The 139,033-nt window shown below is 39.3% G+C and overlaps 1 protein-coding gene and 1 pseudogene across 1 annotated transcript; one reads left to right on the top strand and one right to left on the bottom strand.

Moving 5' to 3' along the window:
- The first annotated feature begins 23,655 nt into the window (after window positions 1-23,655).
- On the top strand, window positions 23,656-64,233 carry PSAT1 (phosphoserine aminotransferase 1). The gene is made up of 9 exons (XM_036738380.1): window positions 23,656-23,840; window positions 28,928-28,988; window positions 29,130-29,199; window positions 30,094-30,299; window positions 31,210-31,382; window positions 34,041-34,210; window positions 46,747-46,875; window positions 61,990-62,127; window positions 62,953-64,233. Exons 1-9 carry the CDS (start codon window positions 23,781-23,783, stop codon window positions 63,056-63,058), a joined length of 1,113 nt encoding a protein of 370 aa, XP_036594275.1. The 5' UTR covers window positions 23,656-23,780; the 3' UTR covers window positions 63,059-64,233.
- Window positions 64,234-88,020: 23,787 nt separating this feature from the next.
- On the bottom strand, window positions 88,021-91,089 carry LOC118832147 (annotated as a pseudogene).
- Between the last annotated feature and the right edge of the window lie 47,944 nt (window positions 91,090-139,033).

The raw sequence follows: 139,033 nt of genomic DNA, 5'->3' as shown, positions 1-139,033 counted from the left end.
TCGATTCTCCATTCAGCTCCTAAGGTGATTTTCCTAAAGTGCAGGTCTGATCACCCTCCTATTCAATAAACTCTGATGGTTCCCTATTGCCTCCAGGATCAAATACAAAATCCTCTGTTTGCCATTCAAAGCTTTTAGTAACCTAGCTCCTCCACTCTTTCCAGTCTTCTTGTACCTTACTCCCTGCCACATAGTCTTTGATCCAGTGACACTGACCTGCTGGCATTCCACAGACCTCCAGGCATTTTCTTTTGCTATAATCCATGACTAGAGTTCCCTCCTTCCTTAGCTCTGCTTACCAATTTCCCTGGCTTCCTCTAAGTCCCAACTAAAATCCCATCTTTTATTAGAAGTCTTCTGAAATTCCTCTTAATTCTAGTGCTTTCTTTCTTTTAATTATACACACATACACACAAAAATACACACACATACACATGTATTTGCATTTTGTCTCCCCCATTAGATTGTAAGCTCCTTGAGGGCAGAGACTGTCTTTTGCCTCTTGTTTTGTCATCAGAAATTAGCTCAGTGCCTGGCACATACTAGGCATTTAATAACTGTTAATTGATTAAATACAGTTCTTTAAAGAAAGAATTTTAAAAATTATTGGATGCCAAATAATATAACTGCGGGTCCAAGAAAAAAATGTTGAAACAATACAAAATTTCATCAAAGAAAATAAAAATGTACCAAAACTTATGGGACATAGCTAATGTAATTCTAGAGGGAAATTTTGCATCTCTAAATACTTTCACTTACAAATGACAGAAAGAACAAATCAATGAACTGCATACACAATTAAAAATTTAAAAAGAGCAAAAAATAAAAAATACCCAATTAAGCAACAATGTAATAATTCTGAAAATTAATGAAGAGATTTAACAAAATCCAAAAGAAACCCAAAAGACCAATGAATTGATAAAAACTAGACATTGATTTTTAAGTAAAATCAAACAAAAAGCCATAATGAAATAGATAGCTAATCTGATTTTTTTTTTAAAAAGAGAAGAAAACTAACTTGTTGGTATCGATTATGAAAAAGGGGAACCAACAACAATTGAAGAGGTAAAGGCAATTGCCAGAAACTCTTTTATCTAATATATGTTAACAGAACAAAAAAAAACTTAGAGGAAACAGATAAATACCTATAAAAATATGAAATACCCAGATTAAGAAAAAAGAAGAAATAATCTATTTAAACAATCCAATATGAGCAAAAAGAAATTAATCTATACATGAACTCTGAAAGGGAAAAAAATACCAAACTCTAGTACCAGATGTATTTACAACTGAATTATAGTAAAGATTCAAAGAAAAAATTAATTCCAATGTTATATAAACATTTTGCATTAATAATAAAAGAAGGTACCCTTCTACTCTCTATGATACAAATATATTCTATATATCTCTCTAAAACAGTGAGAGATAAAGCAGAGAAAGAAAAGTACAGATCAATATCCCTAATTAATTTTGAAACAAATATTTTAAATAAAATATTAACAAGCATACTGCAACAACATATTAGAAAGATTATACTATACTGGGGAAAGTATTCCCTATTTGACAAAAAAATTTTGGAAAACTGGACAACAGTCTGGCAAAAATTAAGTTTAGAACTATCCCTCATGTACTAACAGAGCATTCAAATACCTTAAGGAAAAAGTTAATTGGATTTGAAGGTAAAATTGACAGTAAAACTATAACACTAGAAGACTTCATTGTACCCCTTACAGATGTAGAGAAATATAACCAAAAGATAAATGAGAAAGAAGGACCTGAATAAAGATGATAGATCTATGGCAATTACTGAATGTACATAGCAAAAAAAAATTTACATAATTTTGGGCTGTACATGGCACCTTTACAAAAAATGACTATGTATTGGAGCATAAAGACCTTGACAATTAAAAATTAATTTTGGTGACTTAGAGACAGAAATCTCAGTTGAATGAAGAAGTTGTAAGCCATATTGCAGAAGGTTTAAACAGAATAAAAGGAGAATTGGAGGCAGCAAGTAGAAGGAGAGATATAGGTCAATAGCTATCAGGGATGAGAGAATAAAGAGCTTTTTTTTTGGATAATGGAGACATAGGTGTGTTTGTAGGTAGCAGGGAAGGATCCAGTCAATAGAGAGCAATACAAGATAGAAGAATAGCAATAATAGTAGAGGCAGTTGGCTAGAGCAGATGGGATCAAGAGTAAATGTAGAAGGGCAAAGTGGCAAAGGAAAGGGCCACCTCTTTGTCAGAGATGACTAAAGGAGAACATAGTTGGGGGGAGATGTCTGAATAATGGAAGATGAGCAGGCGGGAATCTGGGGGAGTAGTTATCAAATTGTTTCAAAATTTTCAATGAAATTTGGGGCAAGGTCATCAACTGAGAGGGTGGGAGGAGTGAAGAGAGATAAGAATGTTTGGAATGGCTGCTGTGAAGAGTGAGATAGTGTATCCATTAGGAGGAAGGGAAGGTTTGCCTAGCTACAGTAAAGGCTCAATTGAGATTAGATAAGATATATTAGCAGTGGATCACTGTCAGCAGGGTTTCATGATTTCCTACAGTTCTGTTCAGCAGCATGTGCATAGGAATGAAGGAAGCAAGTGATAAAAATAATTTAGGGTTGGAGTTCTGCAAGACATGATTAGCCATAGGAGAAGGGGGTCGAGATAGGGAAGGGAAGAGAGTGTAGCTAATGTAGGGATGGTAACTTGGGAAAGAATCAAGGAGTGGAAGGATTGGGGCCCACTGAGAGGACATAGGCTTTAGAGTCATAAGGCATAGGGAAAAATGGAATGACAGAAGCTCATGATCAGATTAAGGGCCCTGAATTCTCCAAGGAAGATAAACACCCTGAGGATTAATAGATGATGGCCACTAGTATATAGAAGCTAGGATACATTTGGATAAATTGAATCTCAAAAGAGGAGAGGTGCTGGACTCTTCTGGAAGAGTCAATGGGGAATAAGGATTATTCTGACTCCCTCACCATATCCAGGGATTCAAGTAGTATGAGAGAAAGTGTAGGAATTACTAGAAAGAGTGGAGAGGGAAGCACTGTCATCAGGTCATCAGGAGAAAGCCATCTCTCAGTAAGAGCCAGAAGATGGAAAGAGTGAAAAAAAAGGTTGTACTTGTATATATTGTTTTCCTTGTTTGTTTCTTTAACTAGGTGGCAATTCTTTCAGTCAGCCAATAAGCATTTATTAAATACCTACTGTGTTCCAGGCAGTGTGCTAAACACACATATTAAACTTAACACATTTCTCTGAATTCCTATTATTTTCTCCCTCTTTTTAAAACCAGTCATGTGATTAGTGCAGGGGTGCTCCTACACCATAAGAAATTTATTGAAGAATAAGGAACTGCCTCTATAAATATAGACCCACACTTACTCTGTAACTTAGAGTCACTTGAAGTACTGAGGCTCTTGCTCAAGGCCAAATAGCCAGTACGTGTCTAAGACTGGACTTGAACCCCAGTTTTCCTGGTATATGGACTGAAGATAGAACAAAAATAGTTAATAGAAAATTGCAATCCACAATAAATGAAGAGATAGTAAGAGAATAATCTAGCTGCTCTCTGAGTACAGCTCACCAAGGTTAGCTGTCTCGTGTTCAAGGACACAGAATTTCAGCAGTGTTTATTGGGGCTTCATTGCTGGCCTTCTTAATGTTGATATTTTTTTTTTCTCCGCAGTATTCAACACTCCTCAGCCCCTCTCCTCCTGTAAATTTCCTCCTCTCTGAGTTTGTGTGTCATTGATCTCTCTTGGTTTTCCTACCTCTCTGATCTCTCAGTCTTCTTTCCTGGATCACCATCAATTCCATATTGACATTTCAAGTGTAAATAAAACCAAACAACATACATTTGTTGCAGCTAATGGAAGGGCAGCTTACAGGGTTTCCAAGAGGTGAAACCTGGGCAAGTCATTTAACCCTGTTTGATTCAGTTCCCCTCCTCTGTAAAAAATCTGTAAAAATGAGCTAGAGAAGAAAACGGCAAAACCACTCCCTTATCTCTGCCAAGAAAACCACAAATGGGGCCACAAAGGGTAGACCATGACTGAAATGACTGAACAGCAGCAAAAGAGGTGAACAAAGTAGGTGCTGGTGGGTCTGGTTTCATTATGTTCCCAAGGACAAGAAAAAACATCACTCCATGACACATTTAATCATCATCCCTTATCTTGAAATGCTTAGATTAGACATAAAGGAACCAGCATGAGAATAGTTGCAGCTTAAACATCAGCATCTATTTCAGAAGGTGAAAAATTAAAGTCTACAAAGAGCTTGGCAAAATCCTCCAAACCAAATCGACATTAACACATGGACAATGACAATGTTGCACTGGAGTCATTGAAAAATATCAGAACACTCAGAAGAGAACCACAAGTGCATCGGGAAGATATTCTTTAGTTATTTTGTGGGAAAACGTGGATAAAGAGCCATACTTGATAAGAAGACTTAGATGGGACACATGCTGATGGAGAAATTACCCACACTTACAAGATAATAGTCATTGAAATAATGCCCCGAACAAGAGAAGTTACACTCCTGTTACGTCTTAGGAAGGATACCGACATACTGGGGCTTGTTCAGGTAACCAACAGTTTGTATAGTAGAAAGGGCTCTAGCTCTGGAGTCAGAGGACTTGGCTTCAAATCCCATCTCTTAACACCTTTAGGAAATCTGTTAGTCTCTCTTAGCTACTGTCTTCTTATCTGTAAGAGAGGATCAATAAGGCAGTATAATACAGGTGGAAAAAGAAAAAAAAAACTCAGACACATCAGTTCTGGAATCAAAGGGCTTATGTTCAAATTCTGTCTCCCACACTATCGGTTTGACTTTGGACAAGTTATTTAAACTCACTAGCCCCCATTTACCTCCTATATAAAATGAGGGGATTGGACTAGATGGCCTCTGAAGTCCAGTCCTCTCCAGCTCTAGCTCAAAAGAAAGTCTTCCTAAAGAAAGAAAGGCTTAGATGGTATGGGAGGTTGCCTAATAGTTAGCTACCTTCAAATATTTGAAGAGCTGTCATTTAGAAGGTAGGTTTAGTTTGTTTTTCCTTTCTTTAGAAGTGAATCTATGAGCTAGGAGCAATGGAGAAAAGTTCTGTAGAGGCTGAATTTGGACTAATATGGGGGATGGGGAATGCAATGAGCACAAAGTAAAATGGGTTACATTGGGAAGTAGTGAGGTCCCCACTTTTGGAGGTGAAATAATCACTAGTGACATAAGACAGGAATCTTGTTCAGGCAAAGTTGAATTTCTGAGGTATTTTCCAACTCTGAGGTTCTGGTTTTGTGCTCTGTTCCTTGCAGAACTGATGTGTGTATCATTTGTGAGAAGAAAATCCACTACTCCTTACCAGAGAGACTTTAAGTCACCTACAACCAAGATTGTTGAAAAGTTTTAAAACCTAGCCTGGAAGATGTTGTTAATGCATGCATTCAAGTCTAGTTAGATTCGCAGAGTGTGGGAAAATAAGGGATTTTTTTTTATTACGTGGCTGAGAAAAATGCATAGATTCATTGTACTTGATAAAACCAATGTCAGTCCATCAATGTTGTCCAATAATATATTTTTTTTCATTTTTTTTCACTGGGTCATGGTATGCTGAGCATTGTAGTACTATTAGGGAGTGTTTTTGGTGACACCAAAGAATTTTGCCCAAATTTTCCAAATCTATGATCTCCCCGCTGTGGTGCATTTACATTAATCCTTTATGCTTAGAGATTATCTGACCTCATGTTCACAGCTCCTTGTCCGAACATTCAGTTTTGATAGCTCTAAATCACAATCTAATAACCATTATCTTACTCATGATATATGTCGTCCTAATAATTCTATATCAATACTTCTGTTGGTTTAAAACAAATTGATGTCAACCTTCATTAATTTTGCAGATTTGTAATTTACAGTTGAACTTGTTTCATATGACTCTTTCTGATATGGTTGATTCTAACATTCACTTTTCCTTCACCTTTATAACATGTTTACTTTTAAAGTGATAAGAAGCTACCAAAATTGGCATTGTATTTTCTCTTTTTCTCAGGGGGACCTCAACTCCAAGTTAGTAGCAGGATTTAAATCTTACCTTTATACTACAGGGTGTCCCTAAAGTCTGGACACATAGGGAAAAAATGCATATTTTGAAATATTTGGAATATTAACAGACCTTAGCCCCCTTGACTTCTTTTTCTGGGGTATGGTAAAGGAGAAGGTGTACTCAATGAGAATCACAGATGCAACACATTTTGATTGAATGTGTAAGGAGTGAATGTGCTAAAATTGACGGCAATGTGGAGTTATTGCATCGAGTTCACATGAATCTTGCAAAGCACATCAACCTTTGCATCACAAATGATGGAAATCATATTGAAGATGTTAATTGTTAATATACCAATGAAATAAAATGTTGTTGAAAATTTCATTCATTTCATTTCTTGAAAATGTGTATTTTTGCCTATGTGTCCAGACTTTAGGAACCCCTGTAAATACCTGTGTGACCTTAGGTAAGACACTTGTGGAAGTCTACTTGCTCCCTACCAAAACCCTTAATGAGGATGCCCCCAATCCATGTATAGATTACTTTCATAAGGTATTGATGCAGAGGAGAGAGTAGGCATATAAGTCAGCAGTCACTGATGTCCTCTTAGGCATCTTTTAAATACTATAATATAGTTAATAAGATAACATTTTAGTATTACATATAATAATCTATTTTATTTAATATTTAATACTATATTTTTAATTTAACTTTAATTTAATAAAATGATAGTTTAATAATGTCTATATATATCAATGCCAATAACAATATCGTTAATAACATTTAACAATAACAGTAATAGTTATTGATGTCCTTTTGGTCACCCATTTTTGGTATTAATAGAGTCTGAGATTTTTCCCATGTCTTTGGAATTTTCCTCTCCTTCAGGTACCTTCTATTAGTCCTTCAACATCATCACAGTTGTGTCCCATCAGTTATGGATTTCCTTTGTATTGGTGCAATTGGGCTGCTTTCCCCATCTCCATTCTCTATAGTGCCATTTTCCCTTCTCTATAAGGGGAACTCTATCTGGGACTGTGATTTTAAGGGCCAAGTGTGAAAGTTCCACCATTTTTGACAGAGAAAGCAATTTATTATAATAATTTTTTACCAATCTTCCATTTTTCTGATGTTCTCCCCCACCTCCCAATTTTCACTGTTAAACGCCCTTGGGATTACTTTGCTTAGTTGGATGTCTTGGCAAGCTGTCTTGAAACCATTTCTCTCTACTTTATGAGGCAATGCTGCTCATAATCACCTATCCTCCTCCTCACAAATGAGTTTCTATTCTAACTCAGCATTGCCTTTGGCAGACATCTTTCTCTTTTTGGCAAGTAAATCATATATTGCTGATTAAGATGCTTTCTAAACTTTTTTGGAATCCTTATCGTAACAATTGGTTCAACTTCTGCATGGAATTATTATAATTAGCATCAATTTATGTTGATTATTTCCCAGTTTTGATGATCAATTTTCTAAATAGCTTAGGATTGAATTTTCAATTATACCATGTCTCTTTTTCTCATAATTCTTCTTTTTGCTTTTTACTAATTCTGATCTTGTATCTGACAAGTTGATGGTCTGACTACGCAGACAGCTGACTCAGGGATAACTCCCACTTTGATAACAAATTTTTTCCTATCTGTTAATATAATTTTCTTTGTGCTTGCCATGTCCAGCATCTATCATTTCTTTTCCTGAAGAAAATGTTCATGAAACATGAAGTTTCTGCATAATCTTCAAATCTTCCTTTGTTTTCTCTCATTACCTTTCCCCAAACCATGATTTTCCATAAACACACACACACACACACACACACACACACACACACACACACACACACACCTCCCTATCCTCATCTTTCTCCACGTTTGCATGAAAGTCACCAAGCATTAGAGTGTATGTTCCTTTGGTTTGGAAGATCTTATAAGTCCTTCATGGAATTTATCTACCTCTTTTCTTCTAAGCAACAAGCTATTTTCATGGTAGTCTTTTTGCAAATATTTGTATAACTACTGTAACATGTATTGGCCAAATAAGCCATGAAATAATTAGTTTTGCTGTCTTTGGGCATATGATAAAACCCACTCAGTCAATTCTTTATCTGGTTTTTCTTTTCTTTTGTTTTTGATTTCAATAATATGGAAGGATTTTATTAATTTAATTTATTTATTTAACATATTTAGTTTTCAGCATTGGTTTTCACAAGAGTTTGAATTACAAATTTTCTCCCCATTTCTACCCTCCCCCCCACTCCAAGATGGCGTATATTCTGGTTGCCCTGTTCCCCAGTCAGCCCTCCCTTCTGTCACCCCACTCCCCTCCCATCCCCTTTTCCCTTCCTTTTTTGTAGGGCAAGCTAAATTTCTATGCCCCATTGCCTGTGTATCTTATTTTCTAGTTGCATGTAAAAAAAACTTTTTTTTTGTTTTTGAACGTCTGTTTTTAAAAACTTTGAGTTCCAAATTATCCCCCCTCCTCCCTTCCCACCCACCTTCCCCAAGGAGTCAAGCAATTCAACATAGGCCACATGTGTATCATTATGTATAACCCTTCCACAATACTCATGTTGTGAAAGACTAACTGTATTTTGCTCCTTCCCAACCCCTCCCCCTTTATTGAATTTTCTCCCTTGACCCTGTCCCCTTTTGAAAGTGTTTGTTTTTGATTACCTCCACCCCCATCTGCCCTCCCCTCCATCATCCCCTCTTTTTTTATCTTCTTCCCTCTTCTTTCCTGTGGGGTAAGATACCCAGTTGGGTATGTATGGTATTCCCTCCTCAGGCCAAATCTGATGAGAGCAACATTCACTCATTCCCCCCTCACCTGCCCTCTCCCCTCCTCCCACAGAACTGCTTCCTCTTGCCACCTTTGTTCGAGATAATCCACCCCATTCTATCTCTCCCTATCTCCCTCTCTCAATATGTTCCTCTCTCATCCCTTAATTTGATTTTATTTCTTTTAGGTATCTTCCCTTCATCTTCAACTTACCCTGTGTCTGCTCTCTCTCTCTCTCTCTCTCTCTCTCTCTCTCTCTCTCTCTCTCTCTCTCTCTATGTATATATATATATATATATATATATATATATATATATATACATACACACACACACACACACACATAGATATATACAAACATACACATTCACTTACATATATACATAAACATATATACATATATGCATATTCCCTTCAGCTACCCTAATACTGAGGTCTCATGAATCATACATGTTATCTTTCCATGTAGGAATGTAAACAAAACAGTTCAACTTTAGTAAGTCCCTTGCAATTTCTTTTTCTTGTTCTTTTTCTTGATTACCTTTTCATGCTTCTCTTGATTCTTGTGTTTGAAAGTCAAATTTTCTATTCAGTTCTGGTCTTTTCACTGAGAAAGCTTGAAAGTCCTCTATTTTATTAAAAATCCATATTTTGCCTTGGAGCATGATACTCAGTTTTGCTGGGTAGGTGATTCTTGGTTTTAATCCTAGCTCCATTGATCTCCGGAATATCATATTCCAAGCCCTTCGATCTCTTAATGTAGAAGCTGCCAGATCTTGGGTTATTCTGATTGGGTTTCCACAATACTCAAATTGTTTCTTTCTGGCTGCTTGCAGTATTTTCTCCTTGATCTGGGAGCTCTGGAATTTGGTGACAATATTCCTAGGAGATTTCTTTTTGGGATCTATTTGAGGAGGTAATCAATGGAGTCTTTCAATTTCTATTTTGCCCTGTAGCTCTAGAATATCAGGGCAGTTCTCCTTGATAATTTCTTGAAAGATGATATCTAGGCTCTTTTTTTGATCATGGCTTTGAGGTAGTCCAATAATTTTTAAATTATCTCTCCTGGATCTATTTTCCAGGTCACTGGTTTTTCCAATGAGATATTTCACATTGTCTTCCATTTTTTCATTCCTTTGGTTCTGTTTTATATTATCTTGATTTCTCATAAAGTCACTAGCTTCCACTTGCTCCAATCTAATTTTTAAAGCAGTATTTTGTTCAGTGGTCTTTTGGACCTCCTTTTCCATTTGGATAATTCTGCTTTTCAAGGCATTCTTCTCCTCATTGGCTTTTTGGAGCTCTTTTGCCATTTGAGTTAGTCTATTTTTTAAGGTGTTGTTTTCTTCAGTATATTTTTCAGTATTTTTTTGGGTCTCCTTTAGCAAGTCATTGACTTGTTTTTCATGGTTTTCTCACATCCTTCTCATTTCTCTTCCCAATTTTTCCTCTACTTCTCTAACTTGCTTTTCCAAATCTTTTTTGAGCTCTTCCATGGCCTGGGACCAGTTCATGTTTTTCTTGGAGGCTTTGGTGTAGGCTCTATGCACTTTGCTGTACTTCTTTAGGCTGTATGTTTTGGTCTTCTTTGTCACCAAAGAAAGAATCCAAAGTCTGAAACTGAATCTGGGCATGTTTTCGCTGCCTGGCCATATTCCCAACCAACTAACTTGACCCTTGAGTTTTTCAGTGGGGTATGACTGCTTGTAGACTAAAGAGTTCTATGTTCCATGTTTGGGGGGAGGTGCCAGCTCTGTCACACCAGCACTGCTCCTTCCCCAAGAACCCCCAACCTGAACTGGGCTTAGATCTTCAGCAGGCTGTGCACTCCTGCTCTAATCGGCCACTTAATTCCTCCCACCAGGTGGGCCTAGGCCGGGAAGCAACAACAGCTGTAGCTGCCCCACCTCCGCTGCCCCCGGGGCTGGAAGCTGAACCGAGAACTCCTTCCACTCCTGCAGCTTTTCCCACTGACCTTCTCTGCTGTCTTTGGTGTTTGTGGGTTGAGAAGTCTGGTAACTGCTGCAGTTCACTGATTCAGGGCACTAGGGCCCACTCCGCCCGGCTCCTGGTCTGCTTGGGCTCTGCTCCACTCTGTTCCCAGCTCCCAGCTCCATGTGGGATAGACCTCACCCAGAGACCATCCAAGCTGTCCTGGGCTGGAGCCCTGCTTCCCTCTGCTGTTTTGTGGGTTCTGCAGTTCTAGAATTGGTTCAGAGCCATTTTTTACAGGTTTTTGGAGGGACTCAGCAGGGAGGTCACGCTAGTCCCTGCTTTCTAGTTGCCATCTTGGCTCCGCCCCCTCTTTATCTGGTTTTCTACTGAGTACCTATAAACCATCCTTTCATTTAGTCCATTTAGCTACAAATTCTTTCTTCTGGTTTTGTTTTCATTAAGAATGTCAAGATTGATATAATTTAACTTTTCCAGCAAAACACTAATAGTCAAATTGAAATTTATTGACAGTCCAAAAACCATGTGATTCTTACTCTCCCTGACCCTTTTCCTGATATTCTGCTACCATCCCTGTAGAAGCATGAGGGGTGCTGCATAGGACTCCAGGGATATTTGCTGTGTTTTGTTGTGCTGTGTTTCATGATTTGTTGTGGCAAAAATATTCATCACAATTTGGAATAGATAACAGTCCATTTCTGGGATGATATTCAAAGTATTTCCAGCATGGTAGAAAACACAATAGAGCTCATGCTTTGATGAAAAGCAAAAACAGGGAAACCATGATGAAGCTTCAGAATAAGACTTTGTAGAGCATAGCAACTAAAATAGGTTTAATATTGTTTTTTCCCCATGATGCCATGATTGTTGAAAAGTTTCCTTCCATGTGATCGCTTACTATTCATAGATTTAGTCTGCCTTTCTCTTATTTTTTTTCATTTTAAAAAGAGGATTTTTTTTATCCCCATCCTTGACTGTCAAGACATGAAAGTTAATTTAGAGTATTTTGGTAGTCTGAATGGACAAAGCATGAAGTTACGCTTTTGTAGATTTTCTTTGTAGCTTATACAGCTTAATCAAGCAGCTTCTCTCCATGTTACCTCAAAATAACTGGACGATTAGGAAAACTTTGAAGGACTAGGGAATACCAACAAAGTATAAGTGAAAAGTGCCTGTAATCCACAGTTTATTGTACTCAACTTTGCACTGGAAAGGTAAGTAGCTAAATAGACCTTTGTTTTCACGAATCAAAGAGCACCACTGAGATTGTGTAAAACTCAAAATAAAAACAAACAAAAAACCTCACATATAATTCTTTATTTTCTACCAGTCAAATACAAGAGTGGAATGTTTGTACTTAACTAAGCCATCCAAAAGATAGCTCTATCCATTTTTGTTTTGTTACTAGTAGACATGAGTTTTTGAAAAAATAAATTTGATCTTTTTTGTTTTTATATCACAATCATCTCTAGATAGATTCCCTACCCTTACACTGGCTCCCTCCTCCTGCCTCCCTTCCCTCTCCTTGCTCCCTCCCCATTCCCTTTTATATCTTTTATCCGATCCTCACAACAATCCTGTGAGGTAGGTGCTGCTTTTGTTCCCATTTTACAGTTGAGGAAACTGAGGCAAACAGAGATTAAATGACTCGGCCCAGGTCGCGCAGGTAGTTAAGCATCTGAAGCAGGATTGCAGACATTGAAGCAGGAGTCTTCCTGACTCCAAGTTCAGCTCTCCACCTACTGCACCACCTCACTGCCTTCTATAGTTTACTTGGTCTAACTTTTAGTTCCTAACTGGCATCTGGCCCTATTTCTGACACTAATCTCACTTGAACGACTCTACGCCCTCCCTAAACCACTCTGTATTGCTTTTACACTTAAGGAAAGGGTTCAAGATAAATTGAAAGGGTTGCTGGGTGCCGCCTCCTGTACTTTTAACTGTGAAGCTCGTTCAATCCTAGTCTCTTATATGAAGACTTTTGGAATCTTTTTTCCAGTGCTTGGAAAAACTATCACAGTAGCTGCAGACAATCAGGGATAATGTATTATATCTCATTAGGACTAAGAGCCTGTAAACATCTTAAATCATAGGTCTGGGTGAAGAATGGAAAGAAGAGCCGAGCCTACCAACAGACCCACCTGTCTCCCACATATCATGACCATGCATCTAGATTCTGTACTGTAATCTGTTGGTCTCCTCTGTTTTCTGTGGACATAATTCCAAAATAAATATTTTAAGGGGAGAGAAACTGATTTCTTTAGTGTTGGGAATTCTCCATTAGGAAAGTCCCCCTTCCAACACACAGGGGCAGCTCTTGCATAGGGTAGGAGCTTAGAGAGTTGCCTGGGCACACTGTGAGGTTGTGATTTGACAATGTTCATTGAGTCAATTATGTGCCATAGGCAGGGCTTGAAATCAGGGTGTCCTAACTCTGTGGACCACTCTAGTCACTAGACATTCTGCCTTTCTTCCATATACACTTTACTTTCTTCTTACTATTCATTTATAACAAATAGTGACACATTTATAATGATGCTATTATTGGTGAAACAGAGCTAATGTTGCTCATAATTGTTAAGCATGGAAAAGTAATGGGCATGACCTATTTGGAGATGAAACATAGGGAAACACGAGGTTATGTAAAAGAGGCAGGAGACACCCTATAGCCAAAGGTGCTTATGATTATGGAGCCAACATCAAGAATCTTGGTAGCTGACATTTATAGAAAGCTTCCAGGCCTGCAAAACGCCTTTACATGCATTATTTCATGTGATACAGGAGTTATCCCCATTTGAAAGACAAGGAGACTTGATTTGCTCAGGGCACACAGCTAGAAGTGTCTGAAGCAGGATTTCAGTGCATCATTCCCTGACTTTACTACTCTATCCTTTAGCCCAGAAATAGTGAGAATAGGAGGGTCTGGGGCTCTGTCCATTGAAATGTCAAATAGAGATTTATTTTTATCCCGCCCACTAATACTCATTTAAAGGGGAATGCTGTACCCAGTGAGACAAAATGATTGCCTGTTTTATGAAGGGAGCGGCAGTCTTGTAAAAAGTTCAGGGCAAGGTAAGGCATGTATTTTCTTGCATTTTCATCTCCTTGAACACTTAATATGCATTAAATTTCATCCTGTGAAGTTTTGTACTTTGGTCTCTTCTATTTATTTGTAGTATGGATTCCTTTGAAAAGATTGCGTTCATTTTGCTTTAAATCACTACAGCTGGAAGAACGTGCCTCAGACAAAATGTAGTGGTTTTTCTGGGTTATCCAAACAGTTAGGGATTTATTTCAAGATTAATCATTAATGCCTGTGGGTTTAGGTAAATCACAACTGAGCCTTGTCTTTCCCTTCTATAAAATGGGGAGAATAACCCTAATCAGCCTGGCATAGCAGAAAGAACATTGACTGCATAGAATAAGGAGACCTGGATTGTTGTCTGCATTCTAATCCAACCCAATAACTATTTATTAATCGCCACTATTTTAGACACTATTATAGATACTGTTAGAAAGACAAAATGAGAAACAGTCCCAGTGATTTTGGGACTTACATTCTACTGGGGAGATACAACATACAAGCCTGATTATTTGAGGAAGGAGAAAGCACTAGTAACTCGGCCATTGTAACTCTGAGCAAGTTTCCTAACTTCCCTGGGCCTCGGCTTCTCTATCAGTAAATTGGAGAGAGTAGGTAGATTTGACTAGGTTATACCTAAGTCTCCTTCCAGCTCCATATTTCTTAGAGGTAATAGAGTAGTAAGAGAGGTGTTCTGGTATTGTCAATACAGGACGGCTCAGGTTCGAATCCTGCCTTGGATATATACTACTTGTGTGACTGTGGGTTAACCTCTCAGTGTCCCAGATAGCTGTGTAAGAATTGTTGACCTGTGTTGATAGAGGGGACTTCTGCAGGGGGAATTCCCTGCACTGATGAAATCATAGAAAAATAAAAGAAAGAAGAAAAAACAATTTAAAATGAAGTAGCCAACCAATACAACTTTAGGGAACGTTAATGCAGGAAAATTATGTTATCATCTATTGTTTTATTCTTCTTAAGCCCTTATAATATTTTCCTCTGTGATAAAGGAGTGCTGGAGAGAATTGGGCTTATCTTCACCCATGACTCAATATTATCAATTGTCTGGTTGGTGTTATGTATGTAATTTAATGATTAGTTTTACCTGGTGATATACTTGACTCATGACAGTGAAGTAAGCCCAACTATCTTTTTTAAAATGTTTTATTTTTTCCAGAATAAAATACTATTTTAAGAGGTTTTGCATAAGCAAAATTAATTTAGCCAAAATTAGAAGAAAAGTAGGAAACTGGGAAAAGAATTTTTATGGGACATTTCTTTGATAAAGGCCTCTTTCTCAAATATATAGGGAACTGAGTCAAATTTATAACAAGAGCCATTTCTTGCATGATAAATAGTCAAAGGATATGAACTAGAAGGTTTCAGAAGAAGAAATCAAATCTATCTATGGTCATATGAAAAAATGCTCTAAATTACTATTGATTAGAGAAAGGTAAACTCTGAGGTACCACCTCATACCTGTCAGATTTTCTAACATGAAAGAAAAGAAAAATGACAAATGTAGAGATGTGGAAAAATAGATGCATTAATATACTGTTGGAGTTGTGAACTGGTCCAACCATTCTGGAGAACAATTTGGAACTATGCCCAAAGGGTTATGAAACTGTGCATACCTTTTGAACCAGAAATACCACTACTAGGTCTGTATTGCAAAGAGAGCAAAGAAAGTGAAAAGGACCTAATTGTAGAAAAATATTTGTAGCAGGCCTTCTTGTGTTGGTAAGGAACTGGAAATTGAAGGGATTCCCATCAATTGGGTGATGATTCAACAATTTTTGGTATATGATTGTAATGGAACACTATTGTGCTATAAAAAATTATGAGCAGGATGGTTTCAGAAAAAAAAAACCTGGTAAGATTTATATAAATTGATGCAATGTGAAATGAGCAGAAGCAGGAGAACACTGCACACAGTAACAGCAATATTGTAAGGATGATCAACCGTTAAAGGCTTAGCTACTTTAATCAATACAATGATCCAAGACAATTCTTAGAGACTCATGATGAAAAATGCTATTCACTTCCAGAAAGAGAACTAAAGAACTCTCAGTACAAATTTAACTATATATTTTTTCACTTTATTCATTTTTCTTTCTTTTTTTCAACATGGCTAATATAGAAATATTTTCCATAATTTTGTATGTATAATCAATATGGTATTTCTTGTCTTCTCAATGGGTGGGGAGGAGTGGGAGTGAGGCAGATAATTTGGAACTCAATTTTAAAAAAAATGATAAAAATAAATATGTATTACATTGAAAAAGGCAAAATTAAAAAATTTAATTACATGTAAATTTTTTGAACATTTGATTTTTTTAAATTTTGAGTTCTACTTTCCTTACCTTCCTCTCTTCCCTCCTCATTGAGAAGGCAAGCAATTAGATGTAGGTTATACATGGGCAGTCATGCAAAACATATTTCCATATTTGTCATGTGAAAGAAAACAGAGATCCAAAAAATAAAATAAAGTTAAAAAACAGTATTCTTTGATCTGCATTCAGACTCCATCTGTTTTTTCTCTGAAGGGTAAATAGCACTTTTCATCATAAGTCCAGAATTGTCTTGGATCATTGTATTGCTGAAAATAGCTAAGTCATTCACGGTTGATCATTGTACAATGTTATTTTTTAGTGTGTACGGTGTTCTCCTGGTTCTGCTCGTTTCACTTTGAATCAGTTCCCAGGGTTTTCTGAAAACATCCTGATAATCATTTCTTATAGCACAATAGTATTCCATCACAATCATATACCACAACTTATTCAAGTCGATGAGTGTTCCCTCAATTTCCAATTCTTTGCTATCACAAAAAGAGCTACTAGAAATATTTTTGTACATATAGGTCCTTTTCCTTTTTCTTTGATCTCCTTGAGGTACAGACCTAGTAGTGGTATTGTTGGGTCAAAGGGTATGCACAGTTTTATAACACTTTGAGTATAGTTTCAAATTATTCTCCAGAATGGTTGGATCAGTTCACAACTTCACCAACAGTGTATTAGTGTCCCAATTTTCCTATACCCCCTACAACATTTATCATTTTCCTTTTCTGCCATATTAGCCAATGGGATAGGTGTGGTGTGGTACCTCAGAGTTGTTTTAATTTGTATTTATCTAATCTATATTGATTTAGAACAGTTTTTCACATGATTAGAGGTAGCTTTGTTTTCTTCTTCTGAAAACTGCCAGTTCACATCCTTTGATTATTTATCAATTGGAGAATGACTCATATTATAAATTTGACTCAGTTCTCTATATATTTGAGAGATGAGGCCTTTATCAAAGAAACTTGTTGCAAAAATCCGCCACCTTCCCCCCCCCCCCCCAGTTTTCTGCTTTCCTTCTAATCTTGGCTGCATTGGTTTTGCTTGTGCAAAACCTTTTTTAATTTAATCTAATCAAAATATTTATTTTACATCCTGTAATATTCCATATTTCTTGTTTGGCAATAAATTCTTCCCTTATTACTTCCCTTATTACTATTACATTTGCTAACGTGTATTGGATACCAAATCTATTCCACAGATCTACTACTCTATTTCTTAGCCAGTACCAGATTGTTTTTATAATAACTGCTTTGTAATTCTGTTTGAGCTCTGTTATGGCTAAACCTCCTTCATCCACATTTTTTTTCATTAATTCCCTTGATATTCTTGACCTTTTGCTCTTCCAGAGTAATTTTGTTACCTTTTTTTCTGGCCCTATAAAGTAATTTTTTGGTAGTTTGATTGGCATGGCACTGAATAAGTAAATTAAGGTAGAATTGTAGTTTTTCTTCTATTTGCTCAGCCTACCTAAGAGCAATTCATGTTTTTCCCAGTTGTTTAGACTTGACTTTATTTGTATGAAAAGTGTTCTGTAATTGTGTTCATGTAGTTTCTGGGTTTTTCTTGGCAGGTATTTTATATCCCAAGTATTTTATATCATCTACAAAATTGAGTCACAAGATGGAGCCAGTGTGGTTCACCTAGTTCCCACTACCGAACTATTTGCTGTTCTAATTCTCTCAGGTTCGCATAGCTAATAAGTGTTTGAGGATGGATTTGAACTTATCTTCCTGACTCCAGGCTACACCTTTGAATTCTTTACTTTGCAAATAAAACTGTTCCAAAGTTTAGGACTATGTGAATTAGAGTGTTGGAAGGGGAAGCTAGTAGAATTATGTAAAAGCTGTTCCTATGAGAAACAAACCTCTGACAACAGACAGGAATCTAGGAGGACAGAACCACATGGAGGAATTCTTAGTAGCTGAATCAGGAATGAAATGACATCAATGAATTTAATGATAGAAATTGAATATTGGAGCTGTTCCCTTAGCATTGTACGATGAAAGGGAATCATCCCTTCCATTGGAACCCCAAATTGAGATAATGGTCATATAAGGGCCCCAGTTATGATACTTTTGCTGTCTTGGGACCTTTCCTTTTAACCCCTGGGATTAGATCAATTCCACAGAACCTGGACACACACTCGTCATATGGAGTTATACAGCAACTTGTATGCCAATTCTTTCATAGAATCACAGAATTTTAGAGTTGGAATGGATATCACTGGCTATTTACTGAAACCTATACCTAAAAGAGTAATTGCTACTACAACAGACATGAGATACGGTTATCCACACTTTCCTTGAAAACTTCCAATGAAGGAGAATCCACTGTCTCTTCAGGCAGCTCATTCTACTCTTAGATAGCTCTAATTAAAAGGGAGTTTTTCCTTATATCAAGCCAAAGTGACCTGATTGTCTTTTGGTTCTCTTCCTACTTCTCCGACCTTGCTTTCTTAGTCTCCTTTGCTGCCCCCTAATTGTGGGTATGCCCCAAAACTCTGGACTGTGTCCTATTCAATTCTCTCTCTTGGTGACATCATCTTCTTTCATGGGTTTAATTATGATTTCTACAAAGGTGACTTGAAAATCTATATATCTGATTCTACTTTCTCTTCTGAACTCCAATTTTGCATCATTAACTGACTGCTACTGGACATTTCCTACATAAGTATCTCAAACTCAACTTATCCAAAACAGAATTAATTTTTGCCCTCTCTGCCCCTCTCCTCCATAAAATCTACTGCTTTCCCCAACTTCCCTATTTCTGTCAAGCCATCATCCTTCCAGTCATTCAAATTTATATTCTTAACTCTGTCATCTCATATAGATAATCAATGGCCTAATTTTGTTATTTCTTTCTCCACATTTCTTACATCTGAATGTTACAAAACTGCAGTTCAGTTCTACTTACACAGCCACTAGTTCAGGCCTCCATCACCTTTCACCTAGACCAGGGGCTCTTAATCTTTTTTGTGTCATCTACTCCTTTGGAAATCTGGTGAAGCCTATGGACCTCTTCTCAGAATTACGCTTTTAAATGCATAAAACAGAATACATAGGATTCCAAAAAAAATCCCAATTATATTGAGATAGTTATAAACGTTTTTTAAAAAATGTTTACAGACCTAGATTAAGAACTGTCGATCCAGACTTGCAATAACCTTTTTTTTGGGGGAGGAGGGGCAGCAATTGGGGTTAAATGACTTGCTCAGGGTCACACAACTAGTAAGTGTCTGAGGACATATTTGAACTCAAGTCTTCCTGACTTCAGGGATGGTGCTCTATCCACACTATGCCACTTAGCTGCTCTGTTATAACCTCTTAATTGGTTTCCCTGCTTCAAGGCTCTTCCCTTTTAAATAATCCATCCTTTCCATAGCTGCCAAAGCAATATTGCTATAATGCATGTCTGACTATATCACTTCCCTGCTCAAGAAGTTCCAGGGGCAAATAGGTGGCACAGTGAGTACAGCACTGGCCCTGGAGTCAGGAGGACCTGAGTTCAAATCCGACCTCACACACTTGACACATGTACTAGCTGTGTGACCCTGGGCAAGTCACTTAACCCCAATTGCCCTGCCAAAAAACGAAAAAATAGTTCCAGTAGCTGATACTCTTCATATCTAAGATAAAATATAAACTTCTCTCATTGGCATTTAAAATCCTTTGCAAATCTGATGCCAGTCTATCTTTCTAGGTCCATTGCACCTTACTCATTCTGCTTTACCAAGAATCCCCCTTTGAAAGGATCATAAGATCTTAGATTTAGAACTAAAAGGTAGCTTAGATCACAGCTTCTTAAACTTTTTCCACTTGTGACCCCTTTTCACCTGAGAAAATTTTCCACAACTCCAGGTATATAGGTATGTAAAATAGGTATACAAATCAAACATTTACTGATAATAAATCATAGAGAAATTTATTTTAAAACAATTCTTTGGTATACATATAATTTTACCATTTATTAGAGGTGAAAGCAAATTTGCATACAATTGAGATGGATGTGCTTGAAGTCTTGGGGGATATTTGATACAGCAGGATGTAGAGCATCTTCAATGTTTTGGATTTTATAAATGTCAATGCTGAGAATGCTGCTTTGCAGAAATATGTAGTACAAAATGGCAAAAGTATGTTTAGGACCATTTTAGAAATTGTTGGAAATTCTGTTCTAGTCCCAAGCCAAAATTCATTTAATGATTTTTTTACGAAACTCAAGTTTTAAACCTGTGTGACTTGGTAACTCAGCAAATTCTCCTTGAACAGATAAGTGACATTTCTGATTTCAACTGAGTATGGTGTATGAACCCAACTTAGTTTTTTTAAAATCAAAATTTGAAGGGAAGTATTTCTGAAACTTTGTCTCCAGGCACTTCAGATGATCAATTATAACTCTTACAATAAAATCTTTGGGAAGGTTATTTTCAATTCTAAAATCATCTGTAGCTGTAAACATTTCTAAAGAACTATTTTCCACCCTATTCTTCCATATGTTAACTTTTGAAGTAAAACTTTCCATTTTATTTTTTGACATAAATGTTACAATTTTTTCCTTGAAGCGACATGTTTAAATCATTGAGTTTTCCAAAAATATCTGACAAATAATGCAGTTTTGAAAGCCATGTCATTATGAAAAAAATTAACAAAGTCAGATTTCTGCCCAGTCAATTCATAACATATAATAGCTTTCAATCTGAGATGAGGTGTTTCTGGCAGCGTTTGTTGGTATTGTCTGGCATGACGGCTTGCACAGTGCAAAGTGCACATGCTTTGTGTTCAGAACCACGGCTGCAGTGAAGTTGTGTGATGTGACATGGGTGAGTGCTGAGGGAAACACCTCAGATTCATTAATTTTTGGTCATTTCATGTTCAGAAACATTTTACTGTTGCCAACTGACCCACAATTTAAGAAGTGCTCTAGTCCCACCCACCAGATGAGGAAATCGAGGATCAGAGGAGTAGTTATTTGTCTAAGGCCACACAGACATTGTGGCATAGCCAGTATTTGAACCTGCCTTTTGATTTTAGATCCAGTTCTCTCTTGACTTTCTCATGCTACAGTTAATGAAAGCGCTTACAGGACTATAAGAATTAATTTCTTCCGGGCATGGTAGCTCATGCCGGCAATCGCTGCTACTGGGGGAGGCTGAGGCTGAAATGAATGAATGAATGAATAAAGCATTTATTAAGTACTTATGTGCAAAGCATATTGAGCTCTAGAGTTCTCAGTTGCAGTGGGTTAAGCACTGGATTAAGTGTGTCTGTGTTGAGTCTGAAGATCAATTTGTTGAACCCCCAGGCCAGGGACCCCAGGCTTAGGGCAGCTCTTCATTTACCTAGGCTGAAAATGAAGCACGTCAAAGCTCCTGTGTCAATCAATAGCGGGATTAGCCCATGAGTACTTCCAGTGAGGGTGAGAGGGAAATATGGTCTCAAAAGATGTTTTTTTAGAGGAACTAATTTTTTATCTGTTTACATTTCTCAGATTTGTAGAATACAATCTTCTACTCCAAAGTCCTTGCGGCAGTAATTCCTGCTTTGTACAAAGGTCTCATTGCAGAAATTCAAGATTGTAGACATGCCTAAAAATACCAAGATAACACTAGTTGACAACTCCAGCTTCTTAAAACCCTTCGAGTTTGAGAAACTGATATACCCCAGCCCCCAACAACTTTGCACAAATAACCTCTGTTCCCCTCTATCTCTTTCTCGGCAGTTCAGTGCACTTTGGAGAGTTTGATGAAAGAGTTTGAGTTAGTTAAAAATGAGATAATTTAATTAGTTAGCAAGGAAATTGAATCAGGCGAGGTCCGCATTAAGTAATCTTGCAGCTTCAAGGCTTCAGTAACATCGACATAAAATCCATTATTAAATCTAAATATCTTGTCAACATGTTGTTAGGGCAAGGGCTCATTAGAATCTGAATAACAGCCCAACTGGACTTAAAGTGACAGCAGGTGCCCAGTGCCGTAGCTTTTCCTCAAGAGCGCTGTTCTCTCTCCAATGTCTGCCTTTGGGGTTACCAAACGTCAGCAAAGCTTAGGAACTGTCTTTCCCTATTCAAGTCGACTGAATTACTCAATCATTCACTACTGCTCCTTCCTCCATTTTGATTTACAGCTGCACTTCTGGTGGAGCAGACTGGGTCAAAGACAGATGACAGAAAATGAAATAAAAGGTGGAAAAAAGGTGAACTAATAGTAAGTACAACAGTTACAAAACTTTATCTGGAGAGCTTCCTCATGATAGATTTGATGGCATAGCCTTTAAAGGCATATGCATAGGCTGACTAAATTATTCAACAAGTCTATCGTGGCTCTCCAATTTTTGGACAGAGCGCTGGACTTGGAATCAGGAAAATCCACCTTCAAATCCTGCCTCCCCCCCCCCCCCCCCCCCCCCCGCAGCTTACTGGGTGTGTGACCTTAGGCAAGTCATTTTAGTTTTCTGGGGCCTCGATTTCCTCATTTGTAAAATTGAGTTAATAATAGCACCTACCTCACAGGCTTGTTCCTCACAGAAGGATCGAATGAGATAATAACTTGCACTAAATAAATGTTAAATTAAGAATATTTTTTGTTACTTCTTCATTAAGAAAACAGCAAAATTAGCACAAATTTACATTCTGGGCCCCAAAGCAAGGCTTTTAGAATCAGTTTTCTCTTTATTAATTGCAAAAGGAGCACCTTCCAGGAGACTGCTGTCTGTGCCCTCTGCCTGCAGTCTCTTCACCCCCACGACCCCACCCCTGACCTTTTCATAGGTGAGGGATGAAGAAGGGTTGCAATGGAAGTTCTATTGGCCCTTCCCCTAAATTCCAGAAGGTACCAGGCTTCTTAAAAAAACATAAAACAAAACAAACAACAAAAAAAAAAAACAAAGAAAAAGATAGCTCCAAAGTAGGCCAAGGCCTAATTAAATTAGTTGTGTTATCTAACCGTGCCTACAGCTCATGGCCAAAGATCCTTCTTCTATAAGGGCTCTCTCTCATTAGTATCTAAGCTCCTTGGGGGTAGGGACTGTGTTTTTTGCTTTTCTTTGTCTCCTCAGAGTTTAGCAAAGGGAGTGACTTTTAACAAGCGCTTAATAAATGCATGTTTGCTGATTGACTTACTGACATACACACCCCTTTAAAAAAAACAACTAAGCATCGGTTCACAGTCCTCGGTCTCCCTCAGTCCTCTCCTTGCCCAGTCTGGGAGCTATAGGAGGGAGAATGAGAGCAGGACCGCCCTTCGCCATTGTCAAGATGGTGCAATCTCTAGCCGACCTTGCACAGAAAGGGGCTGAAACTTGAAAGAGCAAGAGGGGGAGCCCGAGGAGATGGAAGGAGGGGCGATCACGCCCGCCACCTCGCGTCTCAGCCAATGAGACGCGAGCCTCCTCGGGCCCCACCAATCCGCGGAGGGCTGTGTCCAGAAGGGGCCAATAAAGAAGCAGGGCCGGTGGGGCGGGGGGCGCCGAACGGGCACTGGCAGGAGGCAGTGCGGCTCTCTGCTACTCGCATACTCGCGCGGCGATCTCTCTCGGCCTCTCCTCTTTGATTCCTGGGCTCGAGCTCGCGCGGCGCTCAGCACCATGGACACCCCACGCCAGGTGGCCAACTTCGGCCCGGGACCCGCCAAACTGCCCCGCTCCGTAAGTGCCCGGCGCTCCCCGAGGTGGGCGGGAGGACTGGGGGAGGCGGCGGGGGCGTTAGTTTTGTAGCCCCCTTGGCATCAGCCGCCCTCCCTGCTCCCGCGGGCTTCCCGCTGCGCCCCCGCCCCGCCCCCCTTTGCAGCCGTAGAGCCCTTGCCCGAGGGAACTCGAAATGCACGAGCGAACCAGGATGTCACGGTCACGGTCACGGTCAAGGCCCCTGCCAAGCTGCGGCTGGCGCCGGAGCAGCTCGAGGGCGGTGCAGAACCGCCCCCCGGCCCTTAGCTTGACTCGCCGCCAGGGCTCCGTGCTCTGCCCGGGCGTGCAGTCAGCGCCCCGAGGGTTATCTGCGGCAGCGCCCCCCGCCCCCCGCCCCGGCCGAGCTAGGACGGCCTCCCAGCATCGCGTACTTGTGTCTGTGCACTTGGGCGGGGGGTGATGGTGGATCGGGGCGGAGAGGGGGCTCGGGGAAACATAAATCGCGGATGTGGAAGGTCCCCCGATGCAGCTCTGCCCGGGGTCACCTGTTACTAAGGGACACAGGTGAGGTTCACGCCTGGCTCTGTCCAAGGTTAGCGCTCCATCCCGCTCTGGTCTGCGGATGGCTTGTCGGCCGCTTCTCTCCCTTTTCATCCTGGCTCAGTCCGTCTGTCAGTCCAGCCAATCTTTGAACATTTATTAAGCGCTCACCACGTGCCAGGCTAAGAACTCAATCCCTGCGTTCAGAGAGGGGAGACTCCGTGCGAACGACACTTGTCACGGTTGTCGATGATCTCGGAGGGGAGGCTCTAAGGGGGGGGTGAAGGAAGGGAGTGATTCAACCACTTTGGGTTTGGAATGGAACTCAACGGATCTGGGATCTGTTTGGTCAAAGATTTCCAAGGGGAAATCCCACCCACCCTCTCCACTCTGTTCTCTAGAAGATACTGCACAGTGGGGACAGACTAGAGGGGAAAAAAATAAGGGGAGGTTAATACTCTGCTTTCATTTCCCTCACAACTGATAAAACTGCTTTTCGTTCTTCAAATAAAGGGTCCAAAGACAAACTGCTGCTTTTGCTAGGTTATTTTTATTTTTTCCAAGTCAGATGAGAGGAGATAGAGTAGAGGCCTTGAAGTTTGATGGATTGGATTCAAATCCCATCTCTGACAGACTGGCTGGGCAAGTCACAATCTCTCAGTGCCCTGGGCAACTCTCAGAAACCAGAGCTGCCTCTGCAGGTGCTTCCTAATTAAATTGTTGAAATCACTGGTTTCTCCCCCTTCCCCTCTCCCCACCCCCCTAAAAAAGGAAGGAAGATAGAAGGAAAGGAAGAAAGCAAAAAGCAGCAGTCTCTGACTGTGAATCTCTCCTGCCAAACTAATGAGTTCCAGTAGTATCATCTAAGAAAAATGAAATTTAGCCAGGTGCTTAATCTATTGTTGGGACAAAAACTCTTATTTGAACTCTTGGAGGTGCAGAGTGGCCCTTGTTGCTCCCGCCTAAAAAAGTACCTTCTAATTAAAAATAATCCTGTATTTCTTAGTCACTTTGGATCTGAAACTCAACTGTGCCCACCCGTCTTATCCTATGTGATTCTTGTCCAAGTCCATACTTTTTTTTTAAAGGCATAAAAATAAGACACAAAAAAGTAAGGAATAATGTCAATTCAAAACTAAATTTTAACAAATACTTGAGGTTTTGGCTTTTTTTTTTTGGTGTAAAGTGCATTCTCTGAGGAAAAGGCTAACTCTGCAGCAGTGACATAGTTGATATTAAGCCTGCTGAGACATTGTAACACTCATGTCCAGTAGTTGAACAGTGATAGTTCTTCTCACTGTTAAATTTTTGCTTGAGGCCCAGGCTATGAAGCATTCCTGTCTCCTGTGCCACAAGATCTAATGCTGTGACAGATAAGAACACAGTTTTGTAGTGGTAGAGATACAAAAGAGATCCTCAGTTTTGAAAGACCAGAGAATTTGAGCACGGAGTGTTTCCTCAGAGGATGATGTCCATCTAGTGAATGATTAACTATCTCTGTGGCTGAGATAACAGGCTTTACTTTATTCCTTAGTTTTGACATTACTTTTAGTTCCTCTGCCAGACTCGTGTACTTACTAATTTTTGCAACATTTTTATTGAGTGGGACATGGCTTAGTTCCAGGGTGTTATTTGTGTAACAGACTTAATATTTTACTTGTAGAATTATTACCAGAATTTTAACATTATAAGAAAAGGGCTTAGCTATAGAAATACGCAGGTTCATATGAGCATAGATTTAGAGCTATGAATCACAGATTCAAGGATCTGTGATTTAAATGGTATCTCCCTATAATCTACTAGGTGGTCTGAGAGTTTGCTATATCTGAAAAACTCATTACTATGTGGTTCACATCTGGGCCTCGGATAACATTTGGGTTTGAACTGGAATACTTTCCAGCCTGGTAGGATGTACCAGAATTTCTGTTCCATCAGCATAGCCATTGAGAGTCTAGGGGTCATCCTCATCTCATGATGAAGCAAGAAAAATGCTGAATTTCAGGAATTCTTTTAATCTCTCAGATACTTCAGATCATAAGTGGTAGAGGGGTATGTTCCTTCTTGACCTTCGTGAGTCAGAGGGATTAAGACATCCATCTCAGGGTTTTAGGTCATTAGGGCTAGGATGGACCTTAGACATCACAATGTCCAGCCCACTCCTTTTGCAGATGAGAAAATTGAGGCTCAGAGAGGTAAAAGTCACCAGGGTAGTTAGCAGCAAATTTGGAATTTGAGCCTCATGCTGTCCTGAGCAACTGCTTTTATTTGCATGGCTGAGCTCCCACAGAAAGAAACCTAACCTGTAAGGGGAGGTCTGTGTACTTATGTGTGTTCTTTGTACTCATTATGAAGATAGGTCATAAATCTCATTGCTTCTGGCCCCTTCAGTGCAGGTGGTTTTGTTGTCCTTTTTTTGTTGTTGTTTTGGATTTTGGGGTTTTTTTTGATCCAGACCCATGTTTTTACCTGTGTGAGGAACTCTTGGTTTGGAGACTCCTTTCCCCAGTGTAGAAGAAGTTAAGTGGCTTACCCAAGGTCATGAAACCAGTATGTAACAGGGGTAGGCCCCACACAAAATGTTTGACGCTATCCATTAGGCAATCCTGCCTCCCTTCTTACTGTATTTACATCCTAAATATATACCAGGTTTACTTTGATAATTATTTTTAATTTCTCTCTTGTAAGCATCATCAATGATCCAAAATAGATTACTGAGGCAGTTACTTTTAGATCATTCATGAGCTTGTGGGGTGATAGATTTGGAGTTGGAAGGGACCTGAGAGTTCAAGTCCCTTATTTTACGTATTAGGAACTTGCCCAAGACCACAGGTTGTAACTATCTGAGGTTAGATTTGAACCCAGATCATCCGATCCCAGTGTCAGTGTTCTTTCCAGTGTATCAGCATTCTAGGGATAGAGGCAGAAATGATGGGAGCTTTGTCTAATCCTCTTTCTGCCACATTATACTTGCCTGTATTGAATCCAACCACTTTATTTTTTTTTGCAGATATAGAAACCACATCCCACTCGATTGGATGATGAGTTCTGTAGTTTTGCTCTGAGAGAGTTGTGAATTACTTTTACATTTTAGAATGGAAGTCTTTAACCAATATATCCCAGTGAATAAAGCATGGGTTGTTTTTTTCCCAAGTGCTCCTATCTTCAGTTCAACTCAACAAACATCTATGGGAGTGTTAAGAAAGTATTGACTTGGCAATTTGTTTAAAAAAAAACATAGTTAATATCTGAATTTATGCCTTAGGAGAATTGTAGCCTCAGTCTCATCTCACAATTAAAATGTTAACTTTTGGGTGAGTAGCATAAGCAGAAACCAAGCTGGTCAGTAGAAAAGTATCTCCTCCTGCTGCCTGTGGCTGGGATATTTTAGTTAGATCAGCACTTCCTCCCACCAGCCCATGCCTTTGTTCCCAGTATCATCAACTGTGTTATGTGGCAAATGAACTCTGGAGGTAGATACTGTGTGAAAGCAATTAGTGAAGATTTTTTTTGCTGCATAGTGGAGTTTTTTGCCCCAAGTTTACCTGTCGGTGAGTATTTTTGGAATGTAGTTCTATTATGCAATTTTCCCTAAAATGTAAACTGCCCCCCATACCATGTATAAAATTAAGTCTTATTTTTTTAAGTATTTAAATACCTCTCAGTTTAGCTGAAATGGTTCAGTGACTTTGGGAGAGTTTGAAAAGATTATCTCCAAGGTTCTTTCTGGTTCTAAATCCCGTAAACCAAGAGGATGATCAATTAGCATAAAGTGGCAAGAGTGAGTTTCTGGACATTAAGACAAACTTGGCCGTATCCAAGGGTATTCTGGAGCCAACTTAGACAGGCTAGAACTGATTGTTAAATTTTCAGTATGAGTTCTTACAACATGTTGTTAATGTTCAGTCATTTTTCAGCTGTGTCTGATTCTGTGACCCCATTTGGGCTTTTCTTGGGGAGAGATTCTGAAGTGGTTTGCTATTTCCTTCTCCAGCTCATTTTACAGATGAGGAAACTGAGGCAAACAGTTAAGTGACTTGCCCAAGGTCACAGAAGTAGTAGGTATCTGAGGTCAGATTTGAACTCAGGAAGATGAGTCTTCCTGACTTCAGGCTGGGCAGTCCATCCACTGAACCACCTAGCTGCTCATTTATGAAATCAGCAGAAATCAGTAAATGCTATGGATAGGGGCTTGATGTATTGTTTTGTTGATTGTACAGACTTAAAGTGATGGAGAAAATGTTAATTAATAATGCAGGTTAAATTTTAAAATGAACATATTTTTGAGAGCTGATGGTTAAACATTTGCCAGCATACACCTCTAGCTTTATCTTTCTATACCCATTTATTCTTTCATTAAAAATACCCATCTCAGGCATTCCTTTCCCTCCCTACCACATATATACTGTTTAGACATAACCCCTTGTGAGCTAAATTGTTATTTATTTGAACCAGATTTGTTAATATTTTGTGTATCTGCCTCTACATGTGGCTCTTTGGGTGTATGTTACTTGATTTAGAGATGGGTAGATAGAAATGCTAGTATAAAGTAATTTTCTTTTTTCCTTTAGGTATTGCTAGAAGCACAAAAAGAGTTGTTAGACTACAAAGGACTTGGAATTAGTGTTCTTGGTAAGATTCCTATATTTTGTGAGACATTTCAGTTTTGAAACTTGCATCTAACTAGAAACAATCTAGTTTTTCCATACTTAAAGATGTATTGTAGCTGGAATCTTTTATTTGTGTGTGTTTATCAATTCCTGTTTCCCACAGAAATGAGCCATAGATCGTCTGATTTTGCTAAAATTGTAAAAACAACAGAGAATCTGGTACGGGAATTACTGTAAGTTTTATTTTTAAACACTGAATTTTGTTCATCACAATACTTTGTGATTTCTTTTTCCTGTTCTCAGCCTTGTGGGGTTTTTGGGGGTAGTTTTAATTTCATATTTCTTTTTATGAAGGATGGCAGTTGGAACTGTTTGCTCATGAATTAATAGAATAATTACTTAATAATACTTATTAATACTTAATAATTAAACTTTCCTAAAATCTCAAGTCATATTGGAAAAAGTAATTTGTTTTAAAACTAATTTTATAGTGAAAAAAAATCATTCACAGCTTAGTCACTTATAAAATGCTGGTATGCCACTGTTTTTGGTGTTCTGAAGATTTCCAATGTCATGGAGATTTTTTGTCCTTCAGTAGATTGTTCGAAAAGAGATAATAGCAAGTATACATACAGTCATTGATTTCCTGGTATATTTTTAACCTGCAAAGGTAAAGGGGAATGTTGTAACATTTTATGTAGTACAGTGGAACCCCTGTGTTTCTCTGGTGAATAGAGGTTAAGATTAGAGAGATTGGCTTGATGTGTACGTACAAGGGACACCTGATGAGATCCAGAGTATAACCAAATTGATCATATAAGAAGGTGATTTTACAATGCAGGTTTTATTCTATTTAGTGTGATTAAAATTATAAAGCAGGATGGGACTTTAGAAATCCTCTGTCTTAGCTCTCTTATTTTACAGGGGAGGAAGCAGAGGGGAAGGGACTCAGTGTCTCACAGCTATTTAAAGTCACAGAAAGGTAGTAGAGACCATTCTCTTGAAACTCAGTTCAGTGTTTTTTTTTTTCATTTCATACATCACACATAAACTCCCTAGAAGTGAGTCAGTAAGAATCCCCTACCCCATGTGGCTTTGTATTAAATGTTACCTCTGCTTTGATACAGAAATGTTCCTGACAACTACAAGGTGATTTTTGTGCAAGGAGGTGGAACTGGCCAGTTTAGTGCCGTCCCCTTAAACTTGATTGGACTCAAAGAAGGAAGGTATGCTGATTATGTAGTGACCGGCGCTTGGTCTGCCAAGGCAGCTGAAGAGGCCAAAAAGTTTGCTACTGTCAACATCATTCATCCCAAACTTGAGAGTTATACAAGTAAGTGAATGGGTTTGAGTTCTGTGCAGAAAAGTGCAGAAAAACTCTTTACATCACAAATTGCTTCTGGCCAGTGGCTCTTTCATGTTTTAGGACAACCCAGAGATTTTTAATTCCTTCTCATTATCAGTTACATCATCATTAAATTCTGATTAGTCAGTGAGCCTTTGAAAACTTCCTAAATATAGTTGGAGGACAGCATCTGCTTTTTGAGAATTAATCTGTCCTATAAAAGGTGGGTGCAAAGTATTCTTTAGGGTGGTGATTATTATTATTTAGGATGGAAATTATTCTAAAATATCAGTATAGTATAATTTGTATATGGAATGTTTTGTAATAAAGACTACATAAACATAAGTGATTCCAGTGAAGAAAAATGGAAGAAGCCAATGTGCCTGCATAGAAAGCTCATTATTCAGCTCAGATTTTAAAAATAAATGCATGGAAGATGGAGAGAAGGTAACTAGGATGATGGCAAAGGATTGGAACAGCCTTATAGGAATGACGAGAATGCTGAAGCCTAAAATGAGTTGAGACTTGCTGTGAATACAAGAGTATGCACCTGTACATGTTGCCTTCTCCATTGGAATAGAAGCTCCTTGAGGACAGGGGCTGTTTTTGCCTTTCTTTGTATCTCTTTTGTAAATTTGCCTCTTTACCATATGATGGGTGAAGTGTACTTTGGAAAGAGTGTTAGCTCAGTGCTTCACCCATAGGAAGCATCTAATAAATGCTTATTGACTGACTGAATCTTGACTCCCCTCAAATGTTGTGGGAGGTAGAGTGGCGTAATTACGCTTATTGTGATGAAGGATTTGTGGGTCTGCTCTCCACCAAAAAGGTGAAAAAAATCATGAACCAGTAAAGTAAAAATGGGACCCTATCTTGAATCTTTTTTTTTTAATGCTAGAGATTCCTGATCCAAGCACATGGAACCTCAACCCAGATGCATCCTATGTGTATTACTGTGCAAATGAGACTATCCATGGTGTGGAGTTTGATTTTGTACCTGATGTCAAAGGAGCAGTTTTGGTCTGTGACATGTCCTCAGACTTCCTATCCAAGCCAGTGGATGTTTCTAAGGTACAGAACAAAAAATACCATTTGAGGGAAACCCAGTGTTCTAGTTATTTTCCCTTTTCTTTTCTTCTTTCTTTCCTCTTTTCTTTTTTTCTCTTTTTCTTCCTTCCTTCCTTTCTCTTTTTCTTCTCTTCTTTTTTCTCCTTTTCTTCTTTTCTTTTTTTTTAAAGACCAAGTCTTCCTATCTTACCCAGGCTGGAAAATTCAGGGGCTACTCATCTACTCATGACAACCAATCCAATACTGATTGGCACAGGAGCTTCAACTGTCTCTGTTTCTGACATGGCCCAGTTTGTCCCTTCCTTAAGCATCCTCGTTGCATGGAGCCAGTGCTCTTTCCAGTTTTCTGAGGGGAAACAAAGCATGCCGTTTTTCTGTGAGAGACAATTAAAAAAAACATATATAGGCCTATATATGTCTTAGGCATGTATTTGTTAGGCAAGAGGAGAGAGCACAGGGAGACTATTAGAGCATTATCCAAAAGGGATGCCCTTCGGTACTTTGAGAAGAAGGTGTGAATTTGACCTCCAGGTGATTCTGCGTATCTTGTGCTTTTGTCCACCTGTATATTGTCAAATTAAAAAAAAACATATATATATATACGTGTGTGTGTACATACACACACACACACACACACATATATACATACATACATACATACATACATACATAGAGACTATACTATACCTTGTGTTTTGGCGCAAATCTGCCAGAAACAATTTTATTTAATTTAATGCTATTTTATAATTTCAACATTTCTAGCCTTGAGAAGGAGACGTCCTGAACTACCATCATTCCCTCATGCCCTTAGATATGTCTACCCTGAAATGATTTAAGGTGACATTTATAGGAATCTTGAAGTGAAGATTATAATGTGTTAAAACAGAGTTTGGGGTTAGCATTCCAGAAGTATGATTATTCAATTCTTACTTCATGGACTTCTCCTTTCAAGGATTGAAAAAGGTTTCTCTCTTTTACCCCTTTCTTAATGCAAAAGAGAATGTTATCCTTAGATGGTACGTAACTTTAGATGCCATAACTTCCAGGGATGATGAGGCAACGAATGGCCTTAACTAGATAAGAGTTAAGTTTGGTTTTCATCCATATTCCATTTCCCCATTAGCTTTTGTTTTCCCCACTTTTTTATGGAGTAGAGTCTGCAAAGGGTTTTAGCCTGGAGAAAATAGTATTTCTTAATATTTTCAGTTTTTTTTTGTTTCTTTATTTTTGTTTCTATATTTCTATATTTTTGTTTCTTTAAGTGCTTCGACAGCATTCAGAGCAAGGCCACTCTTTTGGTCATCGCATTAGCCAAAGCATGGCTGAAAGCAGTGGACATGGTGAGGAACTGAGGTAGATGCTTAGAAGAAGGCTTATATTCCATACACACCTGGGTAGATGCATAGCTTGTGCTTTCATGGAAAATAAGGAAAATCAGTCTTTTTTTTTTTTTTTTGGAAGAGCGTCTCACCTGGGAATATCGTATCACTCACTTCAGGTGTAATCTTTTATACTGTGCGTGGCTTTGACACAAAATAAGATTTCATCTTCACTTATCTCTGGATTCTGCTGGATGTGAAGCCAAGGCAATATACTACACACACAAAGGTGAAAAGAACATAAAGCTGGCTTGGCCTCTTCTCAACACAATAGCATGAACCCTATTGCCTTTTCTTTGGTTTACCAGGAACAATAGATGTCAAGACCACTTTATTGCTTTGAGGCAGAGGAGATAAAGAGCAGGAATATATAACATATATGGAATATGTTAATATAATTGCCCCATGTTAAAGAAAGTCTTTATCTGAACCTATATCTGATTGAATTCAACAAATGCTTATTAAGTGCCCGTTATGGATGCCTGGTAAAAAACCAATATGTTGTCTCTTCTAGGAACACAGAGTTAGATGGAAGGAAAATATAAATGCAAGTAAATTTAATAGCTAATAAAATAGGGTAATTAAAGCAAAAGAAAAAATCTAATCTAGACAAAGTGCTATTAAAAAACATCAGAGGCAAAGTGGTATTTTGGAAGGGGTAATGGATGTTAAATCAGGGGACCTGGGTTCAAATCCTGCCTTTGACACTACATTTGTGACCTTGGGCAGGTCATTTAGCCTCTCTGTAGCTCAGTTTTCAAATCTGTAAAATATGAGGGCATTGGACTAGGTAGCCTTCGATGTCCCTTCAGATCTTCGGTCCATAGTCTGACTCTAGAATGAAGATACATATAATATACATTTATACATATTTACAGATATATACTTATAATTTATCTGAGTTCACTTGTATGGCCACTTATCTGTTGAAAACAAAGCACACAGGCCTCTGAAATTTGCTCTGTATTTATTTTCTGATGATTGGTTTGTTGTCATTTATAGATGTTTGGAAACAAATACATATCAATGAAAAGTGGGGTCAGGAGTTTACTTGACTTTACGAATCAGGATCAAACAAGGAGGGGCCGCAGTGAGTGGGGTACCAGGCTTGGAATGAGAAGACGTAGATTCAGATCCTGCTTCAGACACTTGCTTACTGTGTGACTTTCCCAAGGTCACAGGTTCCCATCTGTAAAATGATGAGTTGGATTAGATGGCCTCTGAGACCCCATCCTGCTCTCCCTTTGCATGACCTCTTAAAACTGCCTTTTTTTTTTTTAAGTTTGGCGTGATTTTTGCCGGTGCTCAGAAGAATGTTGGTTCCGCTGGGGTTACCGTGGTGATAGTGAGGGAAGACTTACTGGGATTTGCGCTGAAAGAATGCCCATCTGTGTTAGACTACAAAGTCCAAGCTGGGAACAACTCCTTATATAACACTCCTCCATGCTTCAGGTAACTGTTTTGACTTTGTATTTAAGAAAAGGGACTTTGGGGACGATATTTTTAAAAACAAACATGGAAATGCCTTTTTTTTAAGTAGGGAAATATTTCTGTTGGCTAATGACCTAATAGGCCCAGATCTTTTATTAATGGCACCTCCCTCAGTCCCTCTCCTTTTGTCTTTTTTGGCCCTCGTATTGATTCTTTATTTGTTGCTGGCCAACATTCACTATTAACCTACAAATTGTTCAGGGTCTCATTACTGTGACTTGCATTTAAAGTAACCTTTTCATTCCCTTCCCTTTTGAAAATTACATTAGTATATATTTATGGAATAAAACAAGCATTTCTATGGCATAGTACGATATTTGCAGTGGAACTGCAGATCTGTGTACAACACGCTATTCCTTTCAAATATACAACAAAATATCATGTAAAATTCTTTTTTTTTCTCATTTTTTTTCTGCCCTCCCCACACACTCCATTAACCATTTCATTTTTGTGAAGGACTTGAAAAGTCTGAACCTCTTTACCCCTTCCTTCTCTTCCCCCCACCCTGAGCTGCTGAAAGCTGGCAGCCCTGTGGAGCAAAACTGTTGGCTTCGGAATGCGATTTTACTTTTTTAGCTAAATCTGCAGGGGACTCTCCATCTAAGTGTCAAACTAGCTGAATGAGAGCTCACACAGTGGCACCATTCAGTAGCAGTTTTTCAACTTTTCAACTCTGTGCTCAAGGGTTTCTTCTTATGGAAATCTCCAGGCACTCAGGATTTATTAACTACCTACCAGTCTCCAGAAAGCCTGGTAGGAGAGAGGAAAAGAAAGATTTAGGTCCTTAGTGTGTGGATAGCTGGATTTATCCTTTCATTCTGAGACAGTCTCATTTATTAATAAAATGGACAAAAGCAATGTTGCCTGTCAGAGAAATGAGGAAGCAGTGAGAAGAAAGTTCCTCAGGGCAGATTTCTTCTGTCTTAAAGGATTCAGTTGTAGACATTGCATGATCAGTTGTAAACACCTACTATGTTTTAGACTCTAGTCACTGATGATATAAATACAATGACTTTGTATTCCTACTTATAATTATAAAATTGCCATTTTAATAATGGCAATGGCAACTATATATGTAAATATATGCAGAATAAATATGAAAAGAATAAGTGCAAAATAATTAAATACAAGGTAGTTTAGGAGAGAGGTCACTCAGGAAAAGTTTTAGCCATAGCATGGCTAAAAGCCGTGAATAGAATCTCCCTCTGCCCTTGAGTAGGGATATATAGCTTGGCAGGAAGTGGAAGGAGGGTAGTGCCCACTTTGGGAGGATCACCTCCACTCAATGGGATTTTTCTTTTAAAACCAAATGACCATATAGAGTGGCAAAGGATAGGCAGATAGAAAAAAGGAAAGATCCTGTAAATTCTCCTAGCAGTAGGAGTTTTGATTTTATGGAACCAGTGACTCTGCTTTGTTCCAAAACTTCCCAGCACGAACCCTTTTTTTTTAAAAAAAAATTAATCTATTTATTTTTAGTTTTCAACATTCATTTCCATAAGATTTTGAGTTCCACATTTTCTCCCCATCTCTCTCCCACCCCCACCCCAAGATGGCATGCATTCTGATTACCTCTTCTCCCAGTCTGCTCTCCCTTCTGTCACTGCACCCTGCCCTCTTATCCACTTTCCCCTTACTTTCTTGTAGGGCAAAATAGATTTCTATACCCCATTGCCTGTGTTTCTTATTTCCCAGTTTTCCCTCCATCCTGTTCCACCCCCCATTTATTCTATTTTCTCCTTTGACCCTGTCCCTTTTCAAAAGTGATGAACCCATTTTTATAAAACAAATTTACCCAATAATCCCCTCTTTCTTCCCCTTTCACAGTGAGCCACCCTTTATAGCAAAGAATAAAAAAGAAAAACTTCACTGCAGCCCATTGAAAAAATTTGTTATTCTATGTAGTATTCCACAGCTATCTCCCTTATCTCTCCAAAGAAGGCAGGAATGTACCGTCATAGAGATAAGCCTGTCTGTAGATGACTAAGCCTGGGCACCAGAAATAGGTATAGATATAGACATAGACACACACACGTATTTGGCAGCCCGGCTTAGTTATAATTTCACAGCACTCAGTTTTGATTGTTATTTCCATCTCTGTTATAGTCGTTATGTCTATTTGTTTTTCTGTCTCTGTTGTCCCTGGTTTAGCTTGCTTCATTGTGCAGCTGCTCATGGAAGTCTTCCCATGCTTCTTTGTATTCATAATTTTCATTATTTCTTATAGTTCATGTAATATATAGAGAGTTAATGTAAATATATAGAATACATAATATATGTGCATGTAGCTATATATCCACACTATTTCACACTGTTCATCTATCATAACATTTTTAGCCGCTCCTCAGTTGATTTCTGTTTCTACTACAAAAAGTCCACTGTAGTTGCTGTTGGAAGAGTTTAATTACTGCTAGTCCAGTATATCATACCCAACGTTCTACAACATCTCTGACACGTGATCTCCAATACATTTTTAAACTCTGCTAACAGGGAAGGCAATAGTTTCCATCTTTGTACACTATTCTATTTATTAGAAGGCTTTTCCTTATATTGACTTTAAATCTGTCTCCCTGTCACTTCCCACCATTGGTACTAGTTTTTGCCTTCTTTGGGCTTTATAGAGTGTTTAATTCTTCTTCGATATAATAGCCCTTGAGATAGTCAAAGGAAACTGTCATGGCCCCCTAAATTTCCTTTTATCTCAGTCCCAAATCTTTGGTCTCTACTCTTCTTATGGAATAGTTTTTATGTCGTGGTTGTTCCCTTCTGGTTGAACTCCAGTCGTTTTGGTTTCCAGAAATAGGTACACTAGTCCATGTGTCATCTTGTTAACACAGAATATAGTAGGGCTCCTTCCACTTTTCCGGACATTATACTTCTGTTAAAGAAAACCCAAGATCATATCAGCCTTTTTGGCAGCCACAGCATCTTGCAGACCCATTGAGCCTACAGCCAAATAAAACTCTTAAGTATTTTCGATGTGAACTGCTCTCAAGTCAGGAATTCTGAATTTTTTAACTCGTGCATTGTACTTATTCAATTTAAGTAATAGACTTTATTTATCTGTATTAAATTTCATCTTGTTAGATCTATCCTAATCTATCAATATTTAGGAAGCATGATTCTATCCTGAAGTATGTTGATTGTCCCCCATAATTCTATGATATCAGCAAATTTGGTCAACCTTCTGTTTTTTTGTCTTAATCATGGGTAATGAAAGTATTGAACCTGACAAGGAAACTTTGTTCCACATTATCGTTGGCATTCAGATTATCTGTATCTATTGATATCTCATGCTTCTGATGGACTGGCCCATTGGAATCCCACTGAAGGGACATTAGATTACTTTGCAATAACTTTTTCTGATTGAGCCCATATTGGCTCTTAGCCAGTATTGCTTACTTTTTTAAGTGGCCACAAAACATTTCACTAATCTCTACTATTCAGAATCTACCTTTTTCTGAAAAGTAGGATATTAGACATAGACAAGTTTTTTGATGCCTTTCTTTTTCTCTACAGTCTTTGAAGATTATGGGCTCAGCAGTAACACTTGCAAAATCTTTCATGATAATGCCTGGGATAGTATTCATTTGGGCCTAGAGATGTGAACTCCTTTAAAACAACTGTCACAGGATTTAGACCCAGAAGGAAAATTAGAAGTCATTTTAATCCAGAAACTCTTAACCTTCTTTGTACCCTTTGGCAGTTTGGTGGAGCCTATGGACCCCTTCTCAAACTAATGTTATATCAAAGTACAATTATCAATATATTAAAAAAAAAACAAAAAGCAAATTCATGGCCTCTAGGTGAAGAATTCCTGATCTAGCCTAATCTCTTCATTTTACTAATAGGGAAACAGACACCGAGAGGGAGTGACCTGAGGGAGGTCCCAAAGGAAATAAACAGAACTGCTACTGTCACCTAATCTGTTTTGAGATTTCAGCCTTAAGCTCATTTTGCTTTATAGAGAAGATAAAGAAAAAATGGTAAAGATTATATAGTTTGTATCCTCTCATCTATTATTAAAATTATTCCACTTTTACCAAGCACTATACCTCTTCTTTACTCTTCTTAGTGAACATTTTTTTTGTTATTCTGCCCTCTGTAGTCTCAGCTTAATATTGCGCCTTTTGATATTCTCAAAGGTCTATGCCACCAAGTAGTACTCATCCTTTCTTACGGGCCTCTCTCATCTTTTTGCCCATGTCCTTTAAAAATCTGAACCCATCAAGTTATTAAGCAGCCAGCTTGACTTTTTTTGGTGCCTTCTGTTATTTTCTCACTGGGTTAATTGGTGATTTTATCGTCAGAATATCATTTCTGAGAGTCTACCATCCATCCTTCTTAAGCCCTTATTTCCTTAAGACATACCTTTTCTTCTAAAATTCTTAGCTTGGTAGCCGTCAACAAAAACAAAATTTCAGCTAAAATAAAAAATGACCATCTGTAAAAACAGTGTTTACAAATTTCAAAAAGCGTATATCAACTTTAATGAAACAGTAATAAAAATGTCATTTCCTTCCCCACCACCACTTTTGGTAATATTTTTCTTCTTTATATTGTTTTCAGATTTTGTCGCTTTTGTTATTTTATGTAGCCCTGGCCCAGGCTAATTTTTCTAATTCTATTTTTAAAATTTTATTCTGAACAAGCCCCACCCTGCCAAAAGCTGAGTGTTTTCATATACATTTGCTTTTATTCCCCATCACTTTATCTAAAAATCTTTTTCTTCACATGTATTTCCTCATTCATAATTTAGGGTGTAGCAACTTTCCATTATATTCAACTTGCTCAGCCATTCCCCAAAGTGTGATTTTCTAGTTTGTTTGTGATTTTTTTTGTAATTAAAAAACTTTTTTGTTAATATTTTTGTATTAATAGACTTCATATTCCTTCCCCCTCATTTTTAATAACATTCTAGTTAGAGGATCCCTAAATGAAAGGATGTAATTGATTTTGGAACACTTATTACTTGTTGTTATATGACTTTTGCCAAAGGTGGTACCATTCTTTTCATTTTATAAACTTTTTGAACTCTAGAGTCTGATATTATGTCTGCGTCTGATATGAATTCTTTGGAGATCACAGATAAGGTGGTCACTTTTTCCGGGGTTCCTGGAAGATCCTTTCACATCACTGACCAGTTCCTCCTGGCTAGTCACAAATGCATAGTGGCAGTTCTTACATATCCATTTCCTACACCTGCAAAGAGACTTAAACTCTCTGGTATAGTTTCCAAGAGCAAACTCCTGTAGGAAATAATTTCAGACTAGATTAGTTTTTATTTTATTTTAAATTTTATTTTTATGTTTATTATATCTTTTAATATTTATTTTTAATAGTTTTTACTTTTGATGGAACAAAATAAGGGCTTTCCTCTACCAATGCAGATGGATGACTGATCAGAAGTTTGGGTGGTCTCAGAGAGTTGCCCAGAGACACTGAATATATATATATATCTGCCAAAGGAAGGACTTGAGCCTACATCTGACTAGGAGGCTAATTCTCTATCCACTAAAGCCAGGCTGACTTTCTAAATTCACTCTTAAAAAGTGATTTTTTTTCTTGGTTGAGTTTACAATCCAGTCAGCATTTCTGGAAGATTTCTTCAGTGTTTCCATGATATAAACAGTTGGGATAAGTACAATATAACCTTGAAACATTTGGGGTTTAGAATGTTTTAGGTTTGTTTTTTTTATCTGCATAACTAATATTATGACGTAAACTCCTTTGAGTTTTGTTTTTATACTTGTTGAAAATGTTTCTAAAATGTGTAAGTATACTTTCTTGTTTTAGAGAGCGGAGTGCAGTGTACATAATTAGATATTTGTCAATTGGGACTGTCAAATCCAATAAGAATTTTAATTGGGGGCTTTTTTATCATTTGTGTTAACCTTATCATGTTAGAGTTTGGATTGAATGTATACCAATTTCTTAGGACGTTCTTCTATAAAGTTGTTTTTTGTTTGTTTTGTTTGCTTTCCCCTTCTAAAAGTGGAATATAGGAAAATTATGTTCTGGTTAATTGAATTTTCTACCATAATTTACCTGAAATGTCTAGAAGGGTATATGATATATTTTATTATTCATATTCATAAAGGTAAAAGTTATTCACATTTAGAAAGTTAAAAGTTAAATTATTCACATTTAGAAAGCAAATAGATGAATAGTCAAGGCCTAACAGGGGAATGAGAAAGGGATGCATGACTAAGTGCATGATTTTTCCCTGATCATTTTGAGATAAGAGTTGTTATTAGAAACCTGGAAAATTAGAGAACATTCTATGTCATCACATGAAACAATGCAGCCCTTGAAAACGCACTAGTTTGAAAAGATGTAAGGCCTTTGGTGAGTTTTCTTTTTGGTAATCAAAACAGAAGGTCAGGAGGCTTTGAACATACACACACACACACACACACACACACACACACACACACACGTATATACATACACACACGCATATATAGTATATAAAAATTATCCACTGCAACATTACAATATATATCATATATATCACATATATATGATATATATCATATGCATATATATCACATATACACATATATACATATATACATACATATACATACACACACACACACACATATATATATATGTATATATATATATCTGTTGCAGTGGATAAATGGCCTTTAAGTAGTTGATCAGTAGCCATGGGAACTGAATGGACTTTCATACCATATGTCTGGGCTCTGGATTAGAATAAAGGGCCTCAGTCTGGTATTATTTAACCTGTTAGTGCTCAGTCCTAGGCAGAGACCAGCTCTATCTTAAATCCACATACCCAAAGAAATCTTAGGTTTCCTAAGAAATCAGGTGAAGGGTACAATATTGCTTTAACTTGGGAAATTGGTGAGTATAGTTGAAGTTTTTCAAAATTTCCACTCCAAATTTATAACCTAATTACTCTGTAAAGAATTACCTCAGGTGAGAATTGGACCTAGATGGAATCTACCTACTGAGACAAATCCAAAGATTATATGAACACAATTATACAATATACTTTTCACAGAAATAAAGACAGATTTAAAGAGTTGGAGAAATATTAATTGTTCATGGGTAGGCCAACTCAATATAATAAAAATAACAATTTTACTTAAGTTAATATATTTATTCAGTGCCATGCCAATCAAACTACCAAAGAATTATAGAGCAAGAAAAAAATAGTAATAAGTTTAATATGGAAGAACAAAAGGTCCAGAATATCAAGGAAATCAATGAAAAAAAATGTGAAGGAAGGTGGCCTAGCTGTACCAGATCTCAAACTATATTTTAAGGGGCTCATCTTCAAAACAATCTGGTATTGGCCAAGAAAAAGTGTGATGGGGATGAGTGGAATAGATTAGGTACACAATGCACGTAGTAAATGACCATAGTGGAAATACTACCTGTCTCTTCCCCTTTCTCCCAGTACATTCCTCTTTCTCATCCCTCATGTTTTTTTTTTTTAGAGCTCATCCCATCATTCAACTCACACATGTGCTCTCTCTCTTTCTCTCTCTCTCTCTCTCTCTTTGCTTGTAGGTATCTATGTATATATATATATATACACACACACACACACACACTGCATTGTATTCGTTATGATTTATCTTTTCTCTTTTCCTTTTTATGCTTCTCTTGAGTCTTGTATTTGAAAGTCAGATTTTCTATTCAGCTCTGATCTTTTCATCAGGAATGCTTGGAAGTCCTCTTGTTTTACTCAAAGTCCATTTTTTCCCTGAAGGATTATACTCAATTTTTGCTGGGTAGGTGAATTTTTGTTGTAATCCAAGCCCCTTTGCCCTCTGGAATATCATATTCTAAGTCCTCTGATCCTTTAATGTAAAAGCTGCTAAATCGTGTGTTATCCTAACTGTGGCTCCATGATATATGAATGTTTCTTTCTGGCTTCTTGCAATATTTTTTCCTTGACCTCTGGAATTTGGCTGTGATATTCCTGGCAGTTTGCATTTTGGGAAAAGAGGTGATTGGTGGGTTCTTTGAACTTCTATTTTACCCTCTTGTTCTAGACTGTCAGGGCAGTTTTCCTTGATAATTTCTTGAAATATGATATTGAGGCTCTTTTTTTGATCATGGCTTTCAGGTAGTTCAATAATTCTTAAATTAACTCTCCTGAATCTATTTTCCTGGTCAATTGTTTTTTCAATGAGATATTTCACATTTTCTTACATTTTTTCATTCTTTTGATTTTGTTTTATTGCTTCTTGATGTCTCCTGGAGTCATTAGCTTCCACTTGCTCAATTTTGATTTTTAAAGAATTATTTTCTTCATTGAGCTTTGGTATTTCCTTTTCCATTTGGCCGACCGTGCTTTTTAAGGAGTTCTTTTCATTGAATTTTTGTCCCTCTTTCACTATTTATCCTATTCTGTTTTTTAAGGTGTTATTTTCTTTAGTACTTTTTTGTGCCTCCTTTAGCAAGCTGTTGATTCTTTTTTTCGTGATTTTCTTGCATCACTCTCATTTCTTTTCCCAATTTTTCTTCTACCTCTCTTATTTGAGTTTAAAAATCCTTTTTGAGCTCTTCCAGGAATTTTTTTGGGGGCCTGAGACTAATTCACATTCTTCTTTGAGGCTTTGGATATAACAATTTTGACTTTTTTGTCTTCTTCTGAGTTTGTGTTTTGAGTTTCCCTGTTGCCATAGTAACTTTCCACGGTCAGGAATTTTTGTTGTTTGCTCATTTTCCAGCCTATTTTTTTTTTTTTTGCTTTTAGCTTATATTAAAGTTGATCTCTGCTCCCAGGGTGAAGGGGGCACTGTCCCAAGCTTCAAGTTTTTTATGAAGCTGTTTTCAGAACTAGTTCTGGGGAGTCTATAAGCTTTCAGTTCTTCCAAGGTGGTATGATCTAAGGAGAGGTGTGTTTGCTACTTTCCTGCCCTGTGCTCCGGTCTGTGAGTAAGCGCAAGCACTCTTTTCTGCCCTGGAGCTGTGACCAGAGTCCTTGCTCCCCTGGGGCCACAAGCTCTGGTGTGCTAGTGCTCCTCTTCACCCTGGGAATGCCACCTAAGACTATGACCTGGATCTGAGTATGGATAATGCAACAGAGTCCTTCACCTAGTGCCAGCAGAGAGACTCCTGTAATTTCCTGCTGACCAGTTGTCTGACCAGTCTGTGGGCTGAAAGTTCCAGAAGCAACCACTACAGCGGCCAATTCAGTCACCCCCAAGGCTTACTGCTGGTTTACTGTGGCCTGTGCTAGACTGCTTTCCGCTCCGGCCCCTGTGTGATAGACTTTTTCCTGCTTACCTTCTAAGTTGTCTTGGGTTAGGAAAGTGTTTCACCCTGTTCTTTTGTGGGTTCTGCCATTCCAGAATTTGTTTTGAGGCATTATTTAAAGTTTTTTGGAGGGAAATTTGAGAGAGCTCAGGCAAGTCCCTGCCTTTTCTCCACCATCTTGGTTCTGCCCCACCACACCCTACCCCCAGTTGGGTACCTTTTCTGTCATCTCATCCAAGATGGGAAGGAGGCTATTTCAGGGAAGGAATATTAAATCAAATACTATTCAGAGATAACATGATTATCCCCTAGAGATTTCTACATAATAACAAAGATTATGTCAAGGGAAAGGAAGTGCTAGTTTCAAAGGTACCAGTGCTATACCCGTACTTCCTCAGAATGTGCTGAACACAAGAATTCTTAGCTGTTGCTGGGAGGGCTATGTAACCAAATCACAAAGTTCTAAATCCATTTGGTTGGACGAGCTGCTGAGTTAACATAATCAGTCATCAAAGCACTCATGGAGAAATTCCCAGAGCTCGTAGGATTATTTGTGAAGAACTTAATAAGGTGGTAGAATGACATTGTTTGTATATGTGTAAAATGTGTTGTTATTATTAGTTATTATTAGTGTATGGTATATGAAAAAGTGATACTTTTAGTTGGTTTTGTGATTTTAAAATAATAAATTCTGCTTTGAGTAGTATGAGGATGAACAAGTCAAACGAAAGGCCCCGGGCATTTCCAGGCCTACGTGCTAACCTTGTTAAAGATGAAATTGAAGCAGTTTAGGGCGATTGATTTGCAAATGGGGTTTTAAGGTTGGTAACATAATATGTGTAAAAAGAAAATAATGAACCTTGAAGTTAATAATAATTATCTCTTAAGCTTTTTATAATACTTATCTCATTAGATCTTTATAATAGTCTTCTGACAGAGGTAGGGCCAACATTATTATTCCTGGTTTTAGTGATAAGGAAACAGAGGCGTTAAATGATTTGTGTAAGGTTGAATAGCTGGCAAGTTGTGAAGCTGATGCTGGAACCCAGGCTTTCTAACCTATATCTCAGGTTCTTTCCACTTAAAATTAAGTGAAGAGGGCCCCTAAGTTCTTGAAATGGTATTAGGGAGATTTGGGGTCAGATTATAAAACCATTTAGACGTTTTTAGGCTATATGTTATAAGGCTTTTGTCCTCCCTTGACCCCCAAACATGTAAATGTATATGGCCCTAAGATGTTTATGTAGGCCTGGAACATTTAAAAGGTCTTTTATAAGACTCTCAGGAACTAGGAGCAGGGTCACAGACTAGGATTCCTCCCTGAGAAGCTTGTCTTTATTACATTGTAATCTTCTGGTTCTCAGAGGATACTCTGTCCTCTTGTCCCAGTTACAGAGAGACTGTGATGATGAGCTAGGTCTGGGTAGCTCCGTCTTGAATCCATATCCCCAAATAAGGCTCAGGTTCCCTGAGAAAACAGGTGTATAAGGTGGTTTTAAATATGGAAGCACCTGAAACTCAGATTACCTCTTATTCTGTTCTTACCATCTTGTCCTACCAAGGGACCTCCTGCTTGGAATCCACTCATCATTCAGTCTCACCTTTGACTCTTAGAATCCATAGTTTCTTTCAAGATTTAGCCAAAGGCCACATTTTTTCATGAAGCCTTTCCTGATTCTCCCCTCCCCCCTGATTGCTAGGGCCTTTTTCCACCTATACTTTTCTGAGTACATATACATATATATATATATATATATATATATATATATATATATATATATATATATATACATACACACACATATGTACACACATACATATATACTTATGTGTGTGTGTGTACACAATATACATATGTGTGTTATTTTCCCCTCTAGAATGGAAGGCCCTTGGGGTCAAGGACAGTTTCACTCCTGTCTTTATACTGCCCATGCCTAGCACTTAGTGAGTCCTTAATAAATGATTATTGATTGATTGGCAGACCAGTTTGGAGATATAACAACTTCTACTAAAGCTATCAGAAAGAAGTATCCAAAAGACACCACTAGGAGGAATAAAGTGTGGGGGTAGAAGGGTGTGTTGTTTGTAGCCAGGCTTCATCTTCTAAAAACATCAGTGTTGATGAATGATAATAATAATATCTCACATTTATATAACTTTTGATAAATAGAGCTGATCCTTTCTGAGTGGTTGACGATGGTGTTTTGGGGGATTGGGGCAAATTTCCTTTGTGTCTGAAGAAATAAGTGGGATAAAGGTCTAAGTTGTCCAGGCACACAGGTGACTTGATCACAGCAGTGAGTTTATAGTTATAATATCTTTAAGTGCTTTATAGGTTAGAGTATTCTTTTACCTATATTATTAACAGCAACCTTATGAGGCAGAGCTATTATGATCCCCATTTTTGGGTGAGGAAACTGAGGCTCAGAGTAGTGGTAGAGATGGGAATTCAAACCCAGCCCTTTCAGCTTTAAATTCAGTACTCTTGTCATCATACCTGACTACATGGGGCTCAATCCTGCATAGCCATCAGGAATCCTTTTAGGATTTAGCGTGAGTTGGCTTTTCTGCATAGGGGGTCAAGTACCATCATCCCAGATCTACCGAAGACAATGTGCCTATGAGTAGCTGGACTTGATTGCATTCTCACTCTGTCCCTCTCCCTAAAACAACTTGGCTTTCTCCCACTCTCTTTAAGGACAAACTGCAAAGTGAAAGTGTGCCACTTCTCTCTTTCTTAAAAAAAAAAAAGCTTTCCAAGATTAGAGTGGGTCCCTGGAGATGCTTCTTCAGCTAGCACTCCTGTAAATGTTCAAAATGCTATTGCTTTTGTTTTCCGTTCTATAAACCTTTCTCTACCAGGGTCCTAAAGGCCCAGAAGTGCCTTAAAGACGAGACTTGGGTGTGAATCTTGGCTCCTAGATGGATTGGCAAGCCTCAGTTTTTGTATCTGTAAACTTGGGACAATGGTATTTGTGCTGTCTACTACAAGGTTGTTGCAAAGAAAGGGCTTTGTAAACCTTGCAGTATTATAAGGCTCAAATTATTATTAATCAGTAGTAGTTTTAGTAGTGGTGGTGGTAGTAGTAATGGTGGTGGTAGTGGTGATAGTAGTAGTATTTTTAGGACTTTCAAGCAGAGGAAAGTAAGTAAATATGTTTAAGCCTTATTAGCAGTTCCTACTATGCCACCTGCATGTGTCCTGTTTGGCTTACCAGAGCTAAACTAAAAAGCTTCTTTTGTCGTTATTTTAGCATCTACATCATGGGCTTGGTCCTGGAATGGATTAAGAACAATGGTGGTGCTAAGGCTATGGAGGAACTTAGCCTAATGAAATCTCAAATGATTTACAACATCATCGATGAATCCCAAGGATTTTATGTGTAAGTTGATGTGATCTTGTTTTGTGTTTTTTGTGTTTCTTGTTAATTTAAAAGTGTATGTATGTGATACCACATCATTCATTTGACATTTATGTCATCACTGGTCTTAATGTCATTAATGTCATCACTGGTATTAATGTCATTAATGAAAAGTGTTTTTTAATTAAGTGCCCACAATCCTCTGGGGAAAAAAAAAGACTAATCACTTCCTTCTTAGACTTTCTAAGAGGTTAGAAAATCCCCCTCATTAAGTTTAGCTCTATTGCCATTTCAAGCTCTGTAATTTCTACCAGAGCTGAGTATTAGAATCTATGCTGTTTTTCTGTGTTCATAGGATTTTTTCCCCTTAAAATGAAAAGCATTCATTAAATTCTCCTACCCGTTGTAATTCCTGTATTTGGCAGAAAATGCCTTTGCAAATAAGTGATTTTGTGGTAAGTCAGCATTCATGCTAGGAAGAGAAAAGAGGAGGAGGAACCCATGTGCAAAACTTACCTCTTCCAATGAGATTTATTGAACGATAATTTTTCCAGCCAACAGGGCCCTGCTCCAGGATAGCTGGAGACAGTTGCTGTTAGAGTTACCAGCTCTTAGTGACCCTGTGCAGGGTTTTCTTGGCAAAGATACTGAAGTGGTTTGCCATTTCCTTCTCCAGTGTATTAAAGCAAACAGACGTTAAGTGACTACCCTGGGTCACAGAGCTAGTGAGTGTCTGAGGCCAGATTTGAACTGAGGTCTTCCTGACTCCAGGCCCAGCCTCTCTCCATTGAGCCATTTAGCTGCCTCTAAGGCAAACAGAGGTTAAGTAACTTACTTGCCCATGGTCACACACCTAGTGGGTGTCTGAAGCCGGATTTGAACTTAGATCTTCCTGACTCCAGGTTTGGCACTCTATCCACTGAGCCACCTAGCTGTCTCCTCACTGACATCTAGCTTGGAGATAGGTGATACTATCAATCTCCACGTTTGTATCAGACTAACATGGGAAGGAAGGTGGAAGGGGAGAGAAGAAGGCAGAAGCTCCAAAAGTGGTTTCTCCGCTTTCTTCTTTTGCACAGGAAAGACCCCATCTCTAATGTGTATTACTGGTGTAGTGTGTTACCAATTTTCCTCAGCTTCCTAGGGATTCTGAGGCAGCGAGTGATGGGAAGCAAGGTGTTAATCTGCTACCTCCAAGACAAAATCCATGTTTTGTGAGCCTTGTAATTGGTTCGTATTCTGAGGGAGGGAGAAAGACAAGTGGGAGAGAGTCTGATTCAATCTAATCCAGGAATGATGTTTGATTTGTACACTTAGAGATTAGGAGATTTATCTCTCATTGCCTTGACTGGATTCTGTGAAATGTTCCCAGCCCTCAGAGGCTTGTTTTCATACATTGGTGGCCATGAACTTACAAGATACTGTGGCAAAACCAAGGATAGGAGAGGGGGAACATCCCAGGTTTAGGGTACAGACAGCTAATACTAAGGAACAGAAGAAAATGTTCTGTTGGGGGACAAAATCAGCCAGTTTTAGCTGCATGTAACTTACATGAAGGTGATTAATGAAGAATGAACCTGAAAAGGTAGGGAAAAGCTGGAGCCAAGGTTACAAAGGGCTTTAAATGGGAAACAAGGGGAATTTCTTACTATGCTGTAATGGGAATGAGTCTAACCTGCCCACATTTCCTTCATCCATAGCCTCAGACAGGAAACATCACCTATTTAAGAGGAAAATCTCACTAAAATTTTTTGAAAGTAAGATTATGTAAGTTAAATTGATAATGGCGTTTGAACATCTACTTGTCATTTTAAAACATGTTCTCCTATTCTATTGGCAGCAAGCAAAAGTAATCAATGAACAGATACTTGTTAACATACCAGCAAATGGATTTTTTTCTGGTATCACAAACTACTATAGTTGGATTAAAGGGCTTTTTTAATAGAGCTTTCTCTTCCCCTAATCACTAAAGGCCATACTGCTTTCAAGTGCTTGAAGTAATGATGAACGAATTAAACAAATGAAGAAGTATTTAGTAAGGGCCTATTATGTATCAAGAACTGTGTTCTAGGCACTTGGGATACCAATGGAAAAAGTGAGTCAATTTACACTCTCAAGGGGCTCATTCTTTAATTGGGAGAGATAATGCATAAAAAAGTGGCAGGGGAGTCAGTGTCATGGCAAGGCCTAGGGGTCTTTAGGGTACATCAACAAGTAAGATGGTAGTGCCCAGCAGTTGGAAGGGCATACCACCAGGGTAGATGGCAGGGCCCAAAAGACCTTAGGATGTAGTGGCAAGGTAGTTGGCAAGGCCTGGTGGTTTTCCATCTTACCAGAAAGATTATTCCTAGCTTGTCCTTAGCAGCCATGTCACTTTTACTGCCCAGCTGCCCTAGATGGGGTCTTGGTGGCCTGGGGGATAAAGGGATGGGGAATGGGAAAAATAGACACCAATTTTATTTTTATTATGTAGTGATCACTGTTGTTGTATAGAGTATCCGCTTTGCCATTCTTGTACTCAAATGGATCTGTGCTCTCAGTACTATGAGTATTACTGCCAGAGATATAGATCATAACCCATCCATCCTTGGCCCTCCCATGCCCTCTCTTTGGTTCACTATAGGGCATGTACCCAAGGATCTGGGAGTCTGCCTTAATTATCTTTGGATGATGATGATGATGATGATGATGATGATGATTCATTTACGGTGGTTGAAGCCATAAAGTCCGTTTGCCAACTTTATGTTTAATGTATCATTACAATTAATTCATGCATAGGCTCTCCAGTTTGTAATAACAGTATCATAAAATTCTATGGCACTTTAAGATTCACAAAGCACTTTTAGCATAACAATGCCATGAGGTAGTTAATTCACATATAATTATTCCTCCTTTGAATCTGAGGAAGCCAAAGCCCAAAGAGGTTAAGGGGCATGTCCAGGCTTCCATGGCTAGTAAGGGTAGGAAATTCTGAAGTCAAGACCAGTGCTCTTTCCATTACACTGTTATTTTATAGATTATCTACAGCAGATTTTTAATCTGAGTTTGGCATCACCTACTGCTGGAATGTTTCTGGGCTGCTGTCCTGTCATGGGCATACGGAGAAATGCAGATGAATTTAACAGTTAGTCAAATTAAAAACAGTGGTGCATTCTGAAACCATTTTCTTTTGGGGGAAGGGAGGATGGGAGGGAATAATCTGTGCCAAAGCGGATCTTCTTGCCATAAGTTCATATAACAAGTTATACTGTAAGAAGGAAGGAACCTTAATCTTAAAGAAAATCACCACAGAACTACTTGTGGGTTTCCATTAGCAAAGGGGATAGTAATGGGCGTGGAAAGCCTGAGAACAACATTTACTTGAAGAGGTAACAAAACTGGACTCTTCCTTTGGTCATCTACCTGGCCTCTTCGTAATGGCCCAGTAGACATGACAACTTGCACAAAGTGGGATTCAGAAGAGGGAAGAAATAGGAGAAATTCATATAAAGAGAAGGGCGCGGGCAAGAGTAGGGTAGAGTAAAAAGGGGAAGAGGAAAAGGAAATTGAGCTTATAAGATGCCTCTCACCTCCAAAGACATGTCCTTGAAGAAAACAAAACAAAACAAAAACCCAAAACTTATTTTTTCCCTCTAGGGCAGGGGTTTTGAAGCTAGGGTCTGAGAATTTTTGTTTTTTAATCTTGGGAACTAAATTTCAGTATAATTGGCTTCCTTTGTAATCCTATGCATTTTATTTTATGCATTTAAAAGCATCATTCTGAGAAGAGGTCTGTAGGCTTCACCAGACTGTCCAAGGGGTCCAGGACACACAAAAAGAGAAGGTCTGCTCTAAGGAACACATCCCATTCTACTCCATGCCTCTCTTCTGTATGCCCTTTGGACAGACTTCCATGTTTTTGTCCTGGGAATACATATCAGACACACCTGTTTCATTACTTGGGCTTTAACTGCCTCTCTTAGGTTACCCTTCCACCTGGTATTTATGTCTTAAGAAGGTAAACTGCTTTCTACACCACAAGATGGAATATTACCTTCCTCGAACTAGCTCTGTGAGCTTTGGGGACAAATTAGTTGCCTGCAACCAATTATTTATGAAATCAAATTATCAATTAAACAATATATTTCACTGATCACCCTTTATTTAAATGCACCATACCAGGTGCTGCAGAGGAATCAAAAGCATGAGATCTAATTATTATCCTTAAGCAGTTTATATTCATAAAATTATAGATTTAGATCTGGGAGGGACCTTAAAGGTCATCCTTCCATCTCCCTCATTTTACAAATGAGGAAATCTAGGGCCAGGAAATGGCAGAGCCATTTTGTCTAGCCATTAAGTCCAGTGTCTGAGAGCCTAGCATTTTTTCCCACTGTGACCCATTAACAAGCTGATACAAGACAGTATATTATCAAATTTTGGAATGTGTGGAACTGATTTCGGAGTTTAGAGTTAGGGCAAAATTGCTGTGTCTTGGAGCAAACAGAAGATATTGTGATTAAGGTGAGAAATGAGCTGGGTCTTGAAGGATGGGAATTCCAGGAAGACAATATAGCAAAATAAATCAAAAGAAGCAGGAATAAACCTAGTACATATTGGGGACAGAAGGTTATGAGTCTATTTAAGGTGATGAGAATTGTAATAGGTTAGAGGGAGAAGGTCTCTAGCCCACCAATACTCCCCTTCTGCCTCCCCCAGGGCCTGATGCTAGGTGACCATCCTAGGCATTCAACAGCCTGGACCTGTTTCTCCAAAGGCTAGTAGACAAATATAGTTACCATAAAGCTTTTAGTGACAAGGCATAGTTAAAAGCAGGAATTTGGGTCTTACCATGATCTTTACTACCTATGTATACATCTGTAGCTCTACTCTGCCTAAGTGGGAAAAGTCGAGCTCTTAGAATGATGCAGCCTATAATTTTAGCCCCATTATATACTGAGACCTTTCTGCATTTTCGCAATTTTTGCAACAAGGCCTGCGGAAACCATCTGGGAATATAAAGGTTTTAATCCACTTACCCTTGGATTTGCCTCCTGGTGGTGGGTAGTGACCAATTGTAAAGAGCATAGTGGTCCTGATGATAATTGAACCATTGATCTAATCCAATATGGCATAGTTCTCTGAAATTTTCCCCAGGCTCTTATCTTGAAACCTATTCTATTCTTGTCTCCCAGTCTCTTTGAATTGTCCGCTATGTTCTCTCCCTACCCAGGATACACACAAGTACATACATACATACATATACATATATATTTTTTCCATTAAGACCTTTTTCTCTGGAATAAAAATGTTACCAGAATGGTTCTTATTTCCAAATGCCCATTTTAGAAACCCTGATTTCATTCAAATAATGCCATTAAACCTTTCTTATTTCAAAACACCTTGCTCTTTTTGTGGAACACAAACTTTCCCCAATGGTAATACTTCCTGGACGTCCCTCTCCCCTGCTGTCTCATTGGACTTCCCTCGTATAATTTTTTTAAGGAAATGGACAATTAAAAGGAAAAGAAAACCTCAAAAGCCTATGTATTTTTAAATACATGAGCATATGGTCAAAATTGAATATGTAAAAGGATTAGGGAATGATTCTGGGAAAAGGCAGACATCTTGGAAAAAGGTAGGAAAAAATGAAATTTGAAAAGAATAGATGGAGCTAAAGGGAAGGGGAACCTCTGAGCACCTACATACATCTTTTTTCCCATGATACACCTTAACAGTTAGACTGCAGTTAGGGCATTCATTCTCTGGTAGATAGTTGTCAATTAAAGTGTGGCATATGGGACAGTCTTGTCCTGAGATCTCTGTCCCCTTAGAACATCCCCTCCCATTCAGATTTCTGTACCTATAAACAGTGTTATTCTAGGCTTCATTTCATCTCATATAGAATAAACTATAAGCTTTTTTTTTTTTTTTGCAATTTCTAAGCACTCTTGTCCCAAGAAATTCCATTTATAACATTAATAATATATAACAGTTGACATTTGTATATTGCTTTAAGGTTGGTAGAGCACTGTATGTCCTTTATCTCATTGTGGCATCACAGCAACCCTGTGATATTACTGTTATAGGCATCGTTATTTTCGTTTTACAAATGAGGAAACAGACTCAAAAGTTAAGTGACTTGCCCAGGGTTACACAGTCAGTAACTACAAGTAGGATTCAAACCTGGATCTTTCTGAATGCAAATTCACCACTTGATCTCCTTTGCCTTACTATATTCAAAATATTCTTGCAAAATTATTCTTCTGACAGAAACAGATTGCGTTGTTGATGCTGCCTTAAAATGGCCAGCGCTTAACTTCCTGGCAACTCCCCAGTGTTTTCCCTGCATCTACCGAGAACCGTTCTGAAAATTTCTCTTTTCTCTCTGTCTAGGAGACAATACAGGTAATCTAGCCCCCAAGAGAGGGATGGACAAAATGTGGTTCAACCCAGAGGTTGGAAATCAGACTTTTGGATAAGATAAGTTACTTTCCAGGTGCAATCAACACCCCCTCTTGCCGTTGATTTTTTTGTTTAGGAAAGAGAGAGACTATACTCCATTTCAGTGACTAGGGGTGATGGATATTGACTGGGAAGCATAGTTCTTGGGGAGTTCATCGAAGAAAAGAATCCCCATTTAGGCCATTATTTCTAGATTATTTAGTGACATTGGTAGTAGTTCATGGATCAGAATGGGGGCTCTTTTGCCCATGATGCCCTTGTCTATTTTCTACCGCCCAGTTCAAATAGCCCAAACCATTCCAAGCAATTTTTATAGAAATTCTGAGTACCAAATCTTCCCTTTTGTCTTCGCAATAATTCTTCTGCGCTTGTGCCAGGTTCTTGCCCAGGATCATGGGACCAGAACCTAGAACATAGCAGGAGATACGTGAAGGGTTTATTTCCCAAACCTAAATTACATTGCACTAATGTTATATTTTGAAGCCTTCTCTCAGTAATGTTTTTTAAAGTTATTGCTATCTCTTGTTTTTGCATCACCTGTAGTTCCTGATGTATTCCTTCGCCATCTAAGAGAAGATCTCTTAAAACACAGAATGAAGACAGAAAAAATTGGCAAAATTAAAACAGTGCAAAAGTATGACACATATAAATGTCAGATTTTTTCACTATATATGTTCTATTTGTATACGTATGTGAGACACACAATATATAATGAAATATATAGTGTGCATATAGGTAGGATATGTAATGTGTGTATACACGTATAATATATACAAATATACTATAATTTATACACATACGTACATATATGGGTAGTATCCTATACCCAGAGTCTCCCAGCTCTGCAAAAAAGTGAGACAAGGTGCCATCTCATATTCAGAGATCAGTTGAAGGAACTGCAAAAATGTTTGTCCCCCAGAAGAGGAGATTTGGCAAGGGTTGCATCACTGCTGTCTTTAAATGTTTAAAGGGTTGTCATATGGAAAAGGAATTAGCCTTATTCTTATATCCAGTAGGTAGAAGTGGAACTAGAAAGGATAAATGATGTCAACTCAGTATAAAAAGGAACTTAACAGTCAGAGTAGTGAAGAAATGGAATTGACTCTCTTGGTAGGTAGTGAATTCCCCATTACTGATAGTATTCAATTTGAGGTTATCTAGTATTCTCAAGAGGATTCGTGTTTCTGGTAGGGGTTGGACTAAATGACTCCTCAGGTCATTCCTTACATTCTTTGAACTCAGGATTCACTCTGGTGTCGAGGTATTCTTCCCTTAGAACAGAAATTAGCACGGATTGGATGCACTCATTACATGCCACTTGACAGTTTTTCTATCTACCTTCTTATGTAATTCCGGGTGAGCTTCATTGAGTAAAAGGATTTCCAGTTAGGCCATTATTTGTAGATTTTCCAGTGAACTTGGCAGTCATTAGTAGGAGGGAACGATGTGCACTCAAGTACGTGATTCCCCTGAGTTCATCTCACTGCCTTGTTCAAATAGTCCAGAATGGTCTCGAGCCATTAGAGGAGTGCCAAGCGCCAAAGTTCCTCTTTTCTGATTCTCACCTTCTTAAGGTACTCTGAATCCTGTACTTCTGCTGCCTTTTTAGCTCAGTTCCCTTGGGATGCTGCTTTCTCTTTACACCTACCTCCTGCTGATCTTACATTGATATTTCAGGGAGTTTAAGCACATTATTCAGAGATGAATGGAACTCCTTGGCATCTGCTCTTGGGAATTTTATGAGACACGAGCATACTAGTAGAAGCTAGTTAGGGAAGTATGTTGAGAGCTTGAGCATGAAAAGTTACTGAAGTGGGACAAAAGTACTTATGGAAGCCAAGAGAAGGAGCCCTATCTGAAGAAGACAGACAGATGCCCACCTTTGTGCTGCTGCACTGCCTAATGGGCAGTGTCAGTGTCAAACTCTTCACTTTAGTGGGGTCATAGGATCATAGATTTTTAGCTGGAAATTACCTTTGAGGTCATCATGTCCAACCACCTCATTTTCCAGATGAGGAAGCTGAGGTTTAGAGCTGTTCAGAGACCTGCCCAGGGTCATACACGCATACGTCCCAAGTCTGCTGTTTTGATCTTTATAAGGGAAGGAACAGTATCAAGTAGGGCCTGTGTTTAGAATCTTTGTGATGGCTGTCAAACTTCTCCACTTCCACCCCCACCCCAATCTAAAAATGTGTCTAGTTCTGTCCCTTCAGTCCAGTATGTCTCAGGAAGTAGGAAGCATCTTTCCTCATAAATCCTCTGAAGTCCTGATTGGTCTTAGATTGATCGGGGTCCTTATATCTTCCAAAGTCAATTCCAGTGTTGTTACTGTACACAAGGTTCTCCTGTTTCTGCTCCTTTTACTCCGAATCAGTTCATACAGGTCTTCCCAGGTTTATATCATTTTTCTCAGTGAAATCGTATTCTGTTACGTTCATGTACCATAATTTGTTTAGCCATTCTAAATTGATAGGTGTTCTGTTCGTTCTCCAGTTCTTTGCTAGGACAAAAAGTACTGTCATAAATATTTTTGTACATATGGGTCCTTTTCTCTTTCGCTGGTCTTTCTGGAGTACAGGCCTAGTATTGCTAGTTGAGTTTTGGGGCATGATTCTAGAATGATTGGACTAATTCACTGCTTCACCAACAGTACACCAGGTATCCCTGACTGCCCAATTTTAAAGCAAAAAGCTCAAAGGCCATAGGAAAATAACAACAATCCAGGAAATACTGTCTGGCTAAATCCAAAGTGGTTAGTTTCTACTATTGTATGATTTCTTTAGTTTCCCTAATCAGAGAATCAATCTTAGAATCCCTGATCTCTTAATATTAGAATATGTGAGCTTGGGTCTACATGATGTGTATAGGAGCCTTGGGGGTCCTGCCCAGAGTACAGGCTGCTTTTGAATTCTCTAAAGCAGAGTATACTATTTTACTCCTGTCTCTAGGTCATGTCTATAGTGGCTAATGGTTAAGACGTTAGTCCAGAAATATTTTCTGGACTTCCATGCTTCATCATGGAAGACAGTACATAACACTGGGGGTGCCTGGGAGAGCCATCTTCTTCAGAACTTCAGGAGATCACTGACCTAATTAATTTCCTATAGCACCTACCTCCCAGGGTTGTCGTTGGGATAAAATGAGATAATGTTTATCATTTATATTATTTATTTATATAGTTATATATTATAATATATTTATATTATTAATATTTATGATATTATTTATCATATGGCACCTTAAATTACCATGTAATAGCTGTTATTAATCTATAGCTATGTATCTATAATCTGTAGCTATTATTATTAATCATGATCATTATTAGAGTCAACTAGGTGGCTCAATGGACTTGGAGTCAGGAAAGCCCGAGTTCAAATCTTGCCTCAGATGCTTACTAGCCTATGGTAAGTCACTTAACCTCGATATGTCTCTGTTTCCTCATTTGTAAACTGGGGATCATAGCACCTATTCCCCAGGGTCGTAAGGAGCGAATGAGATGATATCTGTAAAATGCTTTGCCAACCTTTGAGTGCTATATAAGTGCTACTTACTGATCATCATCATTGTCGTCATCGTTATCATTGTTACCAAGAAAATCCACGCTGTAGAAGCCAGCCTCTGCCGATAAGCCTCTGTCAATTTAGCCAGGCTGGTGGAGAGGGCAGTTTATTTCCTGGCCCATGTCCTAAGCCTTTCCAGCTATGTAGGGCCCACCATAACTCACACTTACTGATGCATCCTTTAGGAGTGCTAGGTCGGCTTCCATGCCATGATTCTGGTTCATTGTGATATTTTGGTGGAGTTACAGCCCCTTCGCTAGGCTAGAATGTACAGTAGTGAGTGGTAACCTTGTTTTCTTACACTGGGGCCCTTTGTAACTTACCTCAGATGCCATCATCTTTCAGTGTATGCAGCCAATTAAATTAGAAAAAAGTTCTATTGGTGCTTTCTGTTTTTTGTTTTGTTTTTCCCCAGTCATTTCCCTAAATACCCCCTCTCTGACTGAACCCACCCTTGCAACAAAGCAAAACTGTTGGGGGTGAAAAAAAAACTTGACTCATTCTGATAGCATATGCAGCATTCCCCATTCTCAGTTCCTCATCTATAAAATGAACTAGAGAAGGAAACAGCAAACCATTCCAGTATCTTTGCCAAGAAAATTCCAAATGGGATCAGGAAGAGTTGGAAAGGACTGAAAACGACTAAACAAACAAAAAAAGCATTTATAAATGATTTATGTGGGCTATCTCATTTGATCCTCTCAATTCTGAGAGGTGGGGACTGTTACTGTCTCCATTTCACAGATGAGGAAACTGAGGCTGAGAGGGGTTAAGTGACTTGCCCAGGGTCACACATCTAGTAAGTGTGCGAAGCTGCGTTTAAACCCTTGCTCCCAGTCCAGCACCTCCTGGCCATCATAAATGAAGTTACTGAGGACCTGAACCTTAGTGAACTCATTTCTGAAGATTAAATTTCAAGGTTAAATTTATTATTTTTAGTCCTTGGCATTTCCCTCCTATCTGAGATGTTTTGAATGTGATCCGGATCCATGGTGACAGCTAGTGGGCCTTTAAAATTCCTTCCTGCGTTATATGAACTTTAGGTTTTCATTTTCATAGAAACCTTGTAGATGCTTGGTACTAGAACGGTTCTTAAGGATCATCTGATTCACCTTCTTCATTTTGCAGATGGGAGAATTGAGGCCTAGACAAGTGAAGCAACTTTTCCAAAGTCACACAGTAGGCCAGCAGCAGGACTCAAAGATTTCTAATAGACTCTTATGTTCCTTCATAATAGCTAAGATATAAATAGTGCTTTAAGGTTTGCAAAGCCCTTTCACATATGTTATCTGGTTCAATCCTCATAACCACCCTGTAAAGTATATGCTATTATTCCCATTTTTACAGAAGAGGAAACTGAGGCAGAGAGCAGTTAACTGTTTTCCCCAGGTCACACTGTTAGTATGTGTCTGAGGGAGGATTTGAATTCAGGTCTTCCTGACTTCAAGGCCAGTACTTTTTATCCGTTGTACCACACGTACTGCTGTAGAAAGAGTGATTTTTTTTCTTTTGGAAAAAGCCTTAAACACCAATTTTCCACATGGTAGCTGTTCCTTTTTCTAAATAAGATGTACCTTTAATTGCTGAACATCAAGACCAGAACCAGCACGCTGCATTTTCCCAGCAGTAGAATGTCTAAACAGCATAGCTGTGGTGTTTTTAATTTAAATGTCAGCTATGAAATAACCTAGCATCTCATGGAAAAGAGGGGATAGCAATTCAGATCCAAAGCCTGTTACAGGGTATTTGGTTATTCCCTTTAGTATCTAGCCTGCCTTAAAGGTGTGTGCTTGACTCCTGTTAACTTTCATAGGAATTATGTATGTGCCTCTAGGGGAGAGTATAACTTTTAATGGGAACTTCCCTTCCTCTGCTTTTATTTGCAGTTTAATTTTAATGAATCCCACCTAGCAGGGACTTCAAATAAAATGGAATGTGCTTCTGCTTAAAAATAAATAAATAAGTAAATGAATGATTGCATGATACACCTAGGTTTTGTCCTCCTAGAACAGAGCTTTTGGTTGTTCTTTTTTATATCTCTCTAGTATCCCTGGAAAATATTCTCAGTTGCTCATTATTTTCAAAATCAGAACCCAAGAGCCAACTGTGACTTTTTTCCCCCTTAGGCAAGAGTTGCTGGTTGTCAGTAAGCTTCCTTCATATCCACTGAGCTCCCTACAGCCAAGCTTGGTGGATAGAACTACTTAGATGGGGAATTCCATTCAGATTCCAACTGTCACTACTTGCCCCTCGCTAATAACATTCTGGTGTCTGCATTCACAAAATTCATCAGATTTCTCTAAGAGTTATTTCCTGTCTTGCCTGCCAAGTCCTTGGTCCCTTCCACACCTGGTCATGAATTCAGATAAAGCAGAGAAGTTTCACACAGCAGTAGACAGGGCCAAGGAGCACTGCCCTTCTCCTGCCTCATGGTATTTCTCTTCCTTTCCATGATCTTGTAAATCTTCCCAATAGTGGCTCATGGATCACACCAGCCAGTTCTTTTAGGGCCAGAAGTAGTTTTTATCTAGGTTAGGGACTGGGATTCATCGGAGGCTTTCTTATTCCTTACTACAGCTATCAATTCCATATTAGTCAGTATTTCTCTGTTATTTCTAATGTGAACGTCATTCTCCTCCACAGAGAAAATAGAAACAAAATAATTAAACACTTCTGCTGTCTTCCTGTTGTCAGTTGTTGTTCCATCCAGCCCAAACAGAGGTCCTATCCATTTCTCAAGCCTCCTTTTTTTCTCTCAGTCTAGCCTAAAAGCAAAAACCAAAACAACAAACCATTTTTGTGGTTCTTAGCTTTCTGAAATAAGCTTTGGCTTATTTTGCCCTTCTGCATTGTGTGGTCCGTGCCACTGCTACCTGGCCTTGCTTCCATCATCTCTAAATTTCTTTTAATATTCTAAGTTGGTTAGGGAGTTCCCTGTGCATCCACATGTGTGGTTTGTAGGGGAACAGTCACCAGGGAAAGGAGCTATGGTGAATAATCAGTCAAAGCAAGGATAGTATTGATTTAATTACTTTGCCCGGAGCAAGAGGTAGAAAAGGGGGTTAGGAGTGAGATCCAAGATGACCCAAGTGGGCAGCTGGGTGGCTAGATGGGATGTGAGGCATGATCTAGTTTGTAGCTGGCTAAACAGAGTGGGCCCCATTCTGCTTCACCAAGGAACCTTTCTTAGACAAAACGCTGAGCCACAGAAATTATAGAATATTCTTAAAGAAATGGAGCTTTATTACTTTTAAGTACCTACAGTAACTGCTGACAAAGTGCCCCCTGCTGGGCCTGCTATACCAAAGTGCCCCCTGCTGGGCCTGCTATACCAAAGTGCCCCCTGCTGGGCCTGCTATAATGAATAGATGAAGTTTGTGATAATTGGCATTATTTGCATTTAAACAGTTTTGTACGCTGAAGCCTTGAAAAACAGTTTGTTCTCTCCAGTAGATGAATCATGCTTCCTATAATCTCATTTAAATTATTCATTTACTTCCTACACCCTTTCTTCACAGATTGTGCAAAGAGAAACCTCAGCTCAGCCCAGATCGAATTATTGGAGATTTTAAGTTAGTGGAGTCCAAAATAATGAGGTTTTGCTGTATTGCATAAATACCTTAAGAAAGTCTTATTTGCTGATGTCAGTACTCTTTCTGTTTGCACAGTTCCCCACCTTTTTCTAATTTAGATGTTCTTTGAGAGATTCTGGAGCTGAAAATGCTCCCAACCTTCAGCCAGCCTTGCACTGAGGTTCTCTGAACCTAGCTAGACTGGTCCCTAAACAAAAGGGAGGTATTACCTATAATTGGGCTCAGACTCAGGGCCTTTCCAGCTTGGTGTAACACCTGCCAGTGCTAGTGCTGCCTTCAGGGACCCAGAGTTATCCCCATCTCGGGTGTGATTGATGAGGTATTGGCTTAGAACTGTAGTGCAAGACTTTATATCACTTAATCGACAAACATTTATTAAGCACCTACTGTGTGCCAAATACTGAGGCTGATACTAAGAATACAGAGAAAAAAATGAAACAGTCACTTGCCCAGGGAGCTTATGTTCTATTGGAGGAGATAACATATACACAAATTAATTATTTACAAAATAAGTACAAGGTAATTTTTTTTCTTGGTGGGGAGAGGGGAGTGGAAGCATACCAAATAATAAATCTATTTGATAAGTAAAAGAAAGAAAGGAAGGAAAGAAGAAAGAAAAGAGGAAGAGAGAAAGGAAGAAAGGAGAGAAAGAAGAGGGAGGTGAAAGAGGAAGAAAGAGGGAGAGGAAAAGAGAGGAAGAAAGAGATAGGGAGAGAGACAGAGACAGAAAGAGCCTAATTCTTTTATTTTTTTTTTTGATTGCCAGGGATTGAATTTATTTGGCCACAGCAATTCATGAAAACTTCTCCCAAGATAGGGAGGGGCTAGTCATAATAACTAACATGTATATGCTGCTTTAAAGTTTGCAAAGCACTTAGGATACGTTATCTCACACATTATCTAGTTGTTTGTCCTTCATTTTCCTTTTTTATCAGTTAATTTATTTTTAGTTTTCAACATTCACTTCCACAAGTTTTAAATTTTTCCCCTCCCTCTCGCCTCCGTCCCCAAGACAGCCTGCAATCTGATATAGGCTGAAAGAGCCTAATTCTAACACAGTGCTTTGTTACCCTTAATTAGAATGCAGGGTCCCCTTCTTTAGCGTGCTGAAATCATTTCAGTTCCATAAGGCTCAAGTCATGCCACCACCTCCTCGGTAAAAGGCCTGCCCTAACTACCCCCACCCAGCCCACTGTGATTTCTCCCTTTTTGGAACTCTTCTCCTACCCTCCTACAACACTTACTGTTTTCTCTTTGAGAGCAGGGACTGTTTGTGTTTTCCTTTTGCCTTTCTCTGTCCAGTGCTTAGCCTGGTGTCTGACACAGAGTGGGTGCTTAGTAAATGCTACTTGACTGATGGATTTGCTATTTCCTCGTATATCACCTTTTCTTGTGTTCCTGACATCCCTCCCCAACGAGATTGTTGTTAAATGTCTTGAGAACAATGCCGTACATGCAGGAAGATTTCAAGGCATAATTTGTGGGTAACGATCTACATGTTCCAGAACACATCCTTTAACCAATGCAATGTTTTTCAGATGCCCAGTGGAGAAACAGAGCAGAAGTAAAATGAACATCCCTTTCCGTATTGGTAGTGTTAAGGGAGATGAGCATTTGGAAAAGAAGTTTCTGGAGAAAGCTCTGGACCTTGACATGATCTCTTTGAAAGGGCATAGGTAAGTATAATGACTCAAAAGTTTGAGGCAGGGATTTGCCTTAGCCTTTGAAGGAAAAAGTAAAAGTTAATTGAGTTAGATGGCCGGGGAGGGACCTGTCCTTTAGAGTTGGGTTTTTTTTAAGAGTACCAACTATGTAATTTGCTGAGAAAGAACCATCATTACAGAAATGATCATCCTCATTTTAATTTTCTTGTGGAATGTGGAATTGACATCTTGCCTTTCTTTTTGAAATGCATGTAAATTGTGTATTGTAGCCTGGAATCATGGTTAAAAAAAAAACAGTTTTAACTGGTAATGCTCTACTGCGTTGTACTCTCGCCCTCCCCCTTTTTTTTTTTTCAAAATCCCAACTTCTCCATAAATATCAGTGGCATTAGATAGTCTAAATCCAGAATTATTATGAAACCAAATGGCTGTCTGAACAGGCACAGAGGTCATTGTTGTTATAAGCTGGGGGTGAAAAGACTTAAGGAAGACTTGATAGTATTAGAGAAGGGATTAGATTTTTATTGCTCCAGAGGTCAAAATCTACACCCAGTGAATGGAAGCAACAGGGAGACATATTTCTTTAATTAGAACTGTCTCATGATGGAACTGGCTGTGTCATTACTTAGCAAGTTCTTCATCACCAGAAGTGAAGGCTTAGATGACTATGAAGAATGTTCCATTCCCTATATTGAGTAAAAAGGTTGGACTTCATAACCCTTCATAGTCTGATTCCAGTCCTGAAAATGTCCTTCAGAAAAGGGTGAATGAAAGTGGTATATTCAGTAAACTTCTCTCATGTATGGCTGTCAAACATTTTTCCTTTGGTTTTTCTAGGTCTGTTGGAGGAATTCGTGCTTCTCTGTACAATGCAGTCACCATGGAAGATGTTCAGAAGCTGGCTGCATTTATGAAGACCTTTATGGAAATGCATAGGCTGTGAATACTTTGGTGCCAGTTTATATACTGCCTATTTAAAATTGGGCAGCCTATTAAAATAATTGTGGCCTACATAGATATAAGCATTTAACGAATTAAGTTATTTTCCTGGTAAACAAACCTACTATAACTCTTAAAAAAATAACAAAACTGTTACAAGATAGTTTGCTACTGCAAAGCCAATGACAGCTGCCATCTCCATTCTGACTAGTACTGTAAAACTTTTAAAGCTATACTTCCTATGTTTTATTCGAGGTTCACTTTTCTCCTTTCCTGTTGCTTTTTTTTCCTTGCTAGATCTTAGTATGCAAATTTGACTGCGTGCTGAATTCAGTTTTTTGAATATCCTGGCTTCTATAGGGACACACATCAATGGTGGAAGGGACCAGACACTTCCTGGGGTGCCAAGGATACTGTAGACCAGAGTCAACGAACTATAGGCCAAATCTGGCCTTCTCCCTGTTTTTTACAGCAGGCTAGCTAAGAACGTTTTTTACATTTTCACATACAATAAAACTTTATCTTAAAATAGAAGAGCCATTCTTAGCTTCCAGGCTGGCAGGCCAGATTTGGCCTGCAGGCCATAGCCTGGGCTTCACTGATGGTCTGCTTCCATTTATTTAAGTCTAAACTTCATCACTGGTTGTGAGCTCAAAGACTCAAGGCCCAAGGCAAACCTTTGTGTACTATATATTCTCTTAAAGAGACAAAACTGATATGACTGTTTCTATTAAGGTCTATTTTTAATATCATACTATTTTTCTCTATGCATTTATATTTCAAGTAACAGTTCTTTGTAGTATACGTCAATACTTTAATGTACACTCATAGTCACAGTTGTTATGCAAGAAGCCTTATTCAGTATATTAACAAGGGGTTATGGTGTGTTGGCAGTTTTGTGTATTTTTTTTTTCTGCTTCTCTTCTCAGACAGGAGGATTTGCAGTTTTCCCTAACACCTTTCCTGCCAGTTAAGTTCAAACCAGAACCTTTATTAAAATACCATGAACCTTTATTCCTTTAGCTCTTCACTTTTCTCTTCTTGATGGGTCAACACTCTGACTTCTGGAGATTTGCTTGGTGAAGAACCTTTTCCTCCTCTTTTAACTGTGTCGATCAGTATATGATACTGAACATATTAAACCACATTGAAAGTATTAAAACTTGTCCCTCTTATAAATCTTTCATTTCCTGCTTTATTGAGCACTGGCTGTTTTTCGTAGTTTTTGGGGTCAGAGAAAGTGGATAAAATACCTATACCTCTGCGTGTGGTGGATGGCACACTAGGCCTGAAGTTTAGAAAGACCTGAGTTTAAATCTAGCCTCAGACTCTAGCTCTGTGACCCTAGTTAAGTTTCTTTACTTTTGTTTGCCTCAGATCATCTGTAAAATGGGGATCATAAACCTCCCATGGTTGTTGTGAGGATCCAATGAAATAACATTCTGAAGTGCTTTTGCAAACCCTAAAGCATTATATAAAAGCTAGTTGCAATGTGATGTCCGATAAAGGTAAATTGGTCTTTTTCGTTTTATATCATAATCATTTCCAGATAATTTTCCTGTCTCTATCACCTAGACAACCTTCACTTGTGACAAAAAAAAATAGCTAGGTGGCACAGTGGATGGTGTTGAACTTAGAGTTGGGAAAACCTGGATTCAAATTCTGCCAGACTAGCTGTGTGATCACCCTGGGCAAGTCACTTAATTTCCTAGCCTCAGTTTTCTCTCCTGTGTAAAGGGGAAAGTAATAGCTCTATCTCCCAGGGTTGTTGCTAGGACCAAATGAAATAACAAGTGTGCTGTAAACTCCACATAAAAGCTAGCTACTGTTGTTAGCTAAGCAAAGCCAGTATACACAGTGACTTTGTTTGACACAATGTTCCACGCCCATCAGTTGATAAGCATTCTCTTAGGCACTGTGCAAGGCACTAGGGATACATGGATGAAAATTAAACTGTTTCTGCTTTCAGAGGGCTTATGTTCTATCAGGGGAGATAATATATACATATAAGCATATGCAAAGTAAATACAAGCTATTTGGTGGATGGAAGGCACTAGAATTAGGAGCATTGGGTAAGGTTGTCCAAGGAAAGGAGGGAAACCTATTTCCTCATCTCTTTTCCAAGGATAAGACCAGTCATTACAATTGCATAGGACTATACATCATTTTAGGGTTCTTTTTGTTTACATTACTTTGGTCACCATGAGAATGGTCTTCCTTGATTCTGCATCGGTACATACAATTCTTCCCACATTTCTCCGAAGGGTTTTAATTTGTAGTTATCTTTTAGCATGATTAGCCTTCCATTACATTCATATGTCACCATTTATCCAATTATTCCCTAATCAGTGGGGATCCATTTTGTTTCTAGAATTTTTGCTACCACAAAGAATGCTGCTATTAATATTATAACATATATTAGGCTTAATTTTTCTGTCTTTGATCTTAGGGTCTATGCTTAGCAGTAAGATCTCCGAGTCAAAGGATATGAACATTTGAGTGACTGTTCATAATTTTAAATTCTTTTCCAGAAGAGTCGAACCAATTCACACCTTCCAAAATAACAAATTAGTGTGGTTGTCTTCCTGCAGCTTCTCCAAAATTGACGATTTCTACCTTTTGTCATCTTTTTTAATTTGCTACATGTGAGGTGAAATGTCAGAGCTGTTTTCATTTGCATTTTCTCCTATCATTAATCATTTGGAGCAGCCTTTCATAGGTCCTAGCTATTATTCTACCTGGCTGCCTAGCAGGAGATTTGGAATCTGGGGTTATCGTGAGGTTGGCTTCGTGGCAGGCCTAAGAATGTACTTGGCTTGAGATGCTTGTACTTTCATTGACTGGAAATCCTCAGCCCCAAGTTAATTCTAGACAAAACTTTTAATGTATTTTGACTGACTTGAGTTTTCTAGATTCTCTAGACTGGAAGTAGATGGGACTGCATAGAACCTTTTGAGACTACAGCCTGGCCCAGGCACAAAATCCAGGGCTGGTCTAGTACTGAACTGGTCTCCAGGGATAAAGGTGTTTTATCTTGCTTTACTTCTCAGAATTTAGCATCATAGTGCATGGAAGAGCTGAGTATTGAGTCTTGAGCAAAAGGCCGAGTGACTCCACTATTGGACTTAATAACTCTTACTCTACTAGTTACGTTGATACTGTAGCTTGCAACCCTTACATGCCTTCTCATCCTTTGTGATTCTTGCCCAAAACTGCCTTAGAAGCTAATGATAATAAGGATAATAAAATAATAAATAGCATTCATATAGCCCTTTAAGGTTTGTAAATCTCTTTATACATCATTACAGACATTTTATTTTCACACCAACTCTGGGAGGTAGATACTATTATTGTTATTTTAAAAATAATTTTTATTGATATCTTTTGTTTTTACATCACCTAAATTTCCTTGCGTCTTGCCCCTCCTCCCTGGGAACCAAGCCTTTTAAAAAAGAATTTTTTTAAAAAGAAAAAAAAGTGTTAGTAAAATCTGTTAGTACATTTAAAAAAAATCTGAATTATGCAATATCCTATGCCCATAGATCCCTTTCTTCCACAAAGGAGTGTGTGTGTGTGTGTGTGTGTGTGTGTGTGTGTGTGTGTGTGGTGGGGGAACATCTCAAATCTCATCTTTGTGGCCAAGCCTGTTCTTTGTCATTTTGTCACATTCCCTTTCATTTGTTTTGTGGTTTTTGTGCTTTCCATTTTTTGATAGTTAGGTATATTGTCTTCTTGCTTCTGCTTACCTCACGTTGCATCAGTTCAGGGAAGTCTTCCTATGCATTTCTATGTGTTTTATCATGTTGATAGGTATTATCATTTCAGTTTTACAGATACATATACTGAGGCAGATAGAGGTTAAGTAAATGGCCCAGGGTCACATGGCTAGTAAGTGTGTGTGTGTGTGTGTGTGTGTGTGTGTGTGTGTGTGTAAGGGGGGTAACTCAGGATTTTCTGACACCAAGACTAGGATTCTATCCAGGAAAAGATCTGTTATCACAATTAACATTAAGCACCTATGTGCTAGGTGCTAAGGATAAAACGCCCAAAATGAAATAATCTTGCCCTCAAGGAGCTTATATTTTATCAGGGGGAATAACACAAGTACATATAAGCATATATAAAATATGTATGAAGTAAAGTACAAGGTAATTTTTTGGTGTGGAAAGCATTAATAACTGGGGGGAACAAGAAAGGCCTCCTTGGAAATCAGGAGGGAGGGCATTCCACTGCCTCTGCATGGGAGACAAGATGTGCAAAGATGAGAAGAGAAAGGAAACAACATTGTTGGTGAGACGCAGCAAAAAGACCAGTTTGGCTGGTCCGCAGCATGTGTAGCAGGAGGTGATATGTAATAGGGCTGAAAGGGAGGCGGGGTGGGGGATTGGCACAAGGTGTTAAAGGACTTTAAATGTCAAAGAGAGAAGTTTATATTTGATCCTAGAAGCCTTAGGAGTCACTGGAGCGTATCAGGGAGGGAAGTGACAAAAGTCATTTTTGATAAATATTGCAAACCTAACTGCCAAGAAGAAAACAATCTTAGGTTTTCTGTTTTCCAGATCTAGGAGAATAGGGAAGAGTTTATATTTTCTTAACAATTTGATGGGGGAAGTTAACCATTAGAAAGGCAATGATTAAAAATCAACAGGCAGAATACACTAAAAAAACCCAAACATATCTCCTTCATTTCCACTGCCCATTCATTAAAAACAACCACTGTAGCAGGTAAATAGTCTATCATGGGCACAAATTAAACTTACTTGGTTTGGGCTGCAGGGAGGCTTGGGGTTTCCATGTGTGCCCTTCCACTAGTTGTTGCGTTTGTCCGTTTTCGAAGAGGAAAGAAGACTGCACTTGGATCCAGAGTTTGAATCACAGCTATGCCACTCGCTACTTGTATAACTTTGTACCTCTCTGAACTTCAGTTTCGTCATATGTAGAATGAGAGGCACAGACAAAATGTCCCCTAGACTCCCAACTCTAGGTTATATGAACTTGTGACATCCAGGGAAAGTGTACTTAATAAAACTGACTTCCGAATACATGGTCATCAAAATAATGGCAGCCCCATCAATAGAATCAAGGCATGTTAGAGCCAGCAGGACTTGAGGAAGAGAAGTAAAATGATTCTCCCATTCCAAGTTGACAGTGCCAAGGGACACCATGTTTTAGAAAAGGGGCTTCTTGATATCCATTAATCAATCAGTAAGCATTTAGTACTTGTTATGTACCAGGCACTGTGCTAAGCACTAGAGATTCACAGAAAGATCAAAATTGTCCTTGCCCTCAAGGAGTTTGCATTCTAATAGGGAAAATGTGTAAATAAATAGGTACACACAAATGTGATATATAAAACACACAAAATATACAGAAGAGATGGCAGATAAAGCTCTCGACTTTTATATGATCTCCTTGCAAAGGCATAGGTAAGTATAGTAACTTAAAAATTTTGAGACAGATTTGGCTTAGTCTCTTCATTAGTGAAAGTTAATTAAAGAGGATGGCTTCATTTTCATTCTGTTGCGGAATGTGAAATTTATGATGTGTCTTGCTAAAATGTATATAAAATTGTATTGTAGCCTGGAATTATGGAAAAATAAAAAAATTACTTTAGCTGGTAATACTCTGTATTGTACTCTTTCTCCTTTCCCCATCCAAATTCCATCTTTCCTATAAATATTAATGACCTTAGAAAGTCTGAATCTAAACTTGCAACTGAAGGTGAAAAGACTAACTCTTGTTTGCTGTCACTAGATGTCTAAGGAGGAATCAAATATATTATTTTCTGCTCTAGAGGAGCACAAGGCTATGCCCAATGGGTGGAAGGTACAGGGAGGTATATTCAGATTCATTAAGGAAGACCTTTCTAATAATTAAATGTGTCTAGCAATGGAACTGGTTGTGTCATTAAGTTATGAGTTCTTTATCACTAGAAGCAAAGGCTAAATCATCTGTCAAAGATACTGAAATTCCTGTCTGGTGAGGGGTTGGATTTGATGACCTTAAAAGTTCCTTCCAGCTTTAATAGTCTGTGATTCTAACTTAACATCTCTATTCCCACCCTCTTGTTTTAAGGACAAGGAAACTGAGGCCCACAGTTGTAGTGCTACGATTCTGCATTTAAACCCTAATGTGAGAAATAGAACTGGGTTTTACCTTTGACTCAGCTTTTCTGTATTTTCGTAGAAAAATTAATATAATTTGATTATGTTCTATTTTGCCCTCATCCTAAAAAACTTTGGGATTTTAAAAATAGGTGAATTGCTTTATGTAGCAAATAATTATTACTCCCCCTTCTTATGTTACTACTGTTAATATTTTCAGGTAATCATTAGTAGAAGAAACCATGGATTTCCATAAAAATAGACAGGACACTTTAATAGATTGAATATTGTCCAATTATGCTGAAAGCATTATCAGGTCTGGCATCATATCAGTATATGATTAATGTTTGTTGTATCTCACTCTTAGAATGGAAAATAAAACGAGGAAGAATCTTCTCACATTTGATCAGAGTGAGCATAATTAAAAAGTGAAATGCTACTGGGTCTTCTATGAAATCAATCACTTTAATTGGAAAGAAGGATCCCTTACTTCTGTTGGTAATTGGGCTCTTGATAATTTAAAATTGGAATTCATGACAGTTTGTGATAAATTGGCTCCTTTTAGGCTAAGAAGCTAAGAAGTTATAATTACCCATGGATTACTTCTGAATGGTTGGGGAAGCTTGATCAAAGAGATATTGAGAAATATATAGAAAAACTAGTAGCTTGCAGAGGTATATTGGATTTTTAAAGAATAAAATTGTTCGTTTGATGTGGTGAAAACAAAAGCTCTATGGTATTTGAAATTCTAGGTACATAAAATTGGATTTTCTAGGAAAGTATAGTATGGGGAAAGAGAAAATTGGGTATACTAATGGAATGAAATCATACTTAAAGAAGTGTATGAAGGGATCATCATGAGAATTGAAGGTCATTTTAAGTAAGACAACCAATATGACATTCATATACTTTGGTTGATATATCTGTGTTGAAAATGAAGGCTGACTCACAACTAATTTCCACAGTATAGAATGTCGGGGAACAATGATTAACAAATTCAGTGTGCACAGTTGTTTTTATTGTCCAATTGTGAAGGTTAACTTAAGTACAATTACGTGTGCCTTGCTTGTGAATATGTCAGAAAATCTTGACTCAGCTTGGGTCTTAGTTATGTACAAAATGTACAAAATTTGGACTTGCTTGTGAAGATGAAAATATGTTCTTAGTTACTGACAAACACTAATGAGTTTAATGAGGTTGGATTAGCTTCATTCAAACTAGAAAAAATATTAGAATTGATTGTGGAGGTATAAACAGGGTCCTAATTAAGTAATTTTCTAGCCTTTTTTCCTGCTAAAGAAGGAATAACATACTTAGTCTTGAAGCATTTTTGTTATGTGGGGAGAGGAACTGGTTTTTAACAAAAATAGGTAGTTGGAAGTTGAGAAGTGAGGGACTAGAATGTTCTAGATGGCTAAAATTTCCATTAAATCTGTCTAGGTTGAATAAGGGTTCAAGCAAGATATGGCATTCCTTTGTGATTTATATTTTTTAAACTTTATAGTCAGTTTCCCATAGCTATTCTCTCCTTTACATTGAACTCTCCTTTTTAATAAAGAAAAAAACCCAACAACTAAAGAATTGACCCAAGCAATCATTTCTGGTATCATATGCAACATTTTTCTCCCATTGTCCCTCACCTCTCTATTGGGAGGTGGGACATCTGTTCTATTGCCTGGTTCCTGGCACCCAAATTTCTCATTACAATTAAGCAGAGTTCAGTTGCTTTTAGGTTGTTTTCCTTTACATTATTAAAGTTATTGTGTATGTTGTTCTCCTGATTTGGCTTTCTTCTCTTTTCATCAGTTCATCCTCTGAATTCCTATTAGTTATTTCTTATGGTGCAATGATATTCCATTGCATTCACAGATCACAATTGATTCAGCCATTCTCTAATGGGCATCCATTTTGTTCCCAAATTTTATAATTGCTTTTCAAGTATATGCTCAATTATATTAATTGGTATTTTAATTGTGTATTTTAGAAAATTAGAATTTCCCCCACCACAAATTTCAGTCTAGCTAACCAGACTGTCAAAGAATAGTATGTACACACCTCCAGAAGAAACTTCATTAAAATGTATGATGTTAAAGTTGTCTCTTGTGACTTTTTTTAAACAAAACAAACCCCAACTAGATAAACAAATCCTTTCCACCAAACTTCACCCACCTAGGAAGCATAAAACTTTATAAGTCCCTAAGAAATAATAGGTATTTTAGAAATAAAATTGGGTTAGAACTGGTACTGAAAGCAATGGGACAGATGTAAAAGGAGTCAGTGGTTTAAATGCATATTTGAAGTTTTCTCTCCGTATTTTACCTTGCAGAATAAACTTAGATTATAGGCTGAATCCTTTTAACCCCCTCTGACATCAGAACTGAATTCTTTAGAAGATGGAAGCAGAAAGCAAAGGACAGTGGGTCAGCATAATAACCAAACCTAGGCGCTCCTGATAACAAAGACTCCGTTCTATTTGCTGGTTAACTGGGATGTTTCTATATTTTAATGTTAGGTATCAGTTATTCATATAGTATTCTATGTTTCCTTAGATAACATGTTGGAAACCTACTGAGTAGAATATCCAAGAGAAGATACTGCTTGCACGGTCACTTGGCAAAACTCCAATAACATCCAGGCTAGATTTAGAATAGCCAATAGTTTATTCATTGACTACCACTGGAATCTTCTTACTTAGAGAACCTTGATAACACTCTGAGAGTTAACAAAATCTGTCTGTGTGAGAGAACTTGGACACAGTTTATCATACTTTCTGTTAACACCATCTATTTTCCTTTAAGTAGGAAGATTCATGCTGATTATAAGATCATGGGTCTGCCACCCTGTATCCTTTAGCCTGTTAGGTCTCATGTTCTCTGTTTGCCTCCAACACTGGAGGGGATCAATACAGATATCTTTCATGGAAGACTTTGTCCCTAGATTCTGGCTTTTCTTCCCCTTTTCTTGGTTTCTCCAGTGGTAGTAAAATCACTCCCACCCACCTCCAACCCTCCCTTGTAAATTACTATCCAACACACAAAGATGGCTCAGCCAAACTTTACCACTCTGAAGAATCTCACAGTACAAACTTAGGCTGTTGCATCTATATCTGACACTGCTTGTGTCCCAGGTAGCTTTGCAACAGTCTTCACTGAAGAACACCGCCTTGCAGGTGCTCTCTGATGTTACTCTCCTTTGGTCTTGGAGGTCTATCGACTAGGCCTCTTACCTTTGGCGTTATGGTTTATCAGATGAGTCTACCATTTTTATTCAGTAGTCCTGAGTGGTCTGCCCTTTTAGCCTTTTGAGGGATAAAAGGCATTTCCTCCTTGTGTCCCAGGAACTGATCTGTTAGGCTTTTGGTTGGAATGCCTTCTAGTGCTGCTACCTTCATCACCAATGTAAAGTTTTTTTGTCCATATCCATTAACCCAGGAATCGATATTCCATCTCTTTTTTCCTGGTTTCTCTAAGCCTCTCTCTCTAATCATCTTGGATTCTTCTCTATCTTCCCCTCCCACCCCTTCCTTTCTTCCTATTTGTTCACACACATACCCTTTAGAATTTTCACACCATTGTCCTTTGATATCCTCCCACTTGTATTCCAGTTAGGCGTATTGTCTTCTCAGCAACCTGGTCATCTTATCCGCTTTTATAATACTCTCATTCCAGGATTCGTCATTCACATTAGCATGCTAAAGAAAGTCCCCTTGGATTAGTGTTTGTGCTATTATAAAACACCACCACCAAAGTGATTTTCCTCCTGTAGTTCTGATCATGTCGCCCTCACCCAACCTTCCCCACTCTGTAAATTCCAATCGCTCCATGTTTTCTTCAGGGTCCAGTCCTTTCCAATATTCTTGTATGTTCTCCAGGTATCCCATGGTCCAGCCATACAGGTCTACTTAACACTACTTCACACATGATATGCCATCTCCTATTTCTGTGACTTTTTACTGGTTATCTCCATGCCTCGAATGTACTCTCTCCTCACGTCTGCCTCTTGGAATTCCTAATTTATTTCAAGACTCAGTTCAAGTACCAATTTCTGAAGAAGGTGTTTAAGTGCCTTCCTTTCTAAAATTGTCTTGTATTTTCTTTTCATATGTCATCTATCTATCCATCCATCCATCTATCCATCTATCTATCCATCTATCTATCTATCTATCTATCTATCTATCTATCTATCTATCCATCCTGTCTTCCCCCCTCTCTCTCTCCTCACCATATCTATCTATCCTATCTGCCTATTTATCTTTCTATCTATCTATTGTCTTTTCCACTAGATCCTAAGCTTCTTGAGAGTAGGAATTGCTTTACTCTTGTCTTTGTGTCCCTGGTGCTTAGCACAGGGCATGGCACTAAGTGCTAAGTGCTGGGAATACAAAGAAAAACAAAAAATAGTCTCTGTCCTCAAGGAGCTTACAATCTAGTGGGGGAGACAACATACAAACAGATATATACAAACAAGCTCCATGCAGTATAAATAGAAAATAATCAACAAAGGGAAGGCACTGTAACTAAAAGCACTCTTTCTACTATGTCTCACTGATACCAATGTGTTAAAGTCCAGTAAACTTCCCCTCAAATTGTGACCCATTTGAATAATCCAGTTAATTGTATAGGGGCCCTATGGACAATAACAATTTATAGTAGAATGTCTTTCACCTGGGACAGTCTTTTATCAGGTTAAAAGTAGTAAAAGAAACAAATCTCTGGACTTTTCATTTTCTTGCTCTCTAGAAACTCAGATTTTCATTCCTCGGAATGAGTCTGGAAAATACCTTTTATTACTGAGGGCACATAAGCCGCCAGCAAAATTCTTAAAACAGAAATTTCAGTTATAAGAAATCATCCTCTGAAGGGTAGATGTGCTCCAGTCTATTTTAAGAAAAGTGTAATATAAAAGCCTAGAAGTTTTACCAAGGAAGAAAATCCTTATATGATCCTCATCCCACTTCCTCCCCACCAAAAAACAAAACAAAACCACAAACCAAGAAACGTAAACCCTAAGAAAAATAAAGATATGATACTATATTAAATTTAAAGTTAGAGAGGAACAGAGGTAAAAACAGAGTCTAGTTAGGCTCTTGGAGTGCCCAAGCATTTTTTATCTTGGTAATTATCTATCTGTCTATCTATCTATCTATCTATCTATCTATCTATCTATCTGTCTGTCTATCTATCTATCTATCTATCTATCTATCTATCTATCTATCTATCCATCTATATCTATCTATGTTTCTATCTATCTATCCATCTCTATCTAATCTGTCTACCTATCTGTCTGTCTATCTCTATTTGTCTATTTATTTAGCATTTATTAAGTACCTACTAAGTACCAGGCATTATACCAAGCACTGGGGATGCAGAGGAAAACAAAACAACCCTTGCTCTCCTGGAACTCACAGTCTAATGGGGGAGACAACATGCAAATGATTACGTACAACCAAGATGTATACAAATTAAGTTAGAGATAATATCAGAGGAAAGGCATTAACATTAATGAGGACTGGAAAAGGTTTCTTAAGGAAGGTGGAACTTGAAGGAAGCCAGGAGGTAGAGATGAGGAGGAAGAGTTCTAGGTAAGAGCGACAGCCAGTGAAAATGCACAGAATTTTTGTGTGTGTGAGGAACAGCAAAGAGACCAGTGTCACTGGATCACAGTGTACGTGGAGGAGAGTAAGTGTAAGAAGACTGGAAATGTAAGAAGCAGCAAAGTTATGAAGGACTTTAAAAGCCAAACAGGACATTTTGTATTTGGTCCTGGAGGTAATAGGTAGCCAGTGGATTTTGTTGACTATTGGGGTAACATGATCAGACATGCACTTTAGGAAGACCAATTTGACAGCTGAGTGGAGGATGGACTGGAGTGGGAAGAGACCCAAGGCAGGCAGACCAACCAGGAGGCTATTGCAGTAATCCAGATGGGAGTGATGTGGGCCTGCACCAGGGTAGTAGCAGTGTGAGAAGAAAGAAAAAGGAGCATGCAAGAGATATTTAGTAGGTAGAATCAACATGATTTGGCAACTGATTAAGTAAGGGGGTGAGACCTAGGTTGACACACAGAGTATGAGCCTGGGTGACTGGGAGGATGATGGGGCCTTTGGAAGGGGGGTGGTGCTGGAGAAGGGGATGAAGAAAATGGCTACAGTTTTGCACATGTAAAATTAAAAATGTCTATGTGATATCCAGTTTGAGATGTCCCACAGGCAGCTGGAGATGTGGGACTGAAGGTCAGGAGAGAGGTTAGAAGTGGCTAAATAGATACGAGAATTATCTGCAAAGAGATCATAATTGTATACATGGGAATTGGTGAGATCACTAAAACAAATGGTATACAGAGAGAAGAGAAGTGGGCCCAGGACAGAGCCTTAATTGGTGAGCACAACCTGGTTGAAATTCCAGCAAAGGACACTGAAAAGGATCAGTCAGTCTGGTAGGAAGAGAACCAAAGATAGCGGTTTCTCAAAAATTTACAAGAGAATCTCAAAGAGAAGATAGAGATCCATTCTTGAGCTTCTAAGATACCAGGGCAACTCCTTCACCCAAATAAGACCAAATGCATCAAGATAAGGTCTTTAAATAAGTTTTGAATTTTAGGTCTCGGTAGGACCTTGGATGGAAGGCCCTGGCTTCCATCTTGGTGTCTCCTTTCAGGACCACATTCTAACCAATAAAGGAAGATAGTTACTGTTACTAAATGAAAGAAATCTACAGAGTAGGAAACTCCACAGGCATAGTCAGCCTTCACTTTAAACTTGTTTTTCCTTTTGCCATTTGAGCATCTGCAGAGTAGGTGCTGGAAAGTAATCTGGCTTATCCCAACGAATTCTAAGCATAGGGAACTCAGGTCCATAGTGATCTCATCCCTTTTGCTGCCATCTCTGTAAAAGTATGCCCGCTATTGGGAGCAAGAAAATGCAAATCTTACTAAGTTAATTAAAATGTCAAACTGCCCCAAAATATGGGAAACAGAAGAGGCCTGAGTGAAATGTGACCTCAGGTCCCAATACTAAGAATAGTTAACATTTTAATAGAGCTTTCAGCTTTGTTAAGTTCTTTGTGAGAGGGAGTGTGAGCCAGGAGTAACCTGAGTTCACATCCAGCCTCTGACCACGTGCCAGCTGTGGGATCCTGGGCAAGACCTCTCAGAGCCCCTGGGCAAATTCCTAAAATTTTTGAAGATGCTATCCTGGATTAGCAATGGGAGATTCCTTATCCTGGAGATAGTAAGGAAAGAAGTTTTAATCCCTATTTCCAAAATCTTTGTATGTCAATGTGCACACTTTGGTCCCAGGCTGGGAGGAAAGGCATCTATGAGCAGCTAAGTGGCACGGTGAATTGAATGTCCAAGTAGAAATAAAGAAGATTCATCTTCCTGAGTTCAAATCTAGCTTCAGACACTCACTAGCTGTGTGACCCTAGGCAAGTCACTTATGCCTGTTTGCCTCAGTTTTCTCATCTGTAAAATAAGCTGGAGAAGGAAATGGCAAACTACTCCAGATCTTTGTCAAGAAAACCCCAAATCGGGTCAGTAAGTTTTGGACGTGACTGAAAAATGATTGAACTACAACTAGGAGAAAGGAAACACACATTTTAAAAGCTCCTGCTATGTGCTGGGCAGCAGCACTAAGTGCTGAACAAATATTATCTTAACATGGTAGGTAGATGCTATCACTATCCCCACTTTACTGTTGAGGAAACAGAGGCAGCCAAAGTCGGGGATCACACAGTTAGGAAGTATCTGAGACTGCATTTGGACTCAGATCTTCTTGGTTCGAGGGCCAGACCTCTATCCCCTGCACCACCTAGCTGCCCAAGGAGCAGAGTGCGATCTAGCCTGCATGTGCCCAATATCTTTTTAGGTTGTAAGACAAACACATGCTTGTAAACTGCTTTCTCTAAAACCTTTGTGCTCTGTACCAGGTAGACAAGCAATATCAGCAGAACATGAAAGAAAACAACCCTGTGGATGTTCTACAAATAGAAAAGAAGAAATTGTTTCACCTGAGTCAAAAGCAGGTGGAGAAGGGACAGTCTGAGTTGGACTGTCCTAGGAGACCTTGGAAAGTGCGATCACTTTGATGGGGGTGGGAGTAGGTATGGGGGCTGATCTTCACTCAAGCAGGAATTGGGGAGGGGAAGGTGAGCCCTGGAGAAGGATAGGACCCTGGAAGGGACATAGGGATGATGATGATGATTGTAACAGGAGAGAAGTATCCCTCTAATTTCCTGCCCCAAAATATCAGTGACCTGAGGCAAAACCCCACTTTGCAGTATGCTAATTGAGTCTCTGGGAACAAATAACAGAATATGCTAGGATATATTTGTTTCCTGTAAATGTGTCCAAAGAGTAAAAAGTGAACATTTCCTGTGGCCATTTGCTCAGTTCATCTGGTCCCAGACCTTTGGTAATTTCCCCCTAATTTTTTTGGAGGATTCACTTTCTGCTGCAAAAGGGGAAAAAACCCAAACAAATCAAACAACAAAACAGCAAGCACTGAAACAAGTAACTTAGAAACTTCATGGGTTTTAAAATAGAAGCACCTTGGTGAGTCCAAGAGAAGCCATTTCAGCATGTGCATTAATTGGCTGTTAGTGAACTTATGGGGTGGTAGAAGTCACTCGGCCTTTGGCTTTGTACCAAGCCAGGAGCCCATGGCATACATTAATAGCCCATTAGTGCACACCCTGTCATATCCTCATTTCTTAATTAATATTGCCTGCTTTAGGGAAAAGAAAATGATGCTATAAATTGGATTTATCTATTGCTTCAGCAATGAGGGTGAAAAAAATTATTAGCACCTCATGCTTGTCATATATTAATAGTTAGACTAGGAAACTAGAATAATGTGCTTGGATTTTATTTCTTTTATACCTCCCAATGCCAAAGGAAAAGGAGAAAGAGAGAGAGAGAGAGAGAGAGAGAGAGAGAGAGAGAGAGAGAGAGAGAGAGAGAGAGAGAGAAGCAAACCAACCCAAATCCATTATTTAATTACGAAAGCATGAACTTTGACGATATCCTCAGTTTCTGGGAACCTCATATAATCTCAGAAGCTTGAGATATAAGGAGACAGAGGCCAAAGGGTAAGGCAATTAGCTTAATTTTCCAGTTTGGACCAAAGAGAGTGCTATCGGGCCCTCCCTTGCACATGACTGGAAGATTAGCCTTCCTTTTTTCACTGCATTTTCTCTTCTGTCCGCACCAAGTGACTGCTTGGGGATGGGACGGTCTCTAAAATGAGAGATGTTGTATTGCTTTGCAGCATCTTGCACCAAAGTGAGGTTGGAGGGCCTAGTCTGAGCCTAGCTTCTGCTACTGGCTCCATTGTTTGAGTGACCTGGGTCACAGAACCTTCTGATTCATTCATCTGTTCCTTGGCTCAGAATACGTCCAGCATTTTTTTTATGCAAACCATCAGGCTAGTCTCTGGCTGAGATACAGTGATGTATGATCCCTGTCTTTAAAGAGCTCACATTCCAGTAGCCTAACCAGTGAGTGCATAGGTGTCCCATTCTGGCAAAGGGGTTCTTGGGCCAGGACATGGAGGAGCTCCTTGTCCAATTGCTGAGCTAGTATCTAAGGGATAATATTTGGCATGGCTCATGGAGGGGAATTAGCTGAGCAAAAATCATTAGTAAAAAGGAGGAGGATGATAATTAATCGCCAAATAAGCAAGAGTTGACTGTAGGACTCTACTTCATTTCTAAATTGGGCCTCTCTAATTAAGAGAATCATTTAACCCTATTTTCCCTATCTACAAAACGGGAATCTTAGTTTCCTCATGCTTTCATTAAGTCTTCATGAAGAACGATGCTAATATCCACAGGGCAGGATGTCCACGGTTGAAAGTTTTCTGGGACGCCTCACCTAGTTGCTGTTTTTTTAAAAATTCCTTTTAATTACATTTCCACTTTTTCATTCTTCATTCATTCCATCTAATTTCTTCCTCTCCCAGCTGCCAAAGTATGAGCCTGTGTGAGATATATCTCTGAATTCAGGAAGTATCGTAATTGTGTTCTTTCTACCTACACGTATTCCTGCAAAATGTGTGCAACAGATGACTTCAGAGCTCTTGTGCCTTGTCTCAAAGTGGTTGTGTGAGCGGGTCCAATCAATAGACATTACAGTCTTCTCAAGGGCTTAGCACAAAAGCCTATAGATCACTTTCCTGAAGGCACTGACTAATTGAGTAACAGAAACCAAGTGACAGCCCACATCAACCGGAAGGAGTCCCTCCAAAAGTCAACAAATTCAGGTGAGGCTGTCTGAGTCATGATGGCTGATTAGAAATGGGCTTGTATCTCAGACAATAAACTCTATTTATGATAGTCTCTGGTCATTAAGTATCTCTGCTGTAAGGGAAAACTGGGGCTATTAACTTTACCAGATTGAACTGGAGGGGGAAAACGATAATTTCTTTTACAAGCAGAAGGGAAGGTTCTGCTCAATAAAGATCAATTAAACATCTCTGTTAAAAGGCTGCTTGGGAACTGGTGCCAATAGAAATGGAAATGGATTGAGTTCACATCCCTTAACCACCTCTCCCCCAGCATTCTACACTTGTCACTGGGCAATTTTTTAAGGGCTTTGGGCACTGTTCCTTCTGTAAGGTACAAGCTGAACAGAAGAAACCATTCAGGCCTTAGCTGACTGATTCTTTTGATCTTAAGTGGTTTTTCCCTGCATCAGCAATGGTAGGCCCAAAGTATGGGAAGGTAAATCAAAGGCTTTTCTGGACTGGATCATGGCACTTGGACCATCACGTACCTGGAGAGTAGAAAAAAATCCAGGACAGATGGTTTAGAAGGGGGTGGGACATGACTCTCTTCATGTATGTCACTCTTCCATGCCAGAAATATGGCGCAGTGGAAGAGCACTGGGTTTGGAGTGAGAGCACCAGAGTTCATCTATTGTTTTTGCCATTTACTAAATCTGATCTCGGGCAATTCTCTTGGCCTCAGTTACCTCTCCCGTAAGACGAGGGGGTTGAACTCAATGAAGTCCTTTCCAGTTCTAAATCCATGATACTGTGATCCTGATTAATTCCTTTACCTTGGGCAAATCATAATAGCTTTTAGAGTCTCAGTATCTCCATCTATAAAATGGAACTTTTCAAACTAGCCTGTTTCACATTAGTATTCAGGCAGAATTTTTAAAAAAGGATATAATTCACAGTACTCAACATCTCTCCTATGTACTTGTCATTTTCTGCTCTGTATTAGTTATCTGTGTCCATATCTTAGTCAACCTACTTGAGAATGGGTTGAGGCTTGCTATGAATACTGAGGATAGCAAAAAGGGTAGCTATTATGTTATATTGCATGCATCTATTTATTAACATGGTGCCTTCCCAATTACAATGTAAGTTCCTTGAGAACAGGAAATATTTTTGACTTTCTTCGTATCCGCCAAACTTGGCATATAGTAAGTGCTTAATACTTGGTTGATTGATTAATTAATTGATCATAATTTGGGGGATCCATGCCATCTTTGAGTCTCCTGCACACCCAGCATAGCCTTTTATAGCGTATTACATAAGGTTTGTTAAATTGAATCAGTTGCCGTACGATAGGTTCATAAACTTGTTAAAGTGGAATCTTTGGTATTTCAGAAACAATACAATTCAGACATCAAAGCCTTGGCTGGTACATGACTAACCTGTCCACCTATGTTCTCACTCTCTGGGTTGAAAGTCCAACCTGTACATGTGCTTCTGACTTAATGTACCATCTGATGCCCTGGTAACAGGAAAGGGAACAGTGGGTAACCAAAGAATGATATGATTGAGAATCTGCTTCTACAGTAAAAGCCATGCACCCTGGACCAAACAATCTCTAAGATCTCTTCCCACTTAGGCTTCTGAGATTCACACGATAGAACGAACAGGCAGAACTTGACCTAGTCCCTTGAAAATAACTGGTGCTCTGCGTTCCTCACTATTTTCCCCATCTCTATCAGAGGTTCTTGGATTCATTACTGAGATAGCAGAAAGCAAGAAATAATGTCTCCTCATTTGGTGTTATAAAAGGTACCCAGACATTTCTCTCTGAAGGATAAGGGGGATACATTTTGAAAACCAGGCCCTTTGTCCACAGCAGAAGATTCCAGCGACTGTATCTCTCAGAAACAACCTTGAGTTTTAATGATGCTCAGCTTAACCCAATTCAATGAGCATTTATGAAGCAGTTGCTATGTGCCAGACACTGGGCTTGATACTAGGAATACAAAATATATACATATATACAAGGAATATTCAAAGTGGTTTTTTTCCAGAGTTGGGGGATGGAGGAAGAACCATAACAATGGTGAAGATTTTTAAAAAAGCCTTTATGTAACAAGTGGCATTGGAACTGAGCCTTGAATAGAATGAAGACTTCCAAGAAGAGGAATGGAGGAGGCACACATCAGGCTTGGGGGCAACCTGGTATTAAGATACAGCATATCATGCCTTTTTGTTATTGCTGTTCAGTCGTTATCAGTTGTGTCTGACTCTTCATGACCCCATTTGGGGTTTTCTTGGCAAAGATACTGAATTGGTTTGGCATTTTCTTCTCAAATTTCTCAAAATGAGCTCATCTAGTTCATTTGACAGATGAGGAAAATGAGGCAAACAGGGTTAAGTGACTTACCCAGGGTCACACAGCTAGTGAAATATATGAGGCTTGATTTGAACTCAGGAAGGTGAGTCTTCCTGATTCCAGACCTGTCACTCTGTCCACTGTGCTACCTAGCCGCCCTCATATTATGCCTAGGGAAGAGCAAATATTGTTTGGAGTGTAGATTGGAGAGGGGATCATGTGAAATATGTCTAGGAAAATGGGTTGGAGCCTGATTATGAAGAGATTTAAATACAAACCAAAAGAGCCAGGCTTTTTCCTAGCCATACGAAGGAGCCACTGGAGCTTCTTGACCAAAGAAGTGACATGGTCACATATTTATTTTAGGAATTTAAGTTTGGAAGCTGTGCAGAGGATGAATTGGAGAGGGGCAAGGTAGGAGGAAACTGGAATTATGTTCCTGTATTCTCTTCTGTATTCAGCTTTCTTCTGGAAGCACAGTTCCTGGTATATAGTGGGTATTTAGCAAATACCGGCTGATCCAGTATTTGAGTCTAGCAAATAATAACTCACATTTATATTAGCATTTTGAGATTTTTAAAGTGCTTCCCTTACAACAAATATATGAGACAAGCAGTATATTATTAGCCCATTTTATAGAGGAGGAGACTGATGTTTCATAGGAGTTAATATGTTTAGGTTCACCCAGTAAGTGCTAGAAGATGCTATTTGAACCTATATCTCTCCAGACTCCAAATCTAATCCTCTTTTTACTACTGGGTGGAGTCAACTCCAAAATAAAAGAAATCAAAGATGGCACAGGGCCACTTAGAAATACAACTTTCTTTGAAGATCAAATTTTAAAGAAGATGATAATTGAACATTTTAGGATTTAGCCAAGTTTCCCGGAGTGTATTTAATCCCGCAATTGCTAACCCTGGTGCTTGGCCTGAATTTTTTCCCCAAGGTTAATGCTTTAAAAAATCATTGCCCAATGAGATCGTGCAAATCCAGATGTCTATATAGCTACTGGAAGAAAATTGTTGTTGTTAATAAGTCGCTCTATTTTTTACAACACAAACCTTTGTGAGATACAGAACTCAAAGATGACTTCAGTTCACCGAGGAGTTTTGTGTTTTACTAAAAGGGGGAAAAATCAATCTTGAGTCTTTTAGCCTAGTGATCATACAGCTCTTGCATTGATTTTGTTATGCTGCTCTGGTAGGTTTGCAATTTATACTGATCTGATCTTATCTGATTTGAACTTTACTTTCACAGGGAAAGTATTAATTTGAGTGTTATCTGTACAACACTACAATACCGTACCCTCTTTAAGATCACTTTACACAGCTTGTGTAAACATCAAAGGATTCAGTTCTTTTTCCAGGTTTCCTCAAGTTTAGAATTTGGGTTTATTCAGTGCTACTCATAGTTTGAGCACAAGAGGGAGACAAAAGCTTGGCTAAATAGGAACCTTTCTTGAGGAAGAGACAGCCTCCTTGTTCAAAATGAAAACACAGGAAGACTTGGAACAGGATTTGTCTGCTGGGTATAATTTGGGTTTCCCAAACAAAATGCAACTAGCAAACACTATGCATGTTTTGTCTCCTTATTTTTTCTTCTCTAAATCACCAGTTGGGAGCCACCCTGCCCAGATCAGGAAAGCAGAAACTTCTCTAGTTTTATTCAATGCAGTATCCTGTGTGCGTGCTTCCTACATTGATGCTACAAGCATCTATTAAGTGTCTGCTATCTGCCAGGCACTGAGTTAGGTTCTGGAGATCCAGGGACAAAAACAAGCCCTGCCCTCATGGGGCTCATATCCTACCTAAGGTGAAATATGTATACAAATAAATAAATACAAAATGTATACAAGGGAATGGGGGAGCGGAGGACACTAACAAGGGAGGGACATTAGGAAAGGTCTCATGTAAGAGGTGATGTTGGAGTTGAGCCTTGAAGAGAGCCAGAGACTTCAAGACTCGAAGATGAGGAAGAAGAGGATTGCAGGCATAGCCAACACAGTGAATATTCTAATCTAATTGTAGGATTACAGATTTGGAGCTGGAGGGGACCCAGAAGTCATCTAGTCTTACCCTTTTATTTTATAGATAAGGAATCTGTGCCCAAGTCACTCAGCTAATCAGGAGCAGAACTGGGAGGTGAACCTCAGCTCTCCTACTCTAGATCCGGCATTCTTTTTTACTGCAACATGTTGGGGGGGATTAGGAAAATCCCTAGCACTCTTAGGTATTAGGGAGAGTTTCTAAAGGCCCTTGGACAATAAGCCTCCTTCCCTTTCCCCTGCCTTCACTACTTACCCCATGGACTAGTTGTCAGTTGGGCAACAAGAATTTATAAAACACTTACTACGTGCCAGGTGCTGTTCTGGGTGCTGGGGATATAGTGTGGTAAAGTGGAAAAAAGTATTGTGCTTGTATTAAAAAAGACTTAGTTTCCTATCCTACCTCTGATGTGACCCAAGGCCAGCCTGAGCCTCTGTTCTCTGGTCTGCAAAATGGCAGTAATGCCTGCCTCACAGATGTATTATGAAGCTCCAATGAGATATTATATGTAAAATACCCTGCAAACTTTATAAATGTCTATTATTCTTATGAAACCAAAGGATGATATGCAAATGTGATTTCTTTTTTTTTTTTTTTTTTTTACAATTTCTTTTGACAAAGATGTTTCAGCTACTTGCGGGTAGTTACATTTCTGAGAATTGGTTTTCTTCCCCCCATAGGCTACGAGGAGCTGATGACTTTCAAGTGATCTTGGTGTTCTTGAATGGTGATGAATGAGAAAGAGGCTTACAATTTACCAGGAACACAATCCTTTGAGCTGGATTAGCCCCCTCCCTATGCAGTCAGATCAGAGAGCTGCCATCCTTCCTCAATGAGGAATTCAGATTTCCCCTTATGCCCTTGTTCCGTCTTCTCAGGGTCAACAAGAGAAGGGACCGTACCCTCTTCTTGCCTGAACATTTTCAGAGTTGTCCTTTTCCCACCTTGGGCAATATTTTACAGAGGTAAGCAGACTAATCCTCACTCCAAAGCTTGGACCTAGAGTCAGGAGAGTTACACTCAAGTCCATGAGCAAATCAATTAACCTCTCTGAATCTGAGGTCTCTCAATTGTGACGTGAGAATACTAATTAATGTTTGCCTTGCCTGCATTGTAGGATGGGTGTGAGAGATGCATTTTGTAAACCATATGATAATAATGAGTAAATGTAACACCCAACACAATCATATATAATATGTAATATAATACTTATCTTAAATATAACATAAAACAATATAAATAAATAATAACGGCTAGCATTTTTATAGCATCTGCTACATGCCAGGTATTGTGATCTTATTATCTTATTTGACCCTCACAACAATCCTAGAAGATAAGTGCTTTATGATCCCCATTTCATAATGATATAGCTAGTAAGTATCTGGGAACAAAATTGAACTCAGGTCTTCCTGACTCCAGGCCCCGTGCTCTGTCCACTGAATTCTAGCTGGCTCTAAGGTGCTTGAGACTCTGGCATCCTTCATGGTCCAGGGCAGAGCTAGGTGGGCTGGGTGGAGGGGTGACCTCTCTTAAGGAATGTCCCTAAACCACCTTTTCCCTCTTGCCAGGGGCCCAAAGACCAGTTTACTCAATGACTCATCAGGATGTATCCTTCCTCCTCGTCCCAGCTCCCTGATGCATAGCCCTGCCAAAAGTGATTTCTCTAAAACATGGGTAATCTGGTCATTCACATCATGTCATGCCCAAACCCAATATACTTCAATAATTTTTGCGACTCTTTGAAGGATGAAGCTGTGGGGCCTTAGGCCATACTTCCTGGCATTCTGCTTTCTTGGCTATCATCTTACCACACTTGAAACCGATCAAGGGGACTCATTGTCCTTCAGGGCTTTCTAAACGTTCCTGATTGCTCAACTGCAACAGGAGACACAAAGCCCCTTTAACCTCCTGACCCATGAGCCAATTTGGCCCACTCATTTTCAAGATGTGATGAAACCAAATCCTCATTTTCTGTTCTCAGTTGCTATTAGATTTCTGGAAGCCATAATGGTTACGCCCACTTTCCTCATTCTCTTCTACCTCTGTTTTCCCCACATTCTAGACCATGAGAGTACATTTTGCAGGGTTTGTTTACCATGCAAAGTGCATCCCAGATCTATGGGGAAATTATCCCCAAAGTCTTGTGCATGGTCTGGGAATGGTTGGATCAAATTTTAGCTCTGGCTCTTGCAGGTAGCTTACCTGAGCCTGTTTTCTCATCATAAAATGAGGATAATAATACTTGTGCTACCTGTTTCCATGGTTATTGTGAAGAAAACACTTTGTGAACTTTAGAGTCATACACACACATACCTGGCCCTAGAGTTGGGAAGACCTGAACATCTGGGTTCAAATACAGCCTCAGATACTTACTAGATGTGTGACCCTGATCAAATCATCAAACCTTTGCCTGCCTCATTTTCCTCCTCTGTAAAATGGGGATAATAATAGTATCTACCTCCCAGGGTTGTTGGGAAGATAAAATGAGACAGTGTTTGCAAAGTGCTTTGCAAATCATAAAGCACCATATAAATGCTAGCTATTATTAATTATTATTATCATATATTTACATTTTTGGTCCAGTTATCAATATGGGGCAAAATCTCTCCGTGGATGCAAATCACCTTCTTACCTTCCCTTTATATTCTCGAGTTGGCTGGGAGCGCTGAGGAGTTAAATGACAAGTTCATGGTCACTCAGTTTGTGTGTTTAGGAGGCAAGACTAGAACCCAAGTGTTCCTGCCTCCAATGTTGATCCTCTTTCCTCTATGCCATACATCTTCTTTGCTATATAAATTTTAATTGTCATATCATTATTAGAAGTTTTTATAAAAGAAATGTACCCAGTCTCAGACTGAATGCTACCTAAGCTTTTTAATATAATCATTATTTTTTCATTTAATTTTTTCTACTAAGAAAAATCTATTTTCTCTCTCTCTCATTCCTCTCCTCCTGCTCTCTCCCCCAGTTGGAGAATAAAAAGAAAGACAAAACTCATTACAAACATGCAATCAAAACAAATTCTCCCATGTCCAAAAGATGTGTCTCATTCTGCACCTTTAAAGTCTACCTCTTTTTAAAAATAATATTTTTTTTCCTCGATTATATGTTAAAATAATTTTTAAAAATTTTTAAAAAATTTTGAGTTCCATATTCTATCCCTCCATTTCCTTGCCCTTCCGTCTCCTGAGTTGGTAAGCAATCTGTATAGAATATACATATGCAATCATGGAAAATATTTCTATATCAGTCATATGTCAAGAAGATTCAAACAAGAAAGACAGAAAGAAAGAAAGAAAAAGAAAGAGAAAGGAAGAAAGAAATAGTATGCTTCAGTCTGTATTCAGACAATATCAGTTCTTTCTCTGAAGGTGGATAGCATTTTTCATCATGAGTACTTTGGGATTGTGTGGGATCATTTTATTGCTGAGAATAACTAAGTCATTCACAGTTCTCCATTTTACAACTTTGCTGTTACCAGGTACAGTGTTTTCCTGGTTCTGTTCACTTCACTTTGCATCAGTTCATGTAAGTCTTTCCAGGTTTTTCTGAAATCATCCTGCTTGTCATTTTTTATAGCACAATAATATTCCATCATAATCATATACCACAACTTGTTCAGCCATTCCCCGATTGATGGGGGGAAAAGTTCCTATAAATATTTTTGTACAAGTAGGGCCTTTTCTCTTTTTTTGGGTCTCTTTGGGATATAGACCAAGAGAGGTATTTCTGGGCCCAAAGGTAAACAGTTTTATAACCCTTTGGTCATAGTTCCAAATTGTTCTCCAGAATGGTGGGATTAGTTCACAACTCCACCAACAGTACATTAGTGTTCCGTTTTCCCCACATCCCCTCCAACATTTATCATTTTCCTTTTTTTGTTATTTTAGCCAATCTGATGTGAGGTGATACCTCAGTGTTGTTTTAATTTGCATTTCTCTAATCAATAATAATTTAGATTTTTTTTTCGTATGAGTACAGATAGCTTTGATTTTTTTTTGTCTGAAAACTGCTGGTTCATATACTTTGACCTCTTATCAATTGGGGAATGACTTGAATGCTTTTTTCCCCCAGAAACTTTGTGATTTTTAATCTGTGGGTAGGGGGCATGGGGATTGGTGGGTAGGCATCCTCTTCCTTCCTGGACATTTCCTGGTCTCCTCAGCTCAGGGTGAATGCTATGGAGCAGAATGCTCACACCATCTCTGGACGACTCCAAGGGTTCTACTCCCCAGCTCATAATTCCAGCGCTTTCATCGCAGCTTCATTGGCTTCTATCCAGATCTGAACCTCGGGGCCGGGCTGCCTCATCTGATGCCCCCAACAGGTCTGAGTGCGCCTTTTCCAGGTTGGATCTGGCGGCTGCTAGGTCCAACATGTCCAGAGCCACGGCTTCTTTTGCCAGCAGCTGCACCGAGGAATCGGCATTCACTGCTCACACATACCTGGTGGTGGTGCCATCCTCGGTGTGCACGGTCACCACGCCAGGCTTCAGTGCCTGCAGGATGGGGCCGTGGACAGCGAGGGTCCCAAAGGCCCCACTCTGGGTTGGGACATCCACCTGCTTCACACTGGCTACGTTGAAATACACCTGCATTGCGGAGGTGATAGTGAAGAACATCTGGTCGGGGCGGCCTTGGTACAGGCATGGGCCGGAGGGGCCGCAGGGGCCACAGGGGCTGGGCTTGGCGCAGCAGGCAGGGTCACAGCAGCAGACCAGGGGACTGGGCAGCATGGAGGCGGTGGCAGCGGACAGGCCCAGGTAGCGGGAGCAGGGAAACAGGTTGCCGGCCAAAGACCTAGAGGTGGGCCGGGCAGGGGAGCCTGGGAAAAGTTGTATTTTTTTTCTTAAATAGTATTTTATTTTTCCAATTACATGTAAAGAGACATTTTTAAATATTCATTTAAAAAAATCTTGAATTTCAACTTTTCTCCCTTTCCCCTCTCCTCTCTGAAAAGGTAAGAATTTTAAACCGGTTTTATATATATATATATGCAATCATGTAAAGCATTTCCATATCAGGCATGTTGTGAAAGAAGAAACACATCAAAAGAAAAAAAAAACCATGGAAAAGATAAAGAAAGTGAAAATAGTATGCTTTGATCTGCATTCAGACTCCATCAGTTCTTTCTTTGCATGTGGATAGCATTTTCCATCATGAATCCTTTGGAACTGAATGACTTGAATTCTTATAAATTTGACTCAGTTCTCTATATATTTGAGAAATGAGGCCTTTATCAGCGATACTTGCTATTAAATTTTTCCTCTAGTTTTCTGCTTTCCTTCTTGTTTTGGTTGCGTTGGTTTTGTTTGGCAAAGCTTTTTTGATTTTATGCAATCAAAATTATACATTTTACATTTGATAATGCTCTCTACATCTTGTTTCATCCTAAATTATTCCCTTATACATAGATCTGACAGCCAAACTATTCCATGCTCCCCTAATTTGCTTATGGTGTCACCCTTTATATCTAGGTCATGTACCAAGTTTCACTTTATCTTGGTGTATGATATGAGATGTTGGTCTATACCTAGTTTCTGCCAGTTTTCCCAGCAGTTTTTTTTGGTCAAATAATAAGTTTTTGTCTCTAAAGCTTGGATCTTTGCCTTTATCATGTACTAGATTACTGTGGTCATTTACTATAATGTATTTGTGTACCTAATCTATTTCACTGATCCACCACTCTATTTCTTAGCCAGTATCAAATTGTTTTGACAATTACTGCTTTGTAATACAGTTTGAAATCTGGTATGGCTAGCCTACCTCCTTCACATTTTTTTTCATTGATTCCTTTCATATTATTGACCTTTCGTTTTTCTAGATGAATTTTGTTACTACTTTTATAGTTCTCTAAAATAATTTTTGGGTAGTTTAATTGGTAAGGCACTGAATAAATAGATTAGTTTAGGTAGAGTTGTCATTTTATTATGTTAGCTCAGCCTACCCACGAGCAATTTATATTTTTCCAATTGTTTAGATCGATTGTTTATTTGTGTGAAAAGTGTTTTGTAATTGTGTTCATGTAGTTCAAAAGTCTACCTCTCTGAAGAGTTGGGTTGTATGCTTTATCATTGGTCTTTCAGAATTGTGGTTGGTCATGGCATTCATCAACGTTCCTAAGTCTTTCAAAAAGTTGTTTATCTTTTAACAAAGGTGTTACCATATAAATTGTTTTCCTGTTTCTGCTCACTTTACTCTGCATCATTTCATACATATTTTCCCACTTGACCTAATCTTTAACTAAAGATGCTGAGGTCTAAGCTGGATGGTGATTCTCTCTAAAGTTGGAAACCATTCATTTGTGGCATCAAAGGAAAATGACATCTTTTCTTGATAATATCTGATTTGGGCATTGGCCAACTTAAATTTTCTGTATGACCCTCAGTGGTCCATTCTTGCAAACCCTGGTTTATTTTTAATGAATCAGGAAGCATCCTGATGCATGATGGATTTGTGGCACTCCACCAATATTACTATGCATTTTTGGATCACTGGATTTATAGCTAAAACAGACCTCGGGCTTCATGTAGTCTAACCTCTTTGTTTTACAGATGAGAAACAGGGCCCAGAGAATGACTTGCCACAGGTCAGAAGTTAGTAATTGAAAGGGCTATGACTGAAACCCAGGTTTTCTGATTCCAAATTCAGTGTTCTAGATTTGTTCATTTTCCCTCTCTGCTTGCCTTAACTTCACCTACTCTTCTATGAAGGGAAAACCAAGGAAATTCAAAACTGGTACATGTTATCATTATTTCAAAAAAAAATCAGACTTCATCTTGACAAGCAGATCACCACCAAAGTTCACAAAGGCATTCCCCTTTATTTGCAGGTTTCCTCTTGTTCACCAAACAAAATACAAACTCAGACTGACATTGAAGACTTCACAATCTGACTTTAGCCTGTCTTTCCAGTCTTATTTCACATACTGTGTTTCAGCAAAACTAGACGAAGGCTCTTCTCCAGTCTTGTCTTGCCCAATTCATTTATCTGTGGAACATCGTAAGATCATAAGTTTAGAACTGGAAGGGACCTTAGAGGCTATCTAGTTTAACACTTTTATTTTACAGATAAGGAAACTGAGATGTCAAGTGACTGATCACCTAGCGAGAAAGTGTCAGAAATGGGATTTGAACTCAGATCTTCCTGACTCTAAGAGCAGTGCCTTATTCACGTCACTGCTCTGGCTCTCTGCCCTGCCCTGTTATTTGTACATGATCTGCTTTATGTGAAATAGATTTCCCCTGTTGGAAATCTTTACCTGTTGGAATTCTTTTCTTCCTTTAAGGCCCAGATCAGGTGCCATGTCCTCTTGTGATGACTTCCATAATTTCCCTCCAGTAGAAGTGATCTTAGTCTCCCTAATCTCTCACTCCTTTTTTTTAAAAAATCTCCTATTCATTTATCATGTTTTAAGGTATTGTTATTACTAGAATAATGATATTCAAAATAATATTATATACTATTATAATAATAAAAATACAGGTTTTACCTTCCAATAGAATATAACTTGCCTTGAGAAAACGGCCTATGGCATTTCATCCTCATATTCCTAGTGCCTAGCAATCAACCAACCAATCAGCGAACATTTTTAAGCATCTAGGATGTCACGGACACTATCCTACATACTTCAGATGCAGTCAATCAGTATTAGGTACCTCCTATGTGCCATGCACTGTATTAAGTGCTGAGGTTGCAAAGAAAAAGTAAAATTGTTCCTGCCCTCAAGGAGCTTACATTCTAATGGGGTAGACACCATAATATATACATAAACCAGCACATTAAAGATAAATGTAGAGTAGATGGAAGGTATCCTTAGGTGGGAAGGCACCAGTAGCTCGGGAGCCTGGGAAAGTCCTCTTGGAGCAGGTGGAACTTGAGATAAGTCTTAAGGGATGCCAAGAATTGGAAGAGGTGGAGGTTATAAGGGAGATTCTTCCAGGCTTTGGTGTAGCCAGTTTAGAAGCATGAGGGAAACAGTGAGTTGGCCAGAATGGTTAGGTTGTGAAGTATATGGAGGGGAGTAATGTGTTAAAAGACGAGAAAGATAAGAATACGGCCAAGTTATAAAGAGTTTTAAATGTCATAAAAGAAGATTGTTCCTTCCAAGAGATAATAGAGAGTCACTGGAGTTTATTGAGTAGGGAGGTGAAATACCTATACCTTAGGAAATCACTTTGGTAGCTGTGCGGAGAATGGATTGGAGTGGGGAGAGACTCGAGGCAGAGAGTAGTTAGAAGGCTATTACAATAGTACAAGTGAGAGTGATGAAAATCAAAATAATGCCTGCTGAGAAAATTAAGATTGATCTTGTATCGTTTTCTTATTGATTCCATTTGGAGTTAATTGCTTTTGTCCAGTAATTGCTTAAATCATGGCTCTTTGTCTCTGAACTTGGTTCAGAATTCAGCTGGTCTGGAATGAGCTAAGTTTAGAAATTCAGCTTTCCTGGTAATTACTGATTCATTCTTGCCTCAGAGAATTTAGCTGACCTTGGAGGATGCGTGTGTGAACACAAGGGAGTCAAGTCTAGTAACTTTATACCACGAAAGCATCCTTCAAGGATGTCTGGTTTGCTGCCCAAAGAGACTGGCCTGTTATCTTTTGACCTTGCATCTTGACTCCAATAATGAACACTTTGTAGTCTCATGAGAGAAGAAGGGGGTGGAGGTAGGGTCATTGCTAGCCCTCATTACTAAACTTTTAACCAATAATGTGTAACTTTGTAACTAATCATATTGGCCTCAATCCTGTGATGTCATCTACCCTGTTCTTCTCTTTGTTCTGTACTCTCCAAAACCTATAAAAGGGAAATTGTCTTTTTGGTTGGGGTCTTTGACATACATAGAGGCAATACATTGACCCATTTATTGACAGGCAGCATGCTCCTGCTGATAAGTGTTATCTTGCTCAGAGAATTGCCTCAGTTTACCTTTTTGCTAAATTTCACTCACAACACTGCCTTCAAGGCTTTTATATTAGATCTATTACTAGCACAGTATCCTGCATGTTCTTCAATACTTGAAGTATCTGTGATGCTACAGTATAGAGATTTCCTCCACTGATTCTTATCTCATTCTTTCTGTGCCTCAGTAGATGATCTCCATGAGTGGCTGTATATGAAGAAAAAAACAACCAATTGTCACCTACTTATCAACCCTCTGATGATGGAACCTTTAAATTTATCAAGGCTGAGAAAGGTGGTGGAACTTTGCCATGGTGATCCTGAGTTCTCAAGGGCTATACCCTGTACTAAGAGCTAACAAACTACCTGCCATTGACCTGCCATTTTCCTGTGCCTGCTCCCTCTTTTGACCATTAATCTATATTTGCAAGATGGTAAGGAGCCTTAGGAAAGAGTTGTTCTATGTACAAAGTTTTCTGGCTTGTCATGGGATTGAGCCTGGCAACTGGGTCCTGTGAACACCATACTCTAAGGAGCTAAGCTAATTGGTAGAGTAGGAGCTTGGAACAGAAGGGAGCCTACCTTTTTGACATTATCTCTTTGTCTTCTGACTACTATGCCTACCCCTAGAAGCTTTGACTATGGTAACTTTTCCAATTTGGATAATTTTTTTGCTGGTGACTTGGTTTATGACTAGTAATTTAATTTACATACAGTGGACAGCTGCTAAATGGTAAAAATTTAGAGGAACTGTTACACAGAGAGGATTTATACCAATCACTAAACCTTTTGGCCACCTAGTTCCTTTTGTATTATCTTTATAACTAGACGAACTAAATTTCACAGCTATCTGAAGAAGACAGACTTATCCAAATCATCTATATTTTAGCAGGCAGCACCAAATTCTAGGCCTCTGAAGCATATTTTAAATAATTTTTTTGCCATGCCATATATTTTAAGTATCATTAAAAAGCCATTTTCATAGCTTTAAAAATATATGTGCAATATATTTTATGAAACCTATAACAAGTCTATGAAAAATTGATTATTTTTTTCCAGAGATGTACTCAAATGATTTCTATTCTACTCACTCAGTGAGAAACCTAGTGCATGCCATGTTCTCGATCTTCTTTACTCCAGTGAATGTAATCAACCTGAGAGCAAACTAACAGAGATGGGACGATAGGCTTGGGTAACCAAATAACTCTCTGCGGTGGGCAGGTCAACTCCATCTGACTCTATCGCTGACAGCTTGAGAGTTACCTTTTAAAGGCTTGGTTTTCCTATCTGTCAGTTCTCTTGTATTAGCTCCATTTTAAGTTTCTGTTGACATGCTCCTCTACCAGTCTGCCTCAGGCACTAGACATCACAGGACTAGTGCATGCGATGCACTAGGAGGAGAGATCCAAAGAAAACCCTCAGTAGAGCCTTCAAAAGATGATACCTGGAGGCAAAGGGGATATTAGTCAGGACAATGGACCACAACAAAGACATGGAACCCATTCCTGCTGTTATATCAGTGGTCTCTATTAGGACATGATTAAAAGCAATAGGGTCAGATTTACTCAGCAAGGGAAATTTACTCAGGGAGTTTTGGAGAGGTGTTGAAGAAAAGGGATTGACGTACAAGTTGTATCCATAGATACAAAAAATTGCCTTCGGGAGATATCCATGCAACAGGAGAGCACATAGAAATGGATTCTGCATTCTGAAAGTCTCCTGACGTAAACTCACATTCAATCGAGCATAGATTAGTGCCCGTCATGGATTCACATTGGACCTGCTTCGGGGGTCTGAGAAGTGACAGCAGTAGCAACAGTAGGAAAATGAATGAGGAATGTCTTGGGAATAAGAAAGGAAAAGACAAAATACTCCAGAGTGGATAGAATGTTGGACTTATATTGAGGGAGATGAGTTTAAATCTAGCATTGGGCACTAACTAGCTGGGTGATTCTGGGCAAGCCGTTTAACCTCTCGCACCCTCAGTTTCCTCTTCTGTGAAATGGGAATAATTGTGGCAGCTACATCACAGGGTTATTTTGAAGATCAAATGAGTTAATAAATAACAGAATATAAGTTCCTTGAGTTTCGGTACCTTCTTGCTTGCTTATATTTATATCTCTAGCACGTAGCGCAGTATTTGGCACATGTTGCTGTTGTTTCAGTCTTGTCCAACTCTTTATGACCCCATTTGGGGTTTTCTTGGCAGAGATACTGGAGTAGTCTGCCATGTCCTTCTCCAGCTCATTTTACAGATGATGAAACTGAGGCAAAGAGGGTTAAGCGACTAGCCCAGGGTCACACAGCTAGTAAGTACCTGAGGCTAGATTTGCACTCAGGTCTTCCTGACTCCAGGCCCAGTGCTCTATCCACTGCATCACCTAGCTGCCCACATTGGGCACATAGCCAGGACTTAATGAATGTGTTTTTTCTCTCTCTTTAATTGTAGAATGATTTGCAAACCTTAAATGCTACATAAATGTTAGGTATTATTATTAACAATAAATATATTGAAATATACTATTTTTGCTTAATCCTTCAGAAATTGGAAGCACTAGCTTGCCACTGTCATTCAGAGCAACTGATTTTTCATTTATCATTTCAGAAAGGGTGAAAGGTTCCCTCATGAGATATGGCTTAACTTCTGGCTCTTACATGACTTTCTGATTTCTTTAAGTCTCTAGACTGGTCTACTCAGCATTCAGAGTCCCTGTCCTCAAAGAACTTGCCTCCAAGCAAGGAAGACAACATATATACATGTAAGTAGGAATGTGCTGGAGCCAGCTAGAAGTAGCCTAAGAGTCAATTGTTAAACATTCAGTGTGAGCATTTGTTTGCATCTCAGAAATCAGCAAAGACTGCAAATCAGGGCTTGAGTCATTGTTCTGTTGATTGTCTAGACTTAATAAAGTGGTGGAGAAAATGTTTAATGAGGGGGATTAAACTTGAACGTGTGTAGTGTGTACATTTCCCCCCCAGAGAGCTGGGGGGAGTTTACATTTACCAGAACATTGTTGCATGTAAGTATGTACAAAGCACAAACAAGGTGACTTTGGGGCGGGGGGAAGAATCAGAGCTATCAGAAGGGCCTCCTGTAAGATGCCAAGCTTGAGCTGAACTTTGGAGAAAACTGGGAATTCTAAGAGGCAGAAGGGAGGAAGGAGGATCTTCTAGGCATAGACAGCCCGTGTCAAGCCAAGAAGATGGGAAATGAAGCATCATGTGAAGGAAACAGCAAGAAGTCAGTTGACCTGGACCAAAGAGTGTGTGAACAATGAATAATAAGGCTAGAAGGAGGTTGGTGTTAGGTTATGAAGGGCTTAAAGTGACCAAAACAGGAACACAGAGTTTATAGGGAACCACTGGAGACTCCAGGACCTTGACTTTTAATCTCTTAGAGCTCTCTTGCCAAAGGTAGGGTGGATGGTTTTCTGCCATTTATTATTTGTCATCTACGGGTGTCCACTGATATCAGTGGACACCCCATTTCTAAAACAAAAGAAAAAAGTATCCACCAATGAATGAAAAGGTTTTTATTAAGTGCCTATTATAGGGCTGTTCTCGCCGCCAGGGACACAGAGGCAGAAATGAAATAGTCCCTGCTCTCACAGCATAACAGAGAATTATTCTAAGACGTAAAGGATGCAGGTGAATTGGAGAGAAATAGCCCACTGGCTTCGTCATCGATGAGAACTTCACAATCTAGCTTGTTTTGTAACGGATTTTATTTTTTGTCTCCAGCAGCACAATAAAAGGGAAAGTTTACATAGGAGTGCTTAAACCTGAAAGTAGAACATCAGGATTTTTGCAAATCGTGCCTTGGAAGCAGCTTGCAAAAATGGGGATAAATAAAAATCAGGTGCAGAATCCTTTTGCACTCAGGTGGAGAGAGTACAAGGCTGCTAACCTGATTTATCTGAACTTTTTATTCTGGGATGGCATGGATGGTACAGTTCATCATATTTAGAACTTTGGTGAGGACAGCCTAGGGCTTCGTTTACTTGTGCTTCCATCATCTGTCAAGATGAATGTGAGGTTTCCAATTGCATAAGTCTCTCCAGGGTTTCATCCTTTCTTCCTCTATAGAAATGGATGCCATTCAGAGACCACACAGGCAGACGCAAGGGTAGGAGCACTAAGGTTAATGCTGCTGGGGATGAGGATAGTGATGACTGCCAGAATAGAAAGCATTTGGTCACATCTGTCCCCTGTCAAGAACCAGCCAAAGTCCCTGCCAGCCAGGCTCTGTATGGTGGTCCTTAAAGATTGGACTAGTGGTCTTAGGGGGGCAGCTAGCAGGGGAGTGGATAAAGTGCCAGGCTCGGAGTCAAGAAGACTCATTTTCCTGAGTTCAAATCTGGTGTCAGACACTTATTAGCTATGTGACCCTGGGCAAGTCACTTAACCTTGTTTGCCTCAGTTTCCTCATTTGTGAAATGAGCCGGGGAAGGAAATAACAAACCAGTCCAATATCTTTACCAAGAAAAACCCCAAATAGAGTCACAAAGAGTCTGACAGACTGAAATGACTCAACAACAACATTAGTTTTAGGCCCAGCCGTCAGGCTTTCTTGTCCGCATCACACCTGACGGAGAATTATGGCCTTCATCAGGGGCCTGTGGGAGCTTGTGGCACAAGTGACCTTGAGATTGGACCATTTGTGGTCTATGGTGGTCACAGTGGCAGACTGACTCACTGGGGCCCTTAGGCCCCAGAATCCCGACAAATCCCTTCCGTCTCAGAAGACCTGGGTTCAAATCCCACTTCAGTCACCTGCATGACTTTGTATAAGTATCCCTGGGCCTCAGTTTTCTCATTTGTAAAATGAAGGCTAGGATTAGCCTCTGAGGCTCCCGTCTGGCTTTAACCTTTGATCTATGGCAGCCAGACTGGCATAGTGGGCAATAAGAACAAGTAGCTTATGTGGCACTTTAAGATTTGTAAAACACTTTACAAATGTTATCTCACAACAGCTCTCTGAGGAAGGGGCTGCTGCTATCTCCCTTTCACAGCTGAAGAAACTGAGGCAAAGAGAGGTTAAGTGATTTACCTAGGGTTATGCAGCTAGGATATCTATCTGAGAAAGGATTTGAATTTACATCTTCTTGTCTTTAAGTCTAGCACTACCCACTGTACCATCCAGCTGCTTACTATATAGATAGAGGATTGGCCAAGTAGTCAGTAAGACCTAAGTTCAAATCCTGCCTTAGGAATGTACTAGCCGTGCGACCCTGGGTAAGTCATTATCTCTCAGCTTCAGTTTCCTCGTCTGAAAAATGGGGATAATTGCACCTCCCTGTAGTGAGAGGGTCAAATGAGCAGATATATTTAAAGCAATTGGTAAACCTTAAAGCCCTATATGTTAGTGGTGATGAGGATGAGGAGAATGATGATGATGAAGACTGAATTGTCAAGATCATGGAGATAAGGAGTCTCCTCTGGTTCTTTGAAAGTTGCTAGAAGTGAGGAGGAAACAGGGTAGCCCTGGTTGACTTCTCTGGCATTTTCCTCCTGGTCCCGGCTCCGATGAACGTTGCAGGGGGTCTGCAGTACCATCCTACAGAACCTCTGTAGGTTCTACAGAACCTCTATCCTTCTTTCCCTTGCATTCATGGTAAGAGCACCTATCCTTGAGAACCTGGGGCCAGCTTGGTGGCACCATGGGTAGAGCGTTGGCCTTAGAATCAGGAATCAGGAACTCTTCTTCCCGAGCTCAAATCTGGCCTCAGATACTGACTACCTGAGTGACCCTGGGCAAGTCACTTCACCCTGTTTACCTCAGTTTCCTCTTCTGTAAAATAAGCAGGAGAAAGAAACGGCAAACCACTCCAGTATCTCTGCCAAAAAAACCCCGGATGGGGTCATGAGAAATGACGGGACAACAACTCCAGAACCCAGAGGGGGAAGAAGATGGTGCCTCTCTGGTCCTCCTGCTGCCACCTCAGGGGCCCCTAAACAATCAATGGGAAAATCAGTGGCCCAGAAAGAGAGGAAGCTGGAAAGACTCCTTTACTTCTGTAAATGGTGAGATCCATTGGTCCTTAGGGATCCCTGGGCTGGAATAGTCCCAGCAACAGTGCCTGGATTTTTTTATTCATAACCAAGTCCAATAACCTAGCTTAAGGGTGGTATCCGGTATTATCACTAACATTGTCTAACTTTTTTTTTCTACCAGACCTGTTATTTCACTGAGGTAGAGAACTCCCATGATGAAACCCTATCACTGCAGATCATAGGATCATAGAGCTACACCTGGAAGGAGTCTCAGAGGACTTTCAGTATAACCCTTTTATTTTACAGATAAAGAAACTGAGGCCTAGAGAGGTTAAGTGACAACACAGTCATACAGGCAGTAAAGTGTCAGGGGAAGGATTTGAACCCAAGACTTCTGACTCATGCTCAGCCCTTACTCTTCCACCTAAGAGAGTTGTCTGGCCACTGAGAAGTTAAATCACCTGCACAAGGTCAGAGCCAGTATGTGTCAGAGGTGGAGCGTAGACCCATTTATTTCTGAGTCTGAGACAGGTTTTCTATCTACCATGCCATCTTGATATTAGGGAAGAAAAAGATGATTTCCAGTCAGAATGTAATTTTGTTGATTTAGAATGTTGGAAGCAGTAATATCTGTTACTCTGTTATTGGACTTTTTAGGTAGCTAAGGTAAATTGGGTTGAACAGGCAGTAGCTACTGCCTCCTAAGTTTTTCTGAAGGCTGTTTCAGAATTCAACCCAAACTCATTTGATCTGGATAATAGCCAAGACAGTCAGCTGTATCAAGGAAATGGGTGTCCACTGATGTTATCCCTCTGCCTCTAAAGGTTTTATGGTATGAGGAAAAGAGCATTGGTTCCAGTCACCCTAAAACTCACTAACTAAGCTGTCTTCTCTGTTCCTCGCCCTTTTGAATATATTTATTTATTTTTGCCCTTTTGAATATATTGACTAAACAATTGACTTACAGGAAGGTATGTGAATAAATTCTGGAGGAAGGAAAGATTAGAAAGTTGTTTTAAGAAGACTTTTGGCTCTTGTCATGGGTTCATTGAGTCAAGAGTAATTGAACAGTTTATTAACTCCAAAGTGATTTCTATTAAGAAGAGAGTGATCTTAGGTATTTTGCATGTCTGGGAGATCTAAAAACCCATTCTTTTTTAGTTTCTGGAAAGCATAGCTCTTATTGTCCAAGGGAAAAAGCACAGAAAGGCTTTTTGTGAATTGTAAAGTCGACTTTTAATTTTATTTTTGAAACTCCCTCTTAGTTTTAGTTTTGTTTCTTGTGCTTGAGAAGTATTTGTGGTATAGGTTGAAATAATCACCTATAATGATGCTTAATGATAAAAATTTAAGCCGTATGTGCAATATATCTAAGTTGTATTGTTCCCTACATACAATATATTGAGGGTTTTTGTAGTGTTTTTTATTTATATTATTTTATACTGTATATTGTTCTCCTGGTTCTGTTTTTCTAATTTTGTATCAGTTCATACATATTTTCCCGTTTCTCTGAATTCCTCATGTTTATTAATCCCTTTTGCCAGAAAATTACCTTATTACATTCATATGCTATATGATTTAAAACAAATTCTCCAATTGATGGATACCTGTTTTGTTTCCAGTTTTTTTGCTACCATAAATATGAGTATATTGGTATATATGGGGCTTTTCTTTCTGTCCTTGAGGAAAATGCCCAGGGTTCATTGGGTTCATTGACTCAAAGGGTATTGAACAGTTTAGTAACTTTTCTTACATAATTCCAAAGTGATTTCTAGCACAATAAACATCTCCATGCATGTGGTACAAATTGAAGTTATCACTTATTATTCTGTTTAATGACAAAATTATTTTGAACATTGGAGCCCTATATGCAAGATAGCTAATAATTACTGCTGTTGTATAATGCATTTATTGAGTTCTCATATGGTTATGTGACATCAACAAGCAACCAAATTTCTTCCATATGAAGCATTTCATACAATGTTTTTATTTTAGGTATTAAGAAAATGGATATAAAGAGGTGCAGCTGGTCAAGATCAGATTCAATATTATTAAGGTACATAAGATGAGAAGGGAACAGAGAGTTCTACAATTACAGATTGACAAGTTGTTTTAATATCCAGTCAAGTCAGGAGAGGAATACAGCTCTGGAGGAGGTGGATTGATTAAGTAATACAGCACCACAGGCCACGGGTTGTAATGGATTTTGGTTTGGCAGAAGGTTTCGTGATGTATGTGGCTTCAGGGTTCAACTTTTGAGCACATGAGAAGTGCTGATGCCATTACCTATAATTGTCTTTGGTGGCTCCCTCTGATTATCACATCAAACCTTTGAATGGGGTGGAAGAGAAAAAAAAAGCCTTTAGAATTAGCAGGAGAAAATGGAACATTGAAGTCAGAAACCAATAAGTGGTCACAGAGATGCCAAGAGTGAAACCGGTAACGAGATAGAATTAGTTCTTCCTGACAACTTGAAATTGCCTGGAACATTATAGAAATCAATCAGCCGGTTAAAAGCAGGCTCTGAGTGACCACTGACATTTACAATATGTCTGGACATAAAATTAGAGACAATGACCGAGATTTGGACTGATCATTTGAGGAGACAAAAAGATAAAAATTAGCTCCAACCAGAAGTTTTTTTTAACCAATTACCTAAAGGTCTGTACGACTAAAATTATTTGATCATTCATTCCTCTAATAATGTATATTCCTCTTTTGGTTGTCCCTACAACATAATATTAAAAATATATAGCAATAGTTACTTCACTGAAAATTTTCTCAGTCTTCATTTTTTGTTGTTGTCATGTCATTTTGGTGCCATATTGTTTGTTTGTAATCCCTGGAGTTTAGGATTATAAATTGAAATGCCAAGAAAAACTTGGTAAAGACTTTTCTCCCTCCCCTCCCCCCTGCCCCCTCTTCTACTCCCTCATTCCCTGCCCCCTGCCCCCAGCTCACTGTTCTCAGAAATAACCCTTCCATATTCTGTTGGAGCATAGGAGATAATTCCTACTAGGTAACTGGATTAAGGAAATGCAATAGACATGTTGTATGTTGATTTCAAGGCAGCATTTCACAAAGCCTCTCATGATATTCCTGCAGATAAGATTATGAAATGTGGGTCATATGATAATACAATTAGGTATAACCATAGCTTATTGAATAACTACATCCCCAAACAGTACAGATTAATGGTAATCTATACTGTTCTGTAGAGGAATACCACAAAACTCTTCCCCAATCATGCTCTGCTAAACACTTTTTATCAGTGACTTGTGTTGAGAAGATATGCTTATCTTCTTTGCAGAGAAACAAAGCAGGCTACAAGTCATGGAATAGCACAGTCTCCAGGGAGTGAAAGTTGTGTGTCTCCCAAATACCAGTGAAGAAGCAAGCAAATGGTGGGTCTGAGTGAGCTGTCGCACATTACCAGCCAAAGCTGTGCAAAAGAATCAGTGAAAAGTTTGCTATGAGAGATGTGTGACTGTAGAAGAAAGGTGTTATGTGTCAAGATCAAGGGATGACTGCTCTCTTGCAATGCCAACAGAAACTGAAGAAGGCTCTTATAATAGAAGGTGGTTCCCTCTGTGAAAGGATTATGGGAGGACATGAACCAGAGTCCCATAGGATGAGAGAGCATCCTCACTCTATGAGGATGGATTGTGAGCTGCATCATGGATAGAGTGCCCATATTAAGGAGATCACACATCCTTTGAAATATGGTACAAAGCAGGGACAGATTGTAATATTAGAGCTGGCAGAACCAAAGTGAAAAACCATCTGGAGAATTGAGGTCAAAACCAACAAAAAGATCATTTGTATTGTTCCAGCAAGCAAAGTTGGAACCAACAAGCAGTTTTAGGGTTACAGATTCAAGATTAATTCAAGAAAGTATTTTAGAGCCATGTAAAAATGGAATAGAATCTCTTATAAAATGGTGAGATACTTATCACTAAAGTATTTAAACAGAGGCTGGCCACCCATTTATCAGGGATGCTGTAGAGATTCCTATGGTGGGTCAGAAGTTAGACCCAATGACCCCTAAAGCCATTCTAGCTCAGTTTCTCTAATTTTCTTTATGGGTCCCCAAACACTTCAGGAGCTACTCAGTGGTTTCTGGAGCTCTGTTTAGAGTGGATATGGGTTGATTTGTCCCTTGTGAGATGATCTATAAAGTCAATGATTGACAAAGGTGGTCCTGGGGACTGCTCATCTAATATTTCTGACTTCCTAGATTATTGATTTGTGATTAGCTGAAATTGTCAGATGTTTTCAGAAATACTCTGACCTCCTTTTCTAGGATTGACCTTGAACATAGCCAAAGACTGAAAAATGTCGCGTGTTTTTTGTTAGGAGCTTAGAACTGTTCTAAACCCAACTCAGTAATCATTTATCAAATGCCTACTGTGTGCAAAGCACTATGATAGAGGATGGTGATACAAAGACAAACACAAAACTGCCTTTGCCCTGATGGGGCTTACATTCTACTGGGAGGGGAATGTACAACATATACTCATATGTGGTCATTAAAAGGGAGAGATTCCCAACAATTAGGTGGGTCAGGAAAAGGCTTCATCTAGAAGATATTTGGAAAACATCTAATCTCCCACAGAGTTGGAGAAAATGGATTATATTACAAAATTGTTGTTACATACAGTGTGAAGCAATGAGGCAGATGTTCTTGTGTGTCCTATTTAAGTCAGTCACATTACTTTGTAATCATACAATATTTTGCTGAAAGTAACAGATTATGGAGGACAGAACAAGACAAAGTAAGGAACTTTGAAGGTTTTCCAACTTTTAAAGTTAAATAACAATTTTTATTAGTAACTTATGGAAACAGCCACAGATTTCAACCTAGGAGGGATCTTAAAGGTTTAGTCCAACTTCTCCATTTTTTACATATGAGAAAACTGAGACCTAGAGATTGTGACTTGTCCAAGGTCACACAGGTAGTAAGTGGTCAAGCTAGGATTTAAACCCAGAGTCCTCTGATTCCCAGTGCAGCATGCTTTTTACTTTGTCACAATGCCACCTATTTAGAAGAGAACTTTCTTTTGAGTGACAGCAGGTAGAAATAGAATCATAGAATCTCAATCTAGAAGGAAGCCCAGAGGTCCCGTACTTGCAGTGGGAATAACCTCTACAGATATTACCAGTAAGTCAGCTTTTGGTTTGCTGAAATATGCCTCTCACATTTGCTTTTTGGTCTTACTTATGTCCAGTGAGGTCAACTAGAACAAACCTAATCTATTTTCCACATGGCAACCCTTCAAGGATTTCAAGACCATTGTTGTCTTCTCCCTGAGTTTTCTCCAGGTTCATAATTCCCAGTTACTTCAGCTAATCCTTGTATGACATGGTTTTGGATCCCCTCACCAGTCTACTTACCCTCCTCTAGAGGCACTTCAGCTTTTCAATATTTTTCCTAAAATGGATGCAAGATTATATATGGTCTGACCAGAGTAGAGGCCAACAAGAGTATCACTCTGTTTGGTCTGGATGCTGATGTTGTGTTCTATGAAGGCAGCCTAAGAGTGCAATGACTTTTTGGTTTCCTTGTCATACTGCTGACTCATTCTGAATTTCTACATACAGTTAGCCCTTCTACATCGTGACCTTCCCCACTGCAGTTTTAATATATCACAGGCTGGCTTAAGAAATTAAATAGGACTTTTTGGGAAGTTTTGTGGAAGCTGCAGAGGACACACAAAGACCAACAAATGACATAGAAAAAGTTTAGAAACCCAGAAATACATAAAACATATGTATAGTATTGCATAATATTAACATATTTTATCTTTTAATACCATAATAATTCAGACTTCTTCTCTGATATAAAGGGAGGGCCAAAAACATTTATGCAGATTTTTCCAGACTCTAAGCCCTGCCATGTGGAAGGGATGGGATAAAGATTGAGCCTATGACTTTTTGGTATAGAGATCTCTTGGACGAGGAAAGTCCCTTTACCATTGCAGGCTGGTACCATCTCTGTAACGTATAGTCTTAAAGAGCTGTCTAGAGCACTTAGAGATGAAATGATCTGCCCCAAAGGCAGTATGTGCCAAACATGGGACTTGAAATTAGGTCTTCCTAGCTTCCAGTCCAGCACTCTCCATTATACCACACCGCCTCTCTAAAAGCATGCAATTGACTGAAACCTCCATGCCTTTTTCACATGAACTCTTATCTATTCATGCTTCCCACCCACCCCACCCCATTCGGTACTTCTTCTTGTACAGTTGATTATTTTCAACTCCAGGCTTGAAATTTCAGTGTATTTCTATTAAAGTCCAGATCACTAGATTTGGTCCATTATTCCATCTTGTCAAGACCTTTTTAGATCTTGATTCTGCCATCCAAGACGTTAGCTGTCCCTCCCTGCCTAGTGTCATTTGTAAATTTGATAAGCATGCTATCTCTGTCTTCATCCAAGTCTGTGCTAAAAATGTTGAACAGAATAGGCAATTCATCAATAAATATCACTGAGTACTATTATATGCAAGACAAAGTGGGAGATAAAGAGAGATGAAAGACATATCTTTGCTCTTAAAGGCCTCTATTCTGGTTAGAAAGAGAGAAGATGGGCATGTGAATGTAAGGAAGAACTTAAAACAGCATACGTTAGGTGTCAAAAGAATCCTACAAATAATGTGTCCTAGAAGTTCAGAGGACATACAAGAAAGAACATCATGGGGTGGTCAGGGTAGGTTTCCTGGTGGGACTGGCATCAAACCTTGAAAGACTGATACATTCAACTATGAATTCATTTTTGCATTGAATTCAGCAAACATTTATTAAGCACCTTTTATGTGCAACGTACTGTCAAAGGTACTGGGAATATAAAGACAAAAATGAAAATAAATCCCCTGCCCTCAAGGAGCTGAGATTCTACTGGGGATTAATCTTATAGGTGGATCAATCACTATAAGATTATTGGAGGTGAGAGAATTAGGAAAGGCTTCTTATAAGGGTGGCACCTGAACTGAGGCTTGGATGTAAACTCATTGTGAATAGGGATCATTTGATTCTTTGTACTTGTATCCCCAGTGCCCAGCACAGTACCTGGCACATAGTACAATACATGCTTTTTGATCTACTAATTAAAGGAAGGAAACTAAAGATTCTGAGAGGTAGGTAGAGGTAAGCAGGGAACAGATTACAGGTTTCAATTCTGAGAGTTTTGTTCAGTATCTTAAATATTTCCCTTCTCACTATTTTGTCACTTGTGGGTTTTGTAGAACTTCTGACCCCAAGGTAGCCTAAAGGAGCAAAGGTTGGACATGATGTCCCAGTGGTCAGATTTAGGCACAGGCTGACCAAGGACCCTTGCAAGATCACAGCCCTGGAACTCATGTTGCTGCATTTGTCCTTCATTCTCGAAGAGGACGATGACATCAGGAGAACGATGACATGACTTGCAGTTGACTTTGATGGGCTGTGCAAGGTCACCAGCATCACTTTCTCCTCCAGAGCCATTTAGGTCCAGTGGCCTGATATTCAGCAGGATGACTGGAGATGGCCTAGGATGCATTGGGAAACCCTGGCCCTTTCAAGATAAGGTCTTTTCAGGTGCTCACTGTGAGTGAGGTAACATCCATTCAGTGAATAGGCTTCTTTAAGAAGTTAATCAAGAGATGGTCCCTTTAATCAAAACTCAAAAAAACAAACAAACTGGGAGGGGAAGACCCTCGGGGGGGGTCCTGCCCAATACCACCTGTCCCTCAGGGCCCCTCCTTTCCCTGTGATTAGAGGGTGGAGAGCTGAGATCTACTCCCATAGCCTCATTTAAGGAGGACACCTAGCCAGCCATCACTTCATTTCTCATTTGCATTCCTCTGGATTTCTCCAGGTATTTCTCCCTACACCTACTTTTCATATTTTTTTTTTGTGTTGTCTTCCTGTATTGCATTATATGCTCCTCAAAGGCAGGAACTGTCTTTCCCCCCTTTTCCCCTTTGCATCCTAACTGCTTATCATAGTGCCTTGGCACATAGTAGTTGCTTAATAAATGTTTATTGACTGACTTAGGTAAGGCTGTCTCCAAAGGTCCCAATGGTACGTGGGCAGTTCCAGGCTCATCCTTTCTTTTAATGCAGACTGGTGAGATAGAGGAAAGAATTAAAGTCATGGTAACACACTGACATATTACTGGATTGATGTGCAAAGGGAAACTGTGTGTAGAGCGACTGATGTGAAAACAACTGGCAACAGCATATGTTTTCTTTCATGACTGGTAAGAGTAATTATTGAGACATCAAGATCCTGTGTTAGGTGAGGAAAACAGAGTTATCATAAATTCATAAATTTGACAAGCACAAGATAAGCTTCAGATGACAAGCCTGATATTTCAGAATGCCAAGAACTGATAATAATGAGAAAGGATCAAACAATCTCTCATAAATTCTACCAAAATGTGGGAAGCCAGTCAACAAAAAAATCCAGCCAGAATGCATTAATGTATCATTTCCTGTCCATATATGAAACCTGTCCATTCAGAGATATCACTGCCCATCTGTGAGTGGCCCCATAGATTGTTGGGACTCTGACAGAATCTTATTTTTATATTCTTCGATGAAAAATTCTCAAAGCCTCTTGGATCATTAAGAACACATTTCGAAAATGAGAATGGTGGTGACGCAAATGGCAGGTTTTCCTTCATTTGAGTTGATCAGAACAAACAGTGAATCCATTATTAAAGGATAAGAGGAGACGTAGATATCCTGAAAATTTAGCTGCAATGACTCTGGGGAAAAGACATTTATTCACCAGCAAGTGGATAGGTTCCATATGGGCTGCGTAGCCTGTGTCTGCTTACCTATAGACCTATGTCTCTTTCACTAAATTCTAAGCTTCCTGAGGGCAGCGGCTATCTTCTGCATCTTTTTGCATCTCTAGCATGTGCCTGAAACATAGTAGATGCTTAATAAATCTTGATTGATTGATTGCTTCTCTGGCTTTTAACTGTTGATTCACAGTGCTTCATAGAGTGTGAAAACCCAAACAAAGTTGATTGGCCTATATTTTTTCGGAAGGTTTTCATCAAAAGTGTCTTCAAGGCCACACTGATATTGCATATTACCAATCAATCCAGTGTATTGTGATTCCTTAAAACAGCTTGTAGATTAAAAGTGATGAAATGGGTGGTTTCAGAGGAAACTGAGAAGACCTCTGTGAACTGATGCAGAGCAAAGTGAGCAGAACCTGGAGAACAATTTATACAATGAAAATAGCATTGCAGAGACAGACAACTTTGAAAGACTTTAGAACCTGATCAATGCAATGATTAACCATAAGTCCAGAAGAATGAAGATGAAGCATTCTGTTGATCTCCTGACAGAGGAGTGATGAATCTACAAATGCAGAGAGACATCTATTTTCCAGGCATGGCCAATGTGGGAATCTGTTTTGTGGGACTTTGTTTATGATAAGGTTGCCCTCCCCCTCCCCCACCCCTTGTATTTTGTTGTTTTTGTCCAGTGGTGGGGGGGATAATAAGAGGGACAGATTCATGGAAAAATAAACAAATACGTTTAAAAACTAAGATAGTTCTGTGAGTATCAGGACTGTTCTCTGCCACTGAAAATGACAATGAAAAACCAGACCAATCAATCATTCAGTCATGTTCCATCTTGCCACTCTCCTATAGACATGGATGACACATTTCCATGTATGCTTTACAAAAGTAGCAGTTCACCACAAACTAACTTCCTAAGGGACAGTAATAGTTTTCATGAACTGGTAATGAAACGAGAAAATGCTAACAAACCTTGTGGCATTAAGCATATCATTATAATAACACATGTTACTCCTTTAAGGAATAAAAAGAGAATAAATTCACTACCCAAATAATTTAATATTATTTTTAGCACTGATAAAAATTCACACTTATTTTATAAATAAACTTTTGTCACATTTTCCTTATGTGTTTTCTGTAAAATTTGGAATTCATTTAAGGCAAACATCTTATTCCTTAGTCAAACACCCTTTAAAAATACTTTATTGATGCCTTCTGTTTTTTTTATCACTGTTTTTTGTTTTCATTTTTTCTTTGGAAACTACCTTCTAACAAAGAAAAGAAATTAGCAAAAAAGAAAAAACTGGCTGACCAAGTCACTGGGTCTGACAATTTATGCAACATTTAGCACCTGTAGTCCCTCACTTCTGTATAGAGAAGAAAGAAATGTGTTTCATTGTCTTTTTCTCTAGGATCGAGATTTGTCCCTGTAATTAATCTTAGTTTGGCTCTCTTTTAATATTGTTTTTGTTTCATGTTATTTATAGCCATATTATATATGTGTGTATGTGAATATATATGTGTGTATCTAGATATTTTATGATTTCACTTACTTTACCCTGCATCAGTTCATATAAGCATTTCCAGGTTTCTCTGAATCCTTCATAGTTATCATTTCTCATGGTGCTATAAGTACATTCAAATGCCACAATTTGTCCAGCCACTAATCCAACATCTTTTCCTTCCTTTACTCCTAATTGTCTCCACTTATTTCCCTTTTGAAGTGAAAGAAAGTGGAAGTCGGGCTGAGGAGTTAGGATCACAGGGAGTTACAGGAAGTAACTACCACAGGGGCACTGGTAGGAAGCCATATACCATGAAGGCTTTTGCAGCAATCCAATAATAGGTATGCTGGGTTGCTGTTTGACTTCCTGGTTGCATGAGATAAAAAGGATAGAGCTGTTGCTACATCACATTTGGTGATCTGTGGTTCTATTTTAGAGATCACTGATAAAACGAATTATTGACTAAGAAAGATTCTAACACTTGTATCAAATATCTTTAAATAGTGAGACAGAGTTATGGAAGCAATGGAGAGGCATGCTTTTGTAGGTAGGAGAAAAATCTCATAGTAATGCATGATTTGTAGCAGTGGAATTTTCCATGTCAATAGTTTTCATATAGCTATAGAAAGCATACCCTAGAGTTTCTGAGAAATGGTAAGGATACCTTGTATTTATATGGCATTTTACAATTTTCAAAGTGCTTTCACATTATTGGATTCTCAAAATTACTCTATGTGGTAGCAGAGCTGTACCAGAGGCTAGTGACAAGAACACTGGACTTTGCCCTGCATTTAAATGATGCCTCAGAAATTTACTAGCTATGTGATCTGTGGCAAGTCCATTTCTCTGTGCCTCAGTTTTCATATCTGCAAGACGGGGATAATAGCACCTCTCTCACAGGACTGTTTTGAGGATGAAATGAGATAATGTATGTAAAGTGTTTTGTGAACCTTATAGTGCTATATAAATATTGTCCAAAATCATATGACCTAGACTAGACATCAAGTCTTCCAATACCCAAGATAAACTCCTGGTATTTAAACAAGGAGGTACAATATTCCTTCCACAATATCTCTCTAGTATGTGTTCAGCCAGTTAACAGGAAGTTGTCTTAGTATAGAAAGAGATCTGTTGTTTTTAAATCATCTGTTTTTTCATTTGTTCAATGAATATTTATTGAGGAACTGGTACGATGTGTGTGACACTATTAGCCATTGTGGGTGATATAAAAAAACATAAGGTATAAGGCCCTGACTTTGAGAAATTTATAAAATAAAAAGGGAATATCTCTCTCTCTCTCTCTCTCTCTCTCTCTCTCTCTCTCTCTCTCTCTCTCGCTCTCTCTCTCTGTCTCTGTCTCTCTCTCCCTCTCCCCCTCTCCCTTTCTCTGTCTGTTTCTCTCTCTCTGTCTCTGTCTGTCTGTGTCTCTCTTCCTCTTTCCCTCCTTCCCTTCTCTGCTTCCCCCCTGCCCCACAAACCTTTAACTAGTAAATATACAATTAGAGAGAGAGAAGGGATATATTAGGTGATCTAGTCCAAACCCTTCATTTTGTAATTGAGCAAACCCAACCTAGAAAGGTTGATCAGGCAACTTGTTCAAGGCCACTAGAATTTACCTACATTTAAGAACAAAACAACTCAAAACTGGATTAAGAGCCAGAAGACCTTGGTTCTGTTCCCCAATCTGCCACTTCTTAGCCATATGACTTAGGCAATTAATTTGACCTCTCTAGGTCTCAGGTTCCATATTTATAAAATGAGGGTATTATACTCAGTTCTCTGTGGTTCCTTCCAGTTCTAACATTTTGTGGTCCTATGATTTTATCAGTGGTTTAGTCTAGCATAATAATGTCTACCATAATATATAATGTAATATATAACATATCCATATATAGAGTTATATAGCTCTCTCTCTCTCTCTCTCTCGCTGGGTGTGGTGGTATATATCTGTAATCCCTGCTATTAGGGAGGTTGAGAAGCTGGTGGATTGCTTGACTTTGGGAATTCCAAGCTCCATTAGGTCTAAAGTGTCCACACTAAGTCTGGCACCAATATGATAAGCCTCTGGGGAGTGGGACCTAAGGAGGTATAGCTGTTTCACTTCCAGCCTGGATGAGATGGAGAAATCCAGTTTCAAAAAAAATTCTAATAGTCTTAGAGTTGCTTCAAGTATTCAGAGGTTAAGTGACTTGTCCAAGGTCACACAGGCCAGTGTGTAGCAGATAAGGGACTTAAATCCAGGTCTCCCTATCTGTAAGGCCAGCTCTCTCTATCCATTATACCACACTGCTCATTGAATAAAATATAGGCGAAATAAATTCAAAGTAAATTCTACCTGGCACGAGGTGAGGATAGCCTAACAACTGTGTATGTGGGGAGGATGGGGGTGGGGGGCTTGAAATAATAAAAGATCTTTTATAAAATTCCTGTCTTGAATAGTCATAAGTTATCTAGCTTGTAGTATTCAGAAACTTCAGAAGAAGCCTGACAGTGGGTGCCTGAGGGTGTGAGCGAATAAATGCATCATCCATCTGGCTAGCCCTCCCTCAACCACATTTTCTTTAAAATTCAGTCCAATTATAGACCATAAACAGCCAAATGAAAACTGGAGGTGATGAGGGAGTCTAGTAATGCTTAATACAGGATCATAGTTAAATGATAGGGTTAGAAGAGATGATCTCTAACGTCCCTCTCAACTCTAATGGCCTATAAACCTTTGAAATATAGGGCTGGCAACTGCCAACAGGAGTCAGCTGGTCTTTCCCTTGTTTCTGAGTTGGCTTCAGTTAAAACACTTCACAGAGGTAGGTATCTATCCTCTTTTTAATGATCTCTAGTGAAAGAAATATCAAACCTGTGTTCAGTAACTTGTTCCAGGACCAGTTCTTATTGCCAGAAAACTGCTTTCTGGTAGCTAACCTAAATCCCCTCCTGCTGTATTTTAAGCACTATTCTAAATTTACTGATCAAAACTATCTTAGTGGAAATTGTCCTCTAGTTTTATTCACCTGGAGCCAAACGTCATGGGTGGGAACTTTCTTAATCAGCCTCTGTAAGATTTACGCCTCTAAACCAAAGAGGAAAACATTGTACAGCTGTAGAACAGATGTTAAGTGCACAGCAGGTAGTGGGATCTTCAAGAAGGAAGACCATTGATTGTGTCTGGATGCAAAAGGAAGATTTGGGGTTTTACTCTAAGGGATTATTTTTAAAGGGCACTGGTTTTCTTAAAACAAACCTGGCGTGAAAAATATTTGAGAGGTCTCATTTGATAAACCTGTATCGAGATGGACCAATATCTTAAGAATACTTAGAGGTGATGGTTTCAGTTTGTGGAATCTCACATTGGATCTGACTCCTGCCTGATTACTTTCCTGTGTTACCTGTATTACCTGGAGGTGGAGGAGACTGAGAGTTGGGAGGCCTGTTTATAAGGATTGTCAGAGCTTTCACGGGTAGTAAGGAATGGTCATGGAAATCTGGTGGCCCAGTCAGCTTGGGGTCCTAAAGCAGAGCCAAGTAGGGAATTTCTTGTTATTTGGATTGTTGCCTGTATGGTTTCTGGTTGTAATGATTTTTGATATGTGATATACTATTGTATTCATATGTGAAAAATGTAGCCAGTCCATCGGTATTTTTTTCTTGATGACATCAACTGAGTAGTGGTAAGCCTTACAGAGTAGGAAAATATAAGAATAGGATGAAATGAAATTTGGAGTAATTCAGTTTAGCCATTGAAGACTTGGCGGCAGAAACATATATTGTTGCTCCATCTACAAAGAAGACATTACTGCCTCATTGGGTAATTTGATTTTTTCCCCTAGTATATGTGGTTTACTGCATTGGGCAGTCCATACTTTCTTGCTTAGTCTTTCATGTAATGGAAGGCATGCATTTTTCAGATGGTTGGCCAAGGATTAGGCCATGCATGAGGTTCAAAACAAATTGACCCTAATAGGTATCAAGCTTTTGGATGACTTGTTGGACATTTCTCTGTCTTCTCTCTCTCCCCTCTTTGTTTCTCCATCTGTTTTATCTGTTTTTCTCACTCTCTCTTTCATAGACTCTCTTAAGTAGTATAATTCTCTTTACCCCACCGTCATTTCACAGGGTAGGACATTGAGGACCAGAGAGGCAAGGGATTAGACTAAGATCATACACACAGATGAATGAAGGTTGCTAAGGATTGCTATGGATCAGATTATGATTTCTCTTTTTCATTTTGAAGGGAAAGAAAGGAAGAAGGGGAAAGTCATTCAATTAAATATAGTGATTCAATTAAGGCCTGTAAAAATGTTAATAGTAAGATAATAATAGCTAACACTTACATGATACCCACTATGTGCCAGGTGCCTTGTTAAAAACACTTTATAATTATTATCTCATTTGATCCTCACAACAACCCTGGGAGGTGGGAGCTATTATTATCTTCATTTTACAGATGAAGAAACAGGTTAAGTTACTTGCCCAGGGTTACCCAGGTAGGAAGCATCTGAGTTGAGATTTGAACTCAGGTCTTCCTGACACCAGGCCCAGCACTCTATCCATTGCTCCTTTATATAAAAAACTACAAGTTTTCTCTTCCATCTAGTCTGTTAGTTATATTTGTTTGTATATTCATATATATGGATCTCTCTCTCTCTCTCTCTCTCTGTGATATACATAATACACATATCCTTAAAACAAGTAAAAAAAATAGCCAGAATTCTAAAGCAACTTTGCCATCTCAACAGGTATTCTCTTGTTGTTTGTCTTTCTTTCCTGAAGAGGACCATGACATCAGGGACATGATGAGATTACATGCACGAGAATTGTATTTCAGTGAGTGAGGGCCCGGTAAAGTCACCGGCCTCACTTTCTCCTCCGGAGCCATCTGGGTCCAGTGGCAAGATATAGATCAGCAGATGGCCCTCATATACTCTTTCCCTCTCCCTGTCATTTCATTACTATAGGGTACTCTAAGGTGAGGAAGTTCCCTCCACTAATGCAGGTCAGCATCTCCTCTCCCATCTATGGCCTTATAGTTGCCTCCAGCAGCAAGAGGTTAAATAACTCGGCCAGAGTCATAAAGTTATTATGTGTCTGAGGTCAGACTCAAGTCTTTTAGTTTCAAAGTCAGCTCTCTCTCCATTACATCACACAGCCTCTCATTCATAGTCTTTAACTTGAGCATATTAAATCCTGAAGACCAAATCGTAGGCTAGAGAGAGTCCTACTCTTATTTTCGGATGATCTAAGTTTGAATCCCACTTGTGAGATTTCCAGGCAAAGTCTTCAACTTTTCTGAACTTCATTTTCCTGTAAATTTGGTACGGTGCCTACTTCACAGGTTTATCATGAGGCTCAAATAAGATAATGTATATAAAGTGTGATACATGTGTGAGCTAAAGAGACAAGGTGGGGGAGTGGAACGATGCCTGGATTTGGAGAAATTTGGAGAGATGTGATTTTGAACCCTAGCCCTAAAATGTATTAGGACATTTTACTTCAGGTTTCTGAGCCTCCGTTTCCTGAAGGCTATAAGATTAGAAGACTGTTTTGTAAGCCTTGAGGATCTCATAAATTCCAGTTTTTATTATTCACTCCATCAGTTCTGTTTCCCCCATCTAGAATGCTTTGCTTGTTGAGGGCAGGGATGTTTCATGAGGTTTTGTAAACCCCACAGAGCACAGCCTTGGCCAGTATCTTAGCAGGTGTTCTGCAGGAACTTGTTTAATTGAGGTACAAATTATTATAATAAAAACTGAGTCCATAAAATGCTGAGGGGTCCAGCCATTTAACTCACAGGGCTTTGTAAACCTTAATGTGCTATATAAATGTGAGCTATTATTATTAAGTATCTGAAGCTTTTGGGGGAAAAGAATGGAACATTATAGTTCATTAAGCTCATTATAGAACACGGAGGAAAGGATCATTGAGTCTTTGGCTGGAAAGGCCCTTAGATCATCCTCTAGTCCTGTGGTTCTCAAACTTTTTTGGTCTTATAACCCCTTTACCCTCTTAAAATTATTGAGAACCTCTCTCCTAAGAAGTCTTTGTTTATGTGGGCTATAGGTATTGATAATTTACTGTGTTAGAAATTAACATGTCTTAGTATTATTATGAAAATAGCTTTAGCCTCAAGGATCCCCTGAAAGAGTCTTGGGGACCCCCAGGAGACCTCAGACCACACTTTACAAACTGCTAATTTTAGATCAATCCTCTGACTTTATAGTTTAGGAACCTGGGGTCCAGAGAAATTGTGACTTGTCCAAGGTCACAGAGGGATTAAGTAGCAAACTGGAATTCGAGCCCTGTCCTCTCCAAATTGAGTGTTTTTGGTTTTTGGTTTTTTTTTTAAGTAAGGCAGTAGAGTGACAGAGTAAGGCTATGTTTTGCACCAGTTGTCATTAATTATTAGGTGTTCTTGAGAGAAGAATAGCCACAAATGTCAAACTGGTAAACTGACTAGTGCCTCAGCAAGTACCTTCTGTTTGATTGTGTCTGCATCTTTAAGGCAGTAATTTGGATGCTGTAATGGGAGATCTGTTTGTTTGCTTCTCTCCCCCCCTCCCTCCTCTTCTTCCTCCTCCTCCAAAAGAGAATTAAAGGAAAAAAAAAAACAAAACGAAGAAAATTCCCCAAAGAACCTTACCAGGGGACAACAAAAACATCCATTGTAAACAGCGGGTTTGTCTTTTGACAGGCTTTGTTTGCAAATGATAACAATTACAGGTAATTTTTCATTTCAATTGGAGGAGCAGGTATTAAAAAGAGAGAGAGAGGGAGGGAGGAAGAGCAAGGCGGCTCTCCCAAGTGTCTTATTCACTCCCAGGTCTCCAACCTAACACGAGTGCAGAGAGCTAGGTAGTTTCTTCTCATTCCATTAAGTGAGATCTAATTGTGTCGGTTCTGTCTGTTGGCAGATGCAGTTTCTACATAACAACAGCCCAGAGACAGAGCGGCTTGATTAATGCCTCCAGCTGTCATATGCCCCATTATCTGTGCATTTGCATAACTTAATGGTTTAGGACAGGGGAGAGAGGATGCTTAATTTAATGTTTAGCAGGCCCTTGATAGCTGAATAATTTAAGAACTGTCAAGGGGGGTCAGTCCGACAGCGATTCGGCAAGACAGCTATGATTTCTGCATATCGTTAAAATTCTTACTTAGGATAATTTGGGGGGAGAAGAAAAGAAAGGAGAGAAAAGAACAACAAAGCCTGAAAGGAAACATTGTTTTCCCTGTTCACCAATTCCTCTCTAAGCACAGGGGAAAACTTATTGACAGCCACTAAACATGACTAGAAGCGAAAGAGTTAAATTCTCTCTGCCTCCCCCGCCCCCAATTTTCCCTTCATTCCAGCCCTTCTTCCCTACAGCCCTGTTATTTTTTCTTTCTTTTTTCTGTCCTCACCCCCATCCTCCCCACTCTCTCTCTTCTGTGTTTTCTTCTCTTTCTCTCCCCGCTATTTTACACCCCCGCCCGGCCCCATTTAGCTGAAGGGCAAAAATCAGAATTTACTTAAAACCAACTATCAACTCAAGCTGCTTTCCATAGGAAACACTGTCAGTTTCATTAGTTGCTAATGAATATTATTAAACTAATCTGTCATTTGTTTTCTAATTATGTGTCATCGGGTCCTATTGGTGGCAGCTGAGGCAACTGCCAGAGAATATATATACATATGTGTGCGTATATGTGCGGATACACTCATATATATGTGTATATGTATATACGCACATATATATCCATCTACACACGTGTGTACATGTCTGCATATACATATAAGTATATGTGTGTGTATATATCTATATCTATCTATCCATCTATATTTCCTTCTGATCTTGTGTTTCCAAAATATAAAGCAGGAAGAGAGTGTTGTGGTTTGAACCTGGCTATTTTCTTTTTGATCACAAAAGTAATGGGTTGCAGATATTTGGATGCTTTTCTCTCCATCCCTCCCTGCTCACCTCCCTCCTATCCCCTGTGTAACAAACACGTCAAAGAAGGCTCTAGGCATAACAGGGTCTGGTAAGTGCATGGAATGTTAGGAAGTAGGGATTTGATTTCTGACTCTGCCACGGATTTGCTGTGTGGTCTTATATCCATGACTTAACTATTCTGTGTCTATTTTCCCCCATCTGTCAGATGAGCTTAGAATGCTTTCTATCTCCTTTAACGAATCATTCTGGGCTTTAATGACATATTGGTTGGATTGTTTACTGAAACCCTGTGAAGAAAGACTGGCTACAAGCCAAAATCTCCCAGTTAACTTTAACTTTCTTTCCAGGCAAATGGACCACTTATATACAATTCCATTACAGTCTAATTGAAATAACGGATTTTGTTGCAGCTTCAGATTTAGGGCTTGATAAGGTCAACTTATTTGGGGTTTACTTATCTGGTCAGAAATCAAGTGTCATGTAGACCATATATACATGTACCCTAGGGCTTTGAGTTTTCACAAGAGGGGGATTTTTAATTGGAACTAGTTTTGAAAGTATAAGGGCAAATTTGGGGTTAATGAGAAAAACGTTGCCGAGCTAACAACCAGTTTAGTCTATTTCCCTGCTTCCTTTATCCTACTCATTCATTTCCCTTGGCTGGCTCCAGCGGGGGCTTCCCTCAAAGACTCGGTGATATAATTGAGAAAGGTTTTGTTGCTGCCTCTGAAATAGCCCTCTGGCCTGCTCTGTTCTATGTTGATGGAAATACTACAGCAAAGGCTAGTCTTTTTAGCTTGAAGTTTTCATTCTTGTTAAAATGAGACCTTTCTCCACCTGCTATCACCCCCCAAAAAGCCTCTGTTAGTCATTTACACTTTAGTATGAATTAGTTTCAGGTTCTTTCTGAAGGCTAAATGGGGAGGAAATAGCATGTCCACAAGAGGAAAGGGCTAGAAGCTGAAGGCATGGAAGCCTTACTAATTAGAATTAGGAATTTAGTGCCAGAAATGATATATCAGAAGTCATCTGGTCTAACTCCTTTATTTTACAAACAAGAAGCAAAGATTTAGAGTTGAAAAGGGCATCAGAGTTCTTTTAGCATGAATGTAAGCTCTTTGAGAACAAGAATTATTTCATTTTTTTGTTTTTACATCCCTAGTGGCATGCCTAGCACAGCACATGGCAAATAGTAGGCTCTTAATAAATATTTTTTGATTAATCCTTCTAAACTCAGACCATCTAACTTTACATCTAGCATAGTCATACTGTCCTACGTGACTCCCAAACTTTTGGCATAACATTTTTCAGTGACTAAGACCCCTTGATCACTTTCCTTCTATTTTTGGGTTCCCCTTGTTCCTAACTCTGTCAGCATCACCCGTAGTAGCTTGTGTCTATGTTCTTCCCACTGTTGCCAAAGGGGAGGTGAACACAGCCAAGAAGAGTCTAGAAAACGGTATCCTTTCTGAGTTTTCCCTACCTACACTATGCCCTCACTGAATCCCACTCCCCATGGAGTGTGTGACTGTAATAAGTGGAGTCTCTCCGGTGGTGAGTTCTGATGTGTGTTTACAATGGAGCTCTCATCGAATCTCAATCAGTAAATATTTATTAAGGACCTGCTATGTACCAGGCATGGTGCTAAGTGCTAGGGATATAAAGAGAGGCAAAAGGGGCAGGTAGGTGCAGCAATGAATAGAGCACTAGCCTTGGAGTCAGCAGGACCTGAGTTCAAATCCTCAGACACTTGACACACTTACTAGCTGTGTGACCTTGGGCAAGTCGCTTAACCCCAATCGCCTTGCCTTCCCCTTTCCAAAAAGAGGCAAAAGACGGCGCCTGCCTTCAAGGAGCTTATAATCCAATAGGAGAGAGAACACAAACAAATATTTACAAAGCAAGCTATATACAGGATAAATAGAGAATTTTCAACAGAGAGAAGGCATAGGCATTAAGAGAGGCTGGAGAAGGCTTTCTGTAGAAGATAGAAAGGAAGCCAGGGAGGTCCGTAGTCTGAGAAGAGGAGGGAAAGCATCCCAGGAATCAGAGACAGCTGAGAGAATGCCTGAAGCCAAATATTGGCCTGGAGGCCAGTGTCACTAGGTGGAAGAGTAAGTGCTGGGGTATAAGTGTAAGAAGACTGAAAAGGTAGGAGGGGGCTAAGTTATGAAGGGCTTTTTTGTATTTGATCCTGGGGACAATAGGAAGCCACTGGAGTTTATTGAGTAGGAGTGGGGCAGGGATAACATGATTGGATCTGTGCTTTAGGTAAGTCATTTTAGTGTCTGAATGGAGCGTGGATTGAAACAGGGAGAGATGTGAGGCAGGCAGACCCACCAGCAGGCTATTATAATAGTCCAGGTGTAGGGTGATGAGGGCCTGCCCTAGAGTGGTGGCTGTGTCAAAGGAGAGGAGGGGGAATCTTGAGAGACATTGCAAACGTAAAATTGACAGGTCTTGGCACCAGATTGCATATGTTGGGAGTGTGAGTGGGGCACGAGAGACAGTGAGGAGTCCAGGACGACTTCTAGATCGTGAGCTTGAGGGAGAATGGTATGGGTCTCTATAGTAATAGGGAAGTTAGGAGGGGACTTAGTAACCTTTTTGTTTGAGTTTGGAGAAGTGAAAGAGAGAACAGAGATGCCATAGTAAGGAAGAAAGGGAAAGGAAGGGAAGGAGACAGACAGAGCAAATAGTGGTGTCTAAGCACTGCCCTGAAACCTCTAGCGCATGCTTCTAAATGAAAGGATCAAAAGTTGATTTAAAGTGATTTTACATGCTATGAATTACTGAGCAAATCCATTTTTCCCCTTTTTGATAAGAAAATGGATTCTTTGGATGCAGAATCTTCAGATTTATATAATATCAAACTCTATGCTTGTCAGAGCCCAGGCATATATGACTCTAGCCAAATCACTTAATTTCTCTGGGCCTCAGTTTCCTCATCTATAAAGTGAGGGATTGGACCAATTGATCCTTAAGATCCCTTCTAGTTCTTGGTCTGATGAAAACTAGGCCTTTGATTCAGATTATCTTGTAGGATCTGCCACTTCTTTGGGCTTATGGAGCAGGGTGGCAGAAGAGGTAGGGTGTTGGCCTGGGAATCAGACTTGCATCCAGAGCCTTCCTCAGATACTTACTAGGCATGCATCGTGGGCAACAACAGACTTTCCTCTTTTGAGGTTTATTTCATCTATGTCTATATAGAACATCCCTATCCTCCGTTCCTTCATCTATACAAGAGGGTGAATAGATAGTAAGAACTGCATTACCTATTTCACTACAAAGTGAGTTATTCTTATGGTGATACTCAGAGAAACAGGTTTTTCCAGAAGACAATTTATGCCTGGCCATCATCTCCACGGCTAGCTGTGCTTCCCCTCATGCCCCATAACACCCCGGGCATGGAGGAGTTACATATTCCTCGCCCCTCGCTGTTGTTTGTAGACTCTCTGCTGTCATTACTCAACAAGTTTCCTTGTTGAGGAACAAGCTTCCTCCTTTGAGGTTCATTCGTCCTCTCTCTATCAACTTGTCTGGATCCTTGTTTTGTTTCATTTTATTGATGTCTTTTGTGTTTACAACACATTCACTTCCTAATACATTCTCCCCTGACCAGAGAGAGCCCTTTTCTATGACATAGACCAAAAAAAGGAAGAAAAAAGAAGCAGTTCAGCAAATCCAGCCTAACCTACTGATCTTATCTGATAAGACATACAGGATTCCACACCCATAGTTCCCCTTTTCTCCAAGGAAAGGATGGAGGGCCCCATTTCTTTCACGTTTGGGCTAATGCCCTTAAATCCCTTGCCTCTTTTTTTCTTCTGCTGGTCATACCTGATGAACCTGAGATACCCTTATTATCTACATTCTCCACTGTTGATCTGAAGCATTTGAATGGAAGGAGTCATGCAACTGTGCCAACAGGATCTCTACATTCGTGGCTAAGTGGTGCAGTGGATAGAATGCCAGGCCTGGAGTCAGGAAGACTCATCTTCCTGAGTTCAAATCTGGCCTCAGTTATAAGTTGTGTGACCCTGGGCAAGTCACTTACCCATGTTTGCCTCAGTTTCCTCGTCTGTAAAATGAGCTGGAGAAGGAAATGACAAACCACTCCAGTGTCTTTGCCAAGAAAACCCCAAATGGGGTCACAAAGAGTCAGACGTGACTGAAAACGACTGAACAACTGAACCCTCACAGCTGTACAGCAACACTTTTATTCTTCCCTGATTGACTCTTAGACTTGCTTCAAGGCCTCTTTCGAGCCTTCTCCTCTCTTCCCAAAGCCCTAACTCTCCTCTCTCAGAGCAGGTCACCTCACTATTTTGCTGAGAACATTGAGGGGATTTCTCATGAGCTCACTCATCCTGCCTCCTCTAACTGGTTTACTTGTATCCTCTCTGTTTGCCTCTCCACTTGGAGCTTGACTCTCGGAAAATTTTCTCTTAGCTTCACTCTTTTTCTGTCTATTTGTGTTTTCCTTGGTGCATAAAATATGCTCAGGTTTTCTTAATTCTTAAAATCCCCCCTTGATGCATTCTCTTGAGCAATCACCCTATGTCTTTCTTCCTTTTCGCTGACAAACGGCAGAAACAAGAGTCTGAACTCTCCCCCTCCACTTGCTTATCACCTATTTTTTTCTCAATCTACCACTTTGCACAGGCTGCTCTCTCTCAAAGGTTACCAATGATTTCTTCAATGCTAAATCTAATGGTCTTTTCCCCTCTTTTACCTTCATCTTCTTTGATCTTTGTAGCCCTTCACATTCCCTCCCCTCTGACATACTCTCTCCTCTCTTGGCTTCCATAACATTGCTCTTTCCTGGTTTTCCTATCTGTCTAACTGCTTCTTGTTAGGCTCTTTTTCTGGATCACCACCTGTCCCATTTTACAGATGAAGAAACTGATTTGTGTCAAAGCACCCATCTTTCATGCCCTAAGCATGGGTAGCACTAAAAGGCTCTGTTTTGTGATCTCTTCTCTGTACATATGCTTTTCTTTGGTGATCTCATGGGTTTGATATCATGAGTTCAATTATCATCTCTACATAAATGACTTTATATATGTGTATATATATGCATGTATACATACACACATATATGGTACTAAATATATAATGTGCTACATATATAATATAATACATGATAATATACAATTACATTATATATTTAGCATTGATCTTTCTTTTGAACTCCATTCTCATGCCTCTAACTGCCTATGCTATCTCACCTCTATTTAGATGTCTTGTCAGTACCTCAAACTCATCATATCAGAAAGAAAATTCATCATCTTTTCCCCAAATCCTCCCCCCAAATTTCCCTGCTTTTATTAAGGGTACCATAATCTACCAAAGTTCATAACCTCAAGGACATTTTCCATTTCCCTCTCTCCCTGTGTAAATCTAATCATTTGCCAAGTCCTATCCAACCTATCTCCAAAGCATCTTTTGAATCTTTTCCCTTCTCTTCACTTACACGATGACTATCCTAATTCGGAACGCTATCACTTCTTGCTCTGGAGATTGCAATATTCTCCTCATTAGTCTCCCTGTTTCCAGGCTCTTTCCTTTCCAATGTATTTATCTTTTATTTTTAGAAGATGACATTCTATTCATTCATTTACTTATCAGATATTTTAAAGTATGGTTCTTGACACAGGTGCCAGATGATCTTCCCAGGGCACAGGTCTGATTACCTCACTTTCTGGTTCTAAAGCCTTCAGGGGCTCCCTATGTATTTTTAATATAATAAAATACAAATGCTTAATTCTGGCATTTAATGCTTTCTACACTCAGCTCCAACCTACCTTTCTATCTTTATTCCCCTTCATATACAATATGTTCTACTGGGCCTGGGTTTAAGACTCTGTGGTAGCCTTGACACAGAATAAACTGAATAACTGTTCTCTGAACTCCTTGGCGGCCCAAGGGATGGAGATTTGGACTTGGAGTCAGGATACCTGAGTCTGAGTCTTGCCTCAGGCACTTACTAACTGTGTGACCCTGGTCAAGTCACATAATCTCTATTCGCCTCAGTTTCCTCATCTGTGAAGTGGGGATAATGATAGAATCTACCTCTTAGGGTTGTCATGAAGATAAAATGAGATAACATTTCCAAAGTACTTTGCAAACCTTAAAGCACTGCACAAAGGCTATCACCATCATCGTTGTCGTCTTTGTCATCATCATCATCACCATCATCATCACTGTCATCTCCTACCTCTATGCATTTGCCCAACCGGCCTCCTATGCCTGAAATGTACTTCCTTGTCTGCACTGGGCAGACTCTTTAACATTCTTCAAAGCTAAACTCAGGTGCCACCTCCTCCAGGAAGTTTTTCCTGATTCCCCTTTCCTCTCTTTTACCTTAGTGTTCTCTCTCCCCTCAGGTTCCCTTGTATCGTATTTATCTGTGTGCATATCATAATCCCAGGTTCCTTGGACACAAGGACTGCTGCATTTTCACATTTATGTCCCTAGCACCCGGAACAGTGGGCCATACATTTAGAGCTGGAAGGACCCTAGAGGCCATTGACTCTCTCATTTTACAACTGAGGAAACTGAGGCGGGTAGTGGCTAAGTGACTTGGCCACGGTCCAGCAATAGTGTCTGAGGCAGAATTTGAACTAGTTAGTTATCTTCCTGACTCTAAGCCTATGCTCTAACCAAGGTGCCACCTTTCTATATGCTTTGCAAATCCTAGGTGCTTAATAAATGTCTATTGAACTTAGGCACAGATTTAGTGCGAAGTTGATGAAGTGGGAGAGAAACTGCTTCCACTTGAAGGAGCACCAGGAACCTTGAGCTTTCTCCAAGCCCTTGTAGGGTATGGGACTGCTTTGCCTTACTGGAAACTCTCAGCTTAAACAAACTAACAAACAAACTCTAGGAAGCCCATTTCTAATGGCGGAATAAATCTACCAGCACATTTCTCTTTTGAAATAACAAGGAGATGAAATACAAAGAAAAAGCCCTGCACATACTAACATAAATCAGCCCCATTGTTCCAATCAGCACATATGGTATGGTAACATTGCCCACTGCTCTGAGACCCTCTAATGGAGGACCATATGTGCTTCCGCAATATCAAAGCACACTGGGCCTGGGTTTAAGACTCCGTGGCGGCCTTGACACAGAACTTACTTGCTTTTATTGGTTTGTGTCTCTGCTTTAAGGCTGTTCTTTCCACCAGTGTTTTGCCTCTCCTTTCCACCTTTTTGGGTTTTTTTAATAGTAAAGAGGATTGGAGAATCACAAACCTGTATATGGAGTTCTGTGATACTTACCTAGTGGGTCTTGGGAAAATGGAAATGAGTGATTGATAGACTCTGCAGGACAGAGCAAACCCATTCAGTCTGATGTCTCACTTTTTGGAATCCAGTAATTATAAGAAGTTTATTACAGGATAGAATTACCCAAGTCTAGAGTTAAATTATTTCTTCTTTCCTTCCTTCCTTCCTTCTTTCTTTCTTCTTTCTTTCTTTCTTCCTTTCTTTCTTTATTTCTTTCTTTCTTTCTTTCTTTCTTTCTTACTTACTTTCTTTCTTTCTTTCTTTCTTTCTTTCTTTCTTTCTTACTTTCTTTCTTTCTTTCTTTCTTTCTTTCTTTCTTTCTTTCTTTCTTCCTTTCTTTCTTTCTTTCTTCCTTCCTTCCTTCCTTCCTTCTTTCCTTCCTTTCTCTTTCTATCTGTCTCTCACCTTTTCCCTTCTTTCTTTCCTTCCCTCCCTTCCCTCCTTCCCTCCCTTCCTTCCTTTCCTTCCTTCCTTCCTTCCTTCCTTTCTTCCTTCCTTCCTTTCTCTTTTGAAGAAGGAGAGAGTACTAACAGGAAAGATTTCTTGTAAGACGTGCCACCTGAGTTGAACCTTGATAGAAAGGAAGGATACCAAGAAGTGGGAAATGAGGAAGCATTGTATTCCATGCTCTATGGAATGATTTACTATCTATGTGACCTTAGGCAAACCTCTTGACATTTCCAGGTATTGTTCTTCTCATCTTTAAAAATCAGGGAAGTAGAAATAGATTTCCTAACCCTACATCTATGATCTTAAAGCAGTTTTGTGAAAGCATGGAAGTAGGAGCTGGCATGCTGGATTTGGGGAGCCACAAGTGGACCACTTTGTCTGGTAAAGAAAGTGGATGAAGAGCAATAACACAGAGTAAACCCAGAAAAGTAATGCAAACTGGAGCCAATCTATGAAAGGCTTTATATGTCAAGCTGAGGAATCTGTATTTTACCAAAATAAAATTGAACAAATGAATGAACAAACTGTATTGTCAACTTCCATTTATTACTGCCAGCATGATGATAAGTGAAAAATCAAAGGATATTAATAAATTCTCCTATACAAAGCACTTTCTTCCAGCTAACTCAAATCTTATTGCAAGCATGTAAAGCAATACCGTACTTAACATGGTGATGTCCTTTACTATTGGTGAGTAGCCGATATGTTACACTCTGGTTCTGTCGATTACTTCCTCTTCCATATTCAGAGAAATCCCGGCGAATCTTGACAAAACCCATGGTGAACCACAACTTGTGAAGTATATGCAAGGCTAAGCACTTCTAATACAGATATATACTTATTTTCAAAGTACTTGCTGTCTAGTTGATATTGGTGCCAACAAATATTAATATCTCACATCTATATAGCACTTTAGGGCTTATTTTTTTAAATCAATACTTATTGATTTAATATTTTTAGTTTTCAGCATTACTTTTCACAAGAGTTTGAATTACAAATTTTCTCCCTATTTCTACCCTCCCCCCCACTCCAAGATGGCATATATTCTGCCCTGTTCTCCAGTCAGCCCTCCCTTCTGTCACCCCAATACTCCCCATCCCCATTTCTCTTAGTTTCTTGTAGGGAAAGATAGATGTTTATGCCCCATTGCCTGTATATCTCATTTCCTAGTAGCATGCAAAAACTTATTTTTTGAACATCTTCTCTTGAAACTTTGAGTTCCAAATTCTCTCCCCCCTTCCCTCAACACCCACTCTCCCTAAAAAGGCAAGCAATTCAATATAGGCCACATGTGCATCATTATGCAAAACTCATGTTGTGAAAGACTAACTATATTTTGTTCCTTCCTATCCTATCCCCCTTTATCCAATTTTCTGCCTTGACCCTGTCCCTTTTCAAAAGTGGTTGCTTTTGATTACCTCCTCCCCCATCTGCCCTCCCTTCTATCATCCCCCCTTTTTTATCTCCTTCCACCTTCTTTCCTGTGGGGTAAGATACCCAATTGAGTGTGTATGTTATTCCCTCCTCAGGTCAAATCCAATGACAGCAAGATTCACTCATTCCCCCTCACCCGCCCCTCTTCCCTCCCAACAGAACTGCTTTTTCTTGCCACTTTTATGTGAGATAATTTACCCCATTCTATCTCTCCCTTTCTCTCTCTCTCAATATATTCCTCTCTCACCCCTTAATTTGATTTTATTTTTTAAGATATCATCTCTTCATGTTCAACTCACCCTGTGCCCCCATCTATATACATATATATACACATATATACATATACATATATATGTATATATATGTATGTATGTATGTATATTCCTTCAGCTACCCTAATACTGAGGTCTCATGAATTATACACATCATCTTTCCATGTAGGAATGTAAATAAAACAGTTCAACTTTAGTAAGTCCTTGTGATTTCTCTTTCTTATTTACCTTTTCATGCTTCTTTTGATTCTTGTATTTGAAAGTCAAATTTTCTATTCAGCTCTGGTCTTTTCACTGAGAAAGCTTGAAAGTCCTCTATTTTATTGAAAATCCATATTTTGCCTTGGAGCATGATACTTAGTTTTGCTGGGTAGGTGATTCTTGGTTTTAATTCTAGCTCCATTGACCTCCAGAATATCATATTCCAAGCCCTTCGATCCTTTAATGTAGAAGATGCTAGATCTTGTGTTATCCTGATTGTGTTTCCAAAATACTCAAATTGTTTTTTTCTGGCTGCTTGCAGTATTTTCTTCTTGATCTGGGAGCTCTGGAATTTGGTAACAATATTCCTAGTTTTCTTTTTGGGATCTTTTTCAGGAGGTGATTGGTGGATTCTTTCAATTTCTATTTTACCCTCTGGCTCTAGAATATCAGGGCAATTCTCCTTGATAATTTCTTGAAAGATGATGTCTAGGCTCTTTTTTTGATCATGGCTTTCAGGTAGTCCTGTAATTTTTAAATTATCTCTCCTGGATCTATTCTCCAGGTCAGTGCTTTTCCAATAAGATATTTGACATTTTCTTCCACTTTTTCATTCCTTTGATTCTGTTTTATAATATCTTGATTTCTCATAAAGTCACTAGCTTCCACTTGCTCCAATCTCATTTTTAAGGTAGTGTTTTCTTCAGTGGTCTTTTGGACCTCCTTTTCCACTTGGCTAATTCTGCCTTTCAAGGCATTCTTCTCCTCACTGACTTTTTCGAGCTCTTTTGCCATTTGAGTGAGTCTATTTTTTAAGGTGTTGTTTTCTTCAGTATTTTTTGGGTCTCCTTTAGGAAGTCATTGTGTTGGTAAACAAAATGGGCTCTTAGCACTCAGTCCAACCAAATGCCCTTGAGGAGTTTGGCCTTTGTTTCCTTGATTAGATTGGGGCCTTGGTGACCTCCTTGCCTCAGGGGAGGGCCTAGTTTACACATGAATTTGAGTGACATGTTTGGGACATCAGAGGCTTTTAGACCATGTGGGTTTAAGTCACCTCTTTGTGACAATTTTAGGTCACGTGGGTGAGTCGCATGTGTGACTCACCCTTGACCCTGAAAAAGATATAAAACCAGGGGTTGGCTTTCTCTTTTTCCGAGCTATTACCCACAGCCTTTGTGGTGCACGTGACTCTGAGCCAGTCCTTGTTATGAGCTCCCAGGCTGAACCTAGATGTTGGTAACTATGAATTGTATTTGGTCTGTCTGTCGATGTTTGTAATTTGTTTGAATTTGCTCTGAATTTCAGGGTGCTGGCTTTTTCCCATGAACTAAGTGAATGGTATTGAATTAAAGTAAGCTTGTTAACCCCTTAATGTTGCTTTCCTTACTAAAGCAGATCAAAAGACCCTGGGCTTTTGCAGCATGCTGGTAGTGTGCTTGTTGTTGGGCTTGTGTTGGTCTTTCACCCCCGCAACAGCTGCTGGCCAGATTGTTGAAACAGTCATTGACTTCTTTTTCATAGTTTTCTTGCATCATTCTCATTTCTCTTCCCAATTTTTCCTGTACTTTTCTAACTTGCTTTTCCGAATCTTTTTTGCGCTCTTCCATGGCCTGAGACCAGTTCATGTTTTTCTTGGAAGCTTTTGATGTAGGCTCTTTGACTTTGTTGACTTCTTCTGGCTGTATATTTTGGTCTTATTTGTCACTAAAGAAAGATTCCAAAGTCTGAGTCTGAATCTGAGTGAGTTTTTGCTGCCTGGCCATGTTCCCAGCCTACTACTTGACCCTTGAGTTTTTTGTCAGGGTATGACAAGCTTGAGGGGATGTGCTGTTGTTTTCACAGCTATTTCTCACAGCAAGCTCTGCCACACCAGTGCTCCTCCTTCCCCAAGAACTGCCAACCCGGACCTAACTCAGATCTTAAGCAGACTCTGCACTCTAGCTCAGATTTGCCACTTAATTCCTCCCACCAGGTTAGCCTAGGGCCAGAAGCAACTGCAGCTATAGTTCTGTAGCTGCATCACCTCTGCTGCCCCCAGGGAAGTGGCTGAACTGCAAACTCCTTTCACTCTGTCCCTGCAGCTTTTCCCACTAACCTTCTCTGTTGTCTTTGGTGTTTGTGGGTTGAGAAGTCTGGTAACTGCCACAGCTCACTGATTCAGGGTGCTAGGGCCTGTTCCACCCAACTCCCTGTCTGGTTGGTCCTGCTGCAGGCCATGCTGGACTCTGTTCCGCTCTGCTCCAAGCTCCGTGTGTGATAGACCTTACCCAGTGACCATCCAGGCTGTCCTGGGCTGGAGCCCTGCTTCCCTCTGCTATTTCATGAGTTCTGCAGTTCTAGAATTTGTTTAGAGCCATTTTTATCGGTGTTTGGAGGGTCGTAGGGGAGAGCCCTAGGCAAATTCCTGCTTTCCAGCCACCATCTTGGCTCTGCACCCTACTTTAGGGCTTATAAAGACTTTTCTCAAAGGAACCCTGTCAGGGAAGGTAGTATAAGTGTTAATATCTCCATTTTACACATGAAGAAATCAAATGATTTGTCCAGGTCATATATCTAGTCCAGGGGTGGCGAACCTCCAGCCTCAAGGCCATGTGAGTCCCTCTAGGTCCTCAAGTACAGCCCTTTGACTGAATCCAAACAAAAGGCCATAGTTGAGGACCAAGAGGGTCAAATGTGGCCTCAAAGCTGCAGGTGCTCCACTCCTGATATGGTCATTTCCAAAGTCAGGATTTGAACCCCAGGCTTCTGACTTTAAGATCAGGGATACTTTCTACTTTATTTCACTGTCTTTCAAAGACTTAGCTAGGTTGTAATATAATTTAATCTGAATTCTTCATATATGTATATTTATACATGTACAATATACATATACATATCACCTATTCTCAAAAGGATAATAGTCTCCTGCGTCATTCAGCGATCAGGAATGAATCATTAAGAGTCATTTGGGAAGTTTGGTCTTAGGAGGTAGTCTGTTTTAGTGCTTAGAGTTTAGGTGAAGAATTCAGATAAAATTATATTACAACCTAGCTAAGAGTGTGTGTTTATGTGTATGTATAAATTATAAGTCTGTGATATAATAGGTGTGTACATATATATGTTTATGTATGTGTTTGTATATATATGTGTATATATATGTATATATATATATTTAGCTAGGTTTTAATATAATTTCATCTGAATTCTGCATATGTAGGTTCAGTATATATGTATACAATACAGCATACATGTAGACATACGCACATACACAAACACTCTCTACTTACCATGGTGGTATCTCTTTGGTGTTGGTGAATGGCAAATATATAAATACATACATACATATATATAGATGGAGAGAGAGAGAGGGAGAGAGAGAGAGAGAGAGAGAGAGAGAGAGAGAGATTTAACTTGATGTAGTCTCATCACAGTGGGATATCCAGCTACAAAGATCTTCACAAAAAGAGTAAGTGCTTAAGTGTTTGGAGGTGGTTTGAATATTCCAAGGCTATGATGTAGGGTACCTGTCTGAGGACCTAAAATTTATTTCTAGGACTTCCAGTCCTAATTGTATGACCTTAGATGAGTCATTTAGCGTCTTCGAGCTCTGCATTTTAAAGAAGGTTGAGAAGTCACCTTGTGAATTGGACAACTAAATTGATGTCAGTTCTTGAGATCATCTAGATTGTTTTTAGGAGGGTGATGATTTCAAAGACCATATATATTCCTTCTATCTAAGTGAGGGCATTGGATTTCATCATTGAGAATCTTTGAAATGAGTTTTGTTTCTATGATCTTCATCTTTTGGCCAGTGGGAGATTGGCCTAGGTGATTTTTGGAGCTGGAAAGGGCTTCTCTTATTCTTCCCACATCATACAAGAGACATTTACTCTGCCACTGGGCACATACTTTTCTACCTTCACATAGTCCTCAAAATGAACTGGTTTTTTTTGGTGCTCAGTGTTAGCCTGAATGAAATTTCAAAGTAAAAGATTTCCTTTACTCCCTTTCCAGAGGCTATTTGGGTGAGAAGTTAATCAAAACTTCATCATAGCTCTGTATGTTTCTATTCATCATAGCAGACTTAATGCAGCTGTCCACTACTGGCGGAATTTTAAAAAAAGAGTTGGTTCCCATTTTTTCATATCCAAATGTGCTTCAGTACATTTCCCCTTCATCTTCCCACATTAGTGAAAGAAATGGACTCAGATGTAAAGATCATTGTAAATGCAGAAGTGGGGTTCAGTGGCACAAACCAATAATCTCATGAGTTCTTTCTAATTAGAGGACTTTGGAACCACATGAGCCTCAGCAGAGGGTCTTTCTGAACTACTACTGATGAAAAAGATGAAACAGCTGGTAGTCAAGCTTTGGGCTATGAGCCCATCTGAACTTAGCTAGCCAGGTCCTTGGATGACAGAAACATAGTCCATCCCAAACCCATATACAAAGCCTTTAGAACTTGGAGCAATCTACTAGCCCACTTCAAATGGGAGGGAGGGGATGGGGAGAGTTGGTATTGATAGAGGTATTGGAGAGATTGGGAATGTGTACTGGATGTATACATATTAATGAGCTATGAATTATTTCTATCATTATAATTGAAGCTTTTTTAATAGTATGCCTTCTTCAATGACCCTTAATGGAACTTGGGCAGGTAAATAAAAGACAAATGGGAGTGGCCAGTGGGATGGGCTTGTTGTTGTTCAGTCGTGTCCAACTCTTTGTGGTCCTTGGGCCATAGTATGCTAATACTGTCCATGGGGAAAGATACTTGGCAAAAATACTGGAGTAGTTTGCTTCTCCATTTCCTTCTTTGGTAGATCAAAGTAGATAGAGATTAAATGACTTGCCCAGGGTCACACAGCTAGCAAGTGCCTGAGGTCAAATTTGAACTCAGGTCTTACTGACTCCAGACTCAACACTCTTTCCACTGAGTCACCTAACTGCTTTACAAATTCCTTCTTAAATAACCCTTAATGAAACATGGGCAGGTAGTGGTTGTTGTCCTTTGTTCTTGAAGAGGACCAAAATGACATCCCCATGTTGTAGTCAAGTTATAGTGTGTCTGATTGTGGCTGATCAGACCAATATGAGTTTGGAATTCTCTTCCACAGGTCAGGCACAGATAGTCCATGTGAACATTTGGGGTGGAGATGTCTCTAAAGGTATGCATTGCACATTTTGTTATTTTGAGCTATTGTGATTCTACTTTGCTCATAGAGCACAGCACCTTCTTTGATGTAGGCACATTATGCTGTGTGGTCCTTTGCCAGCATCTCCCATGTCACACAATCAATTCCAAAGTTCTGCAAAGAGACCTTTAGAGTGCCCTTGTATAACTTCTCTTCATGTGAGCACCTTCCTTGCGTGAATTCTCTATAAAATGGTCTTTTAGGCAAGCATACATTTGGCATTCAAACAATGTGGCCAGCTCATTGGAGTTGCACTCTCTTCAGTGGAGTTTGAATGTTTGGCAGTTTAGTTTGAGTAAGGACCTCAGTGTCTGGTACCTTATCCTGTCTGGTGATCTTCAGAATCTTTCTCAGACAATTCAAATGGAAGTGATTCAGTTTCCTGGCATAGCGCTGGTAGACTGTCCAGGTTTCACAGGCACATAACAATGAGGTCAGCACAACAGCTCTGTAGACCTTCAGTTTGGTAGGCAGTCTAAAACCTCTCCTCTCCCATACTTTGCTTTGGAAATTCCCAAACACAGGGCGGAGCCAAGATGGCAGAGTAAAAGCAGGGACTTGCTTGAGCTCTCCCCCAAAACCCTCCAAATACCTGTAAAAATGACTCTAAACAAATTCTAGAGCTACAGAATCCCCAAAATTACAGAGTAGAGCAAATTTCCAGCCCAAGACCACCTGGAAGGTCGACAGGAAAGGTCTGTTGCAATGGGCGGGGAGAGGAGCACAGTCCAGGATGGGCTGTGTGGCACAGGCAAGGCTGGAGCAGGCCTCAGGGGACTGAATCACTGGCAGCTGTGGCAGTTTCCAGGTTTCTCAATTGGAAATTTGGATAGAGAGAGATTGATTTCAACCTGAGATAAATGGTCAATAGCTTCAGTATTGATTGATGATGGTCTGTTGAGAACACTATGGAAGTGTACAGCCCTTCTCTCCAGGATCATGTCCTTATCATGAATCAATTGTGGTTCCATCAGTACTGAATAGTTGAGATGTGCCATAGGTATTTGGCCCATAAATAGCCTTCAAGGCATCATAAAAACACTTTGGAATGTTGCTGTCAGTGTAAAACTGAATTTCATCTGATGGGCAGGTAAAAGACAAATGGGAGTGGCCAGGGGGATGGGAGGATGTCATATAAAATATAAGATTTGGGGTTGGAAAATGCAGGCATACCTCTGGACTAATGTAAGAAACTGGAAACACCACAAAAGAGTTGAATCAAGGAGAGAGTGATAGCCAGATGCCCTGAGAGTCCCACATTGGCATTGGCAGATACCACAGGGTCCTTGCTTTGGCTAGCTTATGCAATACCTTTAACAGAGCTAATAAGGAGGTAAGGGAAGAGAGAGAACATTCCATGCATAGAGGAGAGCTTATACAAGGCACAGAGATAGTAATTGGAGCTCCATGTATGAGTTAGGATTGCAAAGTGTGTACAGGAGAATAATGGCTAAGAATACTGGAAAGAAAAGATTTTTTAAAAACAAGTTGGCTTCCAAGTTGTGCTCAGGTTTAAGTATCAAACAGAGATACTCATATTTGATTCTAGAGGTAATAGGGAGCCACTGGAGGTTATTGAGTAGGTGGTGGGATGACATGGTTGGTCTTGATGGTCAGTGAGAAATTTAGAACCTAGCTGGAAATAATGAACCTTGTGCATGGATGTCAACACTATCTTTTGGGCTTGTTTTCAATTTTCTGTGTGTCATGTAGATCTCACTGGAGGGCCGTGCTAGGCAACACTCTAGAGCTTGTTTTTGACAATGCTTTCTCCTGTTTCCTAAGACTTAAGGAATTATCATTCCCAAGGTTTTTTCCCCTTTGATATAAGGACTCATCCAGAGAAAAAAAATGAATTTATGGTATCATGCAAGCCATTTAGCAGGAGGAGGTGATATTTGGGGACAGGAACAGTAGAAAAAGCGCTGCGCATGGGGCCGGAAGACCTGGGGTTGAGTCCTCTCTCTCTCTCTCTCTCTCTCTCTCTCTCTCTCTCTCACTTGATAGGTCTGTGAATTTTGGCAATTCACCATACCACTCTGATCCTCAGTTTCTTCACCTACAAAATAGGGATACTAATGCTTGTCCTATTTATCCCCCCGGCGATGTTGGTAGGATCAAATGAAATGATCTGTATGAAAGTACTTCTGAAATTGCATGTGCTTTAGAAAGCCCCTGAGGGCAGGGATTGCCTTGCTTCTATATGTGTCCCCTGTGCTTATCACAGTGCCTGGCACATGGGAAGGACTTCATGGTCTTGGTCACACAGTAGATAGAGCACTGGGGCTGGAGTCAGGAAAATCTGAGTTCAGATCAGGCCTCTTACTAGCTGTGTGACTCCTGGCAGATCACTTAACTTCTGATTGCCTCAGTTTCCTCAACTATAAAAATGCGAGTTATAACAGGACCTAACCTGCATGGTTGTTGTGAGGATCACATGAGATAGTATTTGTAGAGTACTTAGCATAGTGCCTGACACATAGTAGGTGCTTTTTAAAAAGGCTTATTTCCTTCCCCTTTCCCTATCTGTGAGTGATTGAAAAGCATTTATTAATCGATTACTATGTTCTGAGCATTGTGCTAAGAGCTGCGAAATATAAATAATGAAGCAGAGACAGTTCCTTCCCTTGAGCAGCTTACCTTGTAATAGGAGGAGACAACTTGTCTGGTGGCCAGGGAGGGGAACTTTGGTTTGGAAAATTATAGGGATGTCAGTGTATTGACCAATACTTTTTAGTATCAATGGCAGTATTCACTGATTATAGTTCCAGGGCATAGAGTGTCATTATCAGAAACTTGGTCACGAGGTGATGAATTTTTCTGTTCACATTAGCTCAGAGAGACTGCCTACTAAGAGGAGTTGAAGTCTATATTTGTGGAGGGAGGATTTACACAGGTGGAAAAAATGGATCTTTGAAGTATTGAAATAAATATCCTGATACTGAAATTTATTGGTAGGAGCATTATATACTTATGTCATATGTTTATTCTTTCCATTCACTACTTAATTTACCTTCACAATATTAACTATCCAATTATCCTTACAGTCAATGAAGGTTGTAATGAAGGCTAATCAAATATTCATCTGTGATCTCTTCACTTTGAAAGCTCCCTTCAGTGATGCTGATTGTGAGCTGTTCATGGTGCCTATCCAGTTTGTCCATTGCCATAGGTCTTTGTTTCTAGGGGAAGCCTGGGATCACTAGAGAAGTTTTGTAGTTTCTGAAGGTAATCCATCCTCCCTGAACTCTTCTCCTTGTTCAGTTCTGGGCCAAGCTCCTTGTCCATCTGTGTGATCTGTCCCAGATATACCTACTAATGGATAAGCTCTATAGTTTTCCATCAAAATACAGGCTATCATCTGAGCAGTCATCTTAGTTCCCTTTGATAGCTAAAGAAAATGAAGACCACACAATAACATGTCTAGGCTTACATGGTTAATAGGGGAGGTTGGATTGGAACGCAGGGCTCCTGACTCCTGGTTCACTGCTTCCTCTACTATCCTAAGATATGAGATCTGAAAACACTGGTGAGTGATTTGTCTACTATACTTAATATGGCTCAGGTCTATATTATGGCACTATATCCAATTTTAGCTACTACATTTAAAGAAATGTAGAGATATTGAAGAGGGCACCAAAGAATAGCAATGAAAAATGATAGAAATAATGGAAAATAAGACCTTTGTAGAAAGGTTAAAGAATTATGCCAGAGAAGAGGAAGCTGAGCTAATAACTAGTTTTAAATATAGGAAGTATTTTGTAGTCAAATGTATTTCATTTCTGTAGAAAGCAGCACAGAAGGAAAAGAAGGATTTAGATTAGACATAAGAAAAAAAGAAAGAAAGGAAGTAGGAAAGAAAGATCTCCTCGAGAGGGTTGTTAAACACTGAAACAGTCCACTGAATAAAAAAAGGTTCAGTGAACTGCCTTTTATCAGAGATATTTAAGGGTAAAAATATGGGCAACTCTGTCTGAGATGGGCTTCAATGCTAACCTGCCAGAGGCACAGGACTAGGCTAGATCTTATAAAACTCATAGGGTGAGTCATATGACATTCAAAAATGTTTTGAATGCTTGTGATGGAAAAATCCAGATATTACAAGTCCCTAATTAGCTCATCTGAAAGATGATAGGTTTGAATTAGATTTCAACTCAATTTTGCTCAATTCTATAAATATTAAGTACCTGTCATGTGTAAGATACTATCCCATTGGATGGGGATATACAAAGAAACAAGCTAGACAGAGCAAATACAAACAGAAATTACAAACAGAAAAAATAACATAAATAAATAGACAGGCTTCTAGCTGTCTGACCAAAGCTATACATACATAGTTACCAGAGAAAGGAGCACCAGCATCTGGGTTTTCAAAGCCTCGGGGCTCCTTAACTGCTACTGAGTCTCCCTACCAACACTCTTCCAATGAGTGAGCCTGAAACAAAATGCTGACCTCAGAGTATATACACACTTCATCAGGGTCAGAGCACTTCACACCTCTGGAGGGTTTCATGCCTCTCCAGGGTTTCACACCTCTCATGACCTAATTAGCAAAAGGGTATGGGCCTTTCTACAAACAAAGGCAAGACTCAATCAAAGACATTCCATTGCCTTAGTGATGAGAAGCACTCCAAAACAAAAGACAGCTTGCTGAGCCTTTTTCAGGGCTACTCACCCACCTTTGCTATCTATCCATCACTCAACTCTCATCTGTGGCTCTAAGAAGCTGTAGCATGTGCAGAGGCCACACCCTAGTAAAACCATCTTGGCAGATGGGCTAGACCAGGCTGAGGGTAATCAACATACCTCAAACTCAGTGTTAGGGGATGTCTACCCTAAGCAAATGAAGACTTCCCCTGGTGGAATGGGCAGATGAGAACGATTTATTCCAAAAGCCAGAGGCAACTGAAACAGGTGCTGTGGAGCACTTAGAGCTTGGTCAGGCATTTAAGACACCAAGGTCATGCATCACACCCCAGGCCATCACCAATCGTCTTGACTTTTTTCTTGCCACTAGACTTAGATGACTCTGGAAGAGAGAGTGAGGATGATGACTTCTTTCAACTCTGCTTCACTTAAATCCAATTCAAGAATGAATCAAGATGTAACTCAGTGACATCACTTGTCCCCTGGGGACCCAATCATTAACTGTTTGCTAACCCAATGCTCCAGCATAAACTTCCCACCTTCTCTAGTCAAGGTCCTTTATGTTCATAGAGAGAACACACTATAGAAACCAGTGCTATAGTCCCCCTGTATAATCTGTCCTTTATCATCACAAGACCCCCTAGGGTGGGGGCCCAGATAAACTGATGTGTCTAGGAAACTCCTGCCTCCTGCTCCACTAGTCGCTGTGATTCAGGGTTGCATCTGCTAAGGTGGAATCTCCTTTCCTTTATAATGACTCCCTAAACTCTCATAGCCACCTAACTCAGTGTTACCTCTCCACAGTACTTGGGAACTAGGGAAGGCTTCATGGAAGAGGTGGTACATGAGCTGAACCTTTATGGAGGATAAGGATTCTTCAGGGTAGAGATGAAAAGGGAATGGATTTCAGACTTGGGAGATGGCAGACAGGCAGGAAATGGGAATGTCAAGGTCAGGGAACAGATAGTTCCTACATTCTGGTTTAGCTAAAACATAAAGTGAATGAAATGGAGCTATAAGGGGTAATAGGAAGTAAGGCTAGAAACATATGTTGGAACCATATTATGGAAAGTCTTATATGCCCAGTTGAGAAGTTTTGTATTCTATATCAGAGACAATGAGAAGTGCCTGAAGGTTTTTCAGGAGGAAAGTAACATGCTCATAATTGTGGAGTTGTGGGAAGGATAGACTGGAAAGGAGACTGGAAGCAGAAAAACCAACCAGGAAGTGATTAATAATAATAGTGCTTTAAGGTTTGCAAAGTGTTTTACAAATATTATCTCATTTTGTCCTCAAAACAATTGTAGGAGGTAGTTGCTAATACTATCCTCATTTTAGTGAAACTGAGGCAGAGAGGTTAAATGATTTGCTTAGGGTCACACAGATAGTGAGTATGTCTTGGATTTGAACTCAAGTCTTCCTGTTTCCAGGTCAGCACTCTATCCACTGTGCCAGCTAGCTTCTATCATAATATCTTGGGCAGTAAGTAAAGAGTGGTTGATCTAGGATGGTAACCCTAAGAGCAGGGAGAAGAGGAGGTCTTTGAGAGATATTGTAGATGTCCAGTCAATTTAACTTGGCAACTGGTTAGCTTTGAAGGTAGAGCTAAAACTAGGATGGCATTACTGGGATTTTGCCCCAGGATTTCCAATTCTTTGTCAGATTTACAGGGCACTGTCTGAACTTTTAGTTCTTCATTGGCACTAGAAGCATCAAATCTTAGCACCTACTTAATAAGAATGATTAGTTAAAGTAGTAATCTACCCGATTGTAGGTTAGCATGGGTAACTCCTTACCTTGTTCCTTCAAACCTCACCCCACACTGGAGGACATAGTTCCAGTGTTCCACATTGTTACACAAGCAAAAATTCTTACTGGGACGTGAGCAAAGAGTTGAGGATGACACTTTCAGTTAGTTAAAGAACTAATTGAATGGGGAAATGATGTATTATATCCTCTTGGTTTGTAAGCTTTTTGAGGGAAGGCATTATTCTATTTTTGTCTTTCTATCCCTTGTACCAATACGATGCCTTGTACATAGTAGGTATTTTGTAAATTTATGTTGAAATGAATAGAGTTAAAACATCTGTCTTAAAATTCTCATTTTATAGGTTAATAAATGAAACCCTAGAAGATGAAATGACTTGTCCAAAGTCACAAAGTTAATTTTTGGTAGATCTGAGACTAGAATGCAAGTCTTCTGACTCCCAACCCAGTATTCTTCTCTCTTTATCATAAGCCTATGTGTACACACATACATACATACATACAGTAGAAACACACACATTCTCTCTCATCCTTATAGTATTTCCAGGTCAAACCACTTCTAGACTGCCAGAAAAATCATGGAATCATGGAACTTGGAAGGAACCTCAAAAGCTATATTATCTCTAACCTGTACCTGAAAGGAATCCCCACTATAATATGTCTGGCAAATGGTCATCCAATCTTTATTTGAAGATCTCCAAGGAGGGGGAACCCACCATGCCTTCAATCATCCTGTTCTACTTTTCAGATAATTCTGATTGTTAAGAAATTTTCCCCACGTCAGGTCTAAATTTGTTTCTTTGTCACTTCTACTCATTGCTCAAAACTGTATGGATCTTTTCCTCATGAACTATTACCTAACTTTACCTCTACCTTCTTATACT

This window comes from Trichosurus vulpecula, chromosome 9 (genome assembly GCF_011100635.1).
Source record: "Trichosurus vulpecula isolate mTriVul1 chromosome 9, mTriVul1.pri, whole genome shotgun sequence".
In the NCBI taxonomy this organism is placed as follows: domain Eukaryota; kingdom Metazoa; phylum Chordata; class Mammalia; order Diprotodontia; family Phalangeridae; genus Trichosurus; species Trichosurus vulpecula.
This window is presented reverse-complemented; position numbering and strand designations above follow the sequence as displayed.

Coding starts and splice junctions, on each gene's coding strand:
- PSAT1 (XM_036738380.1), top strand. CDS start 23,781: ATGGACACCCCACGCCAGGTGGCCAACTTCGGCCCGGGACCCGCCAAA. Junction 34,211..46,746: donor AACACTCCTCCATGCTTCAG/GTAACTGTTTTG, acceptor TCGTTATTTTAG/CATCTACATCATGGGCTTGG. Junction 62,128..62,952: donor ATCTCTTTGAAAGGGCATAG/GTAAGTATAATG, acceptor TGGTTTTTCTAG/GTCTGTTGGAGGAATTCGTG.